Source organism: Polypterus senegalus, chromosome 15 (genome assembly GCF_016835505.1).
Source record: "Polypterus senegalus isolate Bchr_013 chromosome 15, ASM1683550v1, whole genome shotgun sequence".
In the NCBI taxonomy this organism is placed as follows: domain Eukaryota; kingdom Metazoa; phylum Chordata; class Cladistia; order Polypteriformes; family Polypteridae; genus Polypterus; species Polypterus senegalus.
This window is the reverse complement of record NC_053168.1, coordinates 43,831,774-43,975,952: the sequence shown is the minus strand read 5'-3', so window position 1 is coordinate 43,975,952 and position 144,179 is coordinate 43,831,774. Positions and strand designations below refer to the sequence as shown.

General features: G+C 35.9%; 1 protein-coding gene across 6 annotated transcripts; it reads right to left on the bottom strand.

The window, feature by feature from the left end:
• Positions 1 to 27,837: 27,837 nt before the first annotated feature.
• Positions 27,838 to 94,845, bottom strand: satb1a (SATB homeobox 1a). 6 transcript variants are annotated; one of them, XM_039736510.1, is made up of 12 exons: positions 94,596 to 94,845; positions 76,205 to 76,440; positions 74,454 to 74,630; positions 73,844 to 73,970; positions 72,968 to 73,091; positions 68,504 to 68,615; positions 62,485 to 62,936; positions 57,401 to 57,613; positions 56,084 to 56,140; positions 55,700 to 55,855; positions 35,177 to 35,380; positions 27,838 to 29,626 (listed from the first exon to the last, which is right to left on the bottom strand). In XM_039736510.1, the coding sequence occupies exons 2-12, from the start codon at positions 76,413 to 76,415 to the stop codon at positions 29,084 to 29,086; spliced, it is 2,376 nt and encodes a 791-aa protein (XP_039592444.1). In that variant the 5' UTR covers positions 76,416 to 76,440; positions 94,596 to 94,845; the 3' UTR covers positions 27,838 to 29,083. The 6 variants fall into 6 exon arrangements, with proteins under 6 accessions (XP_039592444.1, XP_039592447.1, XP_039592445.1 ...); XM_039736513.1 differs by lacking the exon at positions 94,596 to 94,845 and adding an exon at positions 94,136 to 94,155; XM_039736511.1 differs by lacking the exon at positions 94,596 to 94,845 and adding an exon at positions 80,327 to 80,466.
• Positions 94,846 to 144,179: the final 49,334 nt, after the last annotated feature.

The following is a 144,179-nucleotide window of genomic DNA, read 5'->3' as shown; positions in this document are numbered from 1 at the left end:
CCTATTTTTAACTCAAAAGATATTGAATGAAATGGAAATTGCACTACCTGACCTGTAGTATTATTGACGACATATCTCTTTTCCGTGGTCTGGCACATTGTTCCCGAATACAACTGGCCTAACTTTTCCAATTGAACTAGACTTTGCAGGGTTACATGCGGAAAAAACTGCTCAGGCACAGAACAAATTGCCACCCTAAGAAAAACAAGAGTAGTATGTTGTGTTATCACTACTTAATTTAACGTGCAATAAGTTTAAGCAGGTTAATGATTATTTCAATAAGCTTTCATTTGTAGCTGTTTGATTTTCTTTACAAGCAGGAAGATCAATGCACACCAACCATAATCTCTTGATGCAGGATTTTATGTAATTGGGGGCTCAGTATCCCAAACTACTGCTCAAGCAAAAGTAAACAAGCTTTAAAAAATATTTAGGTAAATGTACTCATTCAAAAATGTACTTAGGGGTAAAACTAAAGAAAGAATATTAGATCATAAAGCAACTCAAGTATTTCAATTACTTTGATTTAATTTAGGCTTTAAATGTTCTAAAACAAAAACAATGTGAACATTTTCAACACTTAATAAAATCATACAGTACACCTTTTCAAAAAATAGAATCTGACACTTCCAGTAAAACTGAAATACCCAAAAGTGAGGTTAAATTAAAAACAATTGTGCATTTTATACCAACTAACTTGAAAGTGATGTGGCTTTATTATTGGTTCTCAGTCCTAAAAGGGAAAACTGACCAATAGCTGAAAATAACTAATGAAATCCATGGCTGTGGTGCTGTGGTGCTGTGTTGCTAATTGTTCATAAATATGGCCCACATCCCCTTTCTTTATATGGACTTGATGCTTAGTTTGAGTAACTCCATACCAGCACTTCCCTGTCTGAGTGTCAGAGTACTGGCTGATAATGTATACGTACCAGTGCGTACTCACACATCCAGAGAGCATGTGATGAAAGGTTTCAGTCTTATATACTTGAAGGCTGTGCCGGGCACTACCTGATCTGCGCTAGATAATGATTAGCAGAACATGCTTAATCCAGCAGTGAAGGTACAACATACAATGACTCTACGCAGAATTACTAAATGATTTCATAATATTCTCATTATGGCCAGCCAATGGAAGTGTTTCTTTAATTATTTTTGGGGTAAAAATCCAGCTGAAGTACATAAGAAAATGAAATCACAATGACGTAAAATATGAAGTGGAATATGTGATATGGTGGTACAGTACGCAGGTGTGAAAATTCTGCACATGGTTGTTTGAGTTCTGTGATGTCACTCTGGCATTGCAAAATGTCATGTGGTACAGGGGAAAAAATATGTTTCTTTAAGTCAACCACACAGCAAATTTCCAGGAATACATTTGGCGAACAGGGTCACATGTGAATGCAGTGTATTCACTTACAAAAATGCTTTGGCTAATTTTGCTGACCAGCACTAGTGAGGAACTGGTGCTTGTTCTTCACCAAAAGAGAACTGAAGAAATTAAAAATAAAAATGACAAATTTGAATGCAATGGTGATGATGAGCATGACACTTGAGTAAAAGTAAAAAAGTATCATTGACAAAATTACTCTGAAATGTACACATTTTCCAGACATTTACTGATGGTACAAGTGACAGAATAAATGTGATATGCTGCTACCCACCACTGCCTGTGTGTTAATAATGTAGGTTTTCCTTTTTTTGCATTTTATCAACATTACATACAAACAAGTGGAATTTTACAAAACTAGGTTCAAATCAAGTCAACCCTCACCCATAAGAAAGAGAGCTAGGCCAGCATAGTGGAACTTTAACAGTAGAAAAGATAAGTAAAAAATAAATAGAATAAAAACGGGAAGAGAATCCGCTTCCTCAATTTAAATGCTTATTCTAAAATATTATCAACTAGCAAAATACCCGTGCTCCACAGCAGAGAAGTAGTTTGTTAAAGAAGTTATGAAAAAGAAATGGAAACATTTTAAAAATAACGTAACATGATTGTCAATGTAATTGTTTTCTCACTGTTATGAGTGTTGTTGTCATATATATATATGTACACACACACACACAGACACACACACATATAAACATATATACATATATACATATAAACATATCTACATATACACATATCTACACATACACATATCCATATATATATACATATACACATACATACATACAGATAAATATACATATATATATACACACATACACATACATATATATATATATACACATCCACATATGTATATACACATATATATATATACACATACATACATACATACATACATATATATATATATATATATATATATATATATATATATATACAGTAATGCCTCACTATATCGCACTTTGACTTTCGCGGCTTCACTCTATCGCGGATTTTAAATGTAAGCATATCTAAATATATATCACGGAATTTTCGCTGGTTCGCGGCTTTCTGCGGACAATGGGTCTTTTCATTTTTGGTACATGCTTCCTCAGTTTGTTTGCCCAGTTGATTTCATACAAGGGACACTATTGGCGGATGGTTTAGAAGCTACCCAATCAGAGCATGTATTACATATTAAATAAAACTCCTCAATGATATATGATGTGCTTCCCGCGCGGTGCTTGATTGTTTGCTTTTTTCTGTCTCTCTCACTCTCTCTGCCTGACGGAAGGGCTGTGAGCAGAGGGGCTGTTTGCACAGAGGCTGTTTGCCTAGAGGATATGGACGCTCCTCTACAAAATGGCGCTTTATCGCGGTGCTTCGGCATACTTAAAAGCACGTATTGATTTTTTGATTGTTTTCTTTTATCTCGCTCGCTCTCTCTCTCTGACGGTGCTCCTTTGAAGAGAAGATATGTTTGCATTCTTTTAATTGTGAGAAAGAACTGTCATCTCTGTCTTGTCATGGAGCACAGTTTAAACTTTTGACTAAAGGGTGTTATTTCATGTCTAGAGGGCTCTAATAATGTTAACAGTGTGGGAGAGTTTATAAGGGCTTAAAATATATAAAAATAACCATACAAACATATGGTTTCTACTTCGCGGATTTTCATCTATTGCGGGGGGTTCTGGAACACAACCCCCGCGATCGAGGAGGGATTACTGTATATATCTATATATATATCTACATACTGTATATATATACTGTATATAGCAAAATCCCCGCGCTTGGCAGTGACAAAGAACTGCTTTTAAATTTTTATTAAGAAGAAAAGAAAACCTTTTTAAACTGAGGAAAAAATATACCAATAACTATCTGTTAAGGACCTCTTTGTATACCACGTTGTCAGTTCAGCACTCTGGTTGTAATATGATGAAGCTGCGTGAGCTCACTCTTGAGAATGCAATGTATTGTTGTGCAGGAGAAAAGCAATCTTGCCTGAAATCAATGGCAACCTTTTGTAGGGTCTGTCCCTCAGACTTATTACTTGTCATCGCGCAGCAGAGCCTTACTGGAAATTGGAGGCATCTGAATTGAAATGGGAGATCAGAGGGTATAACGGGGATGCGAGGAATACATTGAGTGTGGAGAAACTCTAGAGACAGCGTGTGTATTAACTTGTGGATTTTTCTGTGAGTATTTGGTGGCAGCGTGACGAAGTTGCTTCCGCAAGACCGTGTTAGCTGTGGAGCTCAACTCGGAGCATATTCTTTTCCCACCTTGTCAATTGTGTAATGCGTTTTTTGAACAGGTTTGATGCATGGAAGTGATCACTCGTACTGCGTTCTGTTAGTTCACGTGAGCTGCTCTCTTGTGTGATTTTGCAATGTCCATGGCTTTATTTAATGTTAGCTAAGACCCGGCACTTAAAAGTTTCTCACTACAGCAATTTTAACTTCGTTACCAAGTGATCCAAAGTCTCGTTTATACCTCGTGTCTTCTCATTAAACTTGTATCTCGCGAATAAAGTATTCGACGAAGGCATGACAAACGGCAGCAGGAGTGTGTCCATAAACTTAATATAAACTTACAGTTTACACCGTGCTTTGTTTCCGCAGTAGCTGCACTTATGAATAAGCTTGTATGCGTGTTTCTTCAGCGCTCTTTGGGAGCTCTTCCTTCTTTTCTACGTACTGCGTTCACAGTCAGTTCACATAATTACATGGGAGGCGTGATGATGTGACACGCAGCTCCGCCCCCCACGGCCATCGAGCTAAAGTCCATTATAGTATATGGAGAAAAATAGGTTCCAGTTATGACCATTATGTGTAGAATTTCGAAATGAAACCTGCCCAACTTTTGTAAGTAAGCTGTAAGGAATGAGCCTGCCAAATTTCAGCCTTCTACCTACACGGGAAGCTGAAGAATTAGTGGTGAGTGAGTGAGTGAGTGAGTGAGTGAGTCAGTGAGTCAGTGAGTCAGTGAGTCAGTGAGGGCTTTGCCTTTTATTAGTATAGATTAGATTTTGCCAGGTTTTAAAAAAGTTTTGTACAGATCCTCTGAGTATTTTATTTTTTCCAGTTTCAAATAGTATAGAACATCAGTTACCCACTGACTTAAAAGAGGTGAGTTAGGATTCTTCCAGTTGAGCAAGAGAAGTCTACGTGCCAATAGTGAAGTAAAGGCAATCACAGTTTCTTTGTCCTTCTTCACTTTAAGACCATCTGGAGGTACACCAAAAACAGCTGTTAGTAGATTAGGAGGGATTGTGACACTAAAGCTGTCTGAAAGGCATTTAAAGATTTTTGTCCAGAATGGTGTTAATTTGGTGCAGGCCCAAAATATGTGACCCAGTGAGTGTGCAACTTGATTGCAGCATTCGCAGGTTGGATCTTGCCCTGGAATCATTTTGAACAATTTTAAATGAGACAGATGTGCTCAATGGATGATTTTAAGTTGAATGATTGAACATATATGGAGCTCGAGTGAATTCTGTGCACTGCTGCCTTCCACTCCTTTTCTGAGATGTTGAGTGAGAGATTCTTTTCCCACTTTACTCTTGGATTTTTGAAGGGGAGAGACCTTAAAATGTTTTTATATACTACGGAGGTGCTGTCTGAGTCCTCAAGACTGATCAATATTTTATTCCAGAATAGAGGTGGGTGGGAGGTGAGGAAAATTGGGCAGGATTTGTTTAACAAGGTTTCTAATTTGAAGGTAGGGAAAGAATTGTGTTGCTGGAAAGTTAAATTTGGAGTGTACTTGTTTGTAGGATGCAAAGATGTTCTCTATGTACAAATCTCTAAGTGATTTAATCCCAAATGTTTTCCAGACATTAGAAACTGTGTACGTTTGAAAGGGTGGAAAAAGGTGGTTCTCGTGCAGAGGTGCCACAGATAAAAGCTTCTTTATCTTAAAATACTTTCTACATTGGTTCCATATTCTGAGTGAATGAAGCACAATTGGGTTGTTACTATATTGGCAATAACTTGTTTGTAGTGGGGTACAAAGCAAGGAATATAAAGAAGTGCTGCAGGATTTTATTTCTATTGCGGACCAGACCTGTGTATGTTTATCTATTTGTGTCCAGATTTTAGCTTGTATATTTGCCGCCCAGTAATAAAACTGAAAGTTAGGTAGAGCCATGCCACCTTTTGCCTTAGGTCTTTGTAGCTTGCCCGTTGGATACGTGGATGTTTTGAATTCCAAATAAATGAGGTTATGATTGAATCTAACTTCTTAAAAAATTATTTATTGATGTATATTGGAATGCTTTAAAATATAAAAAGAAGCTTAGTAAGGATATTCATCTGGACAATGTTAATTCTTCCAGCTAATTTCAGATGAAAGGTGGACCATCTATGCAAGTCTTGCTTAAGTTTCTCCAACCAGACAGCAAAATTTTGTTGACAAAGAGCTGGTTGTCCCTTTTCACTTGGAATCCTTTGCAAATCTAAACTTGAGTAGTCATTGTTTTGGCTTAGGTAGTATATAGTAAATATATTTTCCTGCCCAGTGGGTGGCTGCATAATTTACTTAACATTTAAATGTGCATTGCTGCAATTTGCCAGATAAAAATGCAAGGGAGGATCAGTGCTCTGATGCCAACTGAGACACGTACTTCAATGTTGGGGCTTAGTATAGAAGAAGACAGGAGATATTGGTCACACAAAGAAATGAATGTTCTAGTCTAGGTTAACATAACAGCTGAGACATTTTAGTTAATATACAAGGTAACATTCACATGCACATTGCTCACCCAGTGTAGTGTTTTAAAAGTATAAAATTATAACAAAAATAGTTTTTGGCTCTTTTTTGTTTATTGTTTCCCACTAGTTTTTAAGACATTAGTTAATGTGTGATGATGCAGGTTCCACATCATGCTCCCATCTCCGTTTTGGGAGCGCTTGAACCCGACACCATCGGTAATGTAACCGAATGAGCTGATCAGTGAGGACACAACGAAGCAAGGGGATGGTCAAAAGGTGCAGACAGTGCTTTTATTAACAACAAAAATCAAAAACAAAAGTGTTCAAATAAATAGTGCAGTGCATCACAAAGTCATTAAATACTGTAAATAAGCCATTAAAAGCAAGTGAAATTGTGGAGGTTAAAATCGAATAAACAAATCAATCCTTTAAAAAAGAGGTTAAAACAATGGCTAGAAGCAGTCCTTTAAAACAAAGCCTGGTGCTTTCTTCTACTGGTGACTCCCCTGCTTCTCCCAGCCAGGCTATGCACCAGGAGAGTCACTCTACCTGCAGCTGACCTTTTCTGCCTTCTGGTCTGGTGGCTTCCCGATCCCTGGCTTCGTTCTGCTATCCCCATATCGAGATCATGCTGGGGTATCCACCTCCCAAGCCGTCCGACTCCCACTGTCTTCTGAAGCGAGCCATCCTCCTTCCGGTCACTCCTGCTCCTCACTAATGCTCAGCAGGAGCAACCACTATCGACTGCCCCAGGTGCCGGCCAAACACCCCGCTAGGTCTCACCGCTCAGCTGCCTTTGATCGCTCACACAATGGCTTTCTACTTCCTGTTTTCTGCTTCCTGCTTCCTGCCACCTTCTTCTCCCTTAACCTCTATTCACTTTTTCTTTTCTTTTCCCCACCTCTGCACTCGTGCTCCTATTATATATAATGGGGGCGTGGCTCAGGTGTGGTGATCAATTATGGATGTGGATGATTCCTCACCTGTGCACATAAGCGAGGACCGCCTGCATCACGAAGCTCCTGGGAACCGCTCTGGCCACACTACCACACCCCCTCTTTAAGCCACAAGTGTGGGCTTTTATTTTGAGCCGTGGACCCGCTATATCACATAACGAAATTATGTTTTGATCAATGAAATTTTTTGTTTTAATTGTCATAAATGACTGGAGTAAAGCATAGATAGTCATTGTAACTAAGGACTCACTTGAATATTCTGGCTAAAGAGAGATTAAAATTAATAAAACAATTCTAAGCAGTTTGAATTAGATGACAAAAAGATGACAAAAAGAGTGTTGCTCTTAGTACTAAGTATGTTTTCCTTAATTTTTCACTTTAGCTGGCACTTGAGGCAGATTGAAGACTTAAGAATGATTTAAGATATGAAGAAGTAGGGGAAGTGATGGCAAAGGTGGTAGGGATGAGAACAGGGCCAATACGCATGTGCCGCACGGCCACCCTGCTGGCTACTGCCAAGAGTTGAATCTACAATAAAATAAAAATAAAAAAAGGAATAACCCTGGAGGTTAATCATCACCCTGAAAGTGGATAGTAGACGTCACGTAGTATATGTGTACCAAATTTCAGGTCAATAGTTCAAATGGTTTGCAAGCTACAGGTGATTTAACATCCTGGACAGACAAAGAGAGAGCCACAGTAGCGTATTATATAAGAAGATGGTTCCATGAACCCTTACAGCGGCCTGAGCAAGTTCAGCCCTCAGAAATGTAATTCGACTGGGACAGGTTTCAAGCACTTTTCTCATGAAGAGCAGACACAGAGAGTAACAAGTATGGGTTTCTTGTTTGTTTAGCCTCTTAGATTCAAAATTTCTTGTGGTATCAATGATTTGATTATTTTAATGGAATAGTTCACAAATATAAAATAAGTTTGAATGTTTGATTTACAAAACCTTAAATAATCTCTTTCCATCCTATATCTCGGAATGCCTCTCACCTTACACTGCAAATTGTAACCTTAGATCTTCAAATGAGTGCTTATAAAAGAAGTGGTGAGGCAGCCTTGTGCTGTTATGCACCTGAAATCTGGAACAGCTTACCGATTGAAATTCGCCAGGCTAATACAGTGGAGCACTTTTAAAAACTGTTAAAAACTCATTATTTTAACATGGCTTTCTCACAGCTTCATTTTAGTTTAACCCTAATATTCTGTATATGCATTTAATTATTATTATTATTCATGGTGGCTCCAAAATCCGTACTAACCCCTACTTTCTCTGTTGTACTTTTTCCGGTTTTCTGTGGTGGTGATCTGCGCCCTCAGCACCTGATCAAAGCACCGTGCTGTCCATACATTGATGGATTGAAGCCCAGAGGTCCACATGACCATCGTTGTTTAATTATTCCATGTAAATCCTGAAAACCATGAGGACTGAATGAGGTCATTTATGTTAGCGAGAATGCCTAGTTGGGGCCGGGCAGTCTCACGGCCTTGGGACCCCTGCAGATTTTGGTTTTTTTTTTCCTGTCCTCCCTGGCCATCAGACCTTACTTTTATTCTATGTTAATTAGTATTGCCTAATTTTATTTTTATATTTTGTCTTTTTTCTCTTTCTTCATCCTGTAAAGCACTTTGAGCTACATCACTTGTATGAAAATGTGCTATATAAATAAATATTGTTCTTGTTGTTGTTGGATATTTCAGTCCAAAAAACAGTTTTGTGTAAAATTTGCTATCATTTTATCTCTTATTAAGACTTAGTGGGAGTACAGCTAATATTAAAGAGTACTGAAAACTTTAGGTTGCCTTTTTTTCTGCCCATACTGTACCAAAGTCTTATGTTATGTAAAACTCATAGCAGCAGAGAAACATTACTTTACTATATGTCGTACAAATAGAAAAATATAATTAAAGGTCAATTAGAACTGGACTAAAAAATGAATCAATTAACACTCACATAGGTTTCTCTTTAATTATACACAATGTGAAATGTTTTAATAATAACAATTCAGGAAGAACTTTTATTAAGGTATACTCTTTTTAAGCATATCTTAGTTTATTCTTTTGTATTTTAATCTGCATATATATTTGTCAAAACATCTGCAAAATGTATATTAAAAAGTACAACACCTACAATTATGTAATGGTAAACAATGTTTAGGCAGCTCAAAACAGCCACTATTATTTTGCAAGTTGTCTCTTTAACTTAATGAGATCTGCATTTATCGCAATTATCTGGCTTGCATTAGCTATAAATTGATTTTCGATTAAACAAACTAATAACTGGTTAGAAATACAATTAGATAAATGTGAAAATGGAAAGGATGTTCAAGCAGTGTAATTTCCGTCAGTAAGAGTGAAAAAATAACGCTGCTTCCAAAATCAAAACACAGAAAACAAAATGCTCATTAATTAGCTGTACATTTCATTTCATTGTATTGCAGGGAAATTTTGTGAAAAAAATATACATGAAAATAAAGACACCTGTTTTGTCACTTGCTACAGGGAGTGATGTTGATGAGTAAATAGTTTATGATGGAGGACAAAGGAATATTGAAGATCATTTGATTAAACTGCTTTAATACCCACAAACACTAGATCTAGCCATATAAATTCAACATTAGTAAGAAGTCAGATGATTCCTTAGTGTTTTTGAATTGTTTTGCTTTAATTGTCATGTTCCACTTTAATTGATAAAAAAAAAATGCAAATATATTTTTGTCGAGCAGCATTTCATCATTCATCAAAGATATTAACTATAACGTAGGAATGGCAATTTCAAAAATTTTTAACAGAATATTATACTCATCTACTATTCTTTTAAACACAAGCATGACTAACAAAAGTTAGCTTATGCTGCCAAAAGCTCTGTAAAATGAGCATTTCTATATGCGTTAAAGCTGCACTTTAAAATATGCTTCAAATCAAAGATTTTCCATAAAAATGCAAATAAATGAAATGTTACTTAAACATTAAGGCTTTGTAAAATAATAATAATAATAATAATAAAGACCTGATAGGACCTTTACTTTTCTGATAATTTTAAATGATGCCATAATTAAGAAGGTGTTCATTTAATCGAGTTTAATTCTTAGAGGTGTAAAGCCTTCCATATGTGGTCTGCTTTGATGTCAGGTCGCAGGTGAGATGCCATCATAAAATCTTTAACCTTTCATCCACTTGCTGTTAATGCAGGGGACTTTTTCAGGTTACTTATATTTGAATACACTATGGCCATGTGAAATGACAGCTGAATATTAGAGCTTGCAAGAAATGTTAGCATAGAAAATGTTTTAATCTACGCTGATATTATCAGTACAGTAGCACCTACAGTATAAAGCTTTTCTAATATGACATTTTCTTCATGTCATTTGATTGATAGAATTACTCAATTTTATTAAATAAATAAAAATGGAACAGTTTAATATGAACATATATTGAAAATTAAGGACATATCACTTTTTTCTTTTACTTAAATGTTAAAATTCCATAAATGTTTCAGAATAATATGGGATTCAGTATTGCAAATGGTATTTGAGGTTTTCACAATTTGCTGTTTCATTTGATAAATGATGATTTTTGTTCACTTCAATTGAACCTCAGCATTTACTGCCAAAAATAAGCATTATTAAAACCTAAATTTCATGGCCAGGTCATTATAATTATTCTTGGTTTGGATATTGGGAACTGACATATTTTACTTTATATATATTTTTTTCACTTACATCACTTAAAAATCATATTAAATGAATGCCCTTACCAGCAATGGTTATCTACAATCCCCTGCAATAAACCAAGTACCATCCTTTTCAATAAAGTTAATTGCTGTGAATGTCAGGGGACAAAATGACAGGAATGCAACTAGAGTTAATGACACTAGAGCATTGTTAGAATACCCATCTTGTTTGGAAGCCCCCTAGGATGTTCTGTAGCTCATCCCCAGGAGGAATCTGGAAATGTCGGTGTGGCATCAGAACACAGCACAATGCTTGGAAAAACGTCATGGACTGTAAAGCAGACGGATGACTTGGTGATGCTAAAGAGGCCAGACAGTGTTTTATCCCACAGAGAGATAGAGCAGCAAACACACATTCTACAAAAGCTATGAACTTGGGTCTTTTTCACCTCATCTGTGTCATCATCTGTTGACAAATCGGCAGGCGATCTTTGTAGAAAATAAATGAGAAAATGAAGCCACTCAGAGTTTCATAACAGGCTATTGTACATTTCCTGATAATTTAGACATGCGCCATTATTTGTTGCTTTATAAATTTGAGCATTTAGTATGCACCAGTATCGCTGTATTTTATTTGGATAGAATGTACCAATATTGGATATGGGACACCTTTGAAAATGAATGTGAACAAAATACAAGCAACTGGTGTTAAAGCTTGTGATGTGAACATAACTGAGGATGTACAAAAATGAATTTGCAAGGATACCATGCAGTGATTACACAGTTCATGAGAAGTTTAGTATAAATAACAGAATGAGAGAAAGTGTACATAACACTACACAGCATTGTACAAGATGCTGAATTTGACTTTTTATGTTGCCATTAGATGGGTCCATTTATTTTATGTTATAAGGCGACACGGTGGCGTTGTGGTAGCGCTGCTGCCTCGCAGTTAGGGGACCCGGGTTCGCTTCCCGGGTCCTCCCTGCGTGGAGTTTGCATGTTCTCCCCGTGTCTGCGTGGGTTTCCTCTGGGCACTCCGGTTTCCTCCCACAATCCAAGGACATGCAGGTTAGGTGGATTGGCGATTCTAAATTGGCCCTAGTGTGTGCTTGGTGTGTGGGTGTGTTTGTGTATGTCCTGCGGTGGGTTGGCACCCTGCCCGGGATTGGTTCCTGCCTTGTGCCCTGTGTTGGCTGGGATTGGCTCCGGCAGACCCCCCTGACCCTGTATTCGGATTCAGCGGGTTAGGAAATGGATGGATGGTCTGTTTCGAGCTCTGAGACAGGTCTCCATAAAGCCTCTGTATAAAAATAATCTGTTAATGTTGTGGTGGGATACACATGAGCTGACCTACAAGTTTATTGTTTCAGGATGTGCATTATTCTACAAATCAAAGGACAGATCTGAGATTTGATCACACCATATAGTCTGTAGAATCTCACATCATCTTATTTGTACTTCTACTTTCTACATTTACAAAGCCGCAGCATGTCATGAAGTATACAGCCTCTATGGCACTTTATTTCCATAGCAACATCAATTGTGTGGAATTTAATTTGGTGAAGTTCATACAATTAAAACAACAATAAAGTCATAAGGACAGCAGTAATCATCATTACCCAGTAGTCCTCAAGCAAGCAATGTAGCAAAAAAACATTAAGACAAATGCGTGAAATTATTGTAGAAGACTTTTAAAGCCAAGATGTTAAGCTCCTTTATCTCACAACTTGCATGTAAGTAATGGTATAAGATCTAGTAGTCCTTGTCATGGTCATTGTCCTTGGCTTCGTCTATTTACAATACAGGACAAGGGTGAGCACAGGGTGGGTGTTACGCAGATAGCTTAATAGATATACAAAAGTTCTTTTATAAATCAGTTGAACGATTTTGTAAGCAGGTATTATTTAATCATTTGTTGTGTTTAGCAGAATGTGTACGACATAGAAACACACTATTTCACAAAATGTTCACTGAAATATATATTTTTAGTCAGATAATTGAATATTTGTAATTGTAGCATTAGAAACGTCTAGCTCAAAAACAAATAGTTTCATGTTGTTTCAGTTAAGGTGCTTGCCTTAACTGAATTACTGATCAGTTCTAAAATTCAAAGTTGACTAACTCGATCACTCACTCACTCACTCACTCACTCACTCACTCACTCACTCACTCACTCACTCACTCACTCACTCACCAACAGTTAACACTATTTCATATTTAGTTATAAAGCTGAAAATTGGCAGGATAGTACATCTAAGTCAGTAAGTATCCACTATCAAAATTTAGGGATAACCCCACCCCACAGGCGGTGGGTTAAGTGGTGGCTCTGAGGCTAGGGATCAGCACTGGCAATCAGAATATTGCCGATTTGAATTCCATAAATGCCAAAAGTGACTTTGCTCTGTTGGGCCCTTGAGCAAGGCCCTTAACCTGCAATTGCTCCGTCCTGGGTATGACGATAATCTGCACCCAGCCCTGCATGTAGGCGCTCCAACCTGCAGGGAAAAACCTGGGGGTTGGTGGCAGAATTGGCACTCCAGCCACCGTAAAAAAAACTCACGTTGGTTCCATTGCATCTAAACTGGTGTGGTGCTAAGGTGTCACCAATTGCATGGCTGCACTCGGGTCCTAATCTGGGGATCCTGAGTTGATTTGTCATGTGGTGGGTGCGGCAATGCGCTGTATCAGCACGTGCTCCTAACCTCTCCCTCCCTCTCTCTCCAGCCCACAATAGAAAAATGAAATGCACCAAAATCTCAAAAATGTCTTGATGGATTTGATTGAAATGTGGTGACATTACAGAAAAGAGAAAGTTCACATGTATTTCTATTTGTCCATATTTGTCACTCATAATATTGTAGTGAGGGAGCTATTATAGCACATTGCATCCTTTTCTCAAGACGGTGCTGTGAAGTGATCACACTGAGGGCCTTGCCATGAATGCTTATGAAGGCCTCTGGCAGAACAGCGGCACTAGGAATGGAGCAGAAGGAGTAAAGGCCCCAAAGTGGCAAAAGGGCTCTTCGATTTCACATACTAATGTCAACACGCTCAGATCTCTAGCTTCCTCCACCCACGCTGGCCAACTCTTCGATATCATATACTAAAATAAACAAGCTCCAGTCTCCAAGAGGGACAGATAGACTAAAATGTCATTTAAAATGTATAATGCATGGCAAGTGGGAACTAGATATCAACAACACTTTGCCTCAGTCATATGAGCTGTGAAGTGGTAGCTCAAATAAGACGTGTTTAGCGATAAAACTTGAGTTGGGTTAACCAGGAATGGAGGGAAAGAGATACACAAGAGAAATGGTTTCCTCACGTCCAGAACAAGCAGGTAGCGATGGCGACAGTTTAAATACCGGTACAGTTTAGTTAACACTTGACCCACTCCAGAAAACTTCCATCCATCCATCCATTATCGAACCCGCTATATCCTAACTACTTAGTCGCGGGGGTCTACTGGAGCCAATCCCAGCCAACACAGGGCGCAAGGCAGGAAACAAACCCTGGGCAGGGTGCCAGCCCACTGCAGTCCAGAAAACGTCCCCAAAATTAAAACTTTCAATTCATTGCACTGACTAAATGTGCAGCCTATTAATGACATTGCTGCTTGTAATAAGTTAAAGTACAACCTGATTCTGTCTTACAACTTTATTGTGTAGCTATGACTTGGGTGAAAAAAGAAAACCAAGAGAAGCTTGAACATACGACTGATGAAAAACACAAAAATGAATACTTGAGTCAACAACATAAACAAATGAAAATCATAAACATAATAATAATAATAATAATAGTAACAACTCAGAAAATTCCTATTATTCTTACTGATTACCTGTTTCAGTTCAAAAGAAAAGTTTCCTCTAAAATTGTGTTTTGTAGTGACCGACAACGAAAAGCAAAGGCCAATCTCTAGGAAAAGCAAGAAGTGATCAAGGGCAGGACTGTTTTAGTCATCTAAGTAGCATATTCAATAGTAAACTAATAATATTAGCCCCGATTTAAAAAAAATAACAAAAAAAACCTACAAATTCTTTACTCAAAAAAAAACGACAGAGTTGGCTACATAGTAATTCTAATAAAGTATATCTGATTAAGCAATGGCATTATACCGGAGACTCATCGTCTTTGGAAATTTGCCCGGTTAACAGAGCCAATATTACTATTATAAAGTATTCCATAATTGACAGCATTTGGTAATATTCAATTTAAAGTGAAATGTTCAATTTGTAAACAAAAAGTGGAAAACAATAAGTTAGCTCTGCTTTGAAAAGAAATTGTATGTGTTGTGTATTTTTACTATTTTTCCTCATATATACACTGATGCTGCCTTTTTATTTATACATCACTCAACCTAAGGGAAATGTTATTAAGTGTTCCGCCTCATTACTTATCATATCCAATTATTCGTCTATGTTTTTGCACAATTTAATCCAATACTTGGTTGCAGGAAGCCAGCAACTAACATGGTGCAAAGCAGGCACTGATGCAAAACACTCCATTGCGTGGCACACAGAAAGACAGCCTCACATATATTTGCTGGTATTTTGCAGAACCTAACTGACCCAAAATTTGTTGTTAGACTGTAAGAGAAAAGCTACGTGAGTATCAGGATAATGAGCAAGCCCCAAAAGATGGTCACTGCAACCTTAAACTGAAGTAAAGTCCACATTTATGAGCTGCGTTGCTGCGTTTTAATGAAATGTAGGAAAGTAGTTTCTGAGAAGTTGTAAACAAATCAGTGACTAAAACTCAGAACTGTGTATAAAATTGCTACATCCTATTAAAAAACACTTTCATGAATTAATCTTTAGTTATCTTGCCTTGTTCAGGGTTAACTTTCAAATCTCAGTTGTGGGGATATAGTATTCTTAATAATATCAGCAATTAAATTACTCCATTTAAATAATTTTCTGGTTCACTCAAGCAGAACAGCTATTGATTAACCTATTTAAATGATTTAACCACAAATATTCATCACTGCCTAGTGACATATAACCAAAACCGATTAAAAAAAAAAAGTTCTTTCAAAGGCAGGCTACTATTGTTGAATGTATGCATTCCTTTAGTTTGTCCCTAATAAGGTTTATTCAGTACTGTCTTTCTATTCCAACATGGTTACATTTTTATTTTACTTATGCATGTAGTTATTATCATAGACAAGAAACATGGACATTTATTTCAATCGTCATATATCCTTATGTGATGAAAGACTGATCTTTTGTTTAACATATTCCTTTCAAAAATCAAGTGGTATGTTTACATATTATTTAAAATGGCAACAAACAAAAAATAAAATGTGGCCAACTTTAATTCTTCACGTTTTCATTACTTAAATTATTTGAATCTTGAAAATTATTCACACTTTAAATTCTATTGGATGATTTATTGGATGAATGTGCATATATACATATACAGTATGCACAGGCTGTCCCATTTTATGAATTGTAGGAAAAAAAGAAAAAGAAACCTTGGAAAAGACTTAATTTTATACAAAAGCAATTACTGGTGACAGAGAATTACAGTTGCCCCATGTGTTGACTTTATTTGTAGATTATTTAACATAGTAATACGCTTTTTTAAGGGTTCTGCGTTCACCACTAGACAACTAAGTTCCTCATGTTAACTGAAATCACTTATAACCCCTCGAGGTGGGGTTCTGGGTGCACTGGAATTGTTCCATCTTCAGAACAAGAAAATGGGCATGTCCTCGTATGTGTGCTCTTTACTGCTCCTTCTGCGGATATTCCATCTCAGGGGTCGAGGGACTGTCCCCTTTTAGCTCAATTCTTGGTAATGGCACATGGTGAATTGTTGCAAATGTTTAAATTATTTGCCATTATGTTGTTGAAAAGGGGTGAATGAAGTTCTCCAGTTGGAACAGCTTGATCTTTTATGCTTTACATTGTTGAAAAATTTTAAGTCGCACTGTTAAAACGCAAAGTTTTTCAAGAAATAGTTTCTGATCAACACGGTGGGCAGAAAAAGGAGTTAATAGTTACAAAAAAAAGAAATAAACACATAATACAAAATGCAGATGACAATAGCTGCCCTACTAATTTCAACAGAAAATGTTTGTCATTCAGTTTGGCACTTCCAACAAAAGCACTCAGCAGCAAATGGCGAACAATTTGAACTTTTGCACTAGTTCGTTAAAAACTCGAAAGTCCATTCTGTAACTATGGATGGAGAATATTAAGGCGAGAGCCTTGATGGGATTTCATTGACGATTCAGTAGTTCACTAAATTTCCAGTATGGCTGTCACATCACTGGTAAAGTTTGTTACCTAAACCAAGGTGTGATGCACTATCACACCCTTAAGGAGTATATTATTGTTAAGAGAGGCCTGGTATCCCGACAGACATAACAATTTAAAATAGTCTCAATTTGAATTAGTTCCTTGCCCTATTACAAGACTGACATTCTCTTTGATATTTGTCCTTGCCAACACTTGATCTTACTGGATCACGCTTCCCCCTCCCCTCGACCCACAGCCTCTGTCTCAGATTAGCGCAAATATATTGCTCCTGCAAGCAAACTATGAATCTTAGTGTGATGACAGAAGTCACAAAATCATCTGGAATGTTCAAGCAAATTATAGAAAAAAACATGATCTAAATCCATTAAGTAGTTTTCTCGTTCTTTAGCTAGTTGGAGGTAAGTTATGCCCGAGGCTGGCGCATGAGTGAGGAGGGCCCCTCCCCTTGGCCCACTGCGTGTCTCTCAGATTCACGCAAATAAATCGGTACCACAAGCAAAGTATGATACTTAGCGTAATGAGAGAAGTCGCAAAATCAACCGGAATGTTCAAGCATATTATAGAAAAAAAAACCAATCTAAATCCGTTAAGCAGTTCTCTCGTGAAAAGCGGACAGACAGACAGACAGACAGATGTTGAATTTTATTTATATATAGAGATATGGCAAGTAGGGAAAACTCTTAAGTGAGGTCCCATGCATATAAATTGTTACACTGATATATCGTCCAATTTCAATTCATCTTCCAAGCTCTACTACTAAAATCTAATCTACAACATGTCAGAATACTTGCCTTTGTCGTTCATTCCATATAAACTTTCTCCATAGCGAAAGATTTCTAAAACCAGGTTTTTGGCTAAGTAGCTCTAAGAAAATGACATTTACTCTCCAGACTTCTGTGTGATGCTCTATTTGTCTTAGCATTAAAATCAAGACCAAAGACCCACATCAAATTCTGAATCAAAACTCTCACTTTTGTGTGTCTTTGTGATCATTCCATCTGTAATGCTCTTCTCACACTCTGACAATCTACAGTCTGTAAGCTGATTAGGTCTGCAGTTTTAATTCTATTTAAAAAGACTTTGGAACTCTCTACCAAAACCCTCTGATTATTTAATTAATTTTGAACTGCAGTTTCCAATATCTGAACCTCATCTGTACTGTAACTGTATACTTTTTAACATTTGACTTTTTGAAATACTGTATTTTAATTTGCTTTTTAAAAAGCTTTTGATGGCACTTCCTTGTAAACAGTGTATAATATGAATAATGATTAACTAATATAAAATTAAAATATTTACATTAATATAAGTCACTGATATTGGTGTCATGCCTTTATATAGGCAATTATTCAGCTTTACTGTGCCAGTGAACAAAGCATTCCTGTGTTCTCTAGTATACCCACAAATGGCACAGATTTTAATTTCATTGTTTGCTCTTGCCAGCACTAGCCGCAGCTGGAAAATGAATCAACTTCATTGCCACATAATATTTTAAGATATTCTTGTGGTCTGTTTTAATCATTTTGCACCCATGTAAATATGACCCTAACAGCACTAACCAACAAACCCACAGCTGTCAGCCAAGAATGACATGGGGCAACCTAGAGCTGCAACTCAACTAAAACTCAACCTGGTTGCAGTGTAAGAACTGATTAGAATTTTACTTTTTACACACTCATTGGAAATTGAAAGTGGTAGAAAAATGCATAGTAGAAACCGAGGTTAAAGCAGTTTAAAAAACAAAAGCTAACCAAAACTTGGAGTTTTTTTCCTGAAAGGCAAATAACAATGTTGTGTGTGTCAGATTTGCAAAGCCAAATGTTTGCTGTTCTGCTCTATTCATTTTGTTTTGGAGCCACTATTGCGTATCACAAATTAACATCAAACCCATTCTTTCAATCAGTCACCAAAATTTTCCTGTGCCAACCTATTTGTTGTGCCAGTCACGTTATTCAGGGTAGTCTGCTAGACTGCAGTACAGGCAATCCCAACCCTCTGTGAATCGCCTGCCATAAAGCGAGGTAGAAGCACTTGGACATACACATTTAGTCTGGAAATGGAAGTGTAAAACTGTGATTAATGCTGAAATGAGAATTGACCAGACATACCACCAACCAAAATTCAACATCTGATAGATAGATAGATAGATAGATAGATAGATAGATAGATAGATAGATAGATAGATAGATAGATAGATAGATAGATAGATACTTTATTAATCCCAAGGGGAAATTCACATAATCCAGCAGCAGTATACTGATACAAAGAAACAATATTAAATTAAATAGTAATAAAAATGAAAAGAATTAAAATAAAATTAATGTTCGCATTTACTCCCCCGGGTGGAATTGAAGAGTCGCATAGTGTGGGGGAGGAACGATCTCCTCAGTCTGTCAGTGGAGCAGGACAGTGACAAAAGTCTGTCACTGAAGCTTCTCCTCTGCCTGAAGATGACACTGTTAAGTGGATGCAGTGGATTCTTCATGATTGACAGGAGTTTGCTTAGTGCCGTCGCTCTGCCACAGATGTTAAACTGTCCAACTTTAATCCTACAATGGAGCCTGCCTTCTTAACAAGTTTGTCCAGGCGTGAGGCGTCTTTCATCTTTATGCTGCCACCCCAGCACACCACCGCGTAGAAGAGGGCACTCGCCACAACCGTCTGGTAGAACATCTGCAGCATCTTACTGCAGATGTTGAAGGATGCCAACCTTCTCAGAAAGTATAGTCTGCTCTGAGCTTTCTTACATAGAGCATCAGTATTGGCAGTCCAGTCCAATTTGTCATCCAGCTGCACTCCCAGAAATTTAAAGGTCTGCACCCTCTGCACACAGTCACCTCTGATGATCACAGGGTCCTTAGACAGAAGAATATTACTAAAACTGAAATGAGAATTGCTGTGAATGAAAAGTCAAAATGCATTTACTCCTAAGAGCACACGCTAAAGTTGACTGATTGTTGGATCCAGAATCTTGGATGCTGTGTTGAATGCCACATGGAGAATCACGCATTCATGACATCGTGCATAATGCCTTCTGGGAGTAAGTCACTAGCAAGAGCTCAGAGTCCCTTAACAGCACAGTCACGCAATAATGTGACTACTCAAAATAAAAAAGGGTATGGAATGTTCTATACAGTACTTCCAAGTAAATTTAGCTCTAGTAATACTGCAGGAAAGAGCTCAACAGAAGATTTCGTATCATAATACAACTGAATGTACTGTGCAGTGTTGGTACAGGGGTGGCTTATTGCTTCTCTTGCATATCTATTATGGTGTGTGTTTGTATGTGTTCGTTTCTTTCTCTTCATCAAAATTTTGCAAATAAATGGGCCTGATCCCATGACTGAAACTGCAGACTGCAAAAATCCAGTTAAATGAAATTTAAGTTTATTAAAAATTTAAGTTTATTATTGAACATAGGTCAAACTGTTTTGGAAGGATATTGGAATAAGTACTGAACCAAAATAGACTACAAACAACTGGCCACAAGCCTGTAGCAAGGCAAACACGATGCAAGTGTTTAAAAAAAGACAGGTCAATTTTTTCTGAAGTTACTGTTATACATGGGTCTCGGGTGTTCAGGGTGGATATCTCAGAAACTTCTTGTTCTGTATTATTCTATCTTTAATAGGATGTAGTCATCAAGGAGCTCTACACAATGCAAAATCTCTCGATTATAAAAAAAAATCTTGGGACCAGACCCTACTTTTTTTCCTGCGATGAGACGTGATCTTTTGAAGAGAGACAGAGAGACACTTTCACGTCACGTTTGACGGTCAAGTCACGCCATACTTACAATGTTTGGAAGCAAGTTTCGTGAGACGATGACTTTTGCAAGCTACGCCCTACTTACAACCATTTTTAAACAAGACCACGGTCATCTAATCTCTCAGTTGTTAGAATGCTTTTGGCAGACACACTTTCTGTGCTCTCAGCTCTTAAGCGAGACTAGACTTTGTGCCAAGAGATTTAACCATGCCAGGGGCCGGAACAAGACAAAGTAGAACATTGTAAAGAATTCAAAAACGATACACATGCAGAGCAGGTTAGAGATAATGGAAGTAAGAAAATTCAAAAGTGTCAAAAAAATGATAGTAAAGATCGCAATAGCGCAAACAAACGGAAACTATTACTGGGTGAAATAACGGAATAGTGAAAAGAGATTGAATAGTGTTTGAGGATGTCTGGGGGATAAGATAGACAAGGCAGTCTGACAAAAGGACAGCTGCTGTACAGGCTTTTAAACGTTCGAAGTGGCGCACAAAATGCAGATCACGCGGCACAGCAGCAGCAGCAAGCCAGCAGCTGATCGAGCAAAGAGGAGGTAAAAAAAAAACTGTATTTGTTTCCCATTGTATCACCTTTAAGAGACACCAAGCTGAAGTCAGCTTTTTTCAATGTTTTGAAAACTGCTGAATCAAAATCTGAACTTAGCTTGATAGCAAATGTTTGAACAAATCAACAAAAATATGGAATGAAAAGCAATGAAAGAATTTTCACAAGTAATAAATAACACTCAGATATTAATATTCACTGAGGTTAAAAACTTCCACAGAACCACAATAAAGCTGCAGAAAAAAAAATTTCCCTGGAACAAAAAAAAATACATGAAAAATAAAAAAAAAATGCCCCAAATCTCATAACTCTTACACTGAGTGACGTCACCACTTCTGCAGATAACAAGGATGTCAGCCAACTGGTTAAGTTGTAGGCATTGTCTATGGTGAGGCCATGATACAGTATGTGCCGTGGTAAAATGAAACTCAGTTTAGCCATATTCATAGCATCAGAAAAAAAGATATGCATTTCATTTTTTTTTACTGTTTTTAAAGTATACTTTTATTTTCAAATGAAATTCCATCGATGAACAACCAGCACCAACATATCTGGAAAGTCATTAAGCTTGTGTGCTATGTCTCACTATGGTAATGAAAATGGAGACTGCATGACACCACTTCTTTAACATAATTTCATCTTTTCACTTTAGGCATCATTACAAAATTTCATCTCAGGGGTTACGCTTATGTTTAATTTGCTGAAAGAATTCTTGATTTAAACTAAATTGAACGAGAACAAGACTGAGAAGGAGGCACACACTCCTTTCCGTTCGGAGGTCAGCTGTAAATGAGCATGGCAGCCTGCGGAGGGTGTGTACCGTGACTGCACACTACATCAGCTGCCCCTAATTAGCCCAATGTAACCATTTAAGGTGGCACAGGGTGGGTCCACGAACATGAGAATGTGATTGTTAGTTTCAAATTCCATTCTTTCTTGGAAGTAAAATGTAACAGATCGACAAGTCATCAACATTTTCTCTTCAGAAGGTACGTGGGGGAGAGCTCTCTCCTAGTGCACCATTTTAAATGTTGTATTCATTGTAAGCAGCGATTTACTGCCTAAACATAATTTTAGTCCTTGTTAATATGATATAAAGCAATGAAAAACAACAGCAATATATTTCAATAATTTTATTATTTGTAATGATGCTATTGTTAAAAGCATAGTTCATGAAATATATATAGTCAGTTAAGCTGGTTTTATAATGAATACCTGAATTAAAAAGTGACCACCCAAATTACAATGATTGCTTTGCCTGGCCTTTAAACTGCCCTTTTTTTATTCCCTTCGCTATTCATCCATGTTAAATCCTGCCAAGCCAATCTTTTTTCTTTGCCTTCAACACGTAGTCTGCCCCACTTGCTGCCACCGATGGTCGGGTAAACGTCCAGCTGAGGCTACAGAACGGCAGCAAATAGCTTGGGTCATTAATATTGCAAGTTGAGTTTCTTTTACCTTGTATCACACTGCTATTGAATGTGAAATTCTCCAATTATAAGATGCCTGGCTTAATCGAATAAAGTTTTACCAAAACATACTGTATATGTATTGGCTGTAGTATTCAGTACTTTTCTAGTAGACATAGAAATCACTCATTTTCACTCTACTTATCCTGATGAGAGTTAAAATGGTGATTAGGTGACCCACAATGCCAGTCTGGCTCAGCTCAAAAATCTATGTGTAACCACACTGTGGGCTCACCACATAAAAAAGGAATGTTGAGGGTCAGATGTGGTACCAGTTGGGTGACAAATGTATACAAAAATATCAAGTTCACTGAGTCAATGCCTTTTTTAACTTTAAAATTGACACACAACTCATAAGTATTAAATATCCCATTCTAGGGACATTAAAAGCTGTGCTAACTCTGTTTTTGTGGTAGGGTGGGCACAGCAGGTGCAATGGGGCGGTCTCACAACTACAAAGAGTAAGTTTGAGCCCGTGACTTTACAGGGTGGTCCAGATCCAATTATGCAGATCCAGATCATCTGGATGACTTTGATTTATTGCGGCGACGATTCTTCATGTTGTCAGTTCGCACACTTCTTGATGGTCTGGGATTTTTCAGGTGATTTTCTATGTAATAAACTTATGTAATGAAAATTGCATAATTAGATCTGGACCATCCTATATATATTCTCCCCATGTCTGCTCCACTTTACTCCCACAAACCAAACACATGCAGGTCACTTTAGCACCTCCAAATGTTCTTCTGTATGTCTGGCTGTGGTCATGTGCCTGTCAATGCCAGAACAAAACACTGGCTCCAGCAGTCCTGTGGTAAATAAAGCATGTTCAACAGATGATTAAATGTTGTGATCTCCAACAATAAACATACCCAAAGCCACAAAAGTCAAATAAGAAGTTTGGGAAGTTGAGTGCCAGTATCAGAGTCCATTTACTTAAATGTTGTAAACAGAACCCATTTAGATAAATCCGACAAGCAGTGACCACAGCCCCAGAGTATTCATCTTGTTAGACAGCCACTGAGGTGCAGTGGTTAAGGCTCTGGACTTCAAACTCTGAGGTTGTTGGTTCAAATCCTGCCACTGATGCTGTGACCCTGAGCAAGTCACTTCACCTGCCTGTACTCCACTTGGAAAACCAAAAGAAATGCAACCAATGGTATCTCAAATGGTGTAAATCACTTTGGATAAAGGCGTCAGCTAAATAAATAAACACACTCTTATATGAACAATGCAAATCCATTGTAACTTGTTATAACCTTATTTATTTTTAAATGTTAGTGGTAATTATTTTTTTTCAGTTATTTTGTGGACAGACCCTACTCAGGTGGTAGCCAGGTCAGTTCCAAGATGCTCTAAACAGGCACATTACTGACTGGTGGAGGGTCAATGTCAAGGACGGGACCAACACAAAGCAAACACAACATTTTTACAAAACGGATATGGCTGATCGTTTGTGTCGCATCATGAGAATTATAACAGGGCTTAGGTTTTAAAACAGGTATTATGTTTTAGAACAAGTACAAACCTACTACATGGCCAGTAAATATTTCAGATAGACAAACAAGACAGCCAATTTACTTTTTTTTTCTTACAGTGCTTTTCTGTTTTTAAACCGTTTGTTGCTCATACTGCATTCAAGCAACAGCCTTCATTTCTCCCAACTATCAATGAAGGTGGTGCTTTTGCTCCCCTTTGCAATTTTAGAAGACTATCTGGCTCAGTGCTTCTACGACTCAGTCCTGAGCTTTTTATTCCAACCAACTCTTTTTGTATAACTGAGCCGTTATTTCCCAGTACAGTATCTGTGATTTTGGGGGGGGGTCAGTGTAGAAATTGCAAAACTAACTTTGTTTAGTTCCTTTTAATAAAGATTTACCAGTTAGTTATATGGGGGAAAATTATTTTTTTTCCCCACAACATTTTCAGTCCAATTTTTATTCTGCTTTTCAGGTGCTCTGGTAATTTACTGATTAGTGGGTCTGATGCTAAAGTAGCTGCAGCCTTTCATCATTCAGTGTTGTGTGGCCACATGTCTGCTCTGCTCGTTTTTGTCATTATCGGGACACAAGAAGGGAGAAAACCCACACAGAAAAAGGGCCAAGTAACAAGAAAAACTATAAAAGAGATTTAAGCAGGTGGCACAGTGGTAGTGCTGCTGCTTTGCAGTAAGAAGATTGTGGGTTTGTTTCCCAGATCCTCCCTGTGCGGAAAGCACTTTGAGTAGTGAGAATTGCACTATATAAATGTAAAGAATTATTTATTAAGCATTACAGCTATAGCAAAAATGGAAATACTTCAAATGCCTTAATGTAAAAATCATACTGCAATGCTTTCCTGAATACAGAACAGGAAAAAACAATTGATCTCACGTAATTAGCTGGTCATGCCATCATTTACCATCACTGATCATGAATCTGGTTGGAACACAAACCTGCAGCCAAAAGGGGTCCCCAGGACTGAGTTTGGGAACCACTGATCTAGACAACACACTATTTTATTTTGAGAATAATGTTTTATCATAACAGAACATTTTAAATGTATTAATACTAACACTAAATTCTTCAAGCTTAAGAGTTGAATGTTAAGTTAAACAAATTATCAGACTTGAATGGCTTACGCTGGAACTCTTCCACATTTATACAATACTGTAATAGGATAGGTCAGCCCCATAAAAGAAAAAGACACAAAAGCTGAAGACAGTCTTGGTGCAATTGCCCTAAGTAAAGCAGGGGGGTCTGGGGGAAAAAAATAAAAAGCACAAAACATAACTGAAGATACCCTAACAGCAGTGCAGGAGATGACCAACACCTCCAGAACTGGCTTGTAACAAGTGTGTCAATTTTAATAAAAACCAAAGTTTGGCTGGAAAAAGTCACATCAATAAAAGTCCACAGTTTGTGAAGATGTACATAAATTATAATCTCAGATACCAACTATGGTTGTAATGTATAGTGGAGACAAGATTTCTTACATTTCAGATTTAATTTTTTTAGAACTGACTTTTATAGCAAAGAACATGACTTTGTTACCTCATCGATATCTGTGTGCTGTGATATAATCGTTCATTTTTCAAAAGCTTTGGTCTTCCCAACCTATTAAGTAACCTCACATCATCTAGAGTGATAGTTGGTCTCCCCATAGTCCCTGAACCACACAGTGTACCCTAACTCACTGAAATTGTTTCACAAGCTCCTACTTTGTCATTCACATTTGGTAAATAACAGCATTTTAAGGCTGCAAAGCTCCACGTTTAAATATCGATGCTTACAGAAATGGTAGATCCAGTGCTCATCATCTTAATGCTATAATCTTTAGAATCAAACCAAATATAAAATAACAAATTGTACTATAGATAGATTGGTAAGAGTAGTCCCATCAATCAGTCACCATCTTAGGAACTATAGAAAAAAAAATTAAAATAGAAGAATACGGATAAGAGCAGATAAAAAATAAGCCATTCCAAATAAGGGGTGGGGAGGGCTGTGGATACAGAATGGGGACAGAGACTCTAGTTTATCTTTCAATAGAATAGTTATTAAAATGACACGTTTTATCATTAAATATGCCTTTAAATTTAGTTACATGGTTCCAGACAATTAGAATACTTTCAAGGTAAATGGCTAATTTCAAGTATCTACCTTCTGGCTGTTAGTGTTCTATAAATATCAAAATAAAACCAAATTCAAACTGGATGGTTCACCAAAAATATTGTGAATGTCACCAACATTTGGAACATTGTCACCGCAAATGACATATCTTGCCACATTTACATACATGCACTTTGCTTGCTGCATTAATTAGCAATTTCTTGGCAACCCTGATTCTTTTATTGTTGCTTTTAAAGAAATATTTCAAGTTTAATTGCAATTGTCTCGAGTATTGAGTTATATTTAACTATTTATTTAAACAGAAATCAAAATGTGGCTTTATTGTAAAGTTAATTTGCGTTTTATTTATAGTTGTATAGGCGCCCTTTGACTATGACTGGCACCACTGCAGCTTACCCCTCTTTAAACTTATTTTCTCTTTAAAGAAGCTTATGATGTTACACTCTGTAAGTGGCGCAACTTGTTAATTGCAATGGCACACTAGGCGTTAACTTGTGAACAACCCCTATCTCCGTTTCCTCCAACATGAAAATAATCTGTTAGTTTAACAATCTTAATGGAAAATGAAAGCATTGTGTTTTATTCTTTAGATAGCTTTTAATTATGATTTGATAAAGAAATGTCACATTTCTCTTTGGTAAATTTTAAATACTCTTTGAAGCAACTTGCAAGTTTGATTACAAATTTGACTTCAGTGAAAAATACACAGAATAAGGGAGTTAGTTGTAATGTACTCTCTGATCTTCATTTTGATGTAAAAGCCATAAACCTCTATTTGTAGCTAGTTTCTTTTTTTCATTAAATTATGCAAAAGTCAATGAATTTCTATGGAGTCCTAAAGAAATAATATTACATCTTGTGTTTACCATTAACCCATCTTATTTATCCTAAGCTGTTTAGCCTCCTTCCTTAGACTTTGGTACTTGTTCTTCATTAGGCATGTCTGATATGCATACTTACAGCAACTGCATTTAAAATGACTAAGACTTTAAATGGCTGACTGACTACTAAAATATTGATTCATGAAATGCAATAAAAAAAATAAATAAATAAAAAAAAAAAAATAAAATCCAAAATGCTAATGCTTTGAAAATATACTGGTCCTCTGTACAGCACTGGTATCTGCTTTGCTCTTGATGTTCAAAAAGGATCCTGCGACCCTAAACTGGAAAAGCAAGTTCACAAAAGGGAAGAAAGAATGGAAGGAACTTGCAATCCCTTGTCCTGCACAACAACTATTTTCATCTTTAGAATAGGACATGTAAATCCTGCTTACACTATTCAATTGAAAGGTAAAAAAGCATAAACTAACGTACCACAAGGCCTAATGCTCTGCAAATCAATAACTTCTGTCAGGTCTGTTCAAATGATGGGCTAATACAAATATTGGTAAAGGGTTTCCTTAATAAATGTTTTCTAGTCATGCTACTGTACCATACAAACATATTTTAATTGTGTTGTTAACAATCAATTACCACTCCTAGTTAGAACATTTCGGCATAAAGAAACTGAGATACACTTATAAAACAGCCAGTTTTAACAAAATAACCGGTGTTCTCATTGCAGGAAACTGATAAAAAAGAAATACACTTTTTATACAGAATATTTATACAGGAATAGCTTCAGATTTGATTGTAAACCAAAGGAAGACACATTGCAAACATCAATTTTCACATAAATTGCATATGTTTTTTCTAGGGTGTTCTAGTCATCATTTATCTAAGCTTATTTGCATGATAGTAAAAATTGCATACAACATTAATTGTGAAGCTTTAAGCATGATTTGCTTAACATATAGCACTTTTATAGGCAACCTTTAAAGCACATTATTTCCCATTTAAAACTTTTAAGACACTTTTGTATTTTACTGCCCATCAAAATACATTTATAAATAGAATAAAAATATCAGTCCATAAAAAAAAAACAAAAAACAAAAAAAAACCCAAAATAACGGAACAGAAACATCCAAAAATTAATTACATCAGGATGCTGTAGATTCTGCAAATAAATAATGTTAAGACAAGATAAAATAAAAAAAGTTGTGTTTCACATTTTACCTGTGTCAAGATGAGCTTCAGAAAAATTACAGTGAGTACATTTTTGCAAAATAACTAAACATCGGCAGTGCCATATAATACAAGGCATTGTTGGCATAGTTTTTTTAAACTGTAGACCTCTACAGTTTATATATTTCTTTTAAAATAAACAAACAATATTACAGAGATAAAGTTAGATTATTTAATAGTCTGAAGAATCTGGTCTCCAGAGCTTAAGTGGTTTAATATCAAGTTTAGGTCAAAGAAAACAATTTAATGCTTGCCAGTGGACTTCAAAATAAGTACTGTACCTAAGGCCTTGTCATTAATATGGTTCATATAAATTAATTTGAAATTAAAATCCAGTGAACACAATGTAAATCTTATCTATTAAGTCCAACAACTTCATCAGTAGCAGAATACCAGTGTAATACAGTTCAAAGGACATCAAGTGCAGTCTGCAAAATCCATGGGGTACAATTCAGTTTTGTGCAATTTTTTATGCAGTCTTACAGTGTATAATATGGGCTTACCAAAAATAATCAGAAAGTTTTCTCCTAAATTGTCCTGTCAGTGGCACTGGAAAACATTTAACCAAACCTTAATAATAATAATAATAATAATAACCAAAAGTTTAAATGTTAGTCTTTAGATTCATTATCAGACTCTGAATGTCCTTCTCCAGACAAGTGCTCTTCTATTTTAATTGAAAAAATTGTACTTTTAGTTGCTTGTAGGGTGCTTTCCTCCAAGTCTTTTAGTAGCTCATCATCTTTATATTCAGCCACGTCCACTTCTGAACCTGAATTGTCTTTAAGCTTACCATGATGATTCAGATAGAAACGCTGGTTTTGAAAGAATTTAATAATAGTATACTTAGGTAAGTCTAGCTGTGCAGATAGTGTCTGAATAGCTTCCTCATCAGGGTACAGCCCAACATCCTGAATAAAACTCTGTAGAATGCCCAAAGCTTCAATGGAGATCTTGGTCCGTGGTCTGACTTTCTGACGACTTTCGTCTTCAGATTCAGCTGGTGAGGCTGTAGATGGCTGCCTGGGAGGCAGACGAGGACCAGTCTGCTGTGACGGCTGTTGCTGCGGTTGTTGCTGCTGTTGTTGTGTCTGCTGCTGCTGCGGTTGTTGTTGCTGTTGTTGTTGTGTTTGCGTCTGCTGCTGTTGTGTCTGCTGTTTGGAAGTAAAACAGAGGTAGGTTAACAACATGAAATAATTATAGTTTTTAATAATTCTTAAAATTTTTAATTTTTCAAGAGAGAGGTGCCTCAAATACAGCTGATCCATTTTTCATACAAAATGCTGTTTAGTTTTTTGTTTTTATTACCTGATCTCTTCCCACCAAAATATGTGGTTAATGAGCTACTGAAGAAATTCAGGTTGCAGTTTTTTTTTTTTTTTAAGGACTGGAATTAAACAGCACAGTATATTTTGGACACTTCTGTCAAAAAATACGACAGAGATTAGTTTTTGGTAACTGACTGAAGATCAGTACAAGATTTCACTTCTGTCCATTTTACATAAACTGAATATAGTCATTCTCACTCAACACTTGTCATTATTCACACACAAGCATACCTTAGTCTAAAATAAACAATGTATAGAACTGGCACAAAATGAGCAAATGAAAAATGGATATAAGTAAATCTTCATTTATACCAGAACTGACTGTTTTGGGCTTGAGAGTACAATAAGTAGTCACTAAGTAGAGGTATCTTACCAAAAAATAACAACCACAACCAGAGGACATGTGAATTTTGCTCCTTCGTTTGTTTAAAAAAAAAAATTTGAATTTGTGTCAAACTACAGAATTTTTCAGTTCCGCATATATGACCAAAAAAAACCCTGTAGAAACTGCATCCCAGAAAACTTCACAATGAGGACAAATGTGAAACTTATCACTTCCTGCATTTCTGCTAGGACAAATGAATTTTTTAAGTTGGAATCACCACATTCCCAACATAGTTACTCAAATCCAGATGGCTTTCTGTTAGACAGCCAGCAATGAATACGGTTTGGTTAGTTTATCATCTGGTACAGGCAGCTGCACAACAACTGCCAAGACATTACCATCAAACAAAAAGCAAAGGAGACTCTTGATAAAGAATAATAACATAGCTGAACGCGAACACATTTCTAGTGCAACATCCACACACATTCTCATACTATCATCATGGCTAATGATCCAGTCCACATTTCATGAATAAGCAGGGTATTGCAAGCAAAAACCAAGATTGACGCTAGGTGGCCTAAAGTCCCAAACAGCAACAAGAGACTGGGAAAACTTTCCCTGTAGTTAAATATTTGTAGCAAAGGGACAGTAACAACTTAGCTTTATGTAATGTACACATGAAGGTATTTCTGGAAGCCATGTTTTTACATAGTGTGCCTTTCCTAAAAGGATACATCAATGAGAGTTTGTGACCCAAACAGTAATGTCATTTTAGAATGTAAAGCCTTGAAAACACTAAACTGGCCTTGTGCAACTGTATGACTGAAAAAATATTACCTATACTCTGGCTTTCTGTCCCTGACAGAGCCCTTATTCAACTCAAGAATAAAGTGCACAAATTCATGTTTTAATGCACAGTGAACTCTAGTGCTTGTATGTGCAGAATCATACATAAAAACCTCCATGTTTGTAGACAATGGGGTATGTCTATAAACAAAACGGAGATATACAAAAGTACTTTTAAATGTAGTTTGATTGCTTGAAGAACATAAGAATAAACTTTACACTGAAGAAATGACCATCAAGAATCAATCTAACATCAGATTTCAGAATAAAACGTGTTTTAGTATCAATTAAATATATACACACACACACATATTATTATATATATATATATATATATATATATACACACACACTAATAAAAGGCAAAGCCCTCACTCACTCACTCACTCATCACTAATTCTCCAACTTCCCGTGTAGGTAGAAGGCTTACAATTTGGAAGGCTTATTCCTTACAGCTTACTTACAAAAGTTAAGCAGGTTTCATTTCGAAATTCTACACGTAACAGTCATAACGGTCGACAACGTCCGCCATGTTGAACTTTCTTATTTATGGCCCCATCTTCACGAAATTTGGTAGGCAGCTTCCCTACGCTAACCGAAGCCAATGTACGTACTTATTTCGGTGGTAAGATGCCACTGTCGGCCGCCATATTGAACTATTCAACGGTCTTTGTTACTTATGGGCCCATCTTCAAGAAATTTGGTACGCGGGTTCCCAACGCTAACTGAATCCTACTTATGTACATATATACATCCATAGCCTGCAGCTCGGTCACCATGTGAGGCGGCGTTGGGTCCCCCATCCCAACGCCTCCCACGTTGTTGGCTGTCTGCCTATATAAGGCCGTCCGTTGCTCCGGTCTCTACATTCCCTTCCTTGCTTCGCCACGGGATTCACATCTCCCTGATGATAACTACAGCCTTTTTATCTAATCCATGGCTTCTCCGCTGTTTTATTGTTCGTTTATTACGATTATAGTTATTGTGTAGGTATTTTAGACTTACTTTACATTGTTGATACCCATTTCCTTTATCATTCCAACCGTACCCCCATTAACATGTCTATCGATGTGATCACCATCGATCAAAGAACTGTCACTTACTGAGTGGTTTCCATGACCGGAGATGGCACCTGCCTTTTCCATTCTCTTTGTTACATATTGCAGGCTCGCTCTTGATATCCGGAGGAACATTGTGTCTTATGTATTGAATGAGTGAGACAGGTTCAAGGTGTGGACTGATGACAGTACAGGAGATAATTATACTACACAGGAGCACTATAAGAGCCCTTCACCTATGGTTCTGCATGTGAGTTGATGGCTACCGCTGAATTGTTCGGTTGTTGCTTTCAAGTGTACCGAAATGGCCAAATATTTTACACCTTTCGACAACCGCCAATGCCTCTTAAACATCTTAGATTCACAGGTGACAATTTCAGTAGTAGACACTTTGATGTTTATGAATGTTTAAACTCTCAAAAGCTGGATGTGAAGTTATTGATGAAACCGGCTGCATGCTTACAACTCTTAACAGATGCCGAATGTCACTTCAACACAAGTCCTGCAAATACTCTCGTAATTGAAACAAACCATGAAACTCAAACCGATTATGACAGCAGCAATCCAAGCTGTGAGATTTCAGACAAGATTACTTTTCACATGGCCAACTGTACGTTGCATGCTCAAGAGTAAGCTCAGCGCACAACTTGGTCATATTACAACCGGAGGGGTGAACTAACAATGTGGTATACAAAGACATCCTTAAATAATTATTGGTATATTTTCCCTCAGTTTAAAAAGGTTTAATTTTCTTCTTCATAAAAATTTTAAGGCAGTACTTTGCTGCTGTGAAGCGCGGGTATTTTGCGAGTGTGTGTGTGTATATATATATATATATATATATATATATATATATATATATATATATATATATATATATATATATATATATATATATATATATATATATATATATATATGTATATATATATATATATATATATATATATATATATATATATGTATATATATATATATATATATATATATATATATATATATATATATATATATATATATATATATGTATATGTATATATATATATATATATATATATATATAAAAGCCAAATGCCACTGACTCACTCATGAAATCTCCTGAACCATGAGGACTTGGGACTTGAAATTTGGAATTTAGGCTTCCCTTAACCCATAGGTGGTCGCTAAGAAACAGTTTTAAATATTTCGTGGTCCAAGCGTGTGCTGTCTGTATGTCTGTCCACTTTTCATGAGAGAATTACTTAATGGATTTAGATCTGGTTGTTTTCTATAATTTGCGTGAACTTTACGGTTGGTTTTGCGACTTCTCTCATCACGCTAAGTACCATAGTTCACTTGCGGTACTGATGTATTTATGCAAATCCAACAGAGTCTGTAATGTATACAACAATAAGTCTGATGGTCTAGTAAGATGACCATGGAGGATGAAAAAAGAAATCCACCAACTGGCTAGATGTTGATGTAGAGAAGGTAAATCTGCAAGGTGTCCAAAACCAAGAACGACCCAGCCCACACCAGGCATTCTACCAAACATACACATGTTGAAGCACTGCATCACTTTTTTTTTTTTTTTTTTTAAATGTCCTAGAAGATTAAATGCAGCTTGTCCTCTCAAAAACTGGAGAATACAATAGAGCTAAATGGCAAATTTGATTACAATTTATCTTTTTACACATCTTGAAAATATATAATTTCTTGGACTCCAGCTATAGGTACCCAATAAAGAAGACACAAAATAATTGGGTCCCATGACACCTAAACTGAATTACACTGCTTCAGGAAATAAACAATTTCTCTCAATGAAAAATAAAAGGTCAAACATATTTTACGTAGCAATTCCTAGAGTCAGAAAAGGAACTGTCCTTCAGAAATTCCACTTCAGCTGGGTCACCAATCTTTGTATTAGAGAATATCTGACATTACCTGTCTGCAGTGCATAAACCGATTAATACAGTGGTAAAGACGTTAGACACAAAAGTTTAATATTTGGCATTCAGAAACTGGTACACAGACAGCGACAATAATGATTTACTGTACCATCAGAGTCCTAAAGTCAACTTTGTTTTTCACAAATATTTTGCACTTGTTGGACTGCCCATCTCTGGACAGTAGCCGATAAAAGGACACATTAAAAAATGTGGGCTTGTAAATCGGAAAGTTGTTTTTTTTATTTTAATCTATCACCCCAAAGTGACTACTTATACAATACTGGCATGTTTAAAATGCCAGAAATTCAAAAAGTGTTTAGTATCTGGGTGTGAAAAGATGTATTTAAAGTGTTCCAGCTTTTATAGTACTCTATATGGCATCCACTAAAGGACAATTTTTGTTGATGATCAAAATTCACCGGTTTCAAGATGAATACTTAGTGGTTTAAAAGGTTGATCACATTATAAACGTAGGCTAAGTCAAAAAAGAAAACGAACATAACACTCTGCCCAATTTAACTAAGCCTTTTGCTTAATAATTTGTTTTCTTTAGAACAATGGACACTTATTGCTTAAAAAAGACAGCATGTTCATTAAAATCCACGAGTAAAAATAAATTTTTTGCTGCAGATGTGTAGGTGACAATCACGAATCAATATCTAAAGAATTGGAGAAGGCAAAAATAAATTAAATCCCTACATTGGAGGGGTAACTTTACCATACTGTAGCAAAGATTACAGCATTTAGATTTACATTTATTTATTTATTTGGCCAACACCTTTGTCCAAAGTGACATACAACTTTTGAGATACAATTGGTAACATTTCATTTTCCAATTGGAACACAGGTAGGCGAAGTGCCTTGCTCAGAGTGATGGTGTCAGTGGCAGGATTTGAACCCACAACCTCAGGATTTGAAGTCCAAAGCCTTAACCACTACATTTACACTGAATCTGGAACTAACCCTGCGTGTGAAAGTTATATTCTATCTTGTTTATATACTGTTATATTCTGTTTGGTATATGGATGGGATATGAATTACTTTTTGTGAAATAAAAATATAAAAAAAAAAAGTTACCTGCAAAATTGCACTATTTTAGCTACATGTAATATTACTATAATTCTAGCAGACTGGAAACCACTTGAATTAAATAGCTTGAAAATGAAAATATATACACATATACAGAACATGCATCAATAAATAAATAAAATCAACTTACCTGAATTGGATCTGTAGGAATGTGCATCATATGTGGGGGTCTGTCACCATGATGTTGATTTCCATTACTCTCTTGCTCATAGATAACATCTCGTTCTGCCTGAGGAAGACTCAGGAACCGGCGGATCATTGAAAGATTTTCCCAAAGTGTTCTATTTTCTGGTGAGGGGTCTTCTTTCCACCGTAGAAGCTCACACAACCAACCCTAAAGGAACGATTAAATACAAAATGAGAACTGCTACACCATATTTAAGAAGTGTTAAAATAACCACCTAACATGGTAGTACAGGAAGACTGAATAGAAATTAAATAAAGACACAGTTACAAATTGCTGTAAATAAACTTGAAGATTATTGAAATATTATGTTAATCACAGCCAAGTTGAAAAACATGACTGAAAGAAACATTCTGCCCTATTTAAAAGGGGCAATTTTGCCTGGTCTTCATGGAGAGAAATTAAGAAAAACCAACAACTGTTCAACTAATATTAGGTTTTGCATTTAAACAATTTTCAGCTATACTGTCAAACTACTGACATTCTACAAAACAAATGCAAATTACTCCAAAAAGATTAGCTTTTTATGTTTGTTTCTCAGTCTTTTTAGCTTTCTGCTTCTGTGAAGCCTCAAAGAAAGCAAGTGTGAATGTACTTGGATAGCACAAGCTCTGGCACGGCGTCAGACCTACAGCAATAATCTACAAAACAGTGAGCAGCAGCACCTTTCATTTATGCAGGATTATAAAAAGACATTTTATGGACTGTCTGCTTTGTGGTTTAGTAAAATCCAGTTTACTAGTTTCACTACAGAAACACAAAAATAATTCATTCTCCTGCAAAGGTATTAAGTAGTATATTTTACTGCTTCTTTCCTCTAGGATCTGCTCCACTTCCATTCAACAAAAGTTTCCACATATCGACTCCTCAGGATTTATTGCTCAGGTTTATGAACTTTCTTTTTGATGAAAAATTATTTTACCAAAAACCTTCCTAATATTCTGATTTTAAGAAACCACATTTCTTGCAGTATGGTTAGGCATCAAAATGACTGATCTCAGAAGGCACATTCAGAGCAGTTGTGATCAAATTGCCAAACATCTCAAACACTTAAAAGGTTTTCATCAAGTCCTTCCATGAGAACTCTAAATACAAAGAGGACTGTTCATTTATGTTAGGTAGAATGCCCAGAGGGGACTGGGCGGTCCCGTGGCCTGGAACCCCTGCAGATTTTATTTCTTCTCTCCAGCCGTCTGAAGGTTCTTTTTTTTTTTTGTTTTTTCTGTCCTCCCTGGCCATCGGACCTTACTCTTATTCTATGTTAATTAATGTTGTCTTATTCTAATTCTTACTATGTCTTTTATTTCTCTTTTCTTCATCATGTAAAGCACTCTGAGCTACATTATTTGTATGAAAATGTGCTATATAAATGTTGTTGTTTTGTATTGCACTGACATGTGATAACATAATTTATAAAAATAGAATAACCTTTTAAAATATGTAATAAAAAATCTTCATGTATGTACACTCACTGTATGTATGACATCACATCTGATTTTTGAGAACAATTTGAAAATAGACAAGGAAGCAAATAGCACATTACAGTTAAATTTAACACTTCAAAAATAAAATATTAAATCTGCGTATGCTAATGAATGTTCATGTTTTCACAAATAGCTTTGCACTGCTGGGTGCTATGGTAAAACCCTATAGCAATGAGTGGCAAAGGCAAACCACAACTGGCAATCCGCACAACTCGCAAACAGTATCTATAGTTAGTTAATGAGATAACACATACACTTTTTTTTTAATAACATTTCTATTTCTATGTTTTTGTGGCAATAGCAAAGCTGAATTTCATTAAAAACAAATGCACACAAGGTGAAGTTTATTTATCATTTTTTTACATGATAACAAAACATGATGCAAAATGGGCTAACTGAAAAAATGTGCCCCATGATAATCTGGTTCAGGTTTGGGTTCAACTTCCAACCTCCTTGCAAATGGAAGAAAAAGCAAGTTTGTAAAACTGGTAAGACTTTCTTATTGTAGGGGGGAGAAGAAAAGGAAAGATTTTAACTCAAAATATAAGCTACTTATTGTTCTGATGCACTTCACCATGGTTCCACTGCAGACTAAGTTTATATAATGAATACTGATAGAATTTACACAATTGTAATTTGACACTTTTAAACATTTTTAATAAGAGAGTTCTTTTATGAAGAACATTTCACATGCACTATTTTGTAAACAATTCAAGACTTAATACACTAGTACATATTATTTACATAGATATAATGAAAACTTCATTTCTGACGCAAAAAAAATAGGATACAGTTTTTGGAAAAAGACAGACTAAATAATAAAATGTAAAAAACGATTTACACCATTCAGTAGTAAAAAGTACAATAGGTTTTGTATTTTCCTGTACCAATGGCTTCTAAGCTACCTATATAACAGGTTTTTGTAAGATACTGAAGTGCAGATGCTTGGCATCTTGAATGTAGAAATCTCAAAAAATAAGTAGCACCAAGTACTCAGTAATCAAGAAGTGGTGTGCCCAACACAAAGGCACATCTTATTGTCACCAAAACACTGGTCACTCTCCACCTCACTGCAAGCTACTGGTTTCTTCCAAAATGCATAAGCAATTAACACACAAAATTTGCATACAAAAAAAATCTGACATTCTCAAAGTCACACTTTTGACCAAAACATCTATAGTAGTTTTCTCTGCATCCCCCAGTATTAGGTTACTTTGTGCATATTAACATGATCAAATACAATCTAACTTTAAAATAGGGCTGCTCACATTCTGTATGCTTTAACACAAATAATTTCATTTTATACATTTCTGTTTCTCCTCAAACTTAAAGCTTCCAAAAAAAAAAAAAAATCATTAAATCATTAAAGTTTTGTTTTGCCTTTTTGTTGCAGGCATATGCAGCAGTCCACAAGCTGCAATATGCCTGACAAGAACATACCATAACTGCAGCATACAATGTGCCTGTATAGTTCCATGCTTTATTATAAAAGGAAAATCTGCTTTCTGTGCATGATATTAATGACAAATGTTATACTGTTTGGCCTGTGGTGAAGAAATAATATTTTCAATGAAGAATATACTTTTAAATTTTTTGCAGCTTCAAATGGATTATTTATCTTAATTATATTAAAACTGAAACATGAACTTTGAACACAAGACATAAAAAATAAAAATTAAGACCATGTACAAAGAATTTTTTTGGTTGTATTTTATAGTGGTGTTAGAATCAGCCATATAACTCAGTGTATATTTACAAATATCCACATGCATAATGTACAACTGTTTTAACTCATGGAATTATGAAAAATAACACACCAACTTTATCTTACTTTATTTTTATATATTTCTGCATATCTGTGTGTGCAGACCTTTAAGCTTTTGGATAAGATTGCCAAACAATTTAGCTCCTTTCTAATCATCTGTTGATGTTCTTCATGAAAGAATAATCTCTTGTACAGACAAAATTTTAAATTCTGCAAGCAACTGAAACTCTACTAGCTGTGAAATTTTAAGACCCACCAAATAAGCATAACTACAATAACTAATATTTAAATAAAGCACAATGCTTAACATGTAATCATGAACACTACTCAAAATCCATTTTCTTCTTTATTCATTTATTACTGTACACATAATAAAAACACATGCATTTAACGAAGCAACTTTTACATCATCTATCGAATCATATCTCCATGGCTTATTTAGAAGAAATTAAAATATACCTACAGAAAATTAAACATTTATCACTGAACATGAAAGCACATTTTGGTAAATACATATACTATACATAAACAAAACACAGACACATATACGTATATATATACACACACATATATATATATACATACACACACACACACACACTTTACCACACGTCTGCTGAAGCAATATACAGACTGAATCAATAATCTTCTGTAATTATATCCCTATAAAAGTGGTACATATTGCACACACATGAAAAGTTATATATTATTTTAAAATGCATCGTTGATATGCTGTACTTGAAAGATTCCAGTTACAGACTTAAAATTTTTCAATATTTCTTACACAGTCCCATAGTTTTTACAAAGTTTAAATACAGTTTAACAACGCATGTTAAATTCACATTATCATTTTTAGCACTTGTTAATAAAATGGCAACAAAATTAATTGGTACAATTGAGAAAGATCTTTGTTACTGATAGAAGGAAAACTGTAAACCCCACAGGTAAAGACCCAATTTCTTCAATTTTAATATGAATGCTCTGGTTTTTTTTTATTTCTGGCATTACTCACTAGTTGAATCACACCATGGCTTGTTTGGATACTGTTGACTTGTTAAGCATGTGCATTTCAGTTACTATTTAATTACTGTTACATCAGTGTAAACCTCTTCCTTAACAGTACTTTAACAACTTATGACTGCAAAATAAGGTCATTTTTATACTGCAATTATAAAGTCTGTTCTAGAGATTCACCCCAGGAGAGTCCCTCACCTGGATGGCATATAGCTGAGAAGTTTATTTAGTGCAACTGAATTAGTTATATGCTTTGGAATGCTTTTCTGTTTGCACATGCACACCCAACAACTTTAGAGTAAACAGCCTTTTAAAAAGTAGTGGATTTGGAGCATTGAAAATGTACAGGTTACTATAGTCCTACTTAAATACTCGAATGCTCAAATAGGGAATAAAGCAAATAGCTCAAAGGGTATGCTTGGAAGGGATGGCTTGCCCAACCTGAAAACGTGTTGGATTTCAGTTGTAGTAATGGACTATCCATAACAAGCACATGGTATGTAAACACAAAGCTGTTCATAATAATTAGGCTTGGTACTAAATGTCAGTGATGGGCTTTATAGCTATGGCATCTGATCAAGCTTTATGTTATGGATGCTCAAAAATAAAATTTATTTAATGCACTAATCTTTCTGGTGAGCTGGCTGAAATGGGTAGTGAAGTTATACTTGGAACGGTAAGTGAAAACTTCTTTTCAGAAGGACTCCAGCAAGGTCTGGGCCATTATACTAAAGGCAGCTATGAGGAGCTATGGCCAAAGGGTAGCAAGTACCTTTCATGCTAGCAAAACTAGGTCTCACTAGTCAAAAATAATGATAAAGTTAAAGAGGCTTCCAAAAAAAAAAAAAAATATATATATATATATATATATATATATATATATATATATATATATATATATATATATATATATATATATATATATATATATATATATACACACATATACATATACATATACATATACATATACACACACACACTTTGTTTTAAATAAAAAAAGGGATCTTGAAGCAGGAGCGATTTGAGAACAAGGTGTTATGATCAGAATAAGGATCTGCCATTCACCGACCACTGAAGCAGGAGGAGGGTTGCTACCTCAAGTTCTGAATGTCAAAGAAAACATTCAGGTACCTTTGTCCATGTTTCTTACCCAAGTAAGAAACTCTATATAGTTTCCTTACATGTTATGGAAAAGTAGCCAACAGAGGGGCAAACCCACCTAGAAAACTGATCTGGTATAATGTCTCCATAATAAAAAAAAAAAAAAAAAGAGAGCAGAGAGTCATAATGTATACAATGAAAAAGTATGTGGAGAAATGTTTTAATTAATTGCCAACCAAGTGTGGTTGTACAACATTTTCACTGCTCTCACCTCAGAATGAATAAAGAAGCTTGAAACACCACACACTACATCACCTGTTATTATAAGTTTATTATAAGTCTTTTCACAACAGAGATTAATGTAATTATGAATCATATTTGTAGTTGCAGTACTTTAGGAAGTTCATAACCAATGTATTCTCTAGGTCAGTGAGGCTCACCATTATCTAAATCTGCATTGTTGTATACTGGAAGAAAACAATGCCAGGAGGGAACAAAATTATCAAGTGCAAATCTAGATAGACCAGGTACAAAGAAGAACTGTTGTAAATACTTGTGTGTGAATTGTTTAGTTTTACACCTATTCCACTGAATTGCCTACTACCTTACAAATAAACAGTAATTCATTTCCATACTAGCTACATGCATGCTGCCAAGTTCTCAAGCAGGAAATTTTTACCTGTTATCATTGAAAAGGTCAAAGGTTGCACATAAGGTAGACAATTACAAAATGTTAGTAAATGAAATAATAAGACAGTGAATACAGGCAGATCAAATAATGTTCCTCTGTAGTTTTGCAGGACTTCAACCTTGTAATAATTTGACGAGTTCAACAATACCAGAGGAACAATTAGTAGTGAATCTTTCCAGGAAAGGGTATATATACCATATATAGTTTGGATTTATATCTTGTTTGCATAAAAGATTAGCGGTAAAAGTTTAAGGCAATGTCAGACTGCCAGTTTCTTTCTACTCTCTTTAAGAGTGGCACTGAAGTGCATGTCTTATGGAGTAAGCAATGCTGATACTGATGTGAAAAGTGAGGTACTGAGGGTTGAATCCTAAATTGCGTTTGTCTCTCATTTACGTTATAGCAATGAACACACAACCCAAAAGTTTACAGTGAAAATGATCAAGACAACATGCGACTCCTACTGTTGGAAAATCTAAGAAATTGTCCATTTTTAAAAGAAACATCTATTTTATGTAGCGTATCGTAAAATAAAAATTGTTATCCCATGAAAATCGTGAGATGTACATTAATAGTACTTAATGATTCAACGTGAGGCTGCATTGGAGAGCCCATTGTCCATGCATATGTTTTTGTACGCCTATTGAAATGCATATTTGTTTCAGTAGGTGTCCTGCTTTGCTCCATGAAAGATTACATTGCTAGTTTACATTGACTTGACTTTCCCACATATTTATGTGCTTGCTAATTCCGAGATTGAAGCTTAAAGTACAAGTCCATCAGACAAATTGTTTTTTCCTTCAAATGAAACCCATTGTTATAAGTTTTAAGAGGTCTACAAAAATATGGAAGGAACAATGAAAGATATCAAAGAAATGCAAGGAGTCATTTGAAGTAATTACTACATTTTTTAGAAAATGTTTTTTAATGTATCAGGCAAATGTAAAGCATTTCAGTCTCAATGCAAAGAGATGTGTATCCTAAAAGTACTATTTTTCACTTTGATCATAATCCCTAAAGTAACACAAGAAGGTGGCAGTAATATATTTTGAATCAGCAACCTGGAAGTAAATTGTATCTGGAAGAGAATCGCCTTTCAATGGGATGTAAAAAACCAGAGAGGTTCATAAAAAATTAGCAGAATTTTGGAGTGACCCAGTCATAAGTTCAGGAATTAAACCAAGTAGAAAAATGTACAAAACTTTAATGATGCAATGCACAGATGCTCTACAGTCAACATAAAGTCACAATTTTGCCAGAAACAAATTGGACAGTAACTACATCATCACACAAGTTGAACAACTTAATTTTAAAAACGGCTTTCTCCAGGTATCAGGAACACACACACACACACACACACACACACACACAGTGTGTAAAAAAAAAAAAGTAGTCACCCCAGACTGATACTATTATTGCTAAATTAACAGTAATTTGTTTTCTAAATCTTGACAGCATGTACATAAGTAAAGCAAAGTTATAATCCTGATCTTTAAGAAGAAAGTAGTTAACTCTCTCCTTTGAAGAAAAAATTGTTCTTCTTGTTTTCTTTTTTTCAAGGAAAAACTAGCATGAGAACGTATCCAACCTGAGCAAGGGGACCAGAACTAATGATCTAACGAGACATTTTAAGATAAGACTAGAGTAAGCAAAGGAACCACAGCATTGCAAGGAACACCACAATGAACTGGAGCCATGTATGATCAACACAAAAACTTTGATTTACTTTCCATCTCCAAAAGCTAAGCGTCATCTAGAGTTCATCAGAAGTAGCAACAGGAGTCCATCTGGGAAACTTTGTTAAAAACAACATAAAAACAAATAGTTTATCGCAGAAAGAGCTCTGTGCTAACAAAACTAAAGGATAATAGGTGAGAAATTAAAGAACTAGGGAACACTCCTACATTGTGGTTGTGGTGGTATCTTGCTGCCCAGTTTACAAACTGGCCACGCCATAATTTAATTATATTTTAAACTGTGTATTTGTGAAGAGGTAACCTACAACTTCAGTAAAATTTACAAATGTGAGGTGTTAAAATATACCATATACAAATGTTGTTTACACTTATACTCTACTTCATCAACTTCTAAGACAACCTTCTTATGCAGATGTAAATCTTAGACAAATAACACTATACAAAAAGCCAAAAAAAAAAAAAAAATAAAAATCAAATGGCATAAAATTTTATTTTTTCTAAATGATGATGAATGTGTCAAAATGTATTACTACATTTGTCTCATTTAGTGACACTGAGTGAATGAAAACCAGAGAGAGAGAGAGAGAGAGAGAGAGAGAGACACAGACAGACAGACAGACACACACAAACACAGAGAAATCGAGATTTAGTACATTAACACTGCAGCTTAATTCAGATTTTTTCATTTACATACAATACAAAGATGATATTTTTAGACAAGCGTGAACAGCAAAGAAACACATGGACTCTCAACTTTTTAGATCCTGTTTATACCACTTTCATATTTAATCCAATAAAGATGTACGCGACTTAAAAATTGGAATAATTTGGAAATCTTAACTCCCCATCTAATTTTACTTAACTCTTTATGCAGCCTTTGTCGTAGTGCACTTCTGTGTTGAAAATAAAGATGGACGACAACAATGATTCATCATGCCAATGGATAAAAATCAATGTGATTAACCTTGTAAGTATTTAAGGTAAATGTCAAAACCCAATACAACCAAAATGTTATGTGGTTTTCAAGTGCGTCTTGCGGACAGACATGGATAAAAAGTACCTGAATGTCCAGAAACGGTCAAACTATTACTATCATTGAAAACCTCCATCTCTCACTCCCACCGGTCATGGCTCCTCTCTCATGGCCACAGATTTCTATGTACAGATACAACAGTGTTAACTCTGCTCAAAGCAACAGCTTTGATTTTTCATTTTCCAATTCTCTTCTTTGCCGTTATGCGCTGGTGAATTTGCAGACGTGATGCACTGAAACAATACTAAAATATTGTAACAGCCGGCATGCTATTGGCATTCACGGTGGTGGTAATAGGCTTCATCTATTATAATAGTTTGTTTTGATTAATCTTACAAATGCACATAATCACAATAGATATCTGAAACCACTCATATTTTATATGAATCACTTTCAAATATGAACTTAAACAGTCAAAAAATTGAAATAAATATGAACCTTTGAGATGATTCAGAACTAGCTGAGAAAGAGGCGATAACTGCACTTACAGGACAGTAGAAGCTCAAACTGCCAAAATAATAAGTCTGCCTCTGTTAGTAAAGCACCATAGGGAGGATACCGTTTGGACTTTTTTCACATTATTGGTTGAGCATAATTATTTAAATATTAATATTTATGTTTTAGGTTTTCTTCTAATTATATCAACAGTTTCAACATTTGTGATTGAGGCACTTGTACCATTAAATGTTTGAACTGGGCTAAAATGGTGGCACCATGGACAATGGTCCTCCCACACTGATCCAGTGCCCTGGGTTTGAATCCCTGTATAGGTTTTCCTCTGGGTACACCACTGGTTCTCCTACATTTCCAAAGATGTGTTGGATAAATTAAATGCCGATTTCAAATTGGCCCCTGTACTAGTGTGTGTATGTGTGAGCCCTGCAATTGATTAATGCTCTGATAAGGGTTGTTTCTTGCCTTGCCCCCAAGTAGCACTGGGATGGGCCCTGCTTCTTCATGATCCTACTGGAGTAAGTGGAATTGAGATTGAGATTAAAACAAAATGTTGGAATCTTGTTCATTTAGTTACTGGATACTACAAGAGCAACATTGGACCAAAGCACAACAGTATGTCACACATAACTAATTGCTGTTGTTGTGCCTTTTCTACAACCATGCCTAAAGAAAGGCTATAGATTCCTAAATGTGTCATTTACTTAAGAGAAACATCACCTCTATTCGTTTTCAAAAAATAATTTATCATCCTCTACACTTTACAAAGGGAAAACAATATACACCACTCACCTACATTCACAATACAAGCACCATAATGATGAGGAGTAAGAAGATTTTTGGGAAAAAAAACACACACACTAGTCCTTGTTTTCAACTCCTTAACACAACAAATACCAATTAATGGGAGCACTAACCTTACTCACTATTATCTACTTTCCACCATGCATGTCTAGAAAGTCAATCCCTTCAGCAACAATAAGGGATGTGTTACTTAAATTTCTGATTGCTATAGAATTTAAAAAAGAAAAAAAAATTTTAATGCATTTTTTTATGCTTTGTGTTATTAGCCTATCACAAGTACTAGATAGAAGAATATAACCAACAAAACAATAGTTACTTAAAAAAAAATGTTTTTTTTTTTTTTACTAACTTATTACAATGTACTAATAAAAAGACTGAGATGTGGTTATAGAAGACAAAAAGATGACTGATAAAGACTTCAAGTAATTACATATTTAAATAAAGGAAATATCTGTAACCAACACCTCTAAGCTAGCTGAATACAATGCATTATTATTTTCTCTTGATACTGGCAGAAGCCCAGAACAACCTGAAAATGTTATGCAGATAAATTCAAAGATAATATGTTGAAACCTGTTATTCACAGCAAACAACCCTGTAAAGTTATGGATTGTAAAGATACTACTAAACAACACTGAACTCCGCATCCATCTGCCACAGAAGAAATATTAATGTGCTATAGTCTATGTTCTAACAGCATATGCGAATTTGTTTGCAACAATACTCAAAACACATGCTGAAAATAGAATACTTAAACACATTTGTGACATTTTCAGTAGTATATTAATATGCCAATTTTTTCTCCTTGCACTTGTGATGCTAAAAGATACAAAAAAATCAAATGCTTTATGCAAAATTAACAGTGAATGCTGTTGTCATTGTTTTCCTATTAATTTTATTTTACATTTAAGTATATGACTAACCTATAAAATGGGTGGCCCAGTGGGACTGTGGTTAACATTTCTCTCTCAAGTTTCAGAGTGCTGGGTTTGAATTCTGCCCTGGGATTGTGTGTAGTTTGCATGTTCTCCCTTTGACTTAAAAGATTTTCTTGGCACATTCCAAAAGGTGGCATATTAGGTTGGATGGTCACTCTGAATTGGCTCAGTATCAGTTAGTGTGAGGGTGATGGATGTGTGTGAAAGTCTATGTACTGGCATCCTATTCAAGATTGTTTTCTGCCTTGTGTCCATTGTTGCCCATGTAAGCACCAGCTCCACAAACTCTCAAAATAGATAAGCATGTTACATGGATGGGTGGCTGGAATAATATGCACTGTAAAGGTTATTAAGATTAATATGGGGCAAACACAAATCCACAGCATACCACTTCAGAAAAAACAGACGCTAGAGGTTTTTATTCTGTTTTTTTTTTTTTGAGGTAACTATAAGCAAGGAAGAAATTAGAAGCTCCACTTCTGTCTTGGTACACAATTTAAGAAACCAGATATTAGAAGTAATTGTGTGTTTACTAATAAGAACTAGGCAATAAAAGTGGAAACAGTGCACAATGAACATTATTTAAGTTTTCCGGAAAACATTAAATATTTTGCTATTTTAGGAACATTGGAACAAGAATAATTTTTCATGAACACTTTATCACCTAATGTTAATGAAGATCAAAGTAACTGAACAAAAAGTCTTGTTTACGCAGAACATCAAGTAATATTACTCATTCACAGTACTTAGATTCCAGTTCACTCCATACTGATATTTTCCATGGGAGGTTCACATCCTCTTCCCCATATTTGCAGTTAGTTTAACTGACAGCTGACCATGTGCAAGTGAGCCCAGAAATGCACTGACTAGGTCTGGTTTGGGATCCTGTCTAGCTCCCTTTACTGCCAAAATTGTCTCTGAAGGCCATGACCTGGGAAAAGCCTGCTTTTAAATTTAAAAGTTTATATTTTTTTGTAACTGTCCATTTTTACTCAATTAAAATAAACTAATAAAAATATGTAGTATTCTGCAAGAGAGATTACATTTGTACATGTTTGGTGACTACAGGTCACTATATCAGCATTCTGTTACCACCTCAAAAAGAAAGGGAGATAGAAAAAAGAGAAAACTATAACCAAAAAGCCATAATATAACATGTATAATATGGACTGCTGTGTAGTAAATAAGATATGACAATTAAACAAAATTTATCAGACATCAGGGTGTTAAAGAAAATGGACCTTGTTTTAGAGAATGGGAAAATAATGAAAAGATGCTAACACATGCTGCAGACCAGACTTATATTTGAAAGAACTACTGTTATGTAATTAAGACGAAAATAGACTTTAAAAACATTACTGTGCTGTATTATTAACCATTAGATTTTCTCTTTCACCTCTTTATTTTTTAAATTTATTCTTCACTTTAGTGAATTACTATAATTGTGCACTACCATTTGTTACAATCCAGTTTCTAAATAATAAGAACACCCATTTCATTTTTTCCTATAAATTAGTTCTTCATTCCAGGTTATTTCAACTTCTGAAGTGCTACAACATGTTAGGCTTAAGTAATGTCACATCATTCATTCCATCTGAAATGTTCATCTTTTCTGCAAAGCTAAATTCAAATTTCTGTTCGAAAATACAGTAGAAGAATAAAACAAATAACTATTTAAAAATATATTGCTAATATGTTTGTCAACTGGAAAATCATTAATCACCTTCCAAATGTTTGACTATACAACAAAATAGATGTTAATACTCCGGTAACTAATTGGACTGATGTTTTGGCACTGTGCTAAACAAGGAAAGAAAAAAAAAAAAAAAAGGCAAATGCAAATAACCACAAGAAAATTATTCTGAGCCCTTTCACTGCCAAGGAACTCAGCAACTTTCATATTATCAGATTCTTTCACACTATCCCTATCTGTAAATTGCACTAATATTACATTTTAGTTAGGACAGTGATTTGGATGAAGATGTATTTTGAGATTTTGTTTTGGGTTCATCTAGATGATTAAATTTAAGATGGTTACCTTTTAAATTATCTGTAGCTTTAATCTGAAATTTTTAATAGAGAACCTGAAATTGTATTGTGCTTTGGAAAGAGATCTAAAAAAGAGAAAAGAATATGCAATTGGAACTTGACTCTGTATAAAACTAAGTAAGGAAACTGATACCACGGTCTCCAACATGTTTTAGTATTACTGTAATTTGAAAATGGCATTAACAATATAAAAAAGTGTCTGGGACTTAAGAATCAAAAACTGTTAAACAAAAAAACTGACTAAGGAAAACCGACAGACATTGGTTTCATTCTCATTTATTTATTTTTTTCTTTTCCCTTTTTCTTATATGTGATGCCTAAATCATGCTGTAAAACCTGCTGCACAGTGTCTGACATTACATGGATCTGATAATGGAAATGTAAACTAAATGAATACTGATCAGGACATGGTAATCATACATCTTGCTTAAAGTTTACCATTTTTCATAACAACATTTAGCAATACTCACAGCATGAAATACAATTATATAAATTTAAGACATACAGTCAAAAGTAGCAAAAATATTCATTTTTACTGTATAAAAACAAGTAAGTGGAGATTATATTTTTAATGCAGAACAAAGATATTTATGGTCCTTCATCTACTGTTTTCCCAAGTGCATGGCTTGACAATATGAACGCTTTGTGGAGTCTGTACGTTCTCCTAGGTCTACTTGAGTTTTTTCTACATAACACACAAAACTTTGGAAGCTAGTATGTTATAATTGGTAACTCTAAATTGGCCTGGTAAAAAGATACTGGAAAAAGCACATACTGAAAATAATTTATCAAACATATATTCTGTATTCTATTTGACAAAAGGTAGTTTATAGGTAGTAAATCAGAAAGACATAGCAATAATAGTATTTCAAAGTTTGTTTATATTTATTTATTTGCTCTGGGGTTGAAACATTACAAGGAATTTATTAACCAATGTGATACTTTACAAAGTGTAAAAAATAAATAAATGTGAACATGAGAAGCTACTAAAGCATGAAATGGTAATTTGGTATGTACAGTTCAGTATTAAATGGCTAGCAGAAGAGCACACCATGAAAAAGATTAAAAATTGGGAAGAGTTCCGTGATTTTATAAACAAGATAGACAAACCAGTTCAGGCAAGGAAGGATTGACGGAAGCATAATTATGAACCTAATGAATTCAAAATATCGAGTGCAGAAGACGACTAGCTAAAGAACCATACTAAAGCCAAATGCACACTGATATTATCAATGGCAAGCAGAATGTTAATTCATCTTTCCCTAAGACTTTTCCTTTTGTTTAATTTCTTTATAAATCTACCCAACAACAGTTACAATCAACTAAAAAAAGAGACCTGTTTATGTTGAATTGCTACATCATGACAGCATCACAAGTCCACTACAGCCCAAATTAAAAACACATGCACGTATGCACACGCGCACACACACACACACACACGTGTTATTGCGATGTTTAAGTGCCATTTTATTAAGTGCTATGCTGACTTTACTCTCAAACCTCATACTTAAATTATACATTGAATTATTAAGCAATTACAACTCTAGTTGAAAACACTGAGAATTGTATTGTAAAACAGATATCCAAACATCTATTTACTATATTTTAAACATTTCTGTTCTTTTTACTGCTTACATTATAAGGTAATTGTGCAGAATACAACCAAAATTAGATAACACTCCACTACAAGCCACATACTGTATTAATGTACCATATCAAAACTGGCAGGAAGGAAAGCTGAGACATCCCTCAACCAAACAGGACTTTCTTTTGAGTCTTATCATAGTATTGTCATATTTACGGCTGTAAACATAGTGAAATTCCTAGCAACTACACTATATGTCAATAAAGTTACACTCATCAGATCCTCCAAACTCAGAGAAAGAGCTTTGTGAAACAGTATATAAGTATCTGTGAATTCAAGTCTCATGCATCACCAACCACTGAGATTCTGATGAACGTCATTAGTTTTTAAAAACAAATGTTTGAAGAATTGTTATTTTCTATTTACAAAATCAATAATAGGAGCCACTTTGAGTCATCTTACTTGGTAAACTGTATTAATTTATACTTATGTCTTATCAAAATGTATATAGTTGTTATTAAAGGGTTTAAAAGCAAGCAATGTGGTTAAGAAGTGTTGTCAAGCAGCTGACAGACAAAGAGCTGATTGTGAGTAACAAAATAAAAAACCACAGAGGAAAAGTATGCATGCACACTCTTATACACACACACACACACACATCACACTGAGAAAGCACCCAGGGAAGGAATTCACAAGTCAAAAATTAAAGTCTAAAAGCATACATAGAAACTAAAGTTTGAATGGCTAGGAAAACTAATCAAACAATAAAACTTCCAAAAAATTAAATATGATGTTTTGTAACTTACTGTACAGGTACAGGGACTAAGAAAAAGCAGTTCCAGGTGCTATTTATCCCACTTTTCCATGCTAAATGGATAACCGTGATAGTGACTGTGTGTTCAGAACCAATTACAAGTTTTAAAGCATATTTACACTTAAATACTTAATTTAGATAATGATTACTGCTTTGTTGCAAATATATATTGCATATATTGCATGAACACACAGTGTATTTTTTATATAAAGTTTTTAAAATGATAAAAAAGGTAGTGCCAATTATGATCAACAAGAAAAAGCAATGATCTATTTGGAACTAATAAGTGAACAAAAGAAAGCTAGAAATTTTTCCTCACAACATGTGGTTTTCATTTGAGAAAAATGAACAAGCTGTTTGTGGTTAAACTGTCTAATCGGCTGTTATCAGCCTTGCAGTGCGTTCAAGATTTACAGGATATTTCAGCTTCTGTGGCACATTAGCAAGAGACAACGTGAGGGAGGGGAGCAGGGAAAAGGAAAAAAAAAAAGCATAAGGGGGGGGAGAGATTGTTGGAGCTTATAGCAAGGACTAATATTTCCAATGCAGCAGCACTCACACTACATCTGGTTCTGCTGGTAGCGGCAGTTAAATTGAAATATTTCACAGCGTGTGTCAGAAACATGCAGAATGGTAATTATGACAGATCTGATTAAGCCTGAGTGCCACCAGCTCCCCGGCCGGCTCTGGTTGTGCAGGTGTGACCTTGTGCGTGCCTGCGTGTGTAAATAAAATTAATTACAAGCAAGAGGGCGAAAGCTTCAGTGACATCACAAAGCAGAGGAACTCCCAAGGGGGAGACCCTAATGGAATATTTTCCCTCAGTCTAATAATACAGTTCATATTGACTTGAGGTAATTAGTGGGATCATTAAAGCAGTTTTCCCGGCGTATTTGGCTGCCTGATCAGATTAGTGAAAATGTTCTTCAGAACAAGCCCTGTGTGGTCTGCCAGAGGAGAAGGAAATAAATAAAAAGGCAACAAAACATATTTTTGGGGATGATGAGAGAAATTGATCTGCTATTCTGCCACATTAAAGTGAAAACACCTTAAATTTTCTAGTCTTTGGCCACAAGCCTGACCAAAAAAAAAAATACAGAATAGAAGTGAGAATGCTACTAATTTACTTATTTCTTGAGGGTGTTATAAGAATACATATGACAATTTTTTAATTAAATTATACAGGTATTCAGTATAAAATAAATACTTGTACACATACGATGCATACACACACCCCAAATGTAAGATATGACTATGTATTTTTTTTTGGCTTTCCATACAATCTATTTGGTGTGGTAATTAGTACTTTTACTAAACAGCTCCAGGCACTTGGGTTCAATTCCTAGTTGAGTTACTGCCCTTTCACCTAGTGTGCTGAAAGTTTTCTCCAAGTATTTTCATTCCTCCCCCACCATTCCAATCTGCCTTCCAATAGTTGGTTCCTACCAGACACAAGCTCTAGCTTCATTCGACACCGTGAATGAAGAGGAACAAACATTGATGATGAAAGTAACAGAAACAGGTTTAATAGTCAAATGTAATGCAACAGGCAAGAACTTTTTAAAAATTAATACAATTAAACTCCAAATCTATATGCTTTATAACAAATATAAGCCTGGATTCAAATTCACTGAAAATAAACAACCACCTAAGGTCAGATAATTGAACAGATAAAACTTAACGACAAGCCTTGTGTCCAAATGTACTGTGCTACTGAACATTTTAAAACTGCCAATATGCCTTAGTGACCAGGACTGTATAATCACAAAGCTGACAGCTAAATCCCTGACTTCAACAAACTGTGTGCCAATAAAAAAGTTATTTAAACTAACTCTGTTCCTATTATTTTTTAGGTGTGTGTGTGTATTATATATATATGATTGTATATATTACATATTAAAAATTGTGTACTAAATTGGTACTGTACAAGTTTAAGTGTGACTGGGTGAATGTGGTCCCTGTAATCAGCTAGATCCGTGTACATGGTGGCTCCTGCCGTGTGCCCCATGCTGCAGGGATGCACAAATGGTCACTTCTAGATATGCATAATGGATGGCCATATTTAACAAAAAATAAATACCAAATACTATAACTCAACTAAATATACATGATTAGAAATTTCATAGGTAAAATGTGATTAACAGTAAATTAATGGCAATTTCTTGGCATACCACTTGTAAACCAATCAGAGCACTCCATGCTAAACTCTTCAGACAGCACTACTGTATTTACTGTAATAAAATTACATAAAAAAATACACGACAGAGAAAATGCATCCAGATTCGAAAGGATATGAAGAAGAAACTCCTATTTAAATCTCTCAATGGGTCAAACAAAAAATGTTGTCTTGCTGTAAGAAAAAGTAACTACTACATCTTCATAAGCTTTTGTGAGCATGCTCACTGCCCAGCATCTTACAGTGCCAAACACTGTCACAGATGGCAGACTTTGACAGCTCCCATCCGTGGCATCGATACTCAACAGTTCTGCACAAGATCAGTGACATTCTGTCTCATTAGAGCCATGCTAATTATCACAGCTAGTTTCAGGGGAAACCATGTGTTGCGATGGTCAATTTGAAGGAGTGTGTGCATCAACAAAGTGGTAATAAGGACCATGCTCCTTATTATGTGACAGCAGGCTGCCTGTGATCTGATTTATGGAATCAGAAACACAGAATGAACTAGGGCATGCTAACATGAAAACAATTTATATTAATGAAAAGGGCTCATTTCTTTTACTTAAAGAATGACACATATGACTATTTTCATGCCTTAACAAGTCAAACAAAAGTCAAGAAGCAGAAATACTAGTGATGAAACAATAAAAATCAGTTGAAGTTAGGTAGAAAGAATATAATGTAATAGGCACACTTAAGTGTGAATCTATTAAGACAATTTAATATATTTATGTTGAAAATAATTTCAAATTCTAAATTTCAGGGCATTTGTTTTTATTTAAACACAAAGTGTGTTTGTGTAGTGAAGGGTGTTATTCTGCATTAATTTGCACCCATACATTTTTGTTTAGAATTATATATTTTAAAATAAAAAAAGCTAAATATCAGCTTTGGTATATAAACTGACTCTTGCACATCTGGATTCTTCTTTATTCTCGCTACTGCAAAGAGAGACAGCAAATGAATTTTGAAAGATCTTTTCCGTTGTTACTTTTATAATACACAGACTGCAATATATTCAAGACAGAGCATGTAAAGTAAGCAAACTGCTATAAGACATAAATGGCTAAACCTTGAAGTGAAGAGATCTGATGTAGAAATTATTAATCCCCAGTGGGAACCATGCAGGCTAATGGAAATTTAGTTGCATTTCCCTTCCCCCCTTTCCAAGTCTTCCTAGCCTTCAGGGACAAGTGAACAGAGATTGCTCCTCCTGTGTCTGAGAATGCAGCATCTGAAACATACATGCCAGATCCCTTCCAGCATGCCAATACTCCATTTCATGTGCCATGATTAATACGTCAAGGCAGGGTATGGCAAGCAAGGCAATCAGATATATTGTACATATGCTGCCTTCCATTCAGCCCCTTATGCATTTCTTAGTGCCCCAGCTGCCCATTTGGTCTCTATTACTTGATGGAGCAGTAGATAATGACTCTCATGCACTCCTTTAGCTACATAATTAGCACTGTTCTTATCTTACACTGAACCAGGAACAGATATAGCGGCTACTAGATATGTGAAAGCATACAAATATTTCATGCTCTCTATATACTCATTTTCTTTGGTAAGGGGAGGGTTGGGGTGCAAATATCAATTAGTAAATCAGCTTTGAAAAGCTGTTTAACAATACATCTGCTCATTGCTCATCCATCTGTCTGTCTTGTGGTTTTTGTTCCACCTCTATTACTGCTAGCATGAAACACAGTTTTGCTCATAAACAGCACTTTGATAAAACAAAGAATCTATAACTTTAATCTGCACTGTCAGCACCATGCAGATACTATGAGGCAAAATGTATGAGATTATTTAATCTTTAATCAAAATTAACTTTTTGCTGACTAAGTTGCATATTCTTAAACTGAATATATTATATAAACCCTTTATTAAAACTGTAATTAAAAATTCTCTCTCAACCCCATTATTTGAGTTTTAAATGACAGTAATTTCACACATACAAGCCATGATTCATAGCTGGATTGCTCTCTCCAGGATAGATTACAGTGCCCTGATGTATGACATACTGAAAGCTATGCTAATGTAAACACACTTGTTTTATGTTTAAACAGATTCTGGTGTTTTGAAACCCACAATAAAGGAAGACATGTCATTGTGGAAATTATTACTTTACTTGCCTAACCCTCAATCACTGTATGTCTGTTACTTTGTACACCTTTAATTTTGAAGTTCACAGGTAGACCTCTTTTACATAATGTTTATGATTAAAAATTTACATACTTTATATATAAAAAGTAATTTTTTGTAGAATCTGCAGTTTACGCAAGCTGTTTTAATAAAGTACATATGAAAGATACAAATATAACACATATAGATAAATAATACAACCTACAAACAGTCATAGAAAGTTTTTAATCTATGAGGATTTTATAAATTATTGCAACACAAGTTTATGTAAAACAAAGGCCTATATTCCAGGGCTCTAAAGTTATGTAACAACATACAATGCAGGCTCTTTTTACCCTCAGGCTGTTGGGAGAAAAAGTACAAAAAGATAATCACTCAATCAAAAACACTGTACCTCATATTATTAATGAAGATACTGAGAAGTATGAAATAGTTTCAGGTATAACACTTTTTATACTGTAAGTCCAACAACATTACATAGCTTCTTAAACACCTGTAGTTTACTTATAATCATCTACTGCATTTATCACATAGCACTTATTTTAAAAGGAGCATTTTGATGAACCCATGCCCTAAATACTTTCAATGTTAAGGTAAAACAAGTAACTAAGAAAACAGCTGTTAAGAAAACGGCATGTTTCAGAAAGACACCAGCTCAGTTTGGATAAAGGTAACCACAATTTCTCTGGCCTTACGCTCCACAGGAGCTCTTACCTGACTTTTGGATGCTGCAACTTTAGCAAACAGGGCCTGGGAAACTTTTGCTCTTTTCATTTCCTGTTGTATTTCATCATATATGGAAGCATTGATATTCAAGACACAGCTGTCCGTTTTACCATTTCTCTCAGATGAAATTGGCGATTGTTTCACCTAAATTTAAGTAGAATAGATGTTATATATTACAAACTGCTGTATATAATCCTACATTAACAAACAATCGTGGTTAGCCACATGCAATGCTTAATAAAGAGATCATATTGTCATATTTACACTTACGCCAAGTTGAAATACTGGCACACAATCATTTTAGAGTGTTCTCTTACTTTTTACTAATTAAAAAAGCTTAACTTATGTTATTTGGAGAAGAACTGTACTCACCTGGATTCTTGAATTCCAGTCTTCAGTTCTGGTATTGCTACATTCCTCTCTTCTTGTCTATGTTTGATTAAAGCACAAAACACAAAATTAATTAAGTAATTGTACTCAGCACTTTAAAAAAAAAAAAAAAAAAGGATATGAACACGCCATGACAAAACTGAAGATCAGTATCAGAGAAACAAATTTCAAGCAGTAATAAAATAAACACGAATGACATTTACATGAACAATAATTTACAAGACACATAAGGAAAAAGAAGAAAAAAAAATCCACACACTACATTTTAAAATGGCGGCAAAAACAAGTCACATATTTGTCTGCTGATAACAATGGCAAAGTTGAAATACTGCACAAAATCTGAAAGGAACCATTTTTATATAATAAAGCAAACTTAAGGATTATTTTAAATGAGTACATTTTAAAAGAATAAATGAGAAATTGAGAAAATTCCAAAAGGGAACAAAATTTCATTACTTTAAAAAAAATTCATTTTCCTTACTATTCTTATAATACAAATATAAAATTACATATCACGCACTATCCGACATGAAAAATGTAAATCCACATAAACTATTGACCAGCTGGTAGACTAACAGTGCTTGTCTGCTCTACTGAAAAATGATAACTTGGGAGGTGGGATTGCCTTCATACATAATCAAATTATTAAACCGCAAAACTATACAGAAGTAATTGAGCTAGCAACATACAAATCTTTAGTTATAGATACAGCCTGTACAAGCAGATACATGTATTTAATTTGTGCCTTAAATATCTTAGTGCATGCTAATTCTTCAATATACTGTGAAACTAGTTCATAATCTCAAACTGCTCTACAACTATTATGGCTCTGAATATTCTTTTACTGAAAAACTACATTTTAGAAGAAACAGTTACTTGTATTGTGACAGTAAATAAAGATGCAGAGAGCTTATTTTTCACTTTTTTGTAATGCTGTAACTGCATACATAAAATCATACTATACAAAACACAATTCAGCAGAAAATGAACATTTGATTTAATATTATTTATTTTATTAAATATGTGTCAATGCAACATATCTGTGTCTATCAACTTTCCCTTTCTGTTTGGTGTAAATATCAAAAGACTACAAAAGGTATGCCCTCTAAGTTGAGCAACGATAAAAAAAAGATAGCTGGGGAATATATCACACTTATTTTCAAATAGCATGTTATATAAAAAAAAACACGTTAAAAAAGCACTTTAGTCAACAATGCATATTGCATTATCAAAGCCTTTCAAATCTCAGTAACTGAAGGCAAACACATTGCAAGATTGATGCAAAGAGAATAAAAATACCTGGACTGGACGGTTGGGTGGCGTGGTTATAAGGGGTGTGGGTCCCATGGCTGAAGCAGCTGTAAGGCTTCTCTCCCTTTCATCTTGATAAATTCTGTCCCTTTCTGCTTCTGGTAGCTGTAAAAAATTCTGCATTGCCCTCAGATTGACCAGAAGTGACTGGGAAGCAGTCTTGGGGTCTTCTTCCTTTCTAAGAATTTCTGAGAGTAAGCCCTATTATTAATTCAAAACAAAAAAAATAAAAAAAAGTACTGTAATATATTCTACTGTGTGACAAATTGCTATCCTGACGACTCAATTTTAAGAGTGAGTGACCACTGTAATAAACCAATTGCTTTGGAAGCAAAAGACAAAGTGCAACTTTACTGTTCATAAACATAAAACCACAGAGTAACTACTTCTTCACTTTATTCTGTTTTACTGTAGTTAATATGCTAATGCTTAATTTTACAATGAAGTACAAATAGATCACAAACGTGTTAATATATGCAAAGTTTAGTGTTGAAATTCCTACCTTTGCAACCATATTCTCTCATGTATCTTATACTTCACAATATTAAAGTAGGATAAAGACTATACAAATGAATTTAATTATTCACTTCCTTCTATCTCTGTAAAATGAAAATATTTGCTTAGTGTAGCACATGCATTTGCTAGAAACGGTATGTATACACTGTGGTGGGCTGGTACCCTGCACAGGGTTTGTTTCCTGCCTTGCGCCCTGTGTTGGCTGGGACTGGCTCCAGCAGACCCCCCATGACCCGGTAGTTAGGATATAGCAGGTTGGAGAATGGATAGATGGATGGATGGTATGTATACAGGGTAAAAATGCCTCTCTCATTTAAGCCAAGTATTCTGAAATCTTTGAGACTAACTTAACACAGAATCTTAAAAGAAAATTAATTCTGGACTGTATCTTTTGAACATTTTTTTTTACATTCTCATTGTATCTCTATATATCTGGGTACATTTTGTGGGCATACTATTTCTTCAAGCATCCTAAGGAAGCAAATAGTTGGGCAATTAGTTACTCTGAACTGAATGGTTGAATGAAAGCAATGACTGACCAAAGCTGACAAACGATAAAGAAAGGAAAACATACATACACAGTACAGAATTTATACTATAATGTGTTATAGTGACAATTATTTGTAGATAACATCTACAATAATATGTAGTGGATATTTTCTTAGGGAATCACAGACGTAGCATTGCTGACTCTCAGTTCCCATGCATTTCCTCCCACCGTCCAGACACATGCAGGTTAGGTGGACTGTCAATGTGTTTGTGTGTGCGTGCTCACCATGTGCTGGACTGGTTTTAATCATGTATTGTTCTGGTCTTAGGTTTGAAACCAAACTGAAATTCAACAAATTTCAGTTTATCCTGAATTCTTTCCTCTAATACACTTTCAACAATATGTATTGTCTACACCAAATCTTTTGCCAAATTATACCCACCCACCCTGTCAAATAAATGTCACTTGCGAAGGCATGATACATACAACTATCATTAATGAAACTCAGAGATCCTGGGCATTTTTGATTATATTGTGTTTCCGTCCACTGCTTTACCTCTCTTTACCTCATCTTACCATTACTGACAGTATAAACCAACTACCAATAAAAAATTAACTGTACTCTGCAAAATGAGATTAATTGAAAACCAAAAGTACTTGTTATTAAAAAGAATAAAAATGATTTAGGAGGTTTTTCTTTTTAAAAGTAATTTCCAAAGTAACATACAACTTTATACAGGCTTTCTAAATCTCAACAATCCCTTGAATCATTTTTGTGTAATGTCTTATGGATGTCTTCAGTTGACCCCCCACCAAGCTTTTCACTTTTACAAAAATGAAGTTCACAGACCATTACCTGATTAATACTCTTCAGATTCTATCTATAGGATTTTTTTAGTGAACACATTAAACAGCTTAAAACAGTCTCATTTAACACACATACCATACCGTCATAAAAAAAAGTATGACTAGTAACGTTTTTTGTTGGTGTTGCAGAATACAATGACACAAACAGCTAATCAATTGTAGGTTTCAATTTATAGTATATAGGTAGTATATTTATGTGTGTTAAGTATTTTGTCCCAAACCCTCTTAATCCAATTCAAGGTCAGGGTGGGCGGTAAGGAGGGTGGCTGTAGCCTAACTTTGCAACACATGCTACAAAGCACCAAACAGCCCATGACAGGACACCAGTCCACTGCACAAAAACCACAAACACGCATACACTTGTAATCACACAAGCCAATGAGGAATCAGCAATTAAGCTAACCAGCATGTCTTTGGGGATGAGGAAGTAAAACAGCATACCTGGAGGAAAACCCAAGCAGACAGAGCAAAATTAAACATGCATAATTAAAAACATGAATGTAGATTTAGATTTGACAGATTTCTATTACCTGCACTGGCTTGGCATAAATGTACACTGTTTACTATGCTGCTACTACTGTACTGCTATAATGGGAAAAAAAACTGACATTTGAAAGAGATAAGAATAACCTGTTATACAAGGTCAGAGGCAGCACTGCAAAAAATGAAATCCACAACAGCTTTATGTACAGTGTACAGCAGAATTCTGCCAATCATGTGTGAAATGACTTAATCAGCTGCCACAGGCCAATGTGTTTCTTGCATACTGTGCATGAAAACTAACTTAAATTGCAAATATATGTTTTACAAGAAGAAATGAATATTCTGTTCTTGCTCTCCCTCAAGTCTTCCATTTATAATTTACAGACAATAGCATTTCTGAGGCAAAGCCAACAAGCACAAAATAGTCTGCCAAGTATTTCCATAATCAAACCACTGGAATCACCATCATTCTGCCACAAACACTCTTATAGCATGGTTTTATGACAGGACAATATTTGCCAGATGCACTTTTGCTGCACTGAGTGGACACTTTCATTCTCATGCATACTGAATTTTTTCTTGAAAGCCATTCTGCTTTCATGTGTTGCTCAATAAACTGCTCAGCTGGTATGTTAAATCATTCTGCAGATGACAAATTCATGGACTGGTAATGCATTTTAGAGAAATTCAATGATTTAATTTTACTCAGTTAAGAACAGGATCGACGGTTTATTCCTTCATGTGGGGAAAAAAAAAACAAAAAAAAACAAAAAAGTCCAGTTATCAAAAATACCATATAAAACAATGCACCATAAACAATCAAGCTTTAAACGTTAATAAACAACTGAGCTACATGGTGGATTAAAATTGATGGCATCTCCCAAAGATACTTTCCTACCTACTGCAGCTCTTTTATCTATTTGCAATATGTAACCATTCACCCCTTGACCCTGAAACAAGTTAAACTGAATTCAAATAGAATACATAGTATGGTCCATACATCCAATTTCTGAACCCATTTTATCTATCATAGGGACACAGGAAGCTGCACCTTACCCCCAAAATATAATGCACAAGCTATATATCTGCAACCCTAGTTGAGACATCACTTCCTTGCAGAGCATGTGTAATAAATACATACATGACTACAAACAGGCATTTACGGTTATGACAAATGCTGGGTAATGTTTTTAAACAGGAGATAGATAAAAAAATATTTTTCCATTCTATACATAAAATGTCTTACTCTAAACACGTGACGGTAGCAAATTTGAATTAGATTCTGATACAGACAAACACTACGTTTACAATTCTGTTTTCTGTTCATTATAAACTCAGGTTAACCACAAAATGACAATAGCTAATGCAAGTACTTTCGAGTTACTAGTTTGGGTAGTGGTTGATCTAAACTAATATAACATACAAAAAGACAAAAACAAAAAAAACATATATTGGTTGGTTTAACAATACCTTTATGTTTGCAAACACTATGCTTCAATAATAATCCAGTGGTCAAAGCTTGCTTAGTTTTTAAGCATGTACATTGCTTTTTCAGAACCCAATTCTTCTGTAAGTACAACTAGCTATAAAAATTCACTAAAAAATAATAAATCACCATTGCATTCAAAAGTCATTACATTTTTTTAAACTATAGATAATTTAAAAAGAGTCTGCCAATTTGCAAAAAACACTGCCTGTCTGCTCTCCACTTAGATTCTTCTTTGAACATAATGACTGATTCCAACAGATATTATCAACCTCAAAGAACTTCAAAGCTCCCAAAAAAATGTAGTTTGCTGTAACCTCCCAGAAATATGCAGAACATCTTTAGACATTATCTTTCACTTGCTATAAACTGAAATCACATGTGTATCTGGTGGTCCACAATTAGACTCCACCCCCACACACGAGTGTTTGCCAAGTGTTTCGGAGGAGAAGTTTTTGTCTCACCTATGGGCAAACAGTTTTGCCATTCTTTGTAAGAATTCAATATATTAAGTATCACCAGCATCTAGTGTTTACATAAAAAAAAATCTAAAGCATTTATAACTGTACAGAATTATGTTAGTCATGGGAAACATTATGCACAAAACCAAGATATCACTTGAAAAGTGCAAAAACAAACTTCTGTTGTAAGTTTTCAGATACAAAAAAAGAAAAGAAAATCCACAGAGGATTTAAGCACACTATTAAATATTGATAAAACAACAAAAAGATGTGAAAACAAATTAAAGTGAACTCCAGAACAATAGCATATTCAGGATAAACACAGAAGTTTGTGAACTAAATACATTTCTTTCCCAAGCAAGGGTGAGTCAGCATATGTAATTGCATTCCTAAAAGGAGGAGCAACATATTTTTTGATACTTCTTATACAATCACATTCACATCCTTGCTAGGGGTTGCTACAGACACTATGTAATGAGACAGGCCAAACGTATATTTTTGCATTCGCTTTTTTTCCCCCACTTTCTCATTACGGATTTTAAAGTAGCACTTTCAGATTATATAAGACAGTGACATGTTTTTTCTGCAAGTATCACATTAAAGCAAACATTTTACATATTTGTTAAAGGTTAGTAAAAAATAACTAAATCTTAAGCACTAGTGGATCAAATTTACAGAGCACTGGACTTGTAAGTATAAGGGATGAAAATTAAAAATACTCTCTTTTCACATACACACACACACACAAAAAAAGTTAAGTAAAGCTTACCTGAGTTCTGTTAAAAGCCACACGAGCAAACACTGCCTGGGAAATCCCTGCTCTTTTCAGTTCATCTCGTACCCACTGGTAGATTTCGGAAGACACCTCACTGTTGGAGGATACCTGTTGTTCTAGTGGTTTGTTGAGTGACCGGTTCACAGGAGGATGATTCAGATACTGCTGGCTAAGTGACTGCTGTGCTAAGAGTCTGTTGACTGCATACTGCTGGTTTAATAGCTGTGCCATTACTATCTGTTGATTTACAAGTTGAGGGCTGATTGGTGTAGAAACAAGTCCGTGGTGCAAGTTGGGCAGCTGAGAACGCACTGATTGCTGTCCACCATGAGGAAGCTGTACAGGAGAAGGTGGCTGTTCTGCAGTGCTCCCTGGGATAGGCTGCTGACTAAAGTTCACATGATTTGCACCTGGTGATGACAACTCAGACAGGCTTTCCATTTCAGCTATTAAAAAAAAAAAAAAAGAAAAATGTTTATATACCATAAATTCACTTTACTAAAAATATCTTAAATTAACCATTAATACAAAACCTAGCCTTTATATTTAACTACTGCAAGAAACTGGAGCTGAAAATGAGGGGGGTGGGGGAGAAATTAAGAAATTTTAGGTTTACAGATAATTAGTAACAATAAAATGCTCCTTTATTACTATAAATGAAAAGAAGAAAAATTAGGACGGAAAATTAAAGGGATCCAAGCATGCTTCACAAGTTATTAAATTAATATAAATACATAGATAAAAACAGCATTAATTATATAATATCCTAATGTTTTGCAAACTATTCAGAGGTTTCAAGAAACATTCAAAGGTGATTAAATTATTTCTTATTCCTTATTATAAACTATATAATAGTCAACTAAGCGATTCTTGCAACGAATAATTTACATTAATCATTTTGACTAAAATAAGTAAAATTATTAATTATATTACAGAAAGAAACAAACAAAATTACTACATGATTAAAAGGGTCATCAAGGAATCAGAGCCAGCTAAAGCTAAATGCCGCTCTTCTGACAAAGCAGGAGACAGTCCTGCACGCATCCTTAGCTAATCCCTTAGGCATAAAGTTCTTTCTGAAAATTCTTTGGTAAAAATACATGGGAGAATTTTACTACAGAAAGTAAAATAATTTACTGACATTCATATATACAAAATGTAAGTAACACATGGGAGATGGGTGCAGTCTGTTCCTATGTAATTCTGCCTATTATTCCATTTATGTATCATGCACTAAAAAACTGCAAAACAGTTACGGCTGATTCAAGATCAGAACATGTAAATATTTGTAAGAAATATACAGCACCACACAAGAATCAAAGAAACCAAACAAAATTGTTCTTGTGACACTTGTGGATAGAATGTTTATTAAAATTGCCAATTTTGCAGTTGACCAATATGAAGGGATGCAACTGTGATATAGCCAAAATCCACAGCAAATAACAGTAAATAGATATCTAAAGGTGTGAAAGATGTAATGCAACTCACTCCCCCATCCCCCATTTGTCTAAGAACAGCCTGAATTCCAGCAGAATAAAAGGTTTTGTCTTGCCCTCGCAACCACTGGTGCACCGCTTTCTTCACATCATCATCCGTCTTGAATCAATGACCACCCAGATGTTTTTTTTAGTGGTCCAAAAAGATGGAAATCACATGGTGCCAAATCTGGAAAATAAGGTGAAATGTGGCAATGCCTCAAAGTTCAGTTTCTCCAGACAAGCCTTGGTTTTCTGAGCAGTGTGTGGGTTGGCATTGTCTCGCAGCAAAAGGACTCCTCGAAACAGCAGTCCCCATCGCTGGGATTGAACAGCAGGCTTAACATTGGTCTCCAAGTAAGTCACAGTAGATTGCACTAGTGACTGTAATACCACTCCACATGTAGTGTTTGACAAGACAAAACCTATTACTCTGCTGGAATCCAGGCAATCTAGGCAGGTGGTGCAAGTGTATTGAGAGGCGTGGAGACTACATTGAGAAATGACATCAGTTTTGCTGAGGTTCATTCAATTTTTGACAAATCTCATTTTATAACATTAGCTTGACTCCCCCGTGTGTGTGTGTGTGTGTGTGTGTGCGCATATGTATATATTCCATCGTCTGTCTGTCTGTTTTTCACGACAGAACTAATAATGGATTTAGATCAGGTTTTTTCTATAATTTACTTGAACATTGTGGTTAATTTTCTGACTTCTCTCATTACAGTTTAGTTGCAGAACTGCTTTATTCACACAAATCCATGAGACAGGCTGTGGGCTGAGGGGAGGGGGAGGCAGGATCTCAGGAGTAGAGACATGGGCAGGGCCATCCTCACTCATGTGCCAGCCTCCGTTCGAGTCTCTCTACCTTGTTTCCCCTTAGCAAGCAATACCAGTTTGTTCAGCAGACATTATCATCTAGAAATTGTTATAGAGTAACGTTTGACATTTTTGAGAGAGATAACAGCTACGAGTGTTTTAGAGGGTACCTGCTCATTGGCTGAGATATTACAGCCATGTGCTCTTCTCCCCATGCGGGGGATGCTCTCCCATAAAAGCTGAACACGATCAGATACAGTGGCAAAGTTTGACATTGGAGCTTACCTACCTTCCACTTGGCCAGAGATACCTTGCCAACTTTTTACATTTTTGGCAAAGATGTCACAGCTACATTCTCACCCCTGATAGCAAAACCAAAAATATTGTATATTAAGAGGCCCTTGAGTACAAAAGCTATCAATATAAATTCTTTAATACAAATTACATATTTTTTACTGATTTTTAAAATTTGTTCTGTTTCATTACAATGTGGATGGAGCTTTTTGACAATTTATATGTACTTTTTGGGTATAGATGTATCTGTAAATGAATTCAACTAATGTTATTGGAAAGCGAAAATATAACTAATGAGTCACTTACTTCGACCCAGAAAATAAAAGTTCCTTTATGAGTTTTTTTTTTTTTTTGTTTTAAGCAATATCGGTGTAAACAGTATCAAAAACATGGAAAGGTAATGTAAAAGCTACTAGACAAGCAAAGTAAATAATTCACTATAAATATGTTACAATAATTCTTATTGGTTGTATAAATTGTACAATCACAAGTTTCTCACAGGCTGTAAAATGAATTTCTTCCCAAATTTCTTTAAATTGAAACTCGAGTGTAGTTTAAAAAAAAATAAATAATAATGGAAAGGCAACGTTAGCTTGTCATAAATTATCTATTAATGAACCTGCCTAAGCCAGATCATTGCACTTCCTTAGGGGAATGATTAGTTGTACAAAGTAAAAGTGTGTATTCAGTTCAGTTCAATTGAATGACTGAATGCCCTTTCCATTCAAAGGTGCACTAAAGTTTCATGAATGCAACTTTGAAATTCTGTCAATGATGATTTTTGCAAATGAGGAACTTAATCAGATATGAAATTCCTGAAATCTGTCTTAATTGCAAATATACCCTTTATAAAATGTCTTCTCATGGCCAGAGTTCTATCAAATATATAAATGTACACTTGAAAACAATCTGCTTCAATGGACTGAACATGAAGTTAGGTTACAATGTAGCTCTGCAGATGCATTGCTTTCAAAAGACTTTCATGCACACATTGAAAGTGGAATATTTCCTCACTTTTATAATAAAGCCATGCAAGCCTCCACATAAGCACAAAATGCATGCTCTAATCTTTCTTAATTTCAAATTCTGCATACTTAGTACAAAAACAAAAAATGCTAGTGTATATATTTGTAGTAGATATATCTAACCAAGTCCCATTTCTTTAGAATTGGGTGTCATTCTTCAAACAGGGACCTTGAATTAAGCTTAGGTTTCACAGGATGAATTCAGGATATCATCTCTCATTTTTTCCACAACTTGTGTACTTCATTCCACTGTCTGAATGTTTCTTATTAACAAACCAACCTCTCCATCAACAGATGATATACCCTAAACACCAAAAATGGCTACATTTATGAAGAATATAGAGACACAAGCACACACTTAACTAAGATGGCCAATACTGGCACTGTCCTGCAATGTGGCAATCTGCCAAACGAACTACTGTGCTGCTTACAGTAGCTCTGACAAAATCACCTTAGGTTTTTATTTTGCAGCTGGAGCTCAGAAGAGAGAAACTGTACTGTTAAATTAATACATTACAGTATTATTCAACTTTGTAATTGTTCTGTCTGCTCTTGTGTTTCATGTAATTAAATATTGCAACTGTACATTAAAAACGTGTGTGAACTTGACAAACAGTAATAATCGGCTGAAAACAGTAATTCAAGTTTCCTTAGAAATGTTGCAGTTTCAAGGAAACATTCACACACATATCATTCTAAAATCAAATGAAGAAGCTTTTCGTTAACATAAAACACAACAGAATAGTAATAATCACCTGTCTATTCACTACATTTGAGCCACTAACTGGTGGAAACTAGACTAGGAAACTAGAAATTGTCAAGATACCAGTCTAAACAGCTTAAAACTAATGCAAAACAAAAACTCCTCAGTAACACATTTATGCAGCCAAAAATGTGATTTGTTTATTGCAAACAATGGAAGACTATCCCAAAAATCATCTCCTCCTCCATTATAAATATGAATCTTAAACATTAATGTCGCTTTGTAGGAATAAGAATGGAACGTCTACATTTCTTTTTGGTCTTGGTCATAAAGAATCAGCTCTAACACACTTCCAAGTTTTTTTCATGATTCCTTTGTACACCATAAATGAAGTGTGCCTTCAAGAATTACAGTCAAAAACCAGATAAACTGCCCTCACAATGTACTTGTTTTGGAATTACCTCCCAGTGGAAAAGTCTGCATGTTTTACAGAAACTGTATACTAGATAGCTGTACTTGTGCAAAAGTGAATGAACTAGAATTGGTAATTCAAAATTGAACACAAGAGGCTACAAATTAGTCTATAACTTAATTTATCATGAATAACAACATTAAAAGGCCAAGTAAATAGTCACCATGTTAAAAATAATCAGTAGGTTATGGCAAATTTTTACAACATTCAAAAAAAAAAAAGTGCTCCAACTAAAAACAGCATTATTTGGACCATATCCATTAATACAGCATATTCAATGTTACCACACCACGTAATTTGGCACATTTTAGCCACACATGACAGTTCAAATTCAAATGCATAATGCACAAATATTTTTTACCTACAACATAATTCTCAACTGTTCTATAAACAATCTTGGTTAACATCTTACAGATGATGTCCGTTGCTGATAAAACAATATCCTTCGGACTTCCGATTGGGTGCTTTTTTCTTTCTGCCACACATCTGCTCTTACACATTTTATATTTCCAGTCGTCATCATTTGTTCCCTCTATAACCAATTTGGTGTTTAGGGCTTGAGCCTATCCTGGCAGCAACTAAGCAAGGCCGGGACTCCAGTCTTTTGCAGGGCACATGCTAGCAGCAACACCAACATTTTGAGCAGCGTTGCTAAATAACCTAACTTGGATGTGGAAGGAAACAACTTATGCTGGGAAAAATACACATAGATAGAGGCCAGATTCAAGAACAAACTACTCCATGTCAGATAAGCAAAGAGAATAAACACCACATTGCCATTAGATGATCTGAATGGACTTAATTCGGTGAAAAAAATAAAAAAAATTGAGAATGTTCAGCATGTGCAGTTTTCATGTTTTTCAACAGCTTGTCCAGCCTCCAACGACTAAATAACATGTGAAAACAGACTTTGACAGAAATATTTTATATATATATATATATATATATATATATATATATATATATATATATATATATATATATATATATATATATATCACTTAATTTCTGTTTTAAGAACCAAAAATATAATTAGATTTTATCCCCTTTTGCATTTTTTTATCATTTTTTTATCATTTTTTAATCTGCGAAAAGGCAGCAAAGCAAAGCAGAAAACTGGATTAAAACTGTAGCAAATAAACAGATCTTAACTCAAGGAATAACTGAAGACTACCTGAACAACATTTACATTTATTTGTGCATCTCTTTATTTGCTTTGGCTTACCCATCATATCTTTTGTCTTCTTAAAATGTTTATACCATCTACCAAATTCCTGACATTTCGCTGCAGAGACATTTGCATAGTAAGTGCTGTTCACAATGGAAGAAATCATACTCTGCAACAAAAAAAAAAAAGAAAGATTACTTATTTAGTCAGAAAGTAGTAAACAGCATTTTTGAAAATGTACAGCTAAATACTTTAGGTGTGCAGGTCTGCAATCTGAACACAGTACACTTCATTCATTTTCAAAGTACTGCTTAAGTGTCTCGTGCCTGTCAGATGTAGATTTTTCCAAGTGCAAAATGTCCCATTTGTGTAAATGCCACAAAGTCTGATTAAATGAAATGTTATACTGTTGATAAAAGTGTAGAAACTCAATAGAGTAAAAGATCATGTTTGTTTATAGATATTCATATTCTGTCTATCCAAATTTATAGAGTGGAATGGAGCCAAAGCCTACTCCAGCAACATTGTCCACAAGGAGTTAACCTTGCATGAGGTGCCAGTTCATCAATAAACACAATGAATGCAATACACAAATATCCAATTTACAATTCTCAACTAAACTAGCACACACATTTTTTGGAATTTGGGAGAAAAATGGGAATACCTGGAGTAAAACCCCACAGAGACACAATGACATTGTGGAAACTCTGCAGACATCAAGCAGGCCAGGAGTCAATCCAGGCTCCTGGAGCTGTAAAGTGGCACTGTAAACATCTGTGAAAGCCTCTGCTCATTTCAAAATAATTTTAACTAAAGAAATTAATAAACAGTAATAATAAAAGCATGTGCTGTGAAAAACAATGTTATAAAAGGATGACACATTCCTTTCTACCTTAACTAAGAAATGCTCAACACAATCTGCTTCTTTGTGCAAAACGAAAAAAGTGTGCCCATGAGAAATGCATAGAACTTATTGATATAAAACACAATACAAGGCTAGAAAACTGCTTAATTGCAAGCTTATCTTGACGAAGTACCTTTATTAAAATGAAAAAAGTTGAGCAAACAGTATGAAGAAAAAAAAAGTGTAACTTTTCATTTTTTAATGTATTATTCACAAACAAGAGATTTCTTTTTATTAAACTGAAGCTGTTACTAACACCTTATAGGCCTGAGGGTGAATAGCTGAGAGATTGTTTTGATTGTTATAAATATTCAAAAGCCAAAACCATCTGTTTTCAAATTACAGGTATACCATCTTTACTATTTCTATAAAATCTGAATATTTCACTGGATTACTAGGCCTCTGGCTTTCAATAAAAGCTATACATAGTAACTATGCAAAAATAATGGGTCCACATATTTTTGTCACTAACTTAACAGTTATTTTGTTAATTCTAAATGAAAGACAAATAACCCTTTGAAGTCTGGTGCAATATAACATGCTATTTCAAATCTTTTAAATTTCTCTTATATATTAATAGTATATTACCAATACATGTGAATTAAATTATTTAAACATACAAAGTAAAAACCATAAGATATAGAACAAACAATAAACATGAAAAGGGTGTGCATTTCTTTTCAAATCATTTTAATTTTAAACTTAACAAACTAGTGAATACAGAAGGCAGACTTAAAACAGAGATGCTCCAAGATCCAGAAAAGCCCGACTAGAAAATGACAACCAAGTACCTAAGATTATAATTTGAATTCTTGATTAATCAAGCCCCAGAGATGAAAGATGTATTGCCTTTTTAGTATGAAGCACACATGACAACAAAAATAAGAGGTAGGCTGTTAAAGGCATATGTCGCATTATAGAAATGCCTTTCTCGGCTTCAGTGAAGTCAAAGGTTTTACGGTACTCTTCTGCGTTTGTGAAAGCATATTAAAGAAGTTAATTATGTTGACCAAAGAAGTGCACATTTTTCCAAAAGGTAGCTTCTTCTAATACTGTAGTACAAAATGACACAATGGAGAATGGGTCATTTTCTATGTGTTAATATCTAATCACTTCTGATGATTAAACAGCAAAATGTAAACAAAACATTAAAATAAACATGCATCTTGTTCACCATTACATGCTCAACCAAAAATTAAGAAGCAGCATCTGACATGAAGAAGAGCTTAAATTTCTAAGCTGCCATCTGAATACCGTTAATGTACTGTCCTCATACAGTATTACAGTACAGCACTAGTCTATAGTATTCCACAAACCTTTAACTATGCATCTGATGTTAAGCTTCTGATAGATACAGTAACATGGTTTTCCCCCAAGAAATCTAACAAGAACACAGTACTTGGCTGCTTACAAGTATTACTATCAGCAAAGTTATTCCCATGCCCAGGAAATAAAGATGACACAGTAAACTTAAATCTGCATGGGCAAATCTTTTACTTTCTGTGGTGATGGAGACAAATAGAGAAAGACAGGAAAGCAAGTCTAATAGATCTTCTAATAGCAATTAGATAGTTTCATGCTATTAATTACTACACTTAAACTGGAATATAGTTGGGAATAACAATGAATATTTTAACTATTGGTAAAATCCTGATCTCAGTAGACAGAACTTCACTATTGCAGGCACATATAACTAAAGATGACTGTTTCAATTCAGTTCGTGCTGTCACACAATGTATTGACCCCAATCACCGTTCACTTTGTGGTAACAACGATACAATCTTTAGTATATTTTAACCAAACCAATCCAAAAGTCTCTTGCAAACTCTCAACATCTCATTATGCCCACATAAAGGACTAAATTTGCTATACAGTATATTGCTATAAGTGTAAATGGCTAATAACTTTGCAACATGAGGTTGTTCTTGAACTTAATGTCACATGTGAAAATACTATTCAAATATTTGTGAGTTTTCTTTAAGGTGGCATAACTGACTAACAAACAGATATTCACAAAACCTGTCTGTGAACTAATAACCATAAAGAACACTTATCATTCAAAGAAGTATTAACATGTTAAATTAACATTTTTATAGAATAAACTGAACCTCCCAATATCCTACAGAAGATGTGGAAATAAATAATTTTGTTTTTGATTCCACATTAAAAAAAATCATGCAAATAAAGTTTTATATTTAAATAATAAAAATATGGATGGCTGAAGTATTTCTCTGTCACTCCTTAAAGTGTTTCAGTACGTCTCCAACAGGGTCCTGTAATAATCTAAAATAAAAAAGTTCACTAAAGCATAGCATATTTCTAGAAGCTTTCCAAAGCTTTAATTTATATATACCTACAAAAATGATTTTGTAGAAATCAATTAATAAAAGCAAATATATAAACTAAACTACATACCTAATGCTGCTCTATAAATCCACATGTATAGCTTTACAATGCTCTTCTACCTTAAAAAAAATCTAAGGTGAGAATGACTTCCTTATTTGTACAAAAATCCTGTATTTGGCATTAAGAGAAAAAATCTGATTAGGTCTACATATTACAGTAAACTTGCCATTTAGGCTCTTGCATATGTGCATTTAGCTCTTCAGGGAATATGGGAATAGCTAAAGGGAGAGAATGATATTAGACAAAAAATAAGTAAGCAATATGTTCAAATTGCTAATTGTGTGTCTTTGGGTTCATCCTACCTTTTTCATTAATAAAGTGATCATTACTGTACTATAATGAAATATATTATGGACATTAAGAATTAAAAATGCTACTGATATAATGAAGAAATGTATAAATATCCAAAATCATTGATAAACTAATACAGGAAAAAAAATGCATATAAATCAATCAATCCTTTTTGAATAATTATCCAATGGGGGGTCAGTCATTTCTAGCCACCCTAGTCCCACAACAAACTGTAAATATAGCAGTTTCCTGGCAATTCGCTACAAAGCACTCTGACATTATTAGAAGATGACTGTTTAGTAAAACTAATACATCCATATCTATCTCTCAAAACAGTCAAATCTACTTAACAATTTTGACATGCAAATCCAAAAAAATTCTGCATTGCCTAGATTTGCTAGGACAATTCCTCATTTAAAGAATAAAGACACTAAGGGACTATTTTTACAATATGGAGATTCTACATTCTTTTCAAATGCACAGTTGCCTGAAGCGCAAGTTATTATTGTTGTTCTGGGGAGGCAATTCTGAACAGGAAATATGAACATAAATTTATTTTCAGCTGAGACTGCTCTCATCTTAGACTTAATAAATATACATTTCTCCTTGAATAAAATAGCATTAAAATAAGCTGCTGTAAAGTACAACAGCAAATAGGTTTTCAAATTAATTGTACTAATTTGTTTTGATGGTGAACTTAAGGCTATCATTTTATTTTTCAAAATCAACAGCAAAACAAATATAACAAAAAGGTGTGTAGATCAGTCTGCCAAATAATTGCTTACAAGTGCACCAAAGAAAATTCATCATAAAAAAGTGATCATTCATCAGGCATTTGGCATTCAAATAGGGACATTGCAGCTACTGGATTCTTTTTTCTTTCTTTCTCTCTCTTTTTTTTTTTTTTTAAACTCCAGCACCTGTGACAGGGGACATTCTTTAGCCAATGAGCTCTGGTTCATGTCTTTCAGTAACTCCTTGAGGGCATTTCTTACTGTGGAATGTGTCCACTGTTCAGGAGGCAAATCTTCCAGTTTAGGGCAACTGCAAGGAGGGGATAGATTAAAGAGAGGATTAATACAAGGCAGCATCCTGCTGCAAGCATTCCTTTAAGACAGACAGATTTCATTTGGCGCATCAAGCAGATGCATCTGGAGATTGCTCTCAGTCTCCTGATTGTTCTGATTAGTTAATTACTTTATACAACACATCTGCTGTATTGATGCATGAATTATACATCAGCTGCATGTGGCGACTATTATTTCATGTTACTTCTACCTTCCTGCTCTGATGTGCTTGGTGAAACAATTTAAGGTGTTACTGCCTAGATTCTGATTCTATTTTTTTTAATATATATTTACACTGTTATAGAAAGTATTGATAAAGCAGAAATAACCTAATGTAAAGCTGGAGGATAAAAGTAACACCATTGACATAACACAAATTTGAGAAACACTGAACAAATTATTATTAATTGAACCTCTAACAATACTACATCATTCTCTGCTTTTAGGTTATTTTTAATAAGAAAAAATTAAGATTATTAAATGAATAATGTATTTTTATCTAAAAGGTACAAAATACATAACATGATGTATATATGAATCATAATCTGAGCTCTTCCTTACACAATTTTACTGCTATAATAAAAGAAAGCACAAAACACGATCATAATATTTCCAGACACACCTTAAGGGAATGAAAAATTTGCTAACACTCATAGAACTGAAACACGCTTCCAGCATTCCTCAAGAAAAGCATTTTATGCATTTTGACTGGTATGTGTCATAACTAACCTGTGCAACTGAATTTTCAATGTGACCACATGATACACATCTTGTAGCATGTCTGCTACTGTGGCATCCGGTGCATCTGTTACATAGGACAAGGGAACTGGATTCCATTTCCCTACCTGAATTAGGCCTGTTTGGAAAAAGAGAAATAAAAACAATGTTTTTGATTCAAAATAACTATTTGAAACAAATGGATAAAAAAAAAAAAAAAACACTTTTGACAGTGGAGCAATTATTTCTATGCAGATATAAAACGGTAAATATTTTACTCATGTTGGCAATACCGAGAGGATGCAGAGAACGAAAGATAGAAACAGAGCAAGAGAGAAACAGAAAAACTTGAATTCATTGTAAGTAACATTATATCATTATATTCAGCAATGCTTTACTTCTTTATAAGCCAAACAAAAGTAGGCAGACTAAGAAATAGGAGAGAAAGCTAAAGAAACAGGTATGCACTGTATCACATAAATGTCTTGCATGACAATTTTTTTTCCATTGTTCCCCCCCCAAAAAAAAAAATCTCTAATAGGTAACAGGGGAAGAGTGGAATAAATACAGGTACATATCAATCTTCTTTATTTGTTCAACTTTCTGCCTTGGGACAAATTACCTTTTGCCTGGGCAGCAGAACTATGGGAATATCCAAGAGAAAGAAGGGCCATTTCAATGAGCTGGTTGAAGAGCATATCCTTTCTCACCAGCACAAACTCTGCATGTTCCTCTTTACTGTCAAAATCAACAGGACTTTCATAATGCTCAACCACACAAAATACAGGAAGCATATTGCCTGTAACAAAACAAAAAAAAAAAAAGAAAAGTTGAAAGCTTACAATTGATTTATGTCATATGTTTATAAAGCAGTTGCTCTTTGCTGTAAACCTTGACACTGGACCACGAGCCACACAATCGTATAAATATCTCTTCCAGACAAATACTGTTTGTCACACTAAATACTATGTGATTGATAAATGGCACACATTTTGTCAAGGAAGATGAAACAAGAGTACCAATCCTTCACGAAAGCCACGACTATGGACTCAATGGATGACCAACACAAAAGAAAACAAAATAAAAGCTGCAACTTAAATCACACAATTTCTATATTAATAAAATATATTAAAGGGCCTTCAAACAAAAAAAAATAAAACTCTCAACAAGAAACATGAAAAAATTGAGTGTGGGAAATTATTAAAAGGTAATATTTGGCAAAATATCCAAATTTAAAATCTCCTATGAAAAAGAGGAGCATATTAATGAATGCAGAGAAGATGTAAACATTTGCTTATCTGATTACATCTCCTGACTGGATCTTTTGAAACTGTCAATAACTTTACTTCCCAGTACCAAAGCGTGTAATATAACATTCATATTTTTTCCTTCTGTTGGCTGGCTTTTGTCCTTGTCAAACACTGTGCAGGAACTACATCTCTCTGATGAAGGGCAGCAACATTATAACCTTTGAATATAAAAGTGTAAAATGCTGGTGACCATTGAGTTCTAAAAATAAAGTATGATTTAAACCTAAAGGCAGCGTTAAAGCTTTCACATAAGGTTTATGAGTCTGTGTAAACAGAGTGCCTGCCATAAGAAGTAGGAAAGTCTGTAGAATCCTTGTCTAAAACTGTCCTGGCATTGGAGTTTGTTGTGCAAATATCACATAATACCAGACAGCTGAAATCTCCTATTCAGGAATTTATGGAACTTATAAATTTGCAGGCGTCAGAGAGTCTTTTTTTTATATAGCCCCAGTGAATCGTGGCACAATATTAATGCACTCTGTTTGAGAAGCCATAATAAATTATATTTTTAATGTTCCTACCCCCGCTTTCTTAAGATGCATACATTCCTGGCAAACAATCAATAAATAGGGTAATCATGAACAGAGGCCAAAGAATTTGCTGAAGTGCTGCTTTTCCAGTTTTAATAGATAAAGATCTAACAACAAGGACTGCTGTGTAGGTTTATTTCAGGATCAATATATTCTTTGTTTTCAGTGAACTGAGAAAAAATAAGTGATTGTATAGGAAATGTTATTCACACAATGTACTCTGCTGCCTCCTTAACAGTGTAAATTATTTGTATTACAATAGAATTTTAAAGATTACATTTCGGTACTGTGTTAAAACCAAAATAAACACAGACAAAAATGACCAAAACAAACTAGTTGGCATTCACTAAAAAATATATATATATATATATATATATATGCAAAATGCGGAATCTCTTGACTATTTATAAGATCATTAATTGAAATATTTTTAGATCTTCAAGAATAGGACTAAAAACCCTATGTCACTAAAAAATATTCTTTTGGTTTTAAAGTTGAAAATTACATCCCCTTTAATTGACAAAAATAGTCACCTCTTTTATGACATGTCTTCATAAGATGTCCTGAAGGTTTCAGTGAAACCCCTGGGAGTTTGGTCCCAGTACTTCCGAGTCGTCCTCTTCCTAAAGGGCTTCCATTCTGCTCAACACGTGGAATTTTAGCAGGTGGTCCTTTTGTATCACTAATATTGTTTGACAGTTCACAATTCTCCTTTCCATGGCTGGACTCGCTGAGATGATCCATTCTCAGCACCACCTATGAAAATCACCTAACAAACATTTGGACAGAGTTAAGGTCAAAATGGAATAAAACAGGAAATAAAAATGCTTAGCACTACATAATATCAACAAGTATATTAAATTGTATTCAAAAGTAGTGTTTATTTACATAAATACTATGAGACATCAGTTAAATGAAATTGGAGGAAACATTCCTGTGTTGCTGTAACCATGCCACAACATATGAGCTGGGGGGTAAGCATACATGTAAGGAGAAAGAAACAGTCAAGCAAATTTAGCTCAAGACCATGTTAATATTTAAAAACATGGTACCTAGCAGTGCAGTAATCAAGTAGAAATTAATAACTTTTTAGCATGTTTAGGTTCTGTATACAAATATTTAAAAGTATTATTAACATCTTAAATTTGATAAATTAATTGAAACCAGAGAACATGCAAACTGAAAACAGAACAGTTAATATTAGAAATCCTTAAACATCACTAATTAAATGATGTACAATTTTTGACTATCATTCAACACTAAATTTGTAGCAAGTGGACCCCTTAACATGTAGAGTGTATAGAATCTTATTTGGTGTACATGAAGTGCATTAACAACCCTTACGTAGTGTGCACTTTCGAAAAGGCATAAATGAAAACAGATAATTGAGCCATTAATCTAGTATTATTATAGCTATGTTATTGTTCACATCACTGAGTCATTATTTAAATTCTCTCGTGGGATTGGCTGGATATACTTTAAACACATTTTTTATGCTATTACTGGGAATCATAAAAGAGGGGGTTGGGTAAAGGAAAAGGAACCAAACTTCCATGTATTATGTGTGCTTGTCCCACTAAGCATTCCCCTGCGGAAATTAAAGAAGAAACAGATTCATTTAAAACAAAAACATTACATTTTAGAAAAAGAGCCAAGTTGGTGTATTAAATTTGTATTAATTCTTAGCATTTGCAGTGAAAACACCACCCAGACAGAACATGTGAATCAACCACCAATAAAGCACAAAAAAAGGTTACATGTACTGCTGTTTGGTTGTAGGTTTAATTAACTCAAAAAGTGTAATGTAAAAAAAAAAAAGCTTTTTTTTTTCCTTGCTACCTAAAACCGCTCCATTATGTTCAGCATTCTAAAAATGGACAAAACAAAGCATTAACCATATTATCATTTGCCAACAACTATATTAAACTTCAAGCTGACATAATGATTGTGTCTGAATTTAGAATGGTGTCTTCTGCTTGAATACAATATCATCTAACTGTCTTTGTGCTCATTTCCTAATCAATAATATGCAGTACTGCATTACATTGAGCATGTGGGCCTTCATTTCGGAGATGTGCCAAAAGTTGAAATAAACCTGCAGATGCCACTGCTGTCAGATGCATAAAATGATTATAGCACTGTAGTAAAGTATCGTTCCAACATTCTTAAAGTGGCACACACAAGTACCAATTGGTTAAATGACAACACAAATCAAAGCCTTTATGTCTTGCAAGAATATAAACAGTTCTATTAGGTGTGGGGTGGGGGATTAAAATGTTTAATAATATACATGTGTTTATTGCACAAACATCTGTGAATAAGTTTGTATGTTTTGTTTATTTTTGTTACTTTAACCTTTAATAACAACATTTTTGAGTAACGAACAAGCCTCTTTATCTAGGGGTTTTAATAAACTTAGACTAAAGCAAAGCTTCCTTCTTCAAATCTGAAAACCTTGACGATTTCTAAATTCTTGGTTTTGGCCGCTATCCATTGAATAACTTACAAAACTGTTACTTCTAATTTGGTGTCGACGATTAAAATGTTACGCCATCATTCATTCGTCAAGCCATGCTACTCAAGTTCCCCCCCTTCTTTTAAAAGTAACTAGAAAGCAGCAAGGATGTTATAACCAATAAATGCTTAAGTAAATGCAGTGCCGATTCCGCTGGAGATAGAGGTCCAGGTCAGGATTTTGAGGTGACCTTTTAAAAAGACAAAGAAGGCAGCAGTATACAGAGAATGAGACAAACCAACTAAACTAAGAGAAATGAAGGGGAAAAAAAACAATCGAAAACTCACCGCTGCGAAACTTGAAAGCATATAAAACACACTGGATTAAAAAAGGAAAAAAGAAACTGATATCGACAAACACGTCTTCTTTTTGTTCTTTTGAAGGAAAAACTTGAAAGTTTGCCGCTTTCTATCAGTACAGATATATAGGCACCAAGGATGATCTTCTCTCTGCTGACAAGATTCAGAATCTCAGTGGATTATCCAAAATAGAGATTTGTGGGGAGAATTATCAGTATAATTATACCTGAAAAATAGCAACTTGTGTGTTGGCAAGCAAGGGCATATGTGTGCAAAGAGTTAATGGACTGTCGATCCCGTGTGTCAAGACACTACGGACCAGTAAATGAAGAAAGGCATAAAGGCAGTTTCGCGACCGGCTAAAAGCGAGACCGGGAAATGTTCGTTATTTCACAAGTGCACAGAAGAGCCTTTCGGAGTTGTCACTATCCTGCGAGGAAACAGGCGAGTAGGTACTGAAGAGCCCAACATCAACAGCAGAAGTGAACAGAAATAATTAATTTTGTTAGCTGTCGCTCGCTCGCTCGCTTTCTTGCTTTCTCTCTCTCTCCTTTTCTCGCTTCCTGTTAACCCGACCAATATTAGAAGAGTCCACAATACTGCGTTAGTTTTGCATTCACTGGTGTCAGAAAAAGACGAAGAAATGATGTCTTCACGTTAATATAATTACATTAATAAATAAAAACACGATGCACGGCTCGCAAAACAGCAACACTGTAAAACGGAATTAAAGAAAGTGCGTTTTAGTTTCCAGACGAAAAAACAGGGTGATTGTGTCAGAGATGAATGACAAATCCTTCTATTATGATGTTTTCTGGTCGTTTTGTGTGCCCGGACGGAGCTTCTCTCTCTCTCTCTCTCTCTCTCTCTCACACAGTGTCGCTCGCGCTCTCTCTCTCTCTCTCTCTCTCTCTCACTCACTCTCCCCGTCTCTCTCTCTCTCTCCCCCTCTCTGTGTCCCCATTAAATTATTAGTTGTATTGACTCATCACTCCTCCTGCTGCTGCTGATACTGCCTCTCCTCATTTCAGTAGAAAATAACACCAGAACCGATCATGATTTTTCAAAAGGTTCTCAACGAATAAGGAACGCAAAGCATAAAAAGAAAAAACCTCAAACACACACACATACATACATAGATACACAAGATCCCTCTCCTGCATCCAATGACCTGGCAGCGAAACATAACAAAACAGAAGGGCTAAAATGTATAAACTGGGGAAAAGTGGAAAGAGAGAGGAGGGTGCGATTTCCGGCTGTGCGCGCAGGAATTTTTAATCAGCTTGATTAGAGTGAGGCGGCTCTGCATTTATTACAGAAGAACACACATACATACACACGCACGCACACACACACACACAAAACGACACACGGGCTCGCGCGCACGCGCAACCGAAATCGCGTAGGGACACGCGGAAACGTCCAAATGGGAGAAAAAAAGCCATTCAAGCGGTCAACAGCCAGGAGCATTCAAACGTTGCGTTTTAATGCAAGTTTCAAAGCCATGACGTAATAGCCTGCGTTACCGGTATATTCGAGTGAAGGATGCATTCCTTATTTCCCGTAGTGGAACTAGATTGTGGACGTCAATGACAACAGAGAAACCGGCATTTCTAATTAAAGGGTTATGGGGCACTTGGAAAAAGAAGATGGGGATACATCGATTAGGACAATTAAGTATATATTGTATCGATTCATGCACAATGAAAAGGAGACACTGTAAAAACCTAATACGCGCATGTATTTAAAAAAGGAAGAAAAAAATGTGATTATTTTACATCGCGTCGAGATAAATTAACACTTAAGTCAAGTTATAAGGCAGAAAAAGTATTCAGACTCACATGAATCGCCGATTTCGGTAACGGACCAGGAAGAAGGAGGAAAAAGAACGCCGCACACACAGTATACACTCGCCACCAGTCATATGACACGCAGGAGGACCTGGAGCAAAGGGGATTATTAACTGCACCGAATAGACTGAATAACTGAATTAATAACACATTGTGCACAAGGATGGTACGTAATATTTTCAGGTGACACATGCACACGCGGTTGGAGGTGGGTTCGGAGTGTTTAGGGAGGGGTCAAAGTGATTATTAAACTGCACCGCAGAGATCAAATTTCACAACTAGTAAAAGAGCCTGACCACAATACAAATGACACACGCAAAGGCCACACACACAACACCCGGGGGGAGAAGAGACAAGGAACTCGCGGATTACCAGCATCACACAATAGGCTGTATCCCGCAGCTAATATCAGGAAAGATAAAGTATATTTTTGGAAGGGGGTGTCCGGTCATGCTCCATGATACTAGATTTTATATATATATATATATATATATATATATATATATATATATATATATATATATATATATATATATATATATATATATAACTGATAGACACACACACGTATTTCTACGTACAAACTAAATTAGGATTAACTCGTCAGTGCGCCCCAGTACTTCCTCAGTTCAACTCAGAGCAATTAAATTTACCTGAAAGGAAACTAAATGGAACATGGATATATTAAAGTGCTATGTTAAACAGACAACAGCACATCCATATAAAAGCCCACCATATCCAACATAGCTCACCAATCTTTCCAGTCACTCGAGACTGTTATGCTACTGTGGAAGAAACCTTGCTTACTCTTTTGGGAATAAAAACTTTTGCTGTGCACGTTATGCAATACATACCTCAATGACAGTGAAGAGGCAGTGATTGATTTTCATATTGTGATAATAATGTAATGGCTTTTTTGTGAGGCAGGAAATTCCTACTTGCTATTTATTTATTGACTGATAAAGTGAAAAAAGTATTCTTTGCAACCAATTCAGCAAAGGCACTTCAAATTAAAATTTTCTTTAGCATTATACTTTTGAAAAATTGTAATAGAACTTGTATTAGCTTTTGTGTAATTTAACACAATATGAAGAAAACTGCAATAACCTTACCATATTTAAAACAAAAAAAAAATGTTATTTGATGAGCAGCATGCAATGGGAAATTAAGGGTATTTTGGGAAGTGATTATATTCCAGAAATAATTCTGAAGCCATATATGGAATATATTTTATAAAACAAAGTGTTATCGCATCAATCATGTTCTCTTAAGGGTAAAAAAGATTAATCCTAAAGGAGATTTGTTTTGTCTATTCTGTAACACGTAATGAATGGCAATACAATATTGTACACACACTTTGAGCATCAACAAATAATGGAAGTCTCACATTTGTTAAATACACATTTTAAATATCAACATTAAAAAATAAGTAACTTTTTTTTCAAAAAGATATGGTTTACTGCAAATAAATATAAATATATGTCCCTACACATTAGCAACACAAACACTTAACTGGAATCCATTCGTTGTCATGCACTATATAGGAGGTAACCTGCATATAATTACATCTTCAAGGAAAATGGAAGGTAAATATGATAATTCTGTTACAAGACCAGAATATTCCAGATCACCTAATTTTAGATTGCAAAGTCAAGAACCCTAATCAATTCCACTTCCAAACTGAAATGGACAAGTCTGAGTATATCAAACTTAAGTGTGGAGTTCATAAGTAATCAACATGTTATTTGCTTCTAGTCATTTATTTTTTAAATTGACCAATTTTATTATTGTTTTGACTAAAGTCACTGCATGTAATTTTAGGTTGACAGGGAAAAATATCCTATCCAGGCACTACTGTTGTGAGCACACACTAAGTCCCTTTAAATTTATTGTCTTTTAAGTTAAACAAACCTTTATGTCTTTGGCATGTTTAAGAAAATATGGAGAACTCTGAGTTGGCCCGGTTTACACAGGGAGCTGAGATGGACATAGGAAGACTTTGCAAATACCAAAACAATGTCCGAGCTGGAATTTGAACCCCGGACTCTGGAACTGTGAGGCAGTTGCACTAACCAACACTACATCGCCTCAAGCATTTCAGTGGGATTTAAATCTGGAGAGAAAGGGACAGACATAACAAAACATTTATCTCACATTTTGTTATGAATGCACATGGCAAGCTTTGAAGTGTGCCTAGGATATCTTTGTCTTACAGATATGAAATTTCCTCCAGTAAGATTACAGCCAGTTGGAAGCATTGCTCTTTTTTGTTATAAATCTTTCAATAGTTGGCTGAATTAATTTCCTCTTATACCCCATAAATGGCATCAGTCCCTAAACAGCAGAAGCATCCTCATATCACTCTGAAACCTCTGCCATTATGCAGTGAAATCATGGCATTTTCTCGTTTCTTCCACCCTCAAGTCACATTTGGTCCATCAAAAACCATCTTATAAAAGGTTTTTCTCTGCAAATCTAAGATTTTATGTAAAATAAATGAGAATAGTAAGGACACTAAGCCTACTGTGAAAAACTGGTAAGTTTTTGAGCAAGAGCATTTGTTTTATATAAAAGAAAACACTATGCTAAGTAAGAAAAAAAGTAAACAAACAAGTAAACCTTTAAAAATCTGAACATTTATTGCTTTTTTATTATTATATATATGTGCTAAGGTTTCATTAAAATGTTCCTAATACTGAAATGTGTTCTGATCCTAATTAATTAAAAGTGATAATCATAATCCTATTATTCTGGTTTTGTACTATAAATTGTACTAAAACAATTTAACTCTCAGACTGTAAGATGAAGAGTTTAGGTACTGTAAAAAAACAAGTGACCGTTATAAACATATTTGATGCTTTACACAAATAAGAATTTTGCAGAATTACTGAATTACCATATACTTTAGTCAACATATATTTTTAATAACTCAATATACATCAAATTAAAAGCGAATAGACTGCAAATACGATGAACTGCGATCAAATTCTTAGTGTAATTATCCTTTTGAATAGTGTTCAGGACAGCCCAGAAGTTCTTTTGAAGCATACCACACAATACTTTAAACAAAGGTCTTGGATTCAAATCCATCTTTGTAACAACAAGTATGTTTTGAGCATAATACCACAAAAACAAAGAAAGCATTTTTTACCAAGCTCTACATAAACCACATTAAGATGTTAAACAACTGCCACACACAATGCCAGTGGCTTTAGTGTTTTTCAAAACTGTAACAGTGGATCTGAACTCGAGATTAGAATTTGATTGGAAACCAAAGTAATACTTGTAGTATCCAGTATTCAAGACATTCCCCCACCTTATACTTTGTCATTTTATAGTTTCATTCACGTTTGTTTTAATAAATACATTGTTTGTCTTCTCTACTCACAGGGTGACTTGGTACCTCTTGACAAAAAGAAAGCATTTATCAGAAGCAATAAAGCAATTCTATAATATGTAATAAACTATACTGTACTATGTAGGGTGCTATTTTATGAGCTCTGGGTCTACTTTCAATTTTGTGTTACGTTTTTCATAGTAGGAAGACAGATATAAGGAAGGCTAAGCCATTTATACAAGCTTAGCGCAATTTTAGGAGGATTTTGATATTTGTCTCGGTATACTATGTAAAAACCTGACTTTACCATAAACCAGTAAAGACAGCAAAAGATGAGGCAGAGGAAATAAGTAGAATAGTGTCTTTGGCACTCTGAGGTGGAAAATCCTAAGGCTGCATATCAATCTTTGAACAGTAACACCCCTCCCTTTGACTAGCAAACTTATTAAATCATATATATATATATACACTGAAAAAATACTTTATTCACACAGCCTAAAATTGGAAAGAAGGGTAGAACAGACATATATTAGCATATGTTTTGTCTTATTTAACTTTTGCCAAACAGTATGATTTTAAGGAATGTACACTGTGTCACAGCTATATTTAAAAATAAAATTTAGTTCTACCTTGCAGGGGAAACTTGGGGGCTGGTAGCAGATTTGACACTCCAGCCACTGTAAAAAAAAAAAAACTCGCACTGTTCCACTCCTTTCGGACTAGTGTGGAGCCGCAGTGTCACCCGTGGCTGCACTCACGTCCTAATTTGGCATCCTGAGGTGGTTCGTTGTGTGATGGGTGCAGCAACATGCTGTATTAGTACATTCTCCCAACAGCTCAAATCAAGAGGTAATTATTACACCTTTCTAAAAATATCTGTCCTAATACCATGAACATAGTGGTCTGAAAGACATACATTAACACCATATTATCTATCCAAAGTAATAATGCTGAACAATACATTAAAATGTGTGATGCAAAACTGAAACTTAAAATCATGTGACATTTAGGAAATATCAAGGTTATCGAGGGAATACGAGGGTGGAGATTCTAAACTTGGCTTTAATTGATGATGCAGTGATTCGCTTTCTATTACAGCTTATCTGACCAAAAATAATTTAATATAAAATTGTGAGAATCTAGGAAACATGGTAAAAGGATTGGAGAAGGCTTTGCACGCTCCTGAAAAACTACATATGTCTCCCTTTAATTCTCTTTACTTTTGCCACATGCAAGGGTACTGATACATATTAAATACTGCAGAACATCAAAGGCGGGATTACTGGAATTAAGACAAAATTTCTAAATTGAAAACACCCTCAAAATTCTGGGTTCTTCATACGGCAAGATCCTGCAACACACATTATTTTGGCATTCTTAAAGAAAACAATACACAGTTCCGCCATTTTTTAAATATTTAAGTAAATGCTAAAATCTAGAATGGTAAACACTGTACTAATTACTTAAAAGAAGTTTGTTCTGTTGAGTTTTATTTGCTCAAATGTTTTCTAAAATAAAACTAGCATAAAATGTAAAATTATGTACAAAGATAATTTCAACATTTAATCATCCATATAGGGAAGACGCAGTAGGGCAATGGTTAGTGCAGATTCCACAAAGCCTCAGAGGCAGTGTTTCAGATCATGGCCCATAATGCCAATATGTGTGAGTCTTTCCAGGTTTGGTTCCTGCCTTGTGACCAATTCTGCCAGGCTAGGCACTAGTTTCCCATATTGTCGAATTAGAGGAATGGGTTACAAAATAGATATATGGTGAAACAAGTGGTGTGATGGTAATTATTCTTGGAAGTCATCTGCTTTATCTAGTAATTTATCATAAACCTGTACCCACTAATTTGTTTTTCAGGAAATGACTGTTTTTAGATCAGGATATAGGCTCTTTTCCTCAAAAATAAAACGGACCAACTGTAATGCTCAATGCATGTAGTGAAGACATCAAACAGTTAATTGAATTGAGCAGAATGTTACAGAAGTTTACAGGAAAGATGAATTTTTAATTACACAATCTTTGCATTATCATTCTCTTGCTAAATCTTAAGAAAATGCGATGTTTAAAATTTTGAAAATGAAAGAAAAAATGCATTTATACACTATTTGAATGAATTTGTACAATATATATGCTGTAAATTTATGTGATCAGTTCATAAAATATCATAAAGGCACAAATTATATGAAATGAATGAAACAAGAACATTGTGTTTGATGTCCGATTATTCTTATTAAAGCACACTTCTAATAAGTGACAATGGGTCATTATTTATTTGAAAAGGTTTAATGGAATAAAGGCTTATACTGAAAAAGACTAAAGCATTCAGTGCTCTTGGTAAACTTAACAATACATCAAATATTTTCATGAATAAGCAAACCCAGTTCTACACATATGGCAGGTCTGGCTCAGTCTTATAGCAAACTGTTTCTGAAACAAAGTGTAATGAAGACATTCTTGTAAGATATTACACTTATACTTTGAGAACAATTAGGACTAAATTTCAATTCAGCTGTGCTTGACTTTTTAGAATATTAAATATTAGAAAACCGCTGTGAATAACTCCGCTGCAAAAAATGTTGGTCAATAGTTCACATGAATATCAATAATGAAGTGGATAAAAAAAATACAAAAAAAACAAAACACTTTTTTTCCCTTGTAAATTGCAATATATCAGTAATTAATTGATTTTAGAATGATGTGGCAAAGAGGAACGTTGTTTGTATGTTTTGTTTAAAATACTCCTTGAGAAATAATGTGTTTATTGATTAAAAGATGCAAGCATGCAAAACACAATAATATAAGGATAAAATATTTGTAAAAGGGGCTTTTGGGGAGAAAAAAATCACAATTTCTATACATTATGCAACTGAAAAAGGAATTAGAAACAAATATCAATTCACTCATAATTCATTAAAGAAACAAATGTGGCTCAATCATGGACCAGTGAAACATGCTCAATCATTAGATGTATCTGAAGCACAACCTGTATCAGCTGTTCTTTGGTTACTGTCAGGCAAATGTATATGAAAATGTCTCATCTCCAGACTTGCGAGTTGTAGTCCAGCAGTGGCAAAAAAAAAACAAAAAAAAATAAATCACTTACTGGTTCATTGATGGAAAACAAATGTGGACCCCCTACACATTCTTTGTAAAGCACTAGAGAAATTCATAATGAAACACTTTTACCATGCAGTAATAAGCCATCTACTGTCTATTACTGTTGAAAAGAACCTTTCTTAAAAAGACAAAAAACTTTAGATTTCAATGTACATACTTTACCCTGTATGTAGATTTTATTCAGTTAAAGTACTTAAATGAAGGTAAAGAGTGATCACATGCAATTTCCATATAAACTACAAATTTAATTCTGTTTCCTGCTCCATTGCTCTCTAGTCAACAGAAATTTCACTAGAAAAACAGCCTGTGTTGAATGGCCTTATAAATTCTAGACTACTATTTACCACCTTTCCAATGAGGGGGGTCATAAGATTTTGTTTTAATGGACTTGCTTTGACATGTTTAGAGTAACCTTGTCTGAATAATGAATAATATGTCAGTAGCTCTTTGGAATGGGATAACAGAATATTAGAGATATTAAGAAATGGGGGAACTACCTATAACAGTACTTGGTAACACATGTAAATTATGGTGGGATATTACATAAAGTGTATTAAAGTATTAAAATACATTTACCAGTCACTGTACATTACACAGGATGCCCAAAACAGTTTTGAAAAGCACACAGATGTGTTTATTTGTAAAATGAGTGTGTACCTGTTCCACCTGCTAACAGAGTCTGAAATGATACAGAAAAATATTTTTGAAATAAATGTTTTCCGTACCAACTAGCAGTGAAGCAAGTAACTTTCAGTGTATTTTTAAAGAATATTTTGCCGTATGCATTTTTGACATTCTCAATTTAAATAACCAGTTACACACGTCTCGGTTTTACATTCCAATTTCACTCCAGACTTCTTTCCCTTAAACACTATTATATGCAGTTTTCTATCAACTTTAAAGTTAATCAACTAACTTTTACGGATAAAATATAAGATATTGAAAATATTTTTAATGTATCTGCAATTAATATTAATGTTAAATTCCATGAAACAAACGAGAACATGCAGAGTAAAGAAATTCCTGTACAATAAATTTGTGAAATCAATGGACTGTGCAGAGTCAGAACATCACGGAGATAAGGAATTAATAAGGTTATAGCAGAAAATTACTTCTATAAAATAAGGACTTATCCAAAACAGACCACTAAGCAATAATTTGGTAGAAATCACACATACATAACCCAAAGGATAAAAGAAACAACATTCAGATATTGTTTCACAAACATCCTCTACTGACCATATTGCAGTCATTTCATTGGTTTTTGTTCTTGCAAATAAGTGTTGCGAGATACTTACAAACTGACAATGTATACACTTACATATTTCCATCCACGTATAATGTACAGCACACTATGTAAACATCTTGCGCACACAACTATAATTTCCCTTAAAAGAATTGTAAAAGACTGAACTCTGTAATGTAGGTTAAATATTATGTACAGTGGTGAATGCACATTTTAATCATTATATAAATAGTGGATACAAAACACATACATACTAGTGTGCTATGCAAATACTATATTCATAAATATGCACGCTTTTATAACAACATATACATAGTTAAATAGAAATCAAAAATTAAAGTCCATTTGATTGTAAGACAAATGCTTACAGAAATGATAGTGAATTAAAAGCATAAATTAGTGTTAATAAAACTGTCTGGAGCCGAGTCACCTTTGTATATGTATGTTCTCTGGTATGTGCATAATTTTAAGTTCTTCTGTTTTTGAATCCGAGCCCAGGAATGCACAAACAATACAAAAAGGGATACTGTCTCTTTAAAACTGGTTACAGCATGCCACAGAATCTTTTTTTCCTCCATCATTTGAAATGATAACACAACTCTTTCAAACAAGGAGGAGTCACAACACAGCTAGATATTAAAAGATAGACAGAGCTCTTATTTACTGGCGACAGGAAAATAAATACATACAACAGCAGTTAAACAGGTATTTACTTTCCAGTTACCACAGATATAATTTTCTTCAGTTTGCTGAACTGTTATTTAACAACAATGTAAATTACCAGGAGAAGAAATTCATGGCTTCAGGTGGGATATCAGGGTTCATCTCACAAGTGGGACAAACTACAGCCAGAACAGAACCAAACATAAATGAGTTTGTTAAAGATAAAAAGGGCACTGCTGCAAGATCAGATAATTCAATTATTTTGGAAAAAAAATCTTATAATTGTTGTACTGTTTATATTAAGTATGTGTGATAATGGCTGTGAGATGATATTAGTTAATTGAACAGCAGATTGATTTCTCCATGCATCCCCTAAAAAAACACAGCTGTTAGAATGACTGAGAACTCTAAATTGAATGTGAATGTGTGTGCATTTATGTGTGCACACAAGCATGCCCTGTGGTCCGATCCAAAAATACAGCCTGCTTTGTACTAGTTGCTCTCAGGAAAGATTCTAGCTCCTATAAGGCTATTTAAAAATGTGAATATTTATTTAGTATTAAATAATTAGAAGAAAAATTGGGTTGCCAAACCTCAACACTTTAACTATGCTGCATATGGTTAAAAAGATGAAGTGAAAATGCACTTTAAAAATCTAAAATAAGGTAATAAACAAAGTTGTCTATCCTACATCAAGTCTGCTTAGGGTGCACAAATCTGTTTAACATTTAGAAACATTTCCAGAAAACTGAAGGACAGAAATACTTTTATAGAAAAGCATCATATATTGGAACTCAAGGAATTTCCCATCACCTTAATTAACGCTTTCTATTTTTGTGCACATTAAGTAACACACAGGAAATAAGCTTTATCATCCCATGATGCTGAACCACCGATCAGTAAATAGAGGAAATCACTCTGAACGTATTTTTTACCAGTAAATTAATGACAGTGGTTTAAGAACAAAAAAATATCACAAGTATGTGTTCCAACATTAATTATTTAATTAGCAGTTTCATTAGGTGTCCTTTTTCTTCTTGTGGTTTGAGCATTTATTGCAAGACAAAGTGTCTTGGTTCCTTGTACTCAGCCTAGAAATGTTAAGACCAAAGTAAAGTATTTTCTAATCACGGTGTCTACCAAGATTTTTACATTATCACCATATACCCACATTGCCTCCTCTGGGATAAAGCTGCAGAATTATGAACCAATTAGCACTGAAAGTGATGTAAGCCTTGGGTCAAACAAATCTGGGCTGAAATCGCCAGAGGTTGCTGCAGTGAAAATAAAAATTGGCTTCCTGTTATTGAATATACAAGGGGTTATTCAGGTTTTACAAAGTAACTTTCATGCAGTGAAAAGTCAAGCAAAATGACACCTTTTATTGGCTTACTAAAAAGATTACAATATGCAAGCTTTCGAGGCAACTCAGGCCCCTTCTTCAGGCAAGATGTAATACAGGGGCCTGAATAACCTCGAAAGCTTGCATACTGTAATATTTTTAGTAAGCCAATAAAAGGTGCCATTTTGCTTGACTTTTCACTACATTCATAATGGCTAACATGGTACAACACCATAGTACTAAAGTAACTTTAAAAAATTGTTAAATCATATACTGTAATTGTAAATTACTAGGCATATTTTTATTGTGTGTTTTAATGCAAAGTTATCAAAAGACTGCATTTGTTAAATTGATGAGAAAATGCTGAAGTATGTATCCCTTCAGAAGGAATACTTCTTTTATCAAGCTACAAACTCAAATACATTTGCAGTACATAAACAAATCAACCTGCCATAACCTAACATTGTCATAAAGTTATTTTAGGTGATTTACGCCTCTTTTTAATTCAAGTACAGTCACAAAATCTATTATATATTTTGGTACTCGTATATAAAATGTAAATGCATGTACTGTACCTTAATCACCTGTTCAATCCCAGTGAAATCCAAGAGACTTCTACAATACAGGTACAGTTTTTGCTTGCATGTACCACCCCCACCCACCACTATTTGCCAAAAGTACTGGCTTCCATGTGTGTTGACAACACATGTGAGCCAAAAGTAACATCAAAAATGAGTTAATAAAATTACACAGAAATTAACAGACCTTCCCACCCTTTGGCCATCTGAGTAAAATCATGCTTTCTTTTTTACTCATCTCCTCTTAAAGTTAAAAGATGAAAAAGATAACAGTCAATGTTCTTGTATTACATACTGTAGTCTTTCATGTTTAAAAACACTTACAAGAATTGACAGGATTTCTAACAAGTGAAATTTTGCTACGTAATTCTAAGTTGTGGTTGAATCAAGTGAAGACAGTGTATTTTGTTTGTTTTTCTGTCTTTTTTATATATAGTCTAGGCTTGGTAGAAAGTACTTCTAATGAAAATGACACTATAGTTTTTATCATTAAAAAGATGAAAGGGTTAATACATATTACAGGGTTTTCTTCTGAATGCTGACACTAGGAAAAATATTCCAAATGGAATTTCCAACCCAAAACTTAACTCTGATTCATTAATTGAATGCACCTAAAGATAAAATAAGACGACCAGACACCATTGTATTTTGGTAAAAGTAGTAACTTGTCTTAACATTCCAAAGTACTGGAAGAAGCAAAATAACAGAGACCATACAGTAGGATATTTGTTCCCTAGAATATTTCCATCCATCCATCCATCCAATCTTAAACATATAAAAAGTAAATCTAGACGTGCTGCTATTATTATTGCATTGCAAAAAAATTGAACTGGTTATTTTAATCTAATATCTGAACTTGCTACATACAAAGCATCAGGCAACCAGAAATCAAAATGGATTCATGATCATTAACTTATCAAGAGTCTAAGGAGACGAGAGAAGGAATTAACATGCCATTTTGAGCTATTGTGTATACAGTATTGCTGCTCACTGTACATCTTTGAATATATCAGAAAGTACATTACCGAATGTTACTGGCCCTAAATCAATCATTCACTCCTCAAATCCCAAAGGAAAAATACTTCTGAATGTTTTGCTTAAAATAAATCAGTTAAGATACTGTAACTTGTCACGTTGTATTCCTTTATTTGGCAATAACCCTATTTATTGACTTTTCAGGCCAAGATAAAATTCTGCAGCAAGTCTTCCTATTTCTTTATGCTATTTCTGTGCTTTCTTTCCTTACACGAGTACAGTTTCTATACTGGAAATTATTAATTACCATGCTAAAGATACACACTGACTTTCAAGAATATCTGCAATAAACAGAACAAATGCACCTAAATGAATGATATGGTAAGTAAAATACCATTAAAGAAAATAAAGCTAGAAATGAATGCTTCAGGTGTAAACATAGTAGCTGATGATTATTTAATAACAAAGAGATGTAGACACTTTTTTTTTTTTTTTTTAAATAAACGCCATTTGAGGTCCAACTCCTAGTCACCTAGTAGCTTTCAAAATATATTAACATTGAAAATAGACAGCGTTAAGGGGGGGGTGGGTGCTGAGAGCAAATATTCTTATAAATAAAATACATGACTAATATGTTTTACTAATATAGCTCATTTAAAGAAAAATCATTAAGTCTGTTTGCCTTACTTATAGCACAATTATTTTAAATTATAGTTTTGCATTATATGTCTGTGCCCCAGTAATAAAGCTTGTTAGAACTAGCTGCCTGAACTTACTCAGTGTGGCTTTATTGCTCAGTAAAGAATTGGAGGAATCTTTTACAGTATGGTAAATTGCGCACCATGCTTTTAAAACGTGCTATCATTAGTCTTTATCTAGTATCGTCTTTTAGTGTGGTTATTATATATCCTTTAGAAACCTACTTAAAAATAATAATGAACATTACATGATGTGAAATAGGCTTATGCGTTTTTACTGCCTTGGTTTGATACATAATTATGAAGTAACCTTAAAACATAGATTAATTGTCAGATTAAAATAACTTTTTTGATTTTATGCAAAAAATACGGTAAAACGCGCAAACTGGTTTAGTATTATTTCACAACATATGTATGAACATTAAGAAGATTAAAACTGGCGCTCTGTCCAGGGTTGGCTACTGCCTTGCGCATAGTCCTGCCAAGATAGGTTACAGCTCCTGCGACCCTGAACTGAATTAGGCGGTTTCGGAAATGAATAGATGGATGATGATTGCATGCAGTGGAAATTCTTAGAAACGCTTTAATACTGTGGAGGATAAATTCATTTTAAATACGCAGAACCCATAATACAACTTAAAACTGTGCACCTCAGAGATCAAGCTATATGCATCTTAACTAAGAGTAATCCGTAATAAATTCACACATTTTACAGGAGCTCTTTAAAGCAAACGTCGCAACACTCCGTGTACAAATACAAACTAATCTTACGGTAAATAAATGTGCCAGTCAGGAGGGCTGAAGAGGATAAGGACTTCAGAAAACCATCTTGAACTGCAAAAGGTCACTATGTCGGTGAACTATAAAATGATCCCCGTGGCTAGACTTCATCGTACGTGCAACTGAAGATAAGCCATGGGCTGGTTTCCACTAATTGTAAGGAAGCACATATTAATATTACGCGTTGATAAATTATAAGAGCAACACAAAGAGACCAAAAGGACAGCTACTTTAACCAAAGAAAGGTAAGTAGTGATCATTAAACTCCCCCACTCAAGTGGAATCCCAGGAATAGTTGAATCAAAAACGACGTAAAATAAAATCAACGCCTTTAAATGAACTCGTCCTTATTCATACAGGAACTAAAATGATCTAAAATACTTGTATCCTTATCCGCCGTTTCGTAAGGCATTTCAAAGTACAGAGTGGTAACATTACAGGTGGTCTATGAATATAATGTTAATTGTGACTACCTTAAAATGACTTCATTTCAAGTCAGAGACTGCTTGCGTTGATCGAAAAAAAAAGTATGCTCTTTCTTAAAAAGGGGGCCTGCCAATTCTTGCTTGCTTCTAGCTATCTGTCATAATGAGAACACGGCCACCGTCTAGGCAGACCTAGAAAGTCAATGAAAGTCTCGTCACATTATGTCTTACTGATCCACAACAGGGCTGTGTTGTTACTACTTACTTGTTTCACTCGTCATTCAGCGTGTGAATTACGGTTTCTGTCTTTTTGCCAGTTTTGATGTAGAGCTAATAGTTTTGGAACACAGCTATACAGGCGAACGGCGCCGAAAGACATTCGGCTGTGCAATATATGCCCTGCGTCATAATTTTATTTACTAGAACGGTGTCTAATCATGCAAATTATTTCACACTAGTCTTTGTGTATTCCCATGGTCAGCAAACACACTTGAGCTCCCGACCGGATGCAAAAAGTAAAATGATTTTTAAACACGGAAGTTAAGGAGCTTCTTTACTGTGATAACTTGACATTGCATAGGCACATCACGTTTCGGCATCTCGGCCAGCCCCCACCCCAAAAAAAATCACCTGCAGCTCATCGCTCTAGTCCCTCTGAATGCGAACTGGTACCGAAGCACGCACGCGCGTCCTCGTGCACGACATCTACCAACTGATTAGAAGGACAGGCTCTAATGATTTTACGGTTTATCTTTGGAAGTTACATGCTACACTTTATTGTAAAAGTAAGAATCTGTAATCGGCGCAATACAGAAGAACTTTCTCTGCATCTATCAACGGGAAAGAGCACCTCAGCTGTGGAGAGATCAGATGGTAGCCTACACTCTCTAACTAGATGCACTAAGCGCACGTTCGCGCTCCGTGTCTTTCTGAGCATGCGATACTTTGCCTTCCTTGCACAGCAAGTTCAGAGTGAAAGGCAAGAAAGACACTTCGTCGTTATTACACAACAAGTGGCAATAAAGACACCGTCTTCCTGTCCTCTGTAGATAAATACAGAGTACAAGCAAAACAAAAAAGTTAAACGTACCTCCGAATTTCCTAACTTAACCGGACCTGTCAAGCCTCTGGTTTCCCATCAAAAAAGTTCACACGCTCGTTCAGCTGCTGCCACCTTTGTTGAGAGATCCAGTAACTCCTCCGATCAAAGATGAGTATGACTTGAAGCTTCGGTGTCGATTTTTTAACCCCCCTCCTACAAAGCGCGCTTCTATTCAATTTGTGCAAATAGAGAGTGAACGCAGGGGAGAGCTGCGCGGGTTAAAGCAGAGATGGGTAGAGACACCGGGGGAAGGGGGCGGGACCTGCGAGAGGAAGTCAGGTAAAGCGTACGACCCCTCCCAGCTTCTGATGTTCGGATCGATGATTTGTCGGTTCGCTCTCGAGCTGCGAGCTGTTTTATAGTTTGCCGAGCGCACACTCCCCGGGGAGCGACTTTCACAGCACCCGGGAGAAGAGCTTCGCTTTGCCAAGAGATGTTTTTTCACAGTCACAATCTCATTTATTTTCATTTTTGCACGCCACATGCTTACCTGTCATCTAAAAGCACACTCAAACCCCCCGGAGGGTGGAGAATCGGGGGAGGGGGATTATTCGCGTCTATAGCGTATTAAATATAATACACAAAACACCAATTTCACTCACATAAGAATGTTTCTTAGTGCACTCAGTGATCCGTGATTATAGAAACATACAAACAATTTTGCACGTCGCTCGTCTTATCTTTGAATATCAAGGGATACGATCTAATTCATTTTTACTTTATCTACTGAATTAAAAAAAACGACGAACTACAGTAAAAAAGTTACAACGAAAAGCAATACTGACTTCGACCTGTGCAATGTAATTGTAAGCAGAGGTATGTCGTGGGCATCATGCAAATTCTGATCAAAAGTGATACTTTATATTCAAATATATTGTGACTGCCGTACAAGTTTTAAAGCATGTGGTACTTTTTTGCGGTGTGCACCATTTATAATCAGAGATTGTCTGTGAAGCAAAATTCTTTGAAAGAGCGAGGTCGGTTTACAGTAGATCAACTGGTAATCCGAGGTTTATTGTGCTTTATTTTGCGCAATGCTGCAAAACAGTATAGTTCTTCTTTCAACTGATAAGTATATTCAGTTTTTAGGGTACTGTATAATTTTAGGGTATTGTGGTTTTAGTCGAATCCGGTTGGGGACATTCCTTTAACTTGTTTCAGTCTGTGTGATTGATAATCTTTTCTTGAACACAAACGTGTACTGTACACATCTATTGTGGTGTAATGCTTAAATTGCATCTTCATAAATTGCCATACTAGCGACTGTGGTAGGGTATAGCTTTGCTTTAATAAAAGCGTCCAGCTGCCTTGTTTTTCACCAGTCCATTCAATAGGATATGACTTTTATCACAACAGTTGTATTTAGGTTTGAGATGCTCGTGGACTTGACAGGTATGGTTTGCGACCAATACATTGTAATACATCCTTTCAAGAAGCATTCCTTTATTCAGCCGTTTACTTCAGTACCTGCCATGGCATGGTTGCGCTCTCACAGGAAACTTAACTCCCTCTTTATATAGACATTTGCACGAAGTGTTCGAAGACACGATAATACTCCGGGTGTCTGTGTTGCAGTTAATCTCTACTACAGAGTATTAAACACACTGGAGATATAATTGGTACTTTGTGAGCACGTAACTATAAAGAACTTCGCGATTTCTCGATTTTATTAATCATCAGCTCGGGGATAAGAATCAAAGCCTAGAACTTAACAAATATCAACAGTTTAAAAGACCCGTTGTTTGATCATGTGTCAAAGCAAAACCACATTTCGGTAGAAAAATGAGCAATTGCGATGCGCAGTATAATAGATTGCTATTCAAAGTGGATGCTCTTATTCAATAACTTTAAACTGTCAGAAAAAATGAATCGATGTGCTATTCATTTACCTTCTAAAATATATCATTCGAAATTTTATTTATTGCGATTGTCTCAATGGGTCAATGCACATTAGAGCAAAAACACTACATCAACAAACTCATTTGAATTGCCTATAGTCCATATTAAAACAACATTTTAAAACGTTCATGTTTTTATAATTAAATAACATCATAAAATGTGCTAATATTTTTATTACAGGTTTTTATAATAAGTGTATTCGTACACACTGACTTATTCTTGTACTTGTTTTTAATTCCTTTAACGAAAACAAGCGGTCATTAAACAAATCCAAACCTTTTTGCATGGTTCAGATACGAGTTTGTATGTTTTTTGGAGTTCTCACTTTGGTTACACATGTATTTAAAGCATACATTTCAACAGCATTATTCTGTGAATCTTGCTGATCTGGATGTGTGCGGCAAGGAAACAGATTCAAGTTAAGGTGATAAGCGGTTCTTTTCGCATTCCCTTTCAGCTAATTTGTGGTATCAAGTTTGCAATAATGCCAGATTAACCTCTGCAAGACAGTTTGGAGGCTATTTAACAACAATTTTGAAAACTCTCATTAAATACTGTCTGAACTCATATAAGTGCTAGGAATTTATGGGACTGGCTTAATTGCTAATGATTTTCTTGGAATCTCTTGCTTAGGTAAATTTAAATATTTAAAATATGTACCATGGGAAGCCTGTTTAACATCTGGCGCTCTGTCGTCTGCTGGAATCACGTCCACAACTGCATTTCAAGTATCGCAGAGAAAACAGTGAAAAAAATTACTTGCAGTACATGTTCTGTGCAAGTGTGTTCAATATAGCCTTCTCGATATCCGTTATTGTTACTGTTAAAAAAAATGTTGATTGATTGTGTTACGTGTACTTCACGCAATCAAAATATGTATATGTATATATAGATGGATAAAATGTAGATAAAATGCGAGGCTATGCTTGAATGACAGATTGTAGTTATGAGATGCCGAATGAGAATTGACAGACCGCTGATTTAAACATTGATTAAACACTTGCGAAATTTTAATTTAATTAAAGTAACTTATGTAAAAATAACTTTGTCGGTTTATAGATAATAAGAATAACATTTAAAAATACAATGTATAAAACAAGATTGTGAAATGCAAAATGCGCAGTGGATTTTGTTGTACAGTTATTTTTTTGTGTAATTCATGTTAATTGTTTCTCCTTATACAATGTGGTGTAATTACTCGGTGACACCAGCAAATCTCTTGCAGAAAGCTACATTTTAGCCAGTGGATTTGGGGATTTTCCCGTTGCTTAAACCCGCGTGCCTCGGAATGCAAGGATAGATAATACACTGAAAGAGACCAGTGATGTATTTTATAAATCGCTGGTTAACGGGGAGAAAAATTCATGCTGCGCCAATACTTATAATTTACATACCTTACATTATGACAAGATATACATGTAGATGGCAGCAGATGCTGTAGTGTTGTCTTAGATTGTTCATCGTGGAGTTAAACACTGGTTAGGGAGGATCGACTGTACTGTGCACTAAATGTGTACAAAAAGGAATTTTGAACATTTTCACCTTGCGCTTTTTTATTAGCAAGACTTTTTTGGAATTCGTTAAATCTGCCAATGAAAGCACTAACAGACAATTTACATACTTTACTCTGATACGTAATATAGTTTTCATATAGTAAATACATTTTTACTCTTTCAATGAATCATTACTATGAAAACAGCTCTACATATCAGATTTTGCTCTTGAAGATTTTCTTATTCATAATTGAGACGTCCGAGGCGGCATTGAAGCTTTTCGTACCACTTAGAGAGCAAGATGTGTTGAACTTATTTAGCCGAACTGACATTTATTTTGCATCGCTGCGATGTCATGTAAATACTGGACCTCAATCAACATAAAGTTAGGAATACAGCGTTTGACTGGGAACACAATACTTGTATATGTTGCCTCGTTATTTGTTCTTTTTCATTCTGTGCAGTCATTGTACCTTATCCAAATAGTAGTATTCACCAACCCATGCCGATGGAGTTTTGAATGTTAAATAACATACTCATCCTAAAAAAAGATTCCAGCGTGTTTTCGTCAGTGATGCTACATTGCATTGGATCCAAAATTGACCACGAAGAAAATGCATCTTTAAAGATTTATTTAAATCAAATTACTTTATTTTTCCCTGAATATAAACTGAAATGATGCCTCAAATTGTACATCATTAAAGTTATGAGTGATGGGTATGTGGCGCGACAAGCGGAAGGATAACCTTAGAATAAATAACGTTTCACGTTAAAAAAATAAATCACAGTACAATAAAGGATTAGGGTAATAGAATGGCTCAAGTGGCCTAAAAAAATCTCAGTCCAAAAATGTAGTGATATTAAATATTTTCTTTATTGAAACAGTTTTGGGGGTTGCACAATATAAAGTAAAATACAAATTTCATAACACAAAGAGCATGATTGAAGTAAAAGCTTGTGGAATCATTTTTACAGTAAAATAAGTGCTGTATGAAACTAATTATTGATTAATTAAGGGCATGCATGAAAAGTCAGAGGACTCTATTTTTAAATCAGCTAATTTGAGAGAACTTACAGTGATGTTTACAAGTAGCTATGGTTGAGCTAAATATATAATGAAAAGCCCACAGTGAAGTAATGCAGTGTAAGATTTAATAAAAAGTACAGTTTCTGAGACCTGTAGTTTGAAAAAAAAGTTACATGAAGGGTTGAAATATGTGGGGGATTAAGGTGCAGGAAGGTGATATGTCACAAACAGTAAGGCAGCATGTTTGTTGCATTGGATTTACAAAAATATAAATGAAGAAAATTGTCTGATCTACATATTTAAAGGTCTAGATAAAGAATTTGTTTACTGAATATTAATCTAAGTTAAGTCCATTAATCATATAATTATAATTAAATATCTGAAATCTTGTTGGAAGAACATTTGAAAAATCTGTAATTTTTATTTAAATTTCTATACCTATTAAAGGGGAGCACAGTGGCAGAGTGGATAGTCCAGCTGCCACACAGATCTGGTATCCTGTATGTAAATTCCCACTTTCTCCCTGCATCTGTGTGGGTTATCTTCCCAAACCCCCAAGGACATGAGGATTAAGTTAGCTGATGATCTCAAATTGGCCCACTAGGTGTATGTAAGTGGGCCTTGCGATGGACTGACTCCTTATCCAGAGCTGTTTCCTAACTTGTGCTCAGTGCTGTTTGGATAGGCTGCAGCCCCCAGTCACACCAAATTGAAATAATCAGGTTTATTCGTGTTATGTACTATTAAAGCTATTACAGCTCACATATTTATGGTTCTATCAAAAATTTAATCAGGAGCAAGGTGACTGAAATTTGTAGACATCGTTTAGAAAAAAAAAACCCTCCAGATCATTAGCCAAGCATTTATTGAAGAGTGTAAAATGTATAAAGCCTTAATTTTAAGCAAAAGAGACAGCTTGGAGTATTATGAGACAGGCTGGTTAAATGGGCAGGAAGAAACTTATAGTTATGGGGTTTAAATAAATATTTATTAATGAATGGTTAACCTAAGTGGGAGAGTGCATGCATGCCAGTAAAATTAGTCTAACAAGCTGAGCAAAAATGGAATTTAATCATATATGAAAAGTCAATATAAAATATGGCAGAAGAAATATTTTAATGCAGATAGTTCATTGGACAAGAACCTTTGGTGGTACATGGGTTTTCAAGACATGATTTTAACTGGAAATGACAAATAAATAAAATTGCAGAATGCTTTAGCAGCTAACTAAAATATGACTGTATGGAATTTTAAATATGACAAACAATTACAAAACAAAAAAAGCTGGGGAAGTATCATGAAGGTGTGAAGTTTAAAGATGCAAAGTATTGATAAGAAATTCAAATGTTAAAAGAAAGATTATTATGAACAACAGAGCTTTTAAAGTGGGACTGGATGATGAAGGAAGAAACTTTAAGTGCAATGAGGATTAAAGGTTCACGCAGGAGCCATTTGCTACTAAAACTTTGAAAAAATTGTTAAAATTCATAATCACAGGGTAAAATTATATTTATAAGTGTTATGTGACTAGTTTTGTCAAAATAAACTAGATAAGAATAATAAAGAAAAACACCATTGCCCATTTGGAAAATAAAAATGACAGAGGAAGTGGATATGTGTTATATAAATGTAAAGCTTTTATAATATGCATTTCTCTTCTGGAACTGAAAAAAGATTACACAATTTTTAAAAAAATGGATACTGGACATCAATGGACCATATTTGATTCACCAGCTGGAAATGTTTGGTGGTTATAATCACTAATTAAACAATAGTTGTCTTTTACTTGCATTTCCTTTTCAATATTTACTTTGCTGTAAGTTGCAGATAATATATACTTTTGTTCATTCCCTCAGCAATACATATAATATGACTGTTTTATTTGTTTTAGAACTTTACAGAATTCTGAATGCCTCTTAGTACTGAACAATGTGCACTTTATGGACCTGTTTTGATGATTTTACCGTCAATCCCCTTCTTCCAGTAAATTAATTCCCAAGATAGTTGCACATTTAAATTTGATATAACAGTAAAAAGTTAAATAAAGTAGCATATAATTAATAAAGGGTGTAAATTCCCTCAATGGTTGTAAGATGCAATTAAGGAAACAAAATAGGCCAACACTACAAAGCAAATTCTGAACATCTCACAAACCATAGCTATAGTAGCTACAGCCTTTCCAAAGAAGCGCATGTTTTTAATTAAGTTAGTAACTCAGGCATGTATGAGTATGAATGGAACTGACTGATGCTTGTTACTGTTACTAATAAGGTTTGGTATATAGCTGAGATTAGAGTCAGTAGTTTTCAAAGGTCACAAAGTTTGTGCTTTCTAACTTGAATGATGCTTTTGTTTTATTTTAACATGGTTAAAATATTAATACATTATTAAAGAAATATATAAACATTTAAATATAGGCTGAACTGTTTGAGACGTGTTGTAGGGTATAAGTAAACCCTCAGACTTTATAAATCCCTTTTGTTCAATGTTTTGCCTTTATGGTGAACCCTGTTAAAACGTTCCCAGATCCAGAACATTTCTGGCAGGTATGTAGAGCCATGTTATTTTTGTTAATCTTTTTTGCAACTTTCAAAAATCTGTTGTGTTTTTCAGTAATACTGTGGCCATGTGGTGTAAAGAGCCATATACATCCAAGTAGCAAATCTCTTTTAAAATAAACGTTCAAAGTTTAGATATGGTGTATGTCAGCAAAGAGAGCAAAAAATTTTCATAGCTTTTTTAGTGTATGAGTAATAATTATATTGACTTTTCCCAGTTCAACATCAAAGCGGATTATATAGGTTTTTGCTCCAATTTTAAAGCATTTGTTTAAATGCACTTTTTAATGAATAATTTACATTGCAGAACCATTTGATGACTTTAATTTGAGTGTATTCCCAGTATATACCTTCTGTTCAGTACACTGATACTGCAGAGTGGATCCCAATAGAGAGTTCTGCCTCTTTCTAAAGCCCAAACTAAGGACTAGTTGTAGACTTAGTTAAAACCTCATATTAAATGCATGCAAATAGTCAATATTATATGTATGAGTCATAACCTGCATAAAGGGATTTCTGTTTTTGTTTTATTTTTAAACTCAGTGGTCCTTAACAAATATTACCAAGAGTATGTTTGAGAATAATTTTCAAGAAAAATATTTAAGTCTTTAACATTAGTAAATTTTGACATTTATTTTTATATTCAGTGTTGCCAACAGATAGTTTGAGGCTAAGAAATCTTACAGTTTTTTTATGGTTTCTCATATTGTTATCAGTAATCATTGGTAGTTTAAATAGTAATAATATTATTAGCTGGTACTGCTATTTTGAACATTTTGCCAATAAAGGCGGAACTAAAATGTGAAGTGGTATAGTGATGCTGTGGGTAGTACTGCTGCCCCACAGCTAAAAGGACTTACAACAGCAACAACATTTATTTATATAGGACATTTTCATACAAATGATGTAGGTCAAAGTGCTTTACGCGATGAAGAAAGAGGAAAAAACTCAAAATAAATAAGACTTAAAATGAGGGAACACTATTTAACATAGAATAAAAGTAAGGTCCGGTGGCCAGGGAGGACAGAAAAAAACCTCCAGATGGCTGGAGAAAAAAATCTACAGGGGTTCCAGGCAACGAGACCACCCAGCCCCCTCTAGGCATTCTATCTAACATAAATGACCTCAATCAGTCCTCATTGTATTCAGGGTTCTCATGAAAGAACTTGATAATGACGGTCATGTGGACTTCTGGCCTTTAATCCATCATGTTAAATTTTCACCCTGGACATAGTCTGTGTAGTGGTTAACCATTCTTTGTGTGCCTGTGTGCATTTTCTTCATTTCCCCCTAAATCCAAAATATGTGCATTAATTGTTACTAAATTGTTCATGTCTGCATAAGTATGCACTACCATGACATTCCATGGAAGGTTTAAACACACTCTAAATGCTTTCATCAAAAAAGTCAGTTAAAAAAAAAATTGATACAGTAGATGGATAAAATAAGATGTTGCTGTATGGTTTCTTCTCAGTTGCCTTGTGCAAACAATACTAAGATGCAATCTTTGGATTTGCTAAAATCAATTTGTTTCTAACTGGTTCTTCTCTTTTATTCTTCCAACATAATCTCTTCTTCCAGAGTATTAGCATATCTTGTCTAAAAGCTTGAAGGCATTGATTCCCAAAAACCCTGTATGCTTGAACACTATCACAATAGGAGGATTGCTAGATCTGGTTTGGAAGACTTATTCGATTCCTATAGGAATGTTCTTTACATAAATCATATTTCCAGTGTAATTCTATGGTAATCAGAATGATTTTTAAAATATTGCTAAAATATTGCTATTGCTATTAACTGCATCTTCCCTATATATATGCGTTGGATTTTAAATACAACAGTTTTTATATACACTCTGGCTTTTCATTAAATCAAAGTCCACTGTCAATAGCAAAACCATTTTTTTATCAGGAAACATTAATAAGATACAAAAAATTGCCCGAAAAACTGTTGGTTTGGCACCTTTTAATTCCATGTATGTGCAACCAGGATGTTTAACATGGAAACTAGTGGGAGAACGCACTAATTCCCAGATTTTCATTATAGGTCATTATAAGATGTAGCTAAGAAGCTGAAAGTGCTAGAATGGTTCTGTTTCCAGTAGGAGTAAATACATATAAGAGCATGAACAAGGAGTCATGTCAAGTTGGAACAGTAACATGGGTGACAGCAAGTCAAAGCCTAAGGATTATGTGAATTTGATTACCAAGCATATATAGTAAGGAAGCATAAATAAAACAACTCAATCCATCCATCCATCTGTTATCAAGCCCATTAATCTGTTTTTGGGTTGCAGGAGTTGAATCCTATCTTACCAGGACTGGGTACAAGGCAGCAACCAATCTATCACAACAATTACTTTATCACAGTTCATAAAAAGGGGAAAACACTCAAAATACTATATGTATTAAGCCACTACTTACTGACTAAATTCACATCTTTGTAGAACTTTTACAGTGAGAGATGTCAGGCAGTCCATTACTTTGAGATCACAGATGCTAAACTTAAAGAGGTAGATGGCATATGTTGCAAAGTGAATTGTATCATCCGAGATGTATTTTAAAGAGAAGGAGTTTACCCCTAAGACAGTGCAGGAATATTATGCAATTCAAAAAAACAGAAACATGATGGCCATTCTTAGAAGTAAGCCTCAGAGTAGGAGATGCATAGTGCCTAGTAGCATCAGGCTCAGAGAGGAGTAACACTTGATTTCAACACTTGATTACTCTTATTCGATGTTAATGTTGATTTATTTTTTATAATTATGTCTTTCATTTTTCTATTCTTTAATATGTAAAGCACTTTGAGCTACTGTTTGTATGAAAATGTGCTATATAAATAAATGTTGTTGTTGTTGTTGTTGATTTCAACTATCTTGTGATCGTGGATAATAATATTTATCCCTCTGGAAAAAGGATAGAAACACAGGTTTGTGGGATTCCCTGGCCATTGGAGTGGATCTAGTTGTTATCATCCACAGTGGAGTAAATTAGATAGGTCAAGATAGGCCATCAATACTTCAGTACAGACAGTCTATTGATATGCAAAGGTTGTTTTCTTATACATTCTTTCGTATGCTATTCTGAATAAGACTGAGGAAAATTAAAAATTTTGATGCATGGCTAAAATCTGTTTGTTGGATAGAGGGGTACAGGTTGATTGGGCTGGGATGTGTCTTTTGGATTGGTGGGATCTTGACAGCATTAGCAATGATGGTGGGATCTTGTCTTAAAACTGTATTTGTAAGTACTGGACAAAATTTAGAAATTAATTAATTGTTAGGGTCAACTAAGTATAATATGATCTGTTCTGTATTGTTTCAGTAGAATAACTAATACATTCAGTATCAGGAAAGCATAATAACATATGTGTCAGAACCTTGAAGAAATCAACCTGAACACACTTAAATGAGTATTTCATTGACTGTAGCCTACATTTACTGTATACCAAAAATGAATGGGAAAGCTAGCAGATCTCCTCAATAGATGAGCAAGGATAAAAGGAAAAAAATAACGAAAAAAGACGTTTATAGAAAACTTCAGTGTTTACCATAAGGCAGATTACACATTAAAGAAACAGATAAAAGGATACAAAAATTTAATGTAGCTAGAGAAGAGTGTTACTAATAATTTAAAAGTCAATTCTTCAAAGCTCATCCGGTATTCTAGCAGAAAAGGCAACAGTCAATTATAAGTTAAATATGTTAAATTCAGCATGAACTGTATAAAATATGTAAAAATGTAGACATTAATATAACAAACACATTCAATTTGAACATTCCCCAAGTTTCTTCCCCAGTGAAGAGATCAGTAATATTCCAGAAATATTAAGAAACACTAAGGTAATAATTTAGAGATTATACAGTACATATGACATACCACCATTATAAATAAACTAACAACAAATGATTTGCTGGAACCCAGAAACATTATCTAAGAGTTCCCAATTAGGACATTGACTATACATCCATCCATCCATTATCCATCCATCCATCCATTATCCAACCCGCTATATCCTAACACAGTGTCACGGGGGTCTACTGGAGCCAATCCCAGCCAGCACAGGACGCAAAGCAGGAACAAACCCTGGGCAGGGTGCCAGCCCACCGCAGATTGACTATACTTTATATACAAAAATGTAATATGTATATTTCAGAGATTTTATAGAGATTGGGCAAAATATTAAATCATATTATATTATATTATATTATATTATATTATATTATATTATATTATATTATATTATATTATATTATATTATATACTAGGAGATCTAGATGAACCTGGAAACTTCAGGCCACTTCAATTGTATCACATCAAAAATTCATATAAGAATTCTAAAAAGACAAAATAGAAAATTGTCTCTCCAGAGCAATTGTGTTAGCAGGTACTCGAGTTCTATGACAAAACAAGAAAAAGCAATACAATCTCCATGCTTCATCAAAAACCTTTTAATAAGGTACTCCATAAGATACTGTAGTTGTCATCAGATTGCAAGGTGTAGTATACAGTAGGATGCAGAATTTTTCAAGCTAATAAAATAATCAGTTCTGGTGATTGGAACTGTTTCTAAGTGAGGTGATGTTAAAAGTTATCATTTAGTTTAGGTGAGAGTTACTACATGGGATATTTAAATCTAATCTCAACAATTTTTTGGAATCATTTAATGAATAGAAAATGAAGAGGTAGGTTTGGCTAAATGGCTTATTCTTTTCAGAATTTTTTTATGTTCTTATGAAACCCCCTGAGATAATTTGAGTTGGATATTTTATTCAAGGAGAACATTTACTGTTACTGTATGTAAATAGGTTTACTACTCAGATATCATCTGGTAGTAGGCAATATGTCAGCATATTTCCTGAACCCAAGTTGGATCTTGCCTGTGTAGAATTAATATGGCACAAGAGTAGAATTTACAGGAGTTTACAATTTTAAAAGCATGTTCTTTTAAAAGTAAAAAAAAAAAAAATCAACCTATCTGTGTTCTCCCAGTCTAACATAAGCATCTGGAGAAGAAGGGCATACTGTATCTGAACAAAGATATATCCACAATGGTTACCATATCTTTTCTGTTTTTTCATTGTTATGAATTTGTATTTCATTAGTTAGTATATTATCACTATTTGGCTTATAATCTACTTAATCTAATTTAGAGTCACAGGGGGCTGAAGTGTATCCTGATAGCACTGAATGTAAGGCAGGAAACAGACAGGGTGCTAGTCCATTGTAAGGCCCACTCATGCACACATCTACTCTGGCAATTTGGAAGTTTCAAATAACCTAACCAGCACATGTTTAGGGATGTGGGAGAAAACTGGAATATCTGGAGAAAAACATGTGCAGTCTTTGATCCAGCAGACCCACGTGACCCTGTAGTTAGGATTCAGCAGGTTGGAAAATGGATGGATGGATAAACCACTTGTCCATTCAACAAGGATATTTTTGCTTTCTCTTCATATAAAACCTGGAATGATGAAAAATGTCTTGAAGCAATAAACAAGAAAGGTGAAGGATTTTGATAATTGAGACAGAATAGCTAATTCCAAGATTAAGGAAGGCATTTTTGTGTGTCCCAAAATGAGACACTTCATCAATGACAAACAGGTTGAAAGAGGAAATCTCGTGGAAGGCTTTCAAAGATGCTGATGAGAATTTTCTTGATAACTAGAGAGCACCAAACTATGACCATTGGTTGACAACATGCTTGAACCATACAAAACCATGAAGTGTAGTATGCAGCTAAATATTCATTTTCTGCATTCACATTTGGACTTCTTGGTGCAGTCAGTAACCAATGCTGGGTGACTTTTGTTGGACACTGAAAAACTGAAATGAGAAGCAGCAGATGCTGATTACAAATGAAAATCGTAAGCAAAACATTTTTAGCTAAGTTGAATTAATGCAATATGTCAACATCATTAAGTAATTTAAACCTGATAAATTCAATAATAATTAATTTTATGTTTCTTCAAACTCATACGTGAAACTGTCAATCTGAAATTCTATTTATGTTCAGCTGTCTATTATAATCATCAAACATTTTTCAGGAAGCAAAACCTTTGAAATAAAAGTGTTGTCCAATGTCACTTCTCCTCTTTCAGGCTGAGAAGGTTTTAGGAATCAGTGATCTCTTGCATTTAGAAAATATACTGTACTCAAGTACTCTATAAAATCAGATTAGTATTAATAAAAGACAGTAACAAGCCAGCAGTGAAACAATGTTGGTGAATGAAAAAGCAGCAGTAGGTTTTGTTGAAATATATGATTTATGCTAGCTTTATAAGCACTAGAAAAAGCAATAGAAATTCAGGAAATATTTTATTTCAGTCATGTGAAACATCTTAATATTAATGTTGTTATTTACAAAAAAAAACAAAAAACTTTTAACTGTGTATTTAAAATTGAAAGATTTATTTAGTCTAACTTGCCCAAGACTTTAAGCAGTTTTTAAATAACAAAATCTTCATATGATGTCACAGGCTTCAGGCTGTAACTGAAGGAGTGAGGTTTTGGGTACATATGATGAAAAAGCTGTTTCTCTATCTGGTTGTAGGACTCACACTCAGTGACATGGGGAGAAACACAATAATTACTCCCACTTTGGTTATGTATTGAGAGAAACCAGTGGATGTACACAGACCCCCACTAGAGGTGTACCCAATATGACCCAGGTTATGCTAAAGGGATTACATGTCTCAGTTGGCCTGGAGCATCTGCAGATAACCCAGGAGGAGCTGGAGACTGCAGCTGTGGATAAATAACTCTGGTGTCCTCTTCTCAATCTGTTATCATAACAACTTTCACAAGGACAAATGTTATTAATATTGTTAATGATGTATTAGGCATCAATAGTACTATAATACTGAAGTTTAAATGACAATGACATTATTAAATTGTAAGGGACAAACCTATTAACATTCCCTGTTTAAAACATTTAACAAATGTGTAAATCCACACAAACTGATTAATCATCTTATCTCTTTCTCACTAACCTACCCTCTTTTATATTTCTGGCTAAATTCTGCATTTTCTGTTTTTTTTTTTTTTCCTTTTTATTCCATGTCTTTTACATTACCCTTTAATCTCCCAGCCACTTCCAGCTTTCTTTCTTTCTGAAACACACTGCAGTTTTTCTTCATTCCTTGCTTGTTAGATGATACATGTTAGTGTTTAAAATCACTAGTAAAACTAACAATCTGGCCAACAGATCATATTCTTGCATCTTGTATGATGGATTTTAGTCATTGCTTACCGATTCAGTTAAGAGTGGGTAGCTGCCTCTTTAATCTTTTCCACATCCTTCTTCTATTTGCTTAATTTTCATTGCAGTTGTACTTAAAATGTGTCTAGCATTTGTATATTGATTATGATAAAAAGGTCTTGAGTACACTCCAAAATCCTAATAATGGCGCTTCACAATGCTTTCTGTTTTCACAATGGATTTTAGACACAACAGTCAAAATAGTCTTCCTTACATTTATAATGTTGTTTCTTTGCTGACACTAAATCACCTTCTTTCAGAACTGCTGCCCATTGTATCCCTTTTCAGCATCTCCAGAATGATATACTATTCACGATATGCTTCTCCATCCATCCATCCTTCCATCCATCCATCCTCTTCCGCTTATACGAGATCGGGTCGAGGGGGCAGCAGCTTGAGCAGAGATGCCCAGACTTCCCTCTCCCCGGCCACTTCTTCTAGCTCTTCCGGGAAAATCCCAAGGCGTTCCCAGGCCAGCCAGGAGACATAGTCCATCCAGCGTGTCCTGGGTCTTCCCCGGAGCCTCCTCCCTTTAGACGTGCCCAGAACACCTCACCAGGGAGGTGCCCAGGAGGCATTCTGATCAGATGCCCGAGCCACCTCATCTGACTCCTCTCGATGCAGAGGAGCAGCGGATCCACTCTGAGCCCCTCCCGGATGACTAAGCTTCTCACCCTGTTTTTAAGGGAAAGCCCAGACACCCTGCGAAGGAAACTCATTTCAGCCCCTTGTATTCGCAATTTCTTTCTTTTGGTCACTACCCATAGCTCATGACCATAGGTGAGGGTAGGAACGTAGATCGACTGGTAAATTGAGAGCTTTGCCTTACGGCTCAGCTCCTTTTTCACCACGACAGACCAATGCAGAGCCCGCATTACTGCAGATGCCGCACCAATCCACCTTTTGATCTCACACTCCATTCTTCCCTCACTCGTGAACAAGACCCTGAAATAGGGACAGGATCTCGCTCCCAACCCTGAGAGGGCACTCCACCCTTTTCCGGCTGAGGACCATGGTCTCAGATTTGGAGGGTCTGATTCCCATCCCAGCCGCTTCACACTCACCTGCGAACCGATCCAGAGAGAGCTGAAGATCATGGCCTGATGAAGCAAACAGGACAAATGCGCCTAGAAATTCCGTCCATAAAAGTTAGGAAACAGAATCAGTGACAAAGGGCAGCCCTGGCGGAGTCCAACTCTCACTGACTTACTGCTGGCAATGTGGACAAAGCTCTGACACTGGGACAAAACAGTCCTTATTAGGGGGTCCGGTAGCCCATACTCCCGGAGCACCCCCCACAGGATTCCCTGAGGGAACCGGTCGAATGCCTTTTCCAAGTCCACAAAACACGTGTAGACTGGTTGGGCAAACTCCCATGCACCCTCCAGGACCCTGCTAATGGTGTAGAGCTGGTCCACTGTTCCACGACCAGGATGAAAACCACACTGTTCCTCATGAATCCGAGGTTCAACTATCTGACGGACCCTCCTCTCCAGGACCCCCGAATAGACTTTTGCTGGGAGGCCGAGGAGTGTGATCCCTCTGTAGTTGGAACACACCCTCTGGTCCTCCTTCTTAAAGAGGGGGACCACCACCCCGGTCTGCCAATCCAGAGTCTCAGTCCCTGATGTCCATGTGATGTTGCAGAGGCATGTCAACCAGGACAGTCCTACAACATCCAGAGCCTTGAGGAACTCCGGGCGTATCTCATCCACCCCCAGGGCCCTGCCACCAAGGAGTTTTTTGACCACCTCGGTGACCTCAGTCCCAGAGATGGGGGAACCCACCTCTGAGTCCCCAGGTTAGTGGGATTGAGGAGGTTTTCGAAGTACTCCCCCCACCGACCCACAACGTCCCAAGTCAAGGTCAGCAGCGCACCATCCCCACTATATACAGTGTTGATACTGCACTGCTTCCCCCTCCTGAGACGCTGGATGGTGGACCAGAATCTCCTCAAAGCCGTCCGAAAGTCGTTCTCCATGGCCTCCCCAAACTCTTCCCACACCTGAGTTTTTGCCTCAGCAACCACTGAAGCTACATTCTGCTTGTCCTGCCGGTACCTATCAGCTGCCTCCAGAGTCCCACAGGACAAAAGGGTCTTGTAGCACTCCTTCTTCAGCTTGATGGCATCCCTCACCGCCGGCGTCCACCAACGGGTTCAGGGATTGCAACCACGCCAGGCACCAACCACCTTACGGTTACAGCTCCGGTCAGCCGCCTCAACAATAAAGGCACGGAACATGGCCGATTCGGACTCAATGTACCCCACCTCCCTCAGGACGTGGTCGAAGTTCTGCCGGAAGTGGGAGTTGAAGCTACTTCTGACAGGGGACTCTGCCAGACATTCCCAGCAGACCGTGACAACACATTTGTGCCTACCAGGCCTGACTGGCATCCTCCCCCACCATCGAAGCCTACTCACCACCAGGTGGTGATCAGTTGACAGTTCCGCCCATCTGTTAACCCGAGTGTCCAAGACATGTGGCCACAGGTCCGACGACACGACAGCAAAGTTGATCATCGAACTGAGGCCTGGGGTGTCCTGGTGCCAAGTGCACATATGAACACCCCTATGCTTGAACATGGTGTTCGTTATGGACAATCCGTGGTGAACACAGAAGTCCAATAACAAAACACCGCTTGGGTTCAGATCGGGGGAGGGCCATTCCTCCATATCACGCCCTTCCAGGTCTCACTGTCATTGCCCAAATTGAAGTCTCCAAGTAGTACGAGGGAGTCCCCAGAAGGTATGCCCTTTAGCACCCCCTCCAGGGATTCCAAAAAAAGTGGGTACTCCAAACTGCTGTTCGGTGCATACGCACAAACAACAGTTACGACCCATCCCCCCACCCAAAGACGGAGGGAGGTTACCCTCTCGTCCACTGGGGTAAACCCCAATGAACAGGCTCCAAATCGGGGGGCAATAAATATGCCCACACCCGCTCGGCACCTCTCACCGGGGGCAACTCCAGAGTGGTAGAGAGTCCAGCCCCTCTCAAGGAGATTGGTTCCAGAGTCCAAGCTGTGTGTCGAGGTGAGCCCGACTATATCAAGCCAGAACCTCTCAACGTTGCGCACCAGTTCACGCTCCTTCCCCTTCAGAGAAGTGACATTCCACGTCCCAAGAGCCAGCTTCTGTGGCCAAGGATCGGACCGCCAAGGCCCCCACCTTCCCCCACCACCCAACTCACACTTCACCCGACCTCCTTGGCCCCTCCCATAGGTGGTGAGCCCATGGGAAGGGGGACCCACGTTGCTTCTTCGGGCTGTGCCCGGCCGAACCCCATGGGTGCAGGCCCAGCCACCAGGCGCTCGCCTTCGAGCCCCACCTCCAGGCCCGGCTCCAGAGGGGGGCCTGGGTGACCCACGTCCGGGCGAGGAAAAACGCCGTCCATATTTTTTTTTTTTCATAGGAGGTTATGTTGAACCGCTCTTTGTCTCATCCCTCACCTAGGACCAGTTTGCCTTTGGTGAACCTACCAGGGGCATAAAGCCCCGGAGAACAGAGCTCCTAGGATCATTGGGACACGCAAACCCCTCCACCATGATAAGATGGTGGTTCGAGGAGGGGCAATATGCTTCTTCTAGAGTATATCATCTTTCCAACTGCATGTATGTATAGAATGTTTTATTGAAAGTGAAATTAGCTTACTGCAACATCCTTTCAAAGTTTCTCAATATGCTTGACTGTTGTTAAAACACCTACATGTTTCTGCAAAGTCAGCTAATTCTGTTGTATGCTAATACTGCATGAAGATATTGTTCAGTTCCATATATTAATTTTTCAAGCCAAATAGCCATTTTTGGTTTATGAGCACTGTAGCCTGTCCCAGCGGCAGTGGGTGCAAAACCCAATCCTGAATGAGTAGACAAACCAATTCAGAATGCACACACACACACTCAGTTAAGAGACATGCTTTAACCTAATATGCATGTAGTTCAGATGTTGAAAGCAAAATAGAGCCATTACAAAAAAACACAGAAAATCTGTAATAGATATTGACCAAGCAGGCATTTGAACCAAGGATTGTGGAGCTGTGAGGGTGCAGTACTATTTGCCATGTCACCTTGCTGTCCTATTGTTGCATTAAATTCAGTGCATTCTTATATAGCACTTTTCTGTGAAGAAAGACCGGAGAACTGACATAGATTTATAAACATAGGCAGTGTTTTAAAAGGTGGGTGGTGGAGTAGACTGGGTCACCTATCAGATATACTGTTTTATAAAAATTAATCTTCAATAAAGAATACATTTTCCCCAAACACATTTTTGAAGCCAAAGCTAACATAAATATGTTAATGATCAACAAATATTACAATTAATGTAATGTTTATTGTCGATGATGCCAATGATGGACATAGTCTTCATCTGGTATCAGTTTTCACTTTGTAAAAAGTAGTTTTCACCTACCTATAAAATAGCTTATACTCTCAAATGAAAAATGATGGCAAAACAAGAAATTCAAAACAGAATTTTCAAAAAAAAAATGATAGCATATATATTGACAATTTGCAGGCTTCTGTACTTCCTTGTTTAAAATGAGACATCAGCAAAAATGATGAGAAGACGACTGAGAAAAGGATTAAGAGGATTAAGAATGAACATCCCTTAACTCCATCCTAAATGATCAGCTTCTCTTGGAAATATCTGTTAACAGTAAGGGAGGTTTTATGGATCATAAAATGACCTTCTTAGTTATATATAAAATCGCAGGTGATAGCTGTGAGTAACACGGCCATTCTTGTACTGAATTACAGTGATTGCAAAAACCCATCTTTTTTTAATCATACGTTCTTGTTTTCCTAAATTAGAAAAGAAGAAAGGTTGTAGATATTTAAATACACATTGAATAACATCAATAAATACATATAAAATATTCTAATATTGAAAGTGTTTTAACCTTTAATTATTCTATTATGTTTTCATTCATTGTATGGTTGTTTTTTTCTTTTTAAAGAATTATTTGAGTGTGGAAGACAAAAATCGTAGTAAATAAACACTCAAAATAAAAAGTAAATCCAAACTTCTTCCACCCATCCACTTTCATTCCTAATTAATTCAGAGCTTACTTCAGCGGTTTTGGGCACAAGACAGAACCTAACTGTTGATGTGAGAGACTCTAAACTTGCTATAAAAAATAATCCAACAAATGCTACTGCCTCACATTTACTTTACAAACTGGGACCAATCAAATCAGCTGCAACTAGCTATCCTTTTACGATAGCATTTACTGTATGTTGTTACTGTAATGGCTCATATAACACTGTGAACATTTTGCATTTTATGTAATGTGAATATTGTTTTTAGACATTTATATCTTGCTCCAAGACTTTACTGTATGAAAAATTAACATATCTATTGACTAATATATCTTAGATTTGACTTACTTGATGTGTATTTGCAGTGATCCTTACGGTATTATGGCTTAGAATGCTGCATATATTACATAAGGTGAAATATGTACAAAAATTATCACTTAGTTCAGAAATAACAGATCAAAAAATTGGCATAAAATAATAAATATCATGAATTTTGGATCTGTAAAAACATACAGTATATCTAACAAAAAAGAAAAAAAAATAACCCTTAATCCAAATATATTATTCTCTGGTACAATAGATTTTCAGACTTCCCCATAAAGATACCTGCTAAACTTCTCATAGACCAACCTACCAGCAGAAAACATGAAAGCTGATTAACAGAAGAGTACATCATGACCAATCACTTACCTTTAGTTGTTTATTGTCTATTAAATTTAACTTAATAAAACTAAATTAAAAGAATACTTCTGTTCTATCAGTCTAAAAAGTGAGTGTATCTTGCAGCTAAAGGAACGAAGACTTGTCAGTCTTGGACGATCTCGGCTAAGCCAGGTTTTTTTTTGCTAATGAAGTCTCTTAGTCAGTAAACAAAACCATGACAGTAAATGAGCTCCTTGTCTAATTTCGCTTTGTTGTTTTGCTATTTTGCTCTTTCTGAATTCAGAAAGGCAGTGTTAGTTTTCTTCTTACTTTTCCTGGCAGGGTTAGTTTCCTTTTTAAAGGTTTTCTAATGATAATCTGTATTGCTATATGGCCTTTTACCTTAGAGAGCTTTGTGTTTGTTGAGTTATCTAGTTAAAAGAAATTTTAATTTCAAAAATATAAAGCTATGAATGGTATTAAACTAAACACTGCTTCGGAACAGAATATGGCCTGTTTCACATGTGGCTTGTTACTTGAACTTGGTCACTTGCTTCATGGTGGTCCTGTCTGAAAGGATATAAAGAAGCAATTGACAATCAAAATGTAGACAGGGAAACAGCATAACAGTGTAACAAAATGTAATATAGATCTATTTAAATATTTACTAGATCCACTCTTCTCACTTTGACTAGTGCTTTAGAATAATAACTGAACTAAACAACAATCACACTTAAGTCAGCATTTCATTTGCTGGAAACAAGCCACCAATAAAGAGATGGATAGCTTTAAAAATCTGCAGCCACTTTGGCCCTTTAAGTACAAATATTTTGCATCCTTTATTGAAGAGACTATGAGAATAAAGTGCTGCCAGTCTTGTAAAAAGAAACATAGCATGCGTTGTTTAAACTAAACAAGATACATTCCCTTCTAAAAATACTTCAAATTATTCATGTTTCCTATTTAAACTTTATTTTTTCTAACTTTGAAAATTAAGCATAATAATTGTTTCACAAATTGACTGTATAAGATATGGCTTTTTTTTAACCTAAAAGTGTTTATGACTCATTTCTTTCCAGGCAACTGGATAAATGATGAGATTTTGCCTGTAATAGCATTATTTTGTCAGAAGGTGGGATACTAAGGTTAATCCTCATCTTTAGTGCTAATACAATTACACAGCAGCAAACATATTATTAGTGCATTTGTGTCATCTTGTTTGCAAGCCAACAAATTTCATTTCTGCCACACCAGTTTTAAAAAATATGCTACACAGTCAGTGCATAATCTAATTGTTACTCAAGCTTGAACTAAGTTATGAGATTTCAAGTAAGGGCACAGTTATGTTCGATTATAAGTCACTGGTGGGCTGTTTTCCATTTCATTATTATTATTAGTTAATTCTATGTGATGTTATTGTCTGATATCATTACAATTTGTACTAATGAAACTACATCTGGCCATCGATCATAACTGAATTTGTGTTCAAAAGATTGATCTAAGGTGATACTGTATGCTATTTCTGAATTAACCATTCTAGTCATATGGTATACCTTTAAGTCAGAAAAATATCTTCTTTCAACCCAGCAGTTTTCTAAAATCACATTATTCTTTACAAACTTTCACAGAGATAGGATCTAGCATAGGACAGAAGGCAATTCAGGAAGGGCAGCCTGTCAGTTGTTTGGCACACTCCCACAAAATGACCACCACAATTTCTCATATGCGCCCAATTTATATTCCCTAGTCAGCTGCATGTGTTTAGACTGTAGGGAAAAATTAGAGGAAACACATCTGAACAAACAGAAAATGTGCTAACTATACAGCTGGGAATCAAATTCAAGAGCTGTAGGACCCAAATACTACCTGCTGTGTCACTGTGCAAATGATGGAAAAACATACAGCATTAAATATAGCCTTTCAAAACTTAGATTAATATAATATTAAAATATATGTATAATGAAACATGAACTGTCTGAAATTTACCACAGGCAGCTTTGTTATAGAATAGTGAAAATTCTGATGGGATTCAATTTAGCATAAGTAAAGAAGAAAAAAAAATGAAAACACTTATGGAAACCCAAATTCAGTTATAAGGATATGCTTACAGAAAGGGGAAAAACATGTTTATTTATTACTATCAAAAGCCCATTGGAGAATGCACCAATTATATTTTTAAAATGCTTGTTTACATCCTTCTCAGGGTTTAGATGAGAATGTCAGGCTTCCTGTCTGAGAAAGGAAACATTGACTCTCATTATCGGTTAGACTCAGATTGGAAGTATTTCAACGTCATCATTAAAACACATTCAGTTAAAAACAATAAAAATAGAAGTAAAAACACACCAAATTATATACACTATATCTATATGATTTAAAAGATAACAGCCCAAGAGAGGGACTTAGTGTATACTCAGAGATACCAATCTTCCTTGCCAGCATAACAACCTCGACCTACTGTCTTGGCGTTTATCCATTTGAAATACTTATCACGCCAGCCATATCCTCTAATTATCACTTTAATAGCATAGCAAGGGATACCAACATTCCACTGATCACTAACACTGTAATCTGTATAATATAACCTTTAAAGTACAATCATTTAAATGTGCCGTTTATTGTAAATCCAGTCCTAATGAACTTAAAATAACCTTTATGTATTAATGGATTGACACGCTGCACATTGCATACTGTGTAATGCATGGCTAAATGTTTTTTATAGAAAGAAGAAAAATACCATTTTCATAGTCTAGAGAGATAATTAAAAATCAGAAATGTTATAAGAACAATGTCTGCTATGAATCTATTAGTGTAAAAGACAAGAGTGCAAAGTTAGAAAATTTGCTGCAGAAAATACATCTAATGAATTATGAAACTATGGATATATATATATATATATATATATATATATATATATATATATTCTTTTTATTCACAGAAGCACATGAATGCAATATTTAGATATTATAGTAGCCACTAAAATTCTTAATGACAGTAAGGTTTCAATATTGCTTTATTAATGATGGTCAAAGAGCAAAAGATTAGACAAATTCTGAGCCTGTCTGTAACTTAAATGCTTCCATTATTGGTTAGATTGAGATGAAATGCCAATGGACCATAGTCCAACAATCAGATAATAGACAGATATTGTTGGTGTCCATTTACGTTAACTGGATTCTACTTTGTTTCCTGTGTGTTTTAACAATTCTGTTTCTTTATGTGTACTAACTGTATTTAGCAATTTATAATATCAATACATACATTTTACCAGAGAATTTGTCACAGTGGTCATCACCTACGTTCAGTGAAGACTACCATACAAAAATAAACTAAATTGAATTGAACTGAAGGATTGCCTTGAGTGTGAAGCATTCCATTTTTCTATAATATTTAGTTCTACGAAACTCTCAATTAATAAAAATGGAACTGACCCGAAGCATTGTACCATGTATGTACAGTAAATGATTCATTTCTGGTTATGGCTTATATTGATTTTGCTTGCTGTTTTTGTTTATTTATTTATTAATAGATTTACAGGAATGAGTTACTGCCAGCAACACATACAATTTCTCGTTTCCACCCTACCTCAATTAATATAATTAACCTTTAGGTTTTTCATCAGTGTTACAAGTTATGGGCATGGTGCACGTGTGATATTGAATGCTCAATTTAGACAGCTTGTTAGACAAGTGATTTAATGGGATACATTCACTAGCTCAGGGTCCTTTTCGCCAGACTGCTCAGGTTGCTCAGTGTGTACAGTAGTAGAAGTGGTGAATATCTGGGTTAGAAAAGGTGTAAAGAGGTTGTAGACACAATTAGAGAGAGAGGGAGGGAGTTAGAGGGGTCAACATCAAAAGTCTTTACAGAGCAACAAATCAACAAACAGCCTTCTGGTAAATTCATGCTGGGATACACAACACAAGCATTTTTTTGACTTCATATAGATATACAATAGAATATGGCTCTGTACTTATTCCACATTCTATGACATTCTCTGTGTGTAAATCACAAACTATTTAAACATAGATGCATTGTGTAAGAGGAACCATTCACAGTATGCTTGTCTAGTCTTTCTGCATAATGACATGTTCAGAACCTCACAGTGCTAGCAGTTGAAGTCGCAACCTTGAGCTTTACAGTGCAATGGCTCATCAACACAAATAAAGCTTCCCAATAACCAGGCGTTAAGCTATATCTGAATTTCCTTGGTGATCACAGTTCCAATGTAGATCACAGCAAATCGTTGAGATGGCAAAACTTGCCAGTAGATGTTTGACAACCTAAAAATAAAAGCCTGCAAAGCAGAATGTGTGGTTGTCAAAACAAAGGCTTGCCATACTATGATCATGTGGATTTTCCCAAGAAAAATCAACTCTCCTTGCAGAGGTTTCAATTTTAAAGTCAGAGTTCCATCAATGGTCAATGAAAACTTCCGGGAGCCAAATTCCTCATTTTAATATTTTTCAAAGCTTGCAGCTTTTGCCGAATGATCTGTTTATTTGTTGTACTATTCATTGTACACTGCCTGTGCTTAATTGCTTCCTTCCGTATTTGCTGTTATGTCCGGATCACACCTGCTCTGTGAGTATGTGCATATAGGAGTTCTACTATGCTCAGCATACTTGTGTTGCACCTGCCATTACAGATATCAGTGTTTTATAGGGGCAAATCCATGGGAGGTGAGTTGTCGGCTTTTTCTTGACCTTTGTTGAAAGTGCTCAACACAATCTTTGTGACACACAGGGTTTTCATAAAGGTTACTGTTTCTCTGTTCTTCCTGCTTTTCTTTTCCATACTGTTTATCCCAAATTTTATTTTTTCACTCCTTCCATTTTTTCTTAGCTTTTGTATATGACGATTGCCTGCTCCTTAAGGCAAGTTAGAGTTAGGAGTGCCTTCAAATTCATATAGTCAGAGAGATGAAGGCAACACTACGGATTTCTTTGTAAGGTACCTGATAGTCTTTAGTGAAGTTAGAGTCAGGACTTGTTAGCCTAACACCACATACGTTTTGTCTTTCCCTTTCGCCAGAAATAAATATGAACCAGAAGCAGCACAAATTGCCAACTAATTCTCCACTTAAACTGTAGTTTGTTCCCATCCTTATTTCCTGTAGGATCTCCAAAATGTATGTCCCTTTTATGTTACTGCTGCATTTTACAGGAGAAGTGGCTAAATGTTAACTGTGTTGTCACACACGTGTGCATGGGGGGCAGCTGAAGGGCTTAGAAAATACTGATTATACATCTGCCCAGGGGGGAGCGGGGTACGCTGACGCTCTTTCTGAGTTCTCTGCAGGTCTTACCCGGGAAATCCCACCAGGAGCCGCCATTTCCAGGAAGGACACATCACTTCCGGTTCCGGCCCCAAGGATGAGGTCACTTCCGGCTCCGGCCCCAAGGATGATGTCACTTCCAGTTCCGGCCCAGAGGACGACATCACTTCCGCCCTCTGTACTATAAAGCCCACTGCCTTTGCTCTGGCAGGCAGTTCTGTTTTGGACTCTGTTGTTTAAACTGTTATAAAATGCCTCAAATACTTTTGCAGCCAGGATACCGCATTAAACGGGTGGCTGCCCCAAACCTTTCCACGCCTCAAGTCTCTACTTATTACAGTGTATAATAGACATTCCAACTAAAAATTAGGCCCACTTACCATAATGTGCTACAACAACAACAATAACAACATTTAATTATATAGCACATTTTCATATAAAAAATGTAGCTCAAAGTGCTTTACAAAATGAAGAATAGAAAAATAAAAGACACAGTAAGAAAATAAAAAAAGTCAACATTAATTAACATAGAATAAGTAAGGACCGATGGCCAGGGTGGACAGAAAAAACAAAAAAAAAAACTCCAGACGGCAATCTACCTAACATAAATGAAACAGTCCTCTTTGTATTTAGGGTTCTCACGGAAGGATTTGATGATAATGGTCACGTAGACTTATGGCTTTCAGTCCATCAATGTTGGAGCATCATGATGCTTTGAGTAGGTGGTGGTGGCGCAGGCCGCCACTACAAAGAAACCGGAAAAAGAAACAGAAGAGAGAGTAGGGGTTAGTACGGATTTTAGAGCCACCATGAATAGTTATGATAATGAATTGAACATGCAGAGTATCCGGATTAAGTTAAAGTGAAGTTATGAAAAGGCCATGTTAAAGTAATGTGTTTTCAGCAGTTTTTTAAAGTGCTCTACTGTATTAGCCTGGCGAATTCCTATTGGCAGGCTATTCCAGATTTTAGGTGCATAACAGCAGAAGGCTGCCTCACCACTTCTTTTAAGTTTAGCTTTTGGTATCGTAAGGAGACACTCATTTGAGGATCTAAGGTTACGATTTAGGATATACATGTAGGGTGTCAGACATTCCGTTATATAAGATGGAGCGAGATTATTTAGGGCTTTATAAACCATAAGCAGAATTTTAAAGTCAATTCTGAAAGACACAGGTAACCAGTGTAGTGACATCAAAACTGGAGAAATGTGTTTGGATTTTCTTTTCCTAGTTAGGATTCTAGCAGCTGCATTTTGCACTCGTTGCAAATGATTTATGTCTTTTTGGGTAGTCCTGAGAGGAATGCGTTACAGTAATTTAGTCGACTGAAAACAAAAGTGTGAATTAATTTCTCAGCATCTTTCAATGATATAAGAGGTCTAACTTTTGCTATGTTTCTTAAGTGAAAAAATGCTGTCCTAGTGGTCTGATGAATATGCGATTTAAAATTCAGGTTACAGTCAACAGTTACTGCTAGGTTTTTTACTTCCGTCTTAACTTTTAATCCTAATGCATCAAGTTTATTTCTGATAACCTCATTGAATCCATTATTGCCAATCACTAAAATTTCAGTTTTCTCTTTATTTAGTTTGAGAAAATTAATATTCATCCATTCAGAAATACCAGTAAGACATTGTGTTAGTGAATCAAGAGAGTCTGTGTCATTAGGTGCTATTGATAAGTACAGCTGTGTGTCATCAGCATAGCTGTGGTAACTCACGTTGTAACCTGAGATAATCTGACCTAACGGAAGCATATAGATTGAGAAGAGCAGCGGACCCAGGATAGAGCCTTGTGGAACACCATATAGAATATCATGTGTCTTTAAGATGTGATTACCACAACTAACAAAGAATTTTCTCCCTGCCAGGTAGGATTCAAACCAATTTAAGACACTGCCAGAGAGGCCCACCCATTGACTAAGGCGATTTCTAAGAATATTGTGATCAATGGTGTCAAATGCGGCACTCAGATCTAAGAGGATGAGAACAGATAAATGGCCTCTGTCTGCATTTACCCGCAAGTCATTTACTACTTTAACGAGTGCAGTTTCTGTGCTGTGATTTGTTCTGAAATCTGACTGAAATTTATCAAGAATAGCATGTTTATTGAGGTGGTTATTTAACTGCATAATAACTGCCTTCTCTAGAATTTTACTTAAGAAGGGCAGGTTAGAGATGGGTCTAAGATTTTCAAAAGCAGAGGGGTCAAGATTATTTTTCTTGAGCAGGGGTTTAACTACAGCAGTCTCAAGACAGTCTGGGAAGACCCCCATATTTAATGACAAATTTACTATGTCAAGAATATTATCAATTAGCACGCCTGATACTTTCTTGAAAAACCTTGTTGGTATTGGGTCAAGGACTCAGGTGGAGGGTTTCAGTTGAGAACTAGATATGTCCATAGCCAAACATTAAACATGAGAACTCCATGTTTTGTCCCTGTAGTATTAGATCTCTACTTCAGTCTAATCCAGTTTATGGTCAACAATAACCATTAAACAATGTCTTCCCACTGGTATTTATGGACAACTTACAACAGATACTGGAGACCTTTTTTGTGAATCAGGTACCTTTTATATTGCACATTGGACTTTCTCTTCTTATTTTTCTGAATTTTATTTCTGCTCTGTAGAGTCACATTAAGCCAATGCCTATCCCTGAAGCATTTGTCAGGAATCAAATTCCATTTCACTTTAGACCTACACATACAATATCACATATATTATATTTTAAGATATATATTCAAAAAACAACACATACAAACACAAAACACACATAGTTATAATGAGGGAGCAGGTAGATGGAGGAAACTGCAAGGTATACAGTTCATCACAGTAAGAAGTAAGTGAATAATGTGAAAGTAAAGTGAAGTAAGTAATGTCTTGTGACATACTGTACATATTTGAAAATTGTACAATAATTTACAAGGAGGTAGTTGCCAGCGAAGAATGTGAAGCAAATAATACTCATGCTGCTATTCCAGGGAGCTGGCAAACGTGTTTATGTATTATTTTGTTGGGAGATAGCACCTTACATTTTTCCAAAGAAAGTTGCATGAGGTACCTACCTCCCTTGATGCACTGTTATTCAGTTACACTGCCCCTAAAAAGTGTCAGCCAATACCTTTATATTATGTTATGGTAGTATGCCATCACATTAGCCATAATTAATCTTTGAGAAAAATACAGTTGAAAATTTTTTTTGAAGATAAAAAATAAATTACAGAAATTAATGTTTTTCTGGTAAGAATATGAGTGATGATTACAGCTTGTATAAAAAGGATAACAGATGAGGTAGTGTAAAGCAGAGGTTTCAGACTTTGTTCACAGAGGGAGGCAAAGGGTGTACAATTTGCTCCAACCAAATTCTTGCTGCCATTTCAAACGTTTCAGCCAGTTTATGCGACAAAATGTGAAACATATTTGAATGTAGCATACTGCATGTACAGGGAGATTCATTTATTTGTGATTCAGAGAAGTGTGCATCATTTTTCATGTATCGAGTGCTTAGTGGGATCCAGCGAAGAGCTGTTCTGATTATTAAATGAGTGTTTGTCCTGAATTCAATATAAACATATTAAAACAGATGATACTTAAATCAAGAAAGTCTTTTTTTTTGTAGAATATAAATTATTACCGGTAAATCTTTGCATTTTCTTCCATTTTTTGTTTCTAAACGTTTTAATTAAATAGCTGTTTCATGATGAACTCATAGACTGATATTGCAAGATAGAACTGAGTTACTAAGACATAGCAGTTCTTGAAGCTGTGCAATGAAGAGCAACCAAGTGCATCCGAGTTCTAATGTGCATGATCTACTCTGACAGGTTTAGGGAGTCAAACCTGTTTAGTCTCAAGTAGAACGGGCTACATTGGGACCTAATCCAGGCCTTCAAAATTCTCAATGTCATTGATAAGGTAGATCCGGCAGAATTCTTTTAACAAAGCAGTGAATTATATACTCAAGGACACCAGTGGAAATTAAGGGGAAATGCATTGAGGACTGAAGTCAGGAAGCACTTCTTCATGCAGAGAGTTGTGGGAATTTGAAACAAACTATTGAGTCATGTAACCTTTAGGTTTTTAAAAGAATCTGGATTACAAATTTTTCCACATTTTTATCAATCTTCTCTGTTCCACAGCATTTATTATTTGACTGCTGTCTATAAAAAATTTAAAAAAATAACATTTCATCATTTAAAGACAGGTAATTTAAAACAAAGGTAATGCAAATGTTGCAAATTAATAAATATATAAATAAGCAGAAAAAATAAAACAACAATAAATGCATTCAGAACTTCACCGGGAAATAAAATTCAAGACAGCAGCGCAAAAGACCTCCTTGTCCCCACTGGGCATTCCACCTGACATAAATGCACTTAAGTCATTCCGCATGCTTTCTATTGCTGTATTATCATCATTATCCATCCATCCATTATCCAACCTGCTATATCCTAACTACAGGGTCACGGGGGTCTGCTGGAGCCAATTCCAGCCAACACACGGCACAAGGCAGGAAACAAACCCCAGGCAGGGCGCCAGCCCACCGCAGTATCATCATTATAATAATAATAATTGATTTTGTTGTTATTATATTATTTCAAAGTTTTGTACACTTCATAGAACTGTCTCACATCATTTTATATCTCTAGGAGTCACAGTTACACATTGGCTTCAGAATCTCTTCAAATTTTAATAACATGCTAGAATGAATCTAGCAGGTTCTTGTTAGCTGGTCCCATTTTTATTTGACACTGCACATCATTAAAATGAAAATTTTACCTAAATTCCTACAACTTTGTCAATATATTCCAGTATGCATAAACATGTTTTTTTATGGTAGACAGAGTTATAATTTTGTTTCTATGGAATTAAAAAAGACCACAGTTTAAAAAACAAAACTTTTATTTCAGAGCTAGCAGCTGTTCTTTGAGGCTTTGGAGTTATGAAGTTCCCCCGATGTTAGTCAAAAATTCCTACCCAAAATTACTTTATTAATAGGTAAGGGATTTTACTAAATAGTAAAAAGCTTTAAATAACCTTGCTCTGTCCTATGTTTTCCAATTCTAGTCCCCAACAAGTCCAAGTTGTAATCCTAGATCTTTAAATGGAGCCAAGCTTAAAAGAAGTGGTGAGGTGGCCTTTTGCTATTATTCACCTAAAATCTGCAATATTTTACCAATAGAAATGTGGAGCATTTAAAAAAAAAACTATTAGAAACTCTGTATTTTAATTTGCCTTTTTTGCAGCTACATTTCAGTTGTATTCCTTATAGACTATATAGTATGAGTGTAGAATTATCATATTCTTCACGGATCTTCATCTGTTCTAATTTCTGTTATTCCCTGCTGTCTTTTCTGGTTCTTCCGTGGTGGCGATCTGCGCCAGCACCACCTGATCAAGGTACCATGAATCCCCCTGAAACAATGGAACAAAGGCAGGTGTCTCAGCTGTCTACAGACCAACTTCATTATGTGAGGCATGAAAGCAAAGAGGACAAATTTAGAAGCTTTTATGTTAGGTACAATGCTCAGTGGGGATTGGGCCATCTTTTGGTCTTGGAACCCCTGCAGATTTTTTTTTTTTTCCTCCAGGCTAACTAGAATTTTTTTTTGTTTTATTCTGTCATCCTGGCAATCTGGCCTTACCTTATTTATTGTTTAATATTATTGCCTAATCTTTGTTACATTGTTATATGAAAATGTGCTGTATAAATAAATGTTGCTGTTGTTGCTATAATTTCAAGTATCTTAGTCAAATAAACTGTAGTCCAGACGTTTAGGGTATAACTAAAACATGGTAGAAAGAAGAATGTGCTTGCATCCATCTTTCACAAGTACAGAGATGTATGCAACAAACAATTTTAAACTGAACTAGCCCCTGTTGAGTGCAGTTTGAGGAAAGATGTATTCTGTCTAGATTGTTGACTTCTATTCAGTGAGAATCTAATTAAAACATTTAACTCCCTGTGTTTTTTGATTATCAAGAGAAATAGCAGCCAGTTACAGTTTTATAACACTTCCTTTGTCATGATTAGAAGTATACTTTTAGTGCATCCACATAGGATAATAGAGGGAGATGAGGAAAGTGAGCAAAGTGTTCTTTACAAAGGTATTTGAGTTGTATACAATAGAGAAAATTTTTGGTGATGAATTGTATTGATGATAAGGTAGTTCAGAGGATTCAGATTTGCTACTGATCTGTCTCTCACGGAGCAGTTTCTTACTGCTTTTGAAAGTATATTATGAGGAACGAGAAAAGTGTGATTAGTTTCTAAAAGTGCAATTAATGGTAGTACTTCTGACTTCAGGTGTTGCCTACACATTTTCAGTGAATGTTAGACAATTGGATTATTGGTATATTTTGTATCTATTGTCATTCTTTAAAAGAGCAAAAAGGTGTTGTGTGATCTTTACATAAAGTGCCATGCTAGTGTGGGCTTATCACTATCCAACTCGCCTCTCTCATAATACTGTATATACTACACTGTCATGATTAACATGTTTAGTTGTTCTTCAGGGGTTTATAATAAATAGCATATATCTTTTATGAACTTAAATATCACATTTATTTTTTTGTTTTAAAGTAGCTTTAGGAGAGAGTTAAAAATATTTTGCAGCTCCCCTGATGCCATATTGTTTTTCCTCTGACGTTGCCATTTTGTGGTTTGATGCGGACAAAGGTACAGTTTCAGGGATCATGGCCCATGGCTCACTGGCACAACAGTTTAAAGGTCTGTGCAATTCACTTCCTGGTACCTGATTTTACAGAGAAGAACACAAAGAATTTGGCGAGTGACTTGATTGTTAGTTAGTTAGATCTCTTAGTCTACTAAAAATTTACTGTTTCAAATTTCTACTTTGATTTAAGATTGTGATTAAAGGTTCAACATGTTATAGTTTTGTCTTCCCAGTTTTGAACCTTGCTTTGTATTTTGACTCACACTTTATCTTCTGATCCCTTATTCAGAAAATACTTCCAGCTGCTCCTTGTGGCTAAGCACTACACTACATTTAAATAGAATAAAGAAAATTAAATTTACAAAAAGGATTCTTTTAAAATATGGTAGCCCTTCATAAATGTGGCAGCAATAACTTAAGAGGCTTAGTCAATGGAAACCCACCTTACCTGTTTACCACATTATCATTTGCCATACTACTTTTAACTATTTTTACTATTTAACCTTTCCTACTAACTCTCTCCAGTTTTGTGTGAAAGTGGGATATGAATATATTTGTTAAATGGAATGCTTATAAACTATAGGTGGCTTTCAGTATTGCAATATATTTAATGTGCTAATATGTTTAAATAAATAAAAAAGGCATATAAAGCAAAAAGCTGAGAGGGCCTGCAATTAGTCAACCCATTGTGAGGGAATGCCTGATGGAAACCAGCACTTTAGGCAGAAGACTAATAAGTGAGTCAATAAGTTGTGATTAGCATGGGACACTATATCCCATATGTATGTAATATACCTCAGAGTAACTAATATTGTAAAAGCCCACAAGGTGTGGGGAAAGTATGTCCTATTAGATGGCTGATTTTGGAATTTATTACTCCTGGCTCACAAATACAGGGTCATTATGTTGGCTTATCATGCCATATCCCCTCACCAGCCACTTCATCAGGTACACCTGTTCAACTGCTTGTTAATGCAAATGTCTTATCAGCCAATCACATGGCAGCAACTCAATGCATTTAGGCATGTAGACACTTTCAAGATGACCTGCCGAAGTTCAAACCTAGCATCAGAATTTGGAAGAAAGGTGATTTAAGTGAGTTTGAATGTGGCATGGCTGTTGGTGCCAGAAGGGCTGGTCTGAGTATTTCATAAACTGCTGATCTACTGGGGTTTTCACACAAAACCATCTTTAAGGTGTACAGCAAATGGTCTGAAAAAGGGAAAATATTCAGTGAGCAGCAGTTCTCTGGACAAAAATGCCTTGTTGATGCCAGAAGTCAGAAAAGAATTGCCAGATTGGTTTGAGCTGATAGAAAGGCAACAGTAACTCAAATAACCACTCACTACAACTGAGGTATATAGAAGAGCATCTCTGAATGCACAACATGTTAAACCTGAGACCACACCGGGTGCCACTCCTGTCCACCAAGAACAGGCAAATGAGGCTACAATTCACATGGGTTCACCAAAATTGGACAATTGAAGATTGGAAAAACATGGCCTGGCCTGATAAATCTCAATTTCTGCTGCAACATTCGGATGGTTAGGGTCAGAATTTGGCAACAACATGCATCCATCCTGCCTTGGATCAATGGTTCAGGCTGGTAGTGATGGTGTAATGATATGGGAAATATGTTCTTTGGGCCCCTTAGTACCAATTGAGCATTGTTTAAATGCCACACCCTAGCAGAGTATTGTTGCTGACCATGTCCATCCCTTTGTGACTGCAGTGTATCCATCTTCTGATGGCTACTTCCATCTGGATATTGCACCATGTCATAAAGCTCAAATCTTCTCAAACTGTTTCCTGAACATGATAATGTGTTCACTGTACTCAAATTGCCTTCACAGTCACCAGATCTTAATCAAAGAGAGCACCTTTGGGATGTGGTTAAACGGGAGATTTGCATCATGGATGTGCAGCTGACAAATCTGCAGCAATTGTGTGATGCTATCATGTCAATATGGACCAAAATCCTTGAGGAATGTTTCCAGCACCTTGTTGAATCTCTGCCATGAAGAATTACAGCAGTTCTGAAGGCAATAGGGGGTCCAACCTGGTACTAGCAAGGTATACCTAATAAATTGGCCAGTGAGTGTTGTATCTGAAGTTCCCCCATCTGGTAGAAACCCCTACTTACATATGATATGCTATTATCCAAATTACAGTTGGCAGGGAATTGGGGGCTTGCCTGCCCCATTAATAAAGACATGATAAGTGACACCTCAAGCCTCTAGAATGAGTGTTATCAGAGATCAGAATACAATTCCTGACCCCAGAAGTAGTTACCAGCATATTTCAAAATGTTCTTGTTGGCTTAGTATTAAAAGTCTCTTCTGGCAATATGCTCTTAGTGGAGGTAAGAGTTCAACTGGCAGAAATATAAAAGACCAAAGATTTGAGATAAAAAAAATTTGGGAGGAGTGAGAGAGGAGTGTAACTTTTTATTTCAGGTGGATAAGTGCACAAGGCTTCCCATCTGACAGTCACAGGAACAATTCCTGTATATTTAGTCTGACTCGGGCAGCCAAGGTTTTGTCTTGTGTTTGTTTCATGTACATTTTATTCATCTCCATCTTTCACCTCCTTGTTTTCAGTATTGCTATTAATAAAACACACTTTTCCCTCCTTAAGCTTTTTTCAGAGTATAGAGAAACCATCAGGAACACCCTGTATCATATGTTTCCTAAATGTTTTATCTTTACTAAGACTCACTATAAGCAGTGTAGTGAAAAAAAGAAAGAAAAGGTGCCTCAATCCTATCTAAGGACTTATCAAGTAACGGTAGTGACAGTTATATTTCAACGACTATAATGCCTTATTTTTGGAGTTTGTTTTATGTAAATTTTATTTTCATTTCAGAATGAAAGAATTATGAAGAAAAAAATCTTTGAAATACCTTTGGGAAAGTCTGCATTAGATTTTGGAATTTCAACATTGCAGCATCACTTGCTTGAACTGTAGGCGTCAAGTATATATCAGATGTTTATTGAAAAATAAAAAAGTAAACCTTTTGAGAATAACTGACCTTTTTGATGGTAGATCATCATAAGTCATTGCTACAGTTCACGCACTTATGACTTGACACCTCTCTTTACTTGTTTCAGAATGAAACTTTCTGATGTTAAAACGGCTGAATGCAATCAGATCAAAGGAAAATCAGTTAGCTGTTTCTCCCACTACAGGCTACATCTACCCAGCATTCTGACCACATTGCATGCTCACTGATTTCAGTATCTGAGCGTATGATATGACTGTACAAAAAATTTCACAGGGAATATACAGGAATGTCTAATATAACCTGGTGTCGCTAAACTGGCCCAAGCAGTTTTTTGTTTTCTTCCTGTCTATGTATCATGTAGCTACCTTGCTTTAGTAACTACTTGCAGGTTAAATTACAAAAGACAGGAAACATCAGTTCAAATGCCATGTACACCATCAGGTATGAGACAATTTTCTTCATCCCACTTGCCCCTAATAGTCTGTGTATGATTGGGAGATTAGCTACCTCCATATTAGAACATCAGAAAACGTTTTGACAAGAACAGGCCATTCAGCCCAACAAAGCTCACCAATCTTATCCACCTAATTTCTCCAAGACAATCTCTAGAATCCTACTATCCAACACACTACTTGGCAATTTATTCAATATATCTATACTCCCCGGGAAGTACAAGGTTTGGTGCTATCAGTTCACACTCTTCAGGAGGGTAATGTGGCCCCTGAAAATGAGCGAGATCCTCTCATCCGCCGTGAGTAAGATGGACGCAAAAGCCAACTCGTTCATCCGAAAATGGCTGGGATTGTCACGGTGCCTTTCCGAAACGGGCCTCTTTGGGAAGAACACACAACAGCTCCCACTGCAGTCCATCAGTCTGGGTTACAAGCAAGAAAAGTCCAGGCTGGTGCTCGAGCTAAGGGAATCCACCGACCAGTCAGTAAGGAATGCCAACGCCATGGTTTCCACTGGCCGGAAGTGGAATGCCCAAGCGGAGGTTGACCAAGCCATCAGCAGGCTGCAACACCAGGAGATCATGGGCAGAGTCCATTTTGGAAGAACAGGGCTAGGATGGGGAGAAGCGCCACGGTTCTGGTCTAAGGCTAACTGCAAGGAGAGGAAGGAGATGGTGGTGGCAGAGGTGTCGAGGACAGAGGAAGAGCGCTACAAGATCAAGGGCGTGTCGCAGGGCCGACAAGGAGGCTGGACAACCTGGGAGGGAGTCGTCAGCCGGAACATCAGTTGGTCGGATCTGTGGAGGATCCCACAGGCAAGGGTCAGTTTCCTGATTCGTGCAACTTACGACACGCTTCCCTGTCCTCGCAACCTCAACCAGTGGTTTGGGAATGAGGAAAGCTGCGCACTCTGCAACGCGCCCAATGCAATTCTCCAGCACATCTTGTCAGGCTGCAAGATCGCACTTTCTCAGGGGCGCTACAGATGGCGCCACGACCAGGTCTTGAGGAAACTGGCTGAGGTGCTGGAGGGGCATCGACAGGGCAGCACAGGACCACCACTCTCAGAGGACTGTACCAGCTTCGTCACGGAAGGGGGGGGACAAAGTTACACCAGGCCAAGGGAGATGTCGAGGCCTTTTTCCCCCGACCAAGAGTGGAACATGAGGGTTGACCTCAACAAACAGCTGAGATTCCCCACGGAGATAACAACTACATCTCTCCGCCCTGATATTGTGGTGTGGTCCACCAAAGTAAGATCGGTGCACCTCATTGAGCTGACCGTTCCATCTGAAGGGGAGGTAGAGACCGCCTTCGAGCGCAAGAAGGACAAGTACTCCGAGCTGGCTGAGGAGTGCAGGGAGGCCGGCTGGAAGACCACCATCTACCCAGTGGAGGTGGGATGCCGAGGGTATGTGGGGCTGTCAACCACACGCCCCCTGAGGGACGCAGGGGTGACTGGAAGGAACCTAAGAAAGGCCATTAAAGATCTGGCAGAAGAGGCAGAGAAAGGCAGCTTTTGGCTCTGGTTGAGGAGAAAGGACAGGAGCTGGGGAAAGAACAAATAACCCCAATAACAGCTGCAGGGGGTGACAGGGAGACGTCCCTGTCACTGCTCCACCACCAGGAGGCGTTCTAGCGATTAAAGGAGCGAAACATTGGTGAATGGTGGTTCCTAGCTGAAGACCCTGCAGCTGACCCATGGGCACCGGAGGAGGTGCGACAGGCAGCAATGCCAAGCAGGTTATACCACCTACCTGTACATCGACTAGATCTCTGTGTGACGAAAAACATCTTAACATTTGTGTGAAAATTACCCTAAATAAGTTTCCAGCTGTGTTCATGTTCAATCATGTCACCTCTCAATGTCCACTTGCTTAAACTGAAAAGGTTCAACTCCTTCAATCTTCATTCATAACAGTCCTGGATTAAGCTGTTGCTCTTCGTTGGACTTTTGCTATTGCTACTATGACCAAAACCTCATGCAGGACTCCAAATGAGGCCTCAGTAGTGTGTTATAAAGTTTAATCATGCCCTCCTTTGACTTGTACTATATGCATTTGTGCTATATACTAACCTATCATTCTGTTAGCTTTCTTAATGGTTTCTAAACACTGCCTGGTGGTTGAAAGTGACAAGTCCATTATGACTCCTAGGTTCTTCTCATAAGGTGTGTTTTCAATTTTCAGACCTCCCTTTGTACATTCACATCTAGCATTTCTACTCACTACATATAATATCTTGTTTTTACTTAGATTAAATGTAATCTGCTACAGATCTTCCCAAGCCTGTATGCTATCCAAGTCCCTCTGTAATGATTCAAAGGATTCAAGATTATCTGCCAATTCACCTAGATTGGTATCATCTGCAAATGTAACAAGCTTGTTGTTTATATTCCTATCCAGATCATTTATTAAAAATAGTAACAGCCCTAGCACTGGCCTTTGAAGGACACCACTCTTAACATTATCTATTTCTGATAAGGCTCTCATCATCAGTTATGAAATGCTTTCTGAAAAACATGATACATAATATCATATGTACCACTCTTATCCTTCTGTTACTTCCTAATAGAAATCCAGCATATTAGTAAAACATTTGCCATATGCTGCTCAGTGTTCACCTTAATAAATCTTTTGATTAATTTACCTGTGATACATGTTAGTCTTACCTACTGCACCTGTAGTTACTTGGATCTGCCTTATCCCCATTTTTATATAACAGAATAATATTTGCCATTTTCCAGTCCTTGGGAATTTACCCAGTGTGCAGTGACTTCCTAAAAATATGTGCCAAGAGTTATTATAAGCACTTACTAGCCTCCTTAAGCTCTCGAGGATAAATGCTATTTGGTCCTGGTGAATTGTTAGATTTCAACAATTTGCTCGATTTAGATGAACCATATGCAGTCAACTGTAGAGATAAGTTAGATGCAATTCTGGACAGGAGGTCAGTTCATCACAGTATATATTCACATTCAGGTTTGGCCAGTTTTTAAAGTCATTTGCAGAACTTTAGATGTGAGAGGAAGGCTCCTAGACAAATGGCAGATTGTCACAGGGACACTGCAGTTTCTACACAGACAGTAACTGGACAAGGGAATTGAAATCAGATTTGGGAAGGTGTAAGGCAGTAGTGCTAATCACTTTATACCACATCAGGCATTATTTGTATTAAAAAGAGCAACTTCTTCAGATTCAGACCTTTAAGATTTACTTTATTTAAATAGTTTTATTTTGAAATATTTCATGAAGGAACTCCTTAATTAGCAAGCTAAGCTCTGGTTACGTAGCAGGTATAGTTGCTAACACTGTATTTCCTGCAAGTATTTTTGATTATCAGAAGCTCTACTGTAGAATATATGCATTGTAGATTCTGAGTAGTTATGTACATGAATACAGTTTTTACTGCTTGGCTTATTCCTCAAGTGAACATTTTTGTAATTGCCAGTTAATCAATGTTTCCCGAAAAGTTGAGATTTATTGTGGTTGAGGGACTCAACATAAAGCACACCTACAGTTTCATTCTGAGTCATTTTGTTACCATTAAATGCTTCATTTTTGAATGAATTGGTCTGTTAATGATTAAAACATTTTTTACTGAACTAAGGAAAGGCTTCATCTACCAAGCATTCTAAAGCACAGGAAAGGTTTGTGTCTTATTATTTGTTGTATTAATGAATTTGACTCCTTAATCTTGCTTTTGAAAAGCTTCAAAGAATGAATAAACATGATCTACACATTTTCATAGAAAGTCGGGGTTATATCCAGGACACAATGATTTCAAGCCTGGAAATATTACCACTGCATCCAGCAGGGGGCGCTAGCTCCCTTGTTGGAATGAGTTCTTTTGTAATTGCAGTGTGTTACATAACCTGAATCAATATAGATATGATATTAAAAGGCAATACCCCTCCCTTAGTGATACGGCAGTATGAAATCATATAGGAGAAATAACTTAGCTTTTTTTTAATGACGGTTTACGCAGCATTTCGGACGAAGGAAATCATTACAAGAACCCAGTTCGAGAGAGGGGGCCCGATGTGTAGAGTCTGCCATTTTAGTCGCTGCGTTGGATGGATTTTCAGGATTGGATGATGTTATCTCCCATCCATCAGTCGGCTTCAAAGGTGTGCCGGCAATGTTCCAAGGCACACTCTTTATACACATACTCTTTATACTCATACTCTTTATTCATCTGCAGGATCCCACTTTGGTGAATCATGCCATTCCAAACAAGACAAAGAGGATACAGTTTCATGCTGACTTTGACACGCAAAATTAGTATACAATGCCCATTTCACAGTTGTCCCTGTCTTGTTTTCAAATGGTTGCCTTGCAGTTCTAAATGATGAGCCCATGTGCTAAATCTGGCTTTGTATTAGCTGTGCATGTGAGTAGAAAGAAAAGTAGATTTATAAAATATTTGTACCGAGCACAGTGCCATATTAAACATATACACTAGTAAAAACCAGACAGATATTTACACTGGTCTTTGCATGTGCAAATCTGCAATTTCCTGATGTGTGTGTGTGTTTTAATCCTGTATTGAGCTGGCACCCTGTTCAGGGGTGTTCCTGCATTGTGCCTGGTACTTGCTAGGACAGACGTCATCTTCACCGCAGCCCTGCTTTGAATAAGCAGGTTTAGAAAATCTTCTGATGGCTACTTCCAGCAGAGTAACACGCCATGTCACAAAACTCAGATCATCTCAAACTGGTTTCTTGAACATGACAATGAGTTCACTGTACTCAAATGGCCTCCACAGTCACCAGATCTCAGTCCAGTAGACCACCTTTGGGATTTGTTGAAACAGGAGATTTGTACCATGGATGTGCAAATAAACAAACTGCAGCAACTGTGTGATGCTATCATGTCAATATGGGGCCCAACCTGGTAATAGAAAGGTGTGCCGAATAAAGTGGCTGGGGAGTAATTATATATGCTCCATATGGACAAAACTATGTGGACATCTCTTCAAATTATTGAGTTCAGGTGTTGCAGCTGCATCGATTTTTAACAGATGCATAAATTCAAAAACACAGTCATGCAATCTCCAATGACAAATATGAGCAGTAGAATATATCCTAATTAAGAACTCAGTCATTTTAAGGATGCCACCCCTGTCACGAGTCACTGTGTGAAATTTCAGCTCTGCTAAATATTCAGCCAACATTAGTTTTAAAAAGGGAAGTTTCGAGGAGCAAGAGGAACTCAGGCACAAAGTGGTAGACCACACAAATTCACAGAGCAGGGCTTCAGCATGTAGCACAAAAAATCTCCTGTTCTCAGTTGCATCACTCACAACATAGTTTCAAACTGCCTAAGGAAGCAACAACAACACAAGAACTGTGATTTGGGACCTTCATGAAATTAGTTTTCTTGGCCGAACAGTTGCCTAAGATCACTATGCGTAATGCAAAGCACTGGCTGGCGTGGTGTAAAGCACACTGACATTTGACTCTGGAGCAGTGGAAACACATTCTCTGGAGTGATAAACATGCTTCATTATCTAGTAGTTTGATGGATGAATCTGGGTTTGACGGATGCCAGGAGACCACTACTTTGTTGGCTGCATAGTGCCTACTGTAAAATTTGGTGGAGGAGTGATAATGGTCTGGAACAGTTTCTCAGGGTTTGGGCTAGGTCCCTTGGTTACAGTGAAGGGTACTGTTAATGTCACAACATACAAAAATATTTTAGACTCTTGTGCACTTCCAAGTTTGAGTCAAGTGTTCAGGAAAGGCCTTCTTTAGTTCCAGAATGACTGTGGCTCTGTCAGGCCAGGTTTATAAAGACATAGCTCAAGCTCAACATCTGGGCACGTTCTTGAAGCAACTGGGTGAAAAGTGATCGAAAGTGCAGCAGCTGGCTGACACGGAATCTAGAGGAGAGTGTGCATATAGCCTATTAGTCACGTCTGCACAGTGCCAGTATACATGCAAGAAAAAGCAGCCTAGTACCTCACCAAATAAGGTGTAGCTAACAATATGCACCTTATACAGATTAAAAGTCTGAATGAGGTGTAATGAAAGCAGGTAAGAAAAAAAGGATGAAAATATGCATATAATTAAAAAGTCCCATGTTAAAGAAGAATAGTCAAAAGAAGACAGCCGGTAACAACATTAGAAGAGAGACAGAACAGCAATAACATCCAAAAGGAGCAAAAAATTTCAAAAACAAAGTACAAAAAAACAGGCAGAATGTCATAAGACCGGAAGAACACTAAAATAAGCAAACAAAAGTCTAAAAGCACCAAACTAGAAAAAAAAGAAAAACGATTCACACAAAACTGAGTTTGCAGTGAAAATTAGTGCTTCACTTTCAAAAAAAAAAAAATCACTAAACAAATTATGCTTTGGTTTCAGAAAAATGTGCGCAATTGACATAAGGTGTTTAGTCCTTTGCAATCATTAATTCTGCATGCGCCTGAATGTCATTTAGTATTTATGTAAAGATCTCTAGTGAAAAAGTCAATCACCAGACTCATTTCCTGACATGAGTAGACATTTTGTTGACCCACCAGATGGGTTCTGGTAATACAATCCCCACTTTGTCAATTACGATAACCATCTTGCCAATCATAATCCTAAAGATGCATCTGAGACAGAAAAGAAATTTGAAGCTTCATTGTGCTTGGAGAGTACATATACTGAACCCTGATCTCTTCTTCCCAAATCCAGAAACAGGAAAGGGCAGTTGCTAGGTAACGGTGGGATGGGCTTCCTAGTGAGATTTTCCTGTGGAGAAAATACAGTAATGTGTTGAATGGTGCATTTTACAGGGTTTTCGTTTTGTCACATTTGTAAAGAAAAAAAAAAAAAAACGCACCATGCATCTCCAAGGTGATGTGACCGAGAGACCTAAACAGGTCAGATTTTACTGGTTTGTGCATCAGCAGAAAACACTACAGGTAAGCACCTAAATATGAACAAGATTTAAAGGGTAGTATTCCTTGTTTTCCACCCCAAAAAGCCCTTAAAACTTCCAAAAAAACTCACATTTTGCATTTACAAAATGGTCTGCAAAATTAATTTAAGTGTTAATTTAACAAAACTGAATATGAACCTATACTTGCTTTTTCACTCACCAGTGTTCCTGACTCATAGCAAAATTAATTGGGAAAAAGACTAATGAATTGGTATCAAACGTTCAGAGACAGATACAGAAGCATGTGGTGTCTGCAGCCTGGTCAGTTAGGAACTAACTCACTGTGTTGCAGCCTAATCTTTATCTACAATTAAGCACTTTAATTGGAATATTTTAAACTTTTTTTTCAGACCGAACTGATCTCCAACTTTGAATTCTTTGACCAAAATCATCTGAGCTCTAATTTAAAGATTTTTATTAATTGTGCTCATCAGGTATCCACATCTCCCCATGTTCATCATAACAGTCTGAAGTCCTTCTGAATTGTTCCATGCTATGATACCCACATAGGGGTATTTCTTTTCAGTCCACTCTGCCAGCAGAAGATAATTATGAAAAGTGGTGAACTTAGAACAAGAGACTAATTTCATTTAGAACTCAGCTCAGAATAGGATTTATGTACAGACACTGAAAATCTGACGAGGTTACAACATTGTGAACTATTAATACATGCAAATGACAAATGCATACTGTGAATATGATCCACAATATTTAACTTATAAATGCTCAGCTCCTAAGGAATTCTGCTTATCTCAGAATATATATACTGTGTATGCATACATTATCAGACCAGAATAATCCAGTTCAGGGTTGTTGGCAGGGAGCCCACCCCAGCAACATCAGAGACAAGGGGCAGAAAGTTCTTCTCAGGACTCACCTTAAAAATAATGATCTACAATTTGACATGATGCTGTGGAACCAAGTCATGTTTCTCATACAAAATGCAACTTTAAGCTCATGATAACGATGAAAAATATGTACATTTAAGATAAATATTTCAATTTAATAAATAAATCCTTACATTTTAATAAATAAATCTTGAATACAGAGAATTGTCCATCCCTCACATTGCTCCGGACATTGTTCTACATTAATGTCAAAGCTGCTTAACTAACCACAGTCTGTTTTTATGTTTTTGTTTTCAAATGCCCTTAATTGGGGTCATCAGGGGTCAGGGACACTAAAGAGCTCAATATTAAGCATTTCTAATATGCATTTTAAATACATATTGTAATAATATATTAATATTAAGATGTAATTCATAGTTAATAAGCAAGACATTGCTAACTATTCTAGTCTTAATAAGGGAGTTACACTTTATATTTAAAAGATGATGTGTTACCTCTCACTTCTCTTAATTTAATAATGTAGTGAAAAATATAAATATGTATGTATATACAGTATGCTAAACCTTGAGTGTAGTCCACTTAATTTTAAATACTGTTCTGTCATTCCTTTGGACACCACAAGATGGCTTTTTTGTTCAAATGACCCACGTTAACTGAAGGAAACACCTACTATTACAAGAATTAACAGCCAAATACATAGTAAATCATTCAAATTACAGGTTTTTCCTGCTTCTCTTTAAGCAAACTCTAACAAAAAAGCCAACACTGAAAATGTCTTGAATATTTTTATTACCATAACTAGGGGGTTTCCCCCAGCTCGCTTTGCTCACCAACCCCCCGGCCTGCGCTATGGGCCAGCCGCTTCACGTCTCTGCCGCTCATGTTGTGAAGAGGGGGGCTGAACACACCTCAAGGAGACTTGGTCGCTCCTCCGAAGCCCCCTCTTAAATGGTAATACAATGAGAAACAAATACAGTTTTTTTTAACCTCCTCTTTGCTTGATCAGCTGCTGGCTTGCTGCTGCTGCCGTGCCACATGATCCGCATCTCGCATGGTACTTCAAACATTTAAAAACCTGTACAGCAGCTGTCTTTGTCATCTACTCTGTCTTTTATTTATAGCCCCGGGCGTGGTTAAATCTTTTGGCACAAAGTCTCATCTCGCGGGAAGTGAGTTCTTGATATTTTTTAGTTTATAATTTAAAAAAGAATAAGAATCTGAAAATCTAACATCATATTAAAGATCGATAAATTCTGAAAGAAATGATACCAAACATATAGGGTGGTCCAGATCTAATTATGCCATGTTCATTACGCTATAACTTATTAAGTTTATTACATACAAAATCACCCAAAAAATCCTGGACCATCGAGAAGTGTGCAAACTGACGACATGAAGAATTGTCTTCGCGCCAAACTGGAATTGTCCCTACATAAATCAAACTCATCTAGATGATCTGTATCTGCATAATTAGATCTGGACCACCCGTATATATGTAAGTTTTAAAATAAGCCCGATTTAAAGCGTGACAAAAAAATGTGACATAAAAACATCACATAAAATCATTGCACTTTTAGGTTTAGGATTTATATATAGAAAGTAGAAATAAAATTTTAACTAAAAAAAAAATTGAACATTCTCAATGGGCAGCACAGTGGCGCAGTGGTAGTGCTGCTACCTTGCAGTAAGGAGACCTGGGTTTGCTTTCCAGGTCCTCCCTGCGTGGACTTTGCATGTTCTCCCTGTGTCTGCATGGGTTTCTTCCGGGTGCTCCAGTTTCCTCTCACAGTCCAAAGACATGCAGGTTAGGTGAACTGGCGATCCTAAATTGTCCCTAGTGTGTGTTTGGTGTGTGGATGAGTGTGTGTGTGTCTTGCGGTGGGCTGGCGCCCTGCCCAGGATTTGTTCCTGCCTTGCGCTCTGTGTTGGCTGGGATTGGCTCCAGCAGACCCCTGTGACCCTGTGTTAGGATATAGTGGGTTGGATAATGGATGGATGGAAAATGACTAACTGACATTTTTAATTAATGTAGTATAGGTAATATTTGTACATTATACCTATTTCCTTCTCGATTATACATAGTATACATTTCTAAACTTATTTTCACTTTAAATTACTAACATGGTGCCAAATAAACTGCTCAACACAACTTGAGTATGTTGCAACTCAGATGTTTTCATGTTTATTTTAGAAGTAGAAAAGTAGACAAGCTGATTCTTTTGATATATTTTTGAATGTGAGGATTTCAGAACTCCAGATATTTGTTTAAATAAAATTTATTTACTCTAGATGAATTATATTTGAGTCATTTTCATTTTGTTTGTAGACGCAGCCTTTTTATTTTTTTAAAGCGGTTGTGTTACGTTGCTAGGCAATTGATCCAGATGTGTGTAGCCTGTAGGTATAAAGGTCATGATGTCACTTCCTATTCATCCATGTTTTACGGAGGAAAAACAAAAGGATCAGCAGGTGTTTATTTAGTTAGTGCTCCTGGCAAAACAACTTTCGTAATACATTAATTCGACTATGAGTTTGGGTTTTTGATTTTTGAAATGACAATAGTGTTCATTTGAAAATCTTTGCCTATTCCTTGACTCACATTGCTTCTTTTGGCCCTTTATTTTAAAAAAGGTTTCTGTCAATCTTAACCTGTGGTGGAATACAGTTGGTATGATGGTAATGTATATTGTGTAATAACACATAAAAAATGTAATTTATTGTTTGAAATAGATTTGTCTTAAAAGATTATTGGCAGCTTCATAATGTAGAACTGGGATACTACTACAAATACAGCAAATATGTCTATTTTTAGTCTTTTTATAATGTGAGATATTAATATATTAAAGAGGATTAAAAGGCTTTTTGTGTATCCTGTCAGCAGAATTTATGTTGTCCATAACCAAAATTTAGGGATTGGATTTGTAGTTGTGCTTTGAAAATGAAGTACTTCTGTGGATCAAATATGGGAATGGCCATGAAAGAAATGATTCAAGGAGTTAAGGGACCACTTCCAGTTATGAAGTGTGGGGCAGCCAAAAAACCTGGCAGGTAGAATATTCTCTATTTACTTTGCTAACTAGTGTGGAGGACATTAGGGTATATGAGGTAATCTGGCAGAAAGCAACCATTTCTAACAAAAGACTGACTTTTAACCATACTTCCATTGATTCCTTTGTTATTATAATTGATTAAAAATTCCTAAGTGTGAAACAACGTTTTAAAATAGCACACACATTAATATATTTCTGTATATGACATATTACTGAAAAAGTAGCATAGAAATTAAACAAACAAGAAATTTGTTTGGTGCAAATGGTGAACCACTAAATTCAAATATTGGATTCAGCTTTAACCACCAAATAAATAAGGATGAAATTGTGTACATTCTTTATAAATGACAGAAGGCATCGGGAATGAACTTTGCATAAGCTTGTAATATTGTCTTGTGGGGTAAAACTTTCCAAACAGTGGTGTTTAATTTGAGCACAGGCACAGCTATGGAGTAGGTCCATTCATTCCAATGAAAGTCAGTTCAACCAACGCCATTAGGTGCCTTTTCTTCTACTTGTAAGAATAATCTGTTTCTGCCCTTTGATTAGTCTATAAATTTACTGAATGATTTGTCAGGCTAGTAGACTCTGAAGCACTAAGAAATCTTTGATTGAACTCAAAGATTTCTTCAAGAAGTAAGAAAGTAATCATCCAACCATTGAAGCTCTGTGCGCTATCAGGATAGTTAGATTTTTAAGTGCTATTCAAAAATGTATCATTTTGGGAACAAAGCAAAGGTCTAATCACAAAGGAAACAAGCAAGAACTGAATGTCAGAAAATTGCCTTTGATTGATGCTGACCTCAAGTCAAAGCAATGCCACCTTCCTACATACTTCTTTTTATGCTGACAGCGTTTCTAAATGAAAAGTCCTGGTGGCAGAGGGACATCACCTACAAAGTAAATTTTTCATAAAGCCAGAGGATTACATATTTAAGCAGATATATAATAGGTATACTTGTCGTACAATGTAATTTCACTCAACCTATCTATCTATTTTCAGGTTGTCGAAATTCCTTTGTGTGTATCTGGCAGCTGACCTTACTTGGACTATTAACACCACCTCCATAGCCATAGGACCAAATGGTGGCTTTGAGGCTAGGGATTTGCGTCAGTAATCGGTTGTTGGTTCTAATCCTGTTAAATGCCAGAAGTGTTTCCACTCTGTTAGACCCTAGAGCAATACCCTTAACCTGCAATTGCTCTGTCCTGAGTATGATGCTAACCTGCATCCAGCGCTGCAGGCAGGTCCTTCAAATTGAAGGCAAAACTTAGGAGATGGTGGCAGGATTGGCACTCCAGCTACTATAAAAAACCTCACACTTTGCCATTCAAAGTTGCATGACTGCACTCAGGTCCTAAATTGGGGGACCCTGAGGTGGTTCATCATGTGGTGGGTGTGGCAACAAAGCTGTATCAGCACATGCTTCCAACCTCTCTCTCTCTCATAGCCAAGAAGATGTAGCAGTGACTCCACTTCCTTCAAGGCTGAGAAAGGCAAGTCTGTCTCCCTCCATTCACACCAGGTACTACAGGTGCATCATCGTGAGCATTCTGACCAGCTGCATAGCCATCTGGTTTGGAAACTGCAGTGTCTCTGATGGCAAGGTCCTACAATGGATAGCACACGCAGCAGATCACTGGGATCTCTCTACCCTTCATTAAAAACTTATTTATTAGGCATTGCATCTGCAAAGCTGGAGGACCACTCTCAGCCTTCCCATGGTCTCTTTGTCCCACTTCCATCTGGCACAAGGTACCACAGCAATTCTACCAGGTTTTATAACAGCTTCTAGCCCTCAGTTATGTGCACTCCTCCCCACAGATCTGCTTCTAGTCATTTATTTATATGCAGTGCATTACTACTGTTGTTTTTATTATCTATATATATAATTCACTAAGTGCAGGCAAGACAGTGAGCGCAAGCAAGACAGTGAACGCAAGCAAGACAGAGAGCACATGCAAGAGAGAGAGCCACGCCTGCCAACTCTAAGACCATGAGATACGCTTGACAGAGCCTCGCCCACCAACTCTAACTAAGAGCAAGCAAGACAGAGAGCCACACCTGCCAAAGCCTACCCACCAACTATAACTAAGGGCTAGCAAGACAGAGAGCGCATGCAAGACAGAGAGCCACGCCTGCCAACTCACAGAGCCACGCCCGCCAACTCTAAGACCATGGGATATGCACGACAGAGCCACGCCCGCCATCTCTAATCCTACTTCCGCGTCCACAGTCGCTCTCAAACAAACAGCAATAATTAGCAAACAAACAAAGATAACTGGCAGTAACAGTGCAAAATTCACAATTGGTATGCCAGTTTGAACAGATAAGTTTTGAGGGTAGTTTTGAAATGTGTTATTGAATCGAGCTGATGTATATAAGAGAGAATTCCCGAGTTGAGGAGCACTATGAGAGACGCTCGAGCTCTCATAGCACAGAGTTTGATGTGCGGTACAGAAAGTACAGCTGCAGGTGAGAATCAGAGTAAGCGAGACGAATGTCAGTCTGTAGGAGATCAGTGAGGTTGTGGAGAGCCTTAAATGTTAAGAGCAGTATTTAGTATTGTATTCTGTAGTTAACAGGGAGCCAGTGAAGTTGAGAGAGAATAGGTGTAGTATGTTCAGTGGATTTAGAACAGCAGGTTATTATCCTGGCAGCAGAATTTTGAATAAATTGTGAGCAATGGATACGTTTTTGTGGGATGACAGATAGAATACCATTACAGTAATCTATACGTGAGGTGACTCGGGCATTAACCAATACATTAGTACTGTGTTACATAAGAACAGGACGAAGTCTAGAAATGTTTCGGAGATGGAAGAAAGCAGTCCGAGAAATGTTACTTATACGGAAGGAATTATTTAATAATAATAATAATTATTGTTATTTAATAATTGCCATTATTAGTGTATAAATGGATATAAATAATTGCATGTAAACGATTTGCCAAAATCTGTTGTATGTAAACGATACTGTTTAAAATGTTATTGTTTTTTCATCAGAAAACTCAGTTTCCACGTCTACCTCTATTACTTTAAATGGTACTTTTACCACTCGCAATAGGGCGGACGCACTGACTTATTGTGTCGACTGGGCAACACAGTGAATGCGGCGTCTATCTATATATGTCCATGTTTTCTGTAGCCTGCTACAGGAAGGTACTCTATTGACCATTGGCATTGGTTTCGCTCCTTGCTATTTTCGTTATACTGTGACGGTGGTTTCCTAAGCCTTTGTTATACTGAATTCCTTTCTCACCGTTTTCCATTCCTATTCTTATACCGCCGTATGCTACGGGCTTCGGCTAGTTTACTTATATACTAGCTGTCCCCCACAGTGCTATTCGCATAGTAGTGAAACAGGACAATGAAGAGGACAATACTCCTGATGTCACACTTCCCCCTC

Coding starts and splice junctions, on each gene's coding strand:
- satb1a (XM_039736510.1), bottom strand. CDS start 76,415: ATGGATCATCTCAGCGAGTCCAGCCATGGAAAGGAGAATTGTGAACTG. Junction 35,381..55,699: donor TTGCAGCATCCAAAAGTCAG/GTAAGAGCTCCT, acceptor TCGTTCCTTTAG/GGTTGGTTGTGTGAGCTTCT. Junction 29,627..35,176: donor TTCCTACAGATCCAATTCAG/GTAAGTTGATTT, acceptor ACTTCCAAACAG/CAGACACAACAGCAGCAGAC.